At 40.5% G+C, this 107,204-nt stretch overlaps 3 protein-coding genes and 2 pseudogenes across 3 annotated transcripts; 2 read left to right on the top strand and 3 right to left on the bottom strand.

Moving 5' to 3' along the window:
• Positions 1-975: 975 nt before the first annotated feature.
• Positions 976-13,960, bottom strand: LOC130918393 (protein Hook homolog 1-like; annotated as a pseudogene).
• A 13,412-nt stretch (positions 13,961-27,372) lies between these two features.
• LOC130918392 (transcription factor 7-like 1-B) lies at positions 27,373-30,810 on the bottom strand. The gene is made up of 7 exons (XM_057840075.1): positions 30,707-30,810; positions 29,801-29,856; positions 29,653-29,727; positions 29,417-29,567; positions 29,226-29,333; positions 28,672-28,708; positions 27,373-27,830 (listed from the first exon to the last, which is right to left on the bottom strand). The coding sequence occupies exons 3-7, from the start codon at positions 29,712-29,714 to the stop codon at positions 27,373-27,375; spliced, it is 816 nt and encodes a 271-aa protein (XP_057696058.1). The 5' UTR covers positions 29,715-29,727; positions 29,801-29,856; positions 30,707-30,810.
• Positions 30,811-32,154: 1,344 nt separating this feature from the next.
• LOC130918391 (protein Hook homolog 1-like) lies at positions 32,155-41,043 on the bottom strand (annotated as a pseudogene).
• Positions 41,044-42,684: 1,641 nt separating this feature from the next.
• LOC130919091 (flavin-containing monooxygenase 5-like) lies at positions 42,685-54,402 on the top strand. The gene is made up of 10 exons (XM_057841503.1): positions 42,685-42,817; positions 45,379-45,517; positions 46,444-46,632; positions 47,586-47,751; positions 48,007-48,149; positions 48,223-48,419; positions 48,493-48,640; positions 51,401-51,608; positions 51,739-51,811; positions 53,711-54,402. Exons 2-10 carry the CDS (start codon positions 45,386-45,388, stop codon positions 54,126-54,128), a joined length of 1,674 nt encoding a protein of 557 aa, XP_057697486.1. The 5' UTR covers positions 42,685-42,817; positions 45,379-45,385; the 3' UTR covers positions 54,129-54,402.
• Positions 54,403-58,173: 3,771 nt separating this feature from the next.
• prrc2c (proline-rich coiled-coil 2C) lies at positions 58,174-106,626 on the top strand. Its single transcript, XM_057841193.1, has 34 exons — positions 58,174-58,551; positions 73,718-73,889; positions 73,978-74,152; positions 74,244-74,353; positions 75,412-75,543; positions 75,623-75,921; positions 75,995-76,074; positions 77,193-77,329; positions 79,619-79,706; positions 79,905-80,088; positions 80,164-80,800; positions 81,135-81,307; positions 81,410-81,662; positions 81,742-81,955; positions 82,025-84,466; positions 86,486-86,643; positions 86,733-86,887; positions 87,087-87,507; positions 87,593-87,678; positions 90,123-90,314; positions 90,505-90,762; positions 90,833-90,925; positions 91,018-91,119; positions 91,236-91,404; positions 91,540-91,755; positions 91,831-91,952; positions 94,435-94,589; positions 94,660-94,891; positions 95,993-96,103; positions 96,176-96,379; positions 98,608-98,708; positions 98,844-98,970; positions 99,635-99,910; positions 106,258-106,626. The coding sequence occupies exons 2-34, from the start codon at positions 73,772-73,774 to the stop codon at positions 106,498-106,500; spliced, it is 8,463 nt and encodes a 2,820-aa protein (XP_057697176.1). The 5' UTR covers positions 58,174-58,551; positions 73,718-73,771; the 3' UTR covers positions 106,501-106,626.
• Positions 106,627-107,204: the final 578 nt, after the last annotated feature.

The following is a 107,204-nucleotide window of genomic DNA, read 5'->3' as shown; positions in this document are numbered from 1 at the left end:
AGCCGCAGAAAGTACTAACAGTTAAACTTCAGTGTATACCGTATAAAAAAAAAACTGATCAAAATTTTAAGTCATTAATTTATAAACACACCGTTGCCATTTAACAACTAAATGTAAAGCGATGTGGGTGGAAAAAATGTTACCTTCTTACAATGGCGGCCAGTCTGTCAGCCATTTTTTAACTGGTTAGCTTTCCGCCAGGTTAGCTTCCTTTACCAAGACAAGCCACTGTAAGCAGCGAGTTTACAATTTTAAAAGTTTTCACAAACATACTAATCGCATGCAATCAGGACAAAAAGCGTGTCATGTCGTCCCCATAAGATATCTGAGTAGCCTTTTGATGCCTTACTCTTGCTTACCGATTAGATGTTATAACATGCTAGCCCAGAAAAAACATATGCAAAGGGGTGGGGTCGAGGGGCTTACAGTCGTGCAGGGAGAAACACGCCAAATAATCATTCCATATATCATACAAAGAAGAAAAAAAACGTTATTACTGCATTTACCATACAAAAACAAACCATTACATCTACAATTGCACCCCCTGCAATATATACTTGTTGACCTAGCTACGTTACAACAAAAATACAAATTGGAAAATGATCCCAAAAAATGACGAAGATTTAAACAATAAAAAAAAACACCTACAATTGCACACCCCTGCAATAAATACTTGTTGACCTAACTATGTTAAAACAAAAATACCAATTGGAAAATGTTTTTTTTTTTAATTACTAAGATTAAAAAAAAAAAAAAAAAAAACTTAATAATTATTAGTCATAACCAGTTATTTTAATACAGAAAGAGAGGAAATATGACAACTACTATCCTGTTTTGCTCCAGAACAGCAGTGCGAGGCCACTTCAGTTACCTTTTAGCTAACTAGTGGAAATAACATTTGCCAAGAAGGGCTCTTTGCGTAGAGTGCTTCATAAAAAAATTGTCTTACATAAACAATTTTTTAAAAACTATTTCAAATATGGCCAAGGCTAGTTTACCTGATTGTCCGCTGCGTATAACTTGTTTATTAGAAACATACAAACACAAGACTGCAGATAATGTAACCTGTAAACTGCTCAACAACATGACACCAAAGAATATACGCAGGATTCAGAAACATTTAATTCAATCACAATTTTGCTTTAAAACATTTCTTTTACCACCCAGCATTAAATACAAGTAAGCGGAGAGTGCTATTTACCATCACATACAAGAAATTTGTGGTAGCTCTAAGCAAAATTAAGTACATCTGCATATTCCCATATGGTGATAGAATAAGTCTGCCTGGTTTCTGATAAAGCACTTAGCAAATCCCAGAACATCAACACCCCTGATTAAAAACTATGCCATTGTAGGAATCAGGCAATTGTAGAACATTTGGATTTTTAAAAAACCTGGTGTTTGAATCACATCGTTTTATCAGTGCAATTCCACGGTTATTAACATGATACATGCACAATTTCCTGCCCCCTGATTGTCCGTTAGTCAAGAGTCGGTGGCCTGCACCAAATCTGCCAAACTTCCCTCACGTCAACAGAGGAAAGTCTGATATTCACCAACATAATGCAAGCTTGGATATCGCTCCGCTCCATCTTGCAAGTAGTTAAAGATTGTGAGGCTTCTGTTCAGTCAATATGGGAAATGTTCCTGATGTTCTGGTGTCAGGGCAACATCTACTCAGCTGGGCGGCCTCGAGCCCCACCATCCTTCAGCCATCTCCCCGGCAGAGATATGTTAAGGTCACTTGAGAGTGTATTGGTCTTTTATCTCAAGGGTTGCACTCCACTTTACCAAAGCAGTTTTATGAGAGGTTAGCAGATGTGTAAAAAGAAATTACCCAATTTAGTCAAAGTATAAATTATTTATGACTAGAAAATGATAACTGCACAGAGTGGCAGGTAGAACAATTAAAACTTCTTCTACTGTCACCTGTCATTATGTCAGCGCTGCTCACAAAAAATTAAGGATATTGGCTGAAAATTTAAGGTGAACCTGAAATGAACTAACATCCTTAGGAGGTGAAGTTGACCTTCGCCAAACTTTAAATTTCTCCTAATCAGCTTATTGTTAGGGAAAAGGAAATTGTGCAGTTGGATATGTTTCTTTAAAGGTCAAAATAAGTTCACCTGCAAGGGTAATGTTCTAATGACAGGAATGGGGGGGGGGAAATCCATGAATAAGCCCACGCAAAAATGAACAAATTATGTAAATATGCATTTTCGGTTCCTGCAAAACTTTCATCCAAAAGCCGATATCACCAATTTTGTTTGCCTGGCACGGCTCGACTGTTCTCCCTGTATTTTTAAAACACTGTGAAAATAGTCTGGGACCCAGCCTATTAACGGCCTCTCGAGCAAGAACAAAATCAACCGTCCAATCAGATTTTTTTATTTGCGTGACATGTTCTTACGAGCAACGTCACTCTTCCACGTCGGAAGTCGTCTCCACAACAACACAGGTGACGAACAGAAGAGCCGAGAATACGTTCCAATCCATGGTAAAATCAGTTTTAAATGAACAAAAACACAGACACAAGTCATTGACAACAGGCTGTCTAGCGCTAGCCATGTTAAATAAATTTCTCCGTTCTCCACTCGCGCCGCGCGAGTTGTCGTTTTACCAACGTCACGTCTGCTCGTCGCTGATTGGTCCACTCCGCTGTCTGTTTGCTGTGGCTTGCTCCAACCTGGAAATTTGATCCGCTCATTGGTCGGCAGACTCTATAGCTGGAACAGCGGTGAGTCTGGTGTACCAGGCTACAATTTTGTGAGAAACGTATATATATTTTGTATGCTGTGCCTTGGCTCAATAATGGTCTGGGAAAGCTGACTTAGCTGAACGAGGGGAGGCACGTGGCTCCAAGCAACTCTACTTGGCAGTTATGCTGGGCACACTAACGGAAAGTGCCCGGCGAGGGGCGTTAGACACTTGCTGCTGCTGGGACAAGAAGGACTGGCCAGAGGATAGCGTGGAACCGGCGCGGCCGCCCAGACGCGACTCGATGGCCAGCTTCTGAAAGTTTAGACTCTGAGGTGAGACAGCGTGATCCTGCGTAACGTGGGCGGCGGTTTCAGAATCACATCTTGGACCTTACCTTGTTGTACCACACGAAGACTATCAGTTTCTCCTCATACTCGCGCAGTCGCTGCGGAGTGACATTCATCATGTTTGATTTAAATTCCTCCCAATGTAACAGTAAAAGATTAAAGGACATACGCAGAGGAATTACCCCCAAGTTGAGGATCTGCTTGTCTCTGTCAGCAACCTGGTTCCACAAAGCCTGGATTTCAGCGGTAGCAGGGTTCAATTTAGGGTCCGGTGCTTGGATCACCTGCACGCAGGGATCTAAATGCTCAAAACCTTCAACTTCTTCAGTAGAAGAAATAGAACTTAAGTCCACCCATGTTACTCACATTGTGAGCAAGTGACTTCTGACTGAAAAGAAACATCCAGCACATACAGAGTATTCCCAGTGCTTCACCTTGTCAAAAAAATGGTCACGTAACAAAAGTGGGTACTCTCATTCAGCGACGTACTGTTTTCCATTAGTGTTTTTCTTATAAGTATAATAATGATATGACTACAAAACCATATTAAATGTATGATCTCATATTACTGCATATACACATTAAATTGAATGATGGCTGTTTTTCAAATCAGAAGGAAGAAAAAAAAAATCTGCATTTAGATTTTTAAAAGAATGATTGGTAGGAAAAATGCTTGTGATAGCTCATTTTTAAAAAAGTGTTCAGAATTGCTAACAATTTTGTCATATCTGTAATGTTATTCTAACAACTTACTTGGATTAAGAAAAACCTCTTATGAAATAATAAAAAAATAGTCATATTTTGAAGACTATAGAATTTTTTAGATATCAAGTTGTAATCCTACATGAAGGACTTCGATTTGTAGATGTGCGTGAGCAAAGAGTTGGATATATCTTAATTCAGCACTTCATTCATTTGTTGCCATTGACAGCGATAGATGTCAAGTCCATTTGGACTGGGAAAGGCGAGCAGCAATCAAATGATTCATCACTGTCTACTAAAGCCAATGACTTAATATTACGCCTTTAACAAAGATTTGACCTTATTCTGGAAAATTATAGCTCGATAAGAAATATCCCCCCTGTACAGAAAAAACTTCCATTTAGACAGCGCCTGATACGCACATGTGAGCATCCAGTTTCCGATTCAGGTCTGACTGTGTGTCGGGGGCAGGAGGAACAGGTAATATCAATGCATTCAAACACCATTCTGTATTGACTGACCGCCTGACTCTGCAGCGCCTTTTGGAGGTCCTCAACTTGCTGCTGCAGCTCACCAACTCGTTGACGACTTAATCTGCATTTTGGGAATTCGCCCAGGCAAACAGAACAGGGCATGTGCAGCACATCAGTCACGGCAGTGTTAAGATATAGTCAAGATAAACGAAGTAAGAAAAAAGCAGGGTACAAAGACACTTAACAAACAATCATGCCATTTTATGGGTAACCTGTTCTCCATGTCCAGTTGATTACGGCTCTTGTGAGCGTCCTCCAGCTGAGCCTGCAGAGAAGCGATCTTCTCCCTCTAAAACTCTTCCTGCTGCACTCTAAGCATCCTGTTCTCGTGCTGAAGCCTGATGAACTTCTCTCTAGACACGAACAATAAAAGTCAGCAGTGGACCAGCTGCCGTACATGTTGGTGGGACTGTTGTACCAGTGTTTGACCGGGATCAGTTCTGCTGCTAGGTTATCGTGACTGGAGCTTCTGGAAGGCAGGATTCCTGCAGCACATCAGAGAGACATTTTATGTTGCTTAGGATTTGCGAGAAACGGTTAAATACTCATTTCAGAATTGGAGGACATTTTATGTCCCACCATTCCAATTTTAAATAATTTAAACATTTATTAAATAACATAAGATTTGCAACCCTATTACTGCAGTTTTACCATCGATCATTAAACTGATGCAATCAAGCCTTTGATAGCTTATTACCATGAATATGTAGTCCAAAAATCAGAAAAAGGGAAGGCTTGTTTTTCAAGAATTTTGAAGCCAAAATGTCCTCCAATTCTGGAATGACACAAAACCTTGCAAATGCAATCTACTCGCTTAGGAGAGCTGCTGCGCTTGTGTGCACCGAAGCTCCTCATTGATTTCTTTCAGAGTCTCTACCCACGATGAGCCGCTACAGGTGGAGGGAAATAATAATTTGCGCTGCTCTCATTTAGAGCTGAAACGAGTACTCGAGCAACTCGAGTAACTCGAGTTTAAAACCTGATCCGAGTAATTTTATTCACCTCGAGTAATCGTTTATTTTGACAGCTCTAAGCATCACGTTTTGCTTGGACTACTTTTAATGCGGGACAACGCGCTGTCACGTGCGGAGAGGAAGAAGGGGAAAAAAAAAAAACTTACTGCAGCTGACAGCCGCCACAAACGACGCCGACGTTGCCATATACTAGCCTGCACGATGCTAAGTTGGTAACAGCTAGCGTCTGATGCGTCTCATAAAGATCACATGTATGTTGAACTAGATGCGCAATGACAGACTCGGCCGCGTCTGGGCAGCGTTATTAAACAGCCGCCATCTTAAAGCAGTACAGCGCTAAGCGCTAATAAAGAGCGCTAAGCGCTAATAAATAAGATTAACGTTACTGTCGCTACTAGCTCACGTAAAGTTTGCCCTGCGGAGGACTAGGTTTCACTTAATTATGACCACTGTCGTTGCGTGGCTAACGTGTCTTACATACAGGCTTTAACATAACACAGCATTGTGGAGTGATGAGGGTGTAAAATAAAAACTTAATCATGCTAACTATCAATTTTAGCTCAGTAGTCATTGCTGGATAAAACACCAAGTAGCACTGGTCCCTAATGTGCTCCAGTACAGCCTGTATCATACATTTATTTTAAACACTGCAAAAACTCAAAATCCTATCAGGACTTACAGTTTAAACTAACTTAAAACTTAACTAGAACTTAAAAATGGCTTGACACAAAGAGAAATTCAATTGAAACACGTGGGAAAAAATCCTAACTTTTAAGTGATGTTTGTTATCAAGCGTAACGGCATTTTTAGGTAATATATATATATTTTTTTTAGATAAGATCTAAAAGTTTTTTGAGTGAAAGCAGTGAATTAGTCTTTTTTTTTTTTTTTATTCTAGCTACAATATACATCGAAAATAAAGACATTGATTGACTGAAAATGGTTCAAGATTAGATGAAATGTCTTGTTTTCTCATGTATATTTATAATTGCTCTTCACCTAAAAATATATTTGTTTTATCCGATTACTCGATTAATCGATAGAATTTTCAGTCGATTACTCGATTACTAAAATATTCGATAGCTGCAGCCCTACTCTCATTAACCAACATCCTCCACAGTTTCTAGGGCGTCCCACCTTTCTCCTTTGTCACCAGTTCGTATTTTATATTCAAAGTCTTGGTTGTCCGCTCACCTCGTTTCGTCTGACAACTTCATGTGAAGCTCATAGACCTGGAGCAAACAACCAGAATACAACACATCAGGTGTCCATATTTCCCCCCCCAAGAATAAATCAAGTATATGGAATAATCCTCAACAATATTTCAAAAATACATCTAAATACCTGGTGTTTGTAGGTTTCCAACTGCACCCGGGCACCGTTGGCCTTGCGCAGTTCCTCCTCCAGGCTGAGTGTTCTGCATGTAGTGGTATTGCTCTCCACTAGAAGCTTCATCTGCCTCTTTAGGTCCCCCAGGTTCTCCAGTTTTCGCTTTTTATATTTTCACCGAAGCCTCCAGCATCACCACTCGATCTGAACAGTTCCTAAAAAACAATTAGATGTTTTCACTAGAGCAAGATAGCAGCAGGAGGCAAATAACATTGCTCATCTTTGGGCACCAACTAACAAACCTCAGTACATCCAGCTCATCTTTGAGTGACCTCGACTCCTCCGCCAGGCCGGTCAGCTCTTTGTTACGATGCTGGACTTCCACAAGCTGCTTCTCCAGCCCTTCGCAGTGTATTCTGTAGTCATCCTTTGCGGCCACCAGCCTGAAAAAAAAAAAAAACTCATAAGTCTCACTCCACAATTGGAGGGCATTTTGTCTTCATATTTCTTGAAAAATAGCCCTTCATTTTGCCAATTTTATGCTACATGTTCATTAATAGGTCACAAACTATAAAAAGGCTTGATTGGCTCAGTATACAGTTTAATGGTAGAATCATTATTAGATACCATTCATTTATTTAGTTTTAACAATACAGTACTTGGCATAATCACAGTATCATACAAACATGAGCTCATGTTGGCTTTTTCTCAGAATTAGAAGCTAGCCATTTAGCTAGCTGTTACCACTGACCAAGAGGACAAAACAAGTTCTGTAAATAAGTCGAAAAAAAAACTTGTCTGCTCTTTGGCATAACTGAGTTGCCTGGGGTTGAGTGAGACAATAAAGCAAGGCTAAATACTTCGTAAAAATATGAAAAATTGAAAGCAAGCACATAGTAAGTTTGCTCCATCAATTCTTTTGAAAACCTTTCCGATGAGGTCCAGTGTTTCTTCTATCATACTTAAAAAGGTTATGCAACAGGCTTGTGTGCATGTTGTTGGACACAAGTTGCATGAATAATAATTCATAGGGGCTCTCGAGGACCGGATTTAGAGACCCCTGCCTTAGATTTAATTGAGTCATTGGAGTGGTGGGACAAGAGAAAATTGCATTTTAAGTGATCCACCAGACTTATTTGGTATTTTAAAAACTATTTAAATACTAAGGGTGTAACGGTACATGTAATAGTATTGAACCATTTCGGTACGTGGTGCTCGGTTCGGAACGAACGCGTACCGAACGAGTTTCTGACGAAATATAACCCTTACTTTTCGAGGCTGTGAGTCGATCGGGTTACAGTTTCTTTGTGTAGATTATATTTACTCCGTCTTCTCTGCTATAATGAGGACCAACACGGTAGGACAGTAAAACCCAGGAACGTCAACGGCGCAACAAAACCGAGACACGTACCGAACTGAGATTTTTGTGTACCGTTACACCCCTATTAAATACTAATGACTAATAAGGTGAATTGATTCAGAGACTGCATGTTTACTATTTTGGATGTGGATTCATGAAAATGGGAAGGGTGTGATGTAAAATGTCTTCCTGACCCTCAAGGTCAGGGGTGGGCAAACCGTTCCTAGAGGGCCGCAGTGGGTCCAGGTCTTTGTTCCAGCTGATTTAGCAGTACAGACAGTTTAACCAATGAGGTTTCAGCAAAAACAAGGAGCACCTGAGTGCAATCAACAAATTGCACTTGTAAAACACAAGATTGGTGAAAAGGTGTCCTCTTGATGGGGTGGAACAAAAGCTCGTACCCACTGCAGCCCTTTGTGGAATAGTTTTCACACCACTGCTAAGGTCTTTATGCTTGGCTTGGTTCTCCTCCTAGTGGCAGAACTTCGTATAGGGGACCTACCTGAAATTCTCCTACTGCAGCACTTCTGGCTCCTGTTGCAGCTGGCTGTGCTTCCTGCCAGACGCTGTGTTGGGGTCGTCAAAAGTGTCCAACTGATTGGCTCGGTCAGTAAGGACGTAGTTCTCGGCGAGCAGGCTGTTATGTTCCTCTTGGAGAATAGCCACCTGACCAAGAAGTCACAGGAGAGTGTCATGAAAGGCTGGCAGGGGTTAACACAGAGTTAATCCATGCAAAAACACAATTAGTCAGCCCACAATTGCCTGGGTAGTACAGTAAACCACTGTTTTTGATGGGAAAAAGCATGCCAGAAATGGGTAAAAAAGAAAACGAGAAGAAACTAGATGAATTTATTGCGCTAACCAACAACATTAAGTCTGCCTCCTACCTTGACATGTTAGACAAAGACCTTAGACCAGTTAATATGTATCACTTCAACACATTTCCCAGACAACAATACTGTAATATTTTGGACAAAATATATATACTCAGGTGCGGTTTAAAGTCATAGGCCTAGCAAAACCATGACAAAAGTGAGCCTTATGGTCCATGAAATACGGTAATAGAAATGAGCTGTCATATGTGAGTGCCTTGACTTGTGAGTTTGTTGAAGTAGATTGTATTTGTCTTGAAATACAAGACCCCCTTAAAACCCTCACTGCTATAAAACACCAAACTTGGCAAGCGACCATCAATTTACATTGCTTTTATTGCCTGGGAAGGACAATATCAGCGAATGGAAACACTTTTCGTGTATTTTTGTGAAGCATACTATTAAACATACCGGTAGTTTCTCTTATGAAGAAGCTTTAGCACTGTTTATTGGGGGCTGGTTGGGTTTTACAGAATTCGCTGAAGTGGAACTTACCTGGCGGCCAGGCAGGATGGCAGTGCTCCTTCCATGAGCTCGCTCTCGGGATAAATAGCTGTATTTTGTAAGCCACCAGCTCAGGGTCCGAATTTCCTGCGTCAACGTATTCTGCTTAGTCTAACATGTCCGTTATTAAATCCCGAGAAAACTGATGCACAACTTCAGCAATCGTTGCCATGTTGGGAGAGCATTATGTTGACAGAGCCATGTAGCTTGACTCGCTCCACTCAAACCCCGCCTACTTTATCCCCGCCCACCGAGTTTGATGAGCCAATGACAGATAAAATTATTTGATGGGGCCCACACGGGGAGCAAGAGTGCAAGAATGAAATAAAAAGTTAAACAAATAAATAATGAAATAAATAAAAAGTTAAATAAATAAATAATGAAATAATAAAAATTGAAATAAATGAATAAAATAATTTAATATTTAAATAAATAAATATATATTGGAATAAATAAATAAATGTTGAAATAAATAAATGAAAATGGAACTGTAAACTGAAATAAATAAGGCGGAAAACAGGTGACTTGAAGTTCCGCTCTGAGACCCCCAATTTGGCCAAATTTCAGAATTGTCCTATATGGATGTATGATACATCATTGGAAAGCTTAAAATCTCAGTTTTCTGGGGGAAGAAAAATTTTTAACAGGAGGGCATTTGTAAAAAAAAAAAAAAAAAATTTCAAACAGCAAAACCCTAACTGGAGGTGAGAGCATGAGAGAGCATAATTTAAGACGCCATGATTTTAACGAGATATTATTGCGTACTTACCTCTTTTCGATACAAAAACTCCATGTAGCATGTATAACCGAGTGTCAAGACACAGCTGTGAATGGCCACAGCTGGATTTTGGGGGGATTTTACAGGTGAAACATGGTAATATAACAAGGGTCGCGATGCAGAAATCGCAGACATCAAAGAGTGGTCGAGATGTTCATTTTCATATATTTACCCTTTTAAACATTTTTTTTTTAAATTTTCTTTGTTTGGATCGATTATTTATCATCTAAAATATTGGGGGAAATGCGACAGTAACGAAAAAATACAATTAAGCGATAGTTATGAGGTAGATATACGTGACTTATTTACAGACGCTAATTTTTTCATTGTGAAGTAATTTATCTAAAAGTTCAAAATATGCGATTCATTAATTTTTTAAAGTTTTTTTTTTTTAAACTAAATATTAGACAACAATTAATGATTCTAAGCCAAAAATGACAGACATTTTGAATAATAAATATAATTACTTACCATATTTTTATGGCTAGGTTGACACAAAAGCGGTTGTGCGACGTCTGTAAATGGGGGTTACCAGGGTAAAACAGACAAATTAAAAATAGTTTGGGGCCTTAATGCGTCATTAATCTGCTATGGCAGCATATAGACATATGTTCTGTCAAACACAACAGTTCTTTGGCTTAAAACACAGCAGTTTATTTTAAAGAGGGGTACAAGAGCAGAAACTGCTTTTTTAGCCGTGTCTGTGTTTTCCGCCATAAATAAACATTGAAATGAATAAATAAACATTGAAATAAATAAATATAAAAATAAATAAATAAATAAATATAAATTAGAATAAATAGACAGTGAAAAATATAAACAAAAGTTAATAGGAATAGGAATACATAAATATAAATTGAAATAAGCAGAAGTTCTCTTGAGAGCAAAGCGGGTAAGACAACATCCAATCTTTTAACTATCGCATTTTTTCTCGCTTTTAAAGCCACGGAATAAATCAAAGTGACGAAAGTTTGCTGCGTTTAATTGCAGCCTTAACCGTTGGAGATTTGAAACTGACTTTTATATTGCTTGAGTCGTGTTGTCTTTGCAGCCTGACATCAACCATGCGAACTGATCGTGTTGTGTAGGGTGACCAAACGTCCTCTTTTGCCCGGACAAGTCCTACTTTCACGTGGTATCCTCGTGGTCCGGGCAGGTTTTATAAATTAATAAAAATCTCCGGTTTTTATGATTTTTCACAGGACCAATTTGAAGAGAATCCCTCAGGCCGCTGGGTGGCAGCGCCTGCCTGCGATGACATGGCTCCTAGGACTAGGGAGGGAAGGAGTAGTTCTTCTTGTTTTTGTTGGCAGTTTACCCCTATCATCAGGCATTACCGCCATCTACTGGGTTGACGATATGGCCACAACGCCTGAAGTTTTTTACGATAAATAAGTATATAATGGCAACTGTTGACTTCTGTCGGAGCTTTGACTGTAAAATCCTATTTGGTGTCGCATCGTTGCGCTGCCGATGACTGTAAACTTTCACAGCAAAGTTTGATTTTTGCCTCAGCTAGCTGTCGGTAAGCTAAACCGAGCTAGGCATTATGGGAAACGTAGTTTTAACTGCTACGTTTGGTAACATGCTGGTTGAATAGTTTGTCAGTTTATTTCGGTTTTTGTTTGTGTGCAATCTAAAACATTGAATGAGAATATCAATTGAATGGGAATTGTTAGGTTTTGTGTTGGGTTTTTCCTCGTGTGACTTGTCTCTCTGATTACCCATTGATTTCACCTGTGTGTGTTCTCCCAGCGTATCCTGCAAACTGCATCCACCTGTGTTACCCAGCTGTTCCTCGTCTCGTTACCCCTTGTCTGCGTGTGTATATAATGACCCAGTTCCTTGTCACCCCTTGTTGCGTCATTGTCTATGTCAATGTCTGTCTATGCAAACGTCAATTTCAAGTCCTGTCCAAGCCCTCGTGTTCCAGTCCCTCTGATTAAGTAAGTTTTGGTTTGAACATTGCCTTTTTGATCACCAGTCCTTTTGTTTGTACTTTGTGATTTTTGTTAGTCATTATTAAAACGTTTTTTGAGTTCACTGCCACCTGCCTTGCATCTTTGTTTTCCCTGCAATTGGGTCCACACAACCTGCCTGCCCACGCATCTTCGTGACAGGGAATAACAATTTGTCAAGGACAATTGTCGTGATAGTAATTTATAAAAATGTTTAGTTGGCACATAGCCTACTGTGTGTATGTGTATTGACTGGACTACATTTCTATGGGTCTGCATTTTATATATATATATATATATATATATATATATATATATATATATACACACACACACATATACTACATTTTTCCATCCAGAGTGAGGGGGCACACTTTAAATATATTAAAGTGATATAGGCATCTTCGAGTGAACTTCGAGTAAAATTCAAGTATCTTGAGGCCGGGCTGAGTGTCCTCTTTTTTGTAAATCAAAATATGGTCACCCTAGTGTTGTGTTTACTAATGATTAACTCATGTCGATGTTTTCGTAGGGTACGTGCGTGTTTTTGCAGGAGGGGACAAATTTGAAACGCTTTTTTTGGTCGTGGGGACTCATTTCAAGGAGCAGGGCTTCTGTTGCTTGGCGGCGTTCAACAAAGTAGTATAGGCTGCACAAGTACCCAGTTAGTTCTTAAAGGAAAAGTGCAGAAACCTGTGTTTAAAAAAATCTCATAAAAGTATTTCTGATGTGAAGCAGTGGCTGGCACAAAACCTTTTGCCCTTAATAACAGCAAAATTGAATGTATAACTTTTGGCCCGCCATCCATGATGAATTCTCTTGCACCCAACTTAGGTGCTCTGCCTCCCTTTTTTAAGTCACATGTAAAATAAAATTTTGTAGTAATATTTGATGACATTGTTGTAAAAGGTTTTCCAGCTCTGCCTCTTGGCCAAAGTGAAGCCTTTTCTTCGCCGCCATGATCTTGAAAAAGCAATTCATGCCTTTATTAGCTCATGGCTCCTGCAATGCACTTCATGATGGTCTTTCCAAGGCCTCTATTTCGCATCTGCAACTCATTCAGAATGCTCTGCTCGATTTTTAACTGGTACATCCAGGCATGAACATATTACCCCCGTATTATCGTCACTCCACTGGCTTCCAGTTCATTTTAGAATTAATTTTAAACTTTTATTGTTTGTTTTTAATTGTATTAACGGCCGCAAGCCCGTCGACAAGGGGGGACAACCGGGTATGTTGTCCCGGGCCTTATGACCGTAGGGCCCCCTGAATGACCATTAATTTATTTTACCTAACATTCACATATTTCATTTGTATTTAAATCATTGTCTGGTTAAATATTATGTTCTACTCAATATATACTTAAAAACTTAAACACATTCAATATTTCAAATATATATTTTTTCCTTTTTTTGCACAACGCCCCCCACCCCCTCCTCCGTCTTAGGAGAGAATGGTTTGACCCCGCCCTGGCGCACTCAAGGCTATACTACGTACGTGCCCTGACGCGGGAAAATAAAATATGTCATTGTTATAAACCCTAAACATGGCAAGTCATCATAAATCTGGTGCACAGAAAAGAAAAGAAAAAGAAACGAAGATCATAGAGGTGAACTAGAAAAAAATTAAATGAAGTTTTTAAAAGGGGGACAAGAAGGCAGAGAATTGGGGCTAGAGTTAGCTGTGGACAGTGATATAATGGTCTCTTGTGTGCGGGGCCCTGCAAGTCTGTTGACAGCCTTAAACGGCCGGGCTCCTTCTGACTCTGAGATTTTAACCTTCCATAACCCTGGCAGGGCTCTTTGTTCTTCCGGCCAACTTCTCTCTCAAGTTCCTTGGTCAAGGCTTGGGTGATCGTTCTTTTGCGATTGCTGCTTCTAGGTTGTTGAATAGTCTGCTCCATGTCATCCGCACCATCACTGATTTAGGCCTTTTTAAATCTATGTTAAAGACCTAATTTTTTTAGACTGGCTTTTCCACCACACTAGGGTAGCCTGGTTTTTAGGGTTTAAATGTGTTCAGGTTTTAACTGTTTTATTTTGTTTTATTTGCTGTAATGAGTTTTAGTGTGATCAACCCCCCCTCAATTTTATTGTAAAGTATTCTCCTGCCTTTTAATTATTATGTACTCTATATTTTGCTTTGTTGTAAAGCACTTTGAGGACCTCTCAGGTTTTGTAAAAGGCTATATAAACAAATTTGAATTTTGCAATTGAAAAGCAAAACCAAAGTTAAAATTAATTCATGGTAATAAAAAGAAGAATGTTTCAAATAATAAAGATTCAATATCTACAAATGAATGTATTTGTACTTCATTAATTCAAGTGGAAATATATTTGGACTCTTTCACTGTCAGATAGCTGATTTTTTTTTTTTCTCCATCAAACATTTTTAACTTAACTCAAATTACAAAAATACCATTGGTGATTAGTGACAAGATTTGTCGTTCACTTGAGTAAACGAATCCATTCCGGTTCGTTCAGTAAAAAGATTCGTTCAAACAAATCGTTCAACGAATCGTTCGCCCCCCTCATCTCCCTCCCCGCCCAAACGAATCGTTCGGTTACTGAACGGGAAGTGACGTTGCCGAACGAATCACCAAAGACCGCTTCGCAGTATAACAGAACGGGAAGTGACATTCTTGGTCCCTCCCTCTCTCTTGCACACAGGCTCCTCATTGACCGCTCGTCGTAGTTTCAGTAATGAGTGACAGGCAATATCATTCTGCTTTCACAGACAGGCTCGTCTCCCTCCCTCCCGCTGCTGCAAAAGCGAGGGAGAACTTCCGCGTCGTCTGTCCTAGTTCTATGGGCTCAAAGTCATGGCTCGTGCTTGCATTTCGATTTAGGACACGGTTAAACATTTTCCTTTTGTGAGGGGAGTAGGGGGCGGGGGCGCACCGACTTTCTTTAGCAGGTTCTTGATCACACATACATATACAGCATGTTTGCTGTCACGAAAATAAAAATACATCGAAAGTTTAATTTCTGAATATTGAACGACCAACACATCATATTTACATCTCGCTCTGTTGTATTTGTTTTTTAGTATTAAGATGATCGTGTTGAATTTTTGCACTGGTATTAATAAATAAAATAATCATGTCAGCTCCCCTGTCGTCCCCGCATCTCAGATCGTCAAATGCTGACGAGAAATAATTGTTTGCTCTTTACGATGTCGCCTTTCTACTCTCATTAGTCTGTTAAGAAAAATGTAGACATATTGCGACATCTCCCGTGTCCGCGTGCTTTGTTTTTGGGCGCTTGAGTAGCACATGATGGACGGATTGACATAATTTGTCAAACCAACCAACACCTGACACGAAAAAAAAAAAAAAAAAACACTCGGAAAAAAATTACATGTATATACAGTTTCATTGCAAATCAGTATTATGGTGATCATATTGTTTTTTTGCACTGGTATTAATAAATAAAATAATCCGGTCAGCTCCCCTGTCGTCCCCGCATCTCAGATCGTCAAATGCTGACGAGAAATAATTGTTAGCTCTTTACGATGTCGCCTTTCTACTCTCATTAGTCTGTTAAGAAAACTGTAGACATATTGCGACATCTCCCGTGTCCGCGTGCTTTGTTTTTGGGCGCTTGAGTAGCACATGATGGACGGATTGACATAATTTGTCAAACCAACCAACACCTGACACGAGAAAAAAAAAAAAAAAAAAACACTCGGAAAAAAATTACATGTATATACAGTTTCATTGCAAATCAGTATTATGGTGATCATGTTGTTTTTTTGCACTGGTATTAATAAATAAAATAATCCGGTCAGCTCCCCTGTCGTCCCCGCATCTCAGATCGTCAAATGCTGACGAGAAATAATTGTTAGCTCTTTACGATGTCGCCTTTCTACTCTCATTAGTCTGTTAAGAAAAATGTAGACATATTGCGACATCTCCTGTGTCTGCGTGCGTTGTTTTGGGCGCTTGAGTAGCACATGATGGACGGATTGACATAATTTGTCAAACCAACCAACACCCGACACGCTGACACGAAAAAAAAAAATAAAACACTCGGGAAAAAATTGACATGTATATACAGTTTCATTGCAAATCAGTATTATGGTGATCATACTAAATATTTTTTTCTGTGCACATATGAGGTAAATATCGCTGCCATAAAGCCTCCATATAGTGACAGTTCTCCGCCCGCTTCACTGCCGTCACGCGACCGCAGCTCAGCTTTTGCTTGCCTCGTAGCTACCCGTGTTTTAAATTACTGTAAATTTGATAGTATGTCGTCATAGGCAGTCACGAGTTTGTTGAGAAAAGTACTACTCTAAACAATGCTCGCTAGATTTGTGTGGCGTTTTTGTCTGTTTGAGCAGCATTTGATAGGCTCCACGTTAACAAATATGTGACAAAGTCATTTCCTTTCATTTTCTGATTCGTTCACCGCATAGTCATTACTGGAAAATCAAGTTAGCAGCAAGCTAGGTCAGGAACCGGAGGACCGAGTCACTGAACGGGAAGTGACAAAACTCAGTCTTGCCCCCCTGCCTGCACGCTGGCTGCTTATTGGCCACACGTGGACGTGAGTGACAAACGCCCTGATTCTGTTTCCGCTCCCTCCCCTGCCCGCGATGAGGCTGGCGTCTGATTGGTCGTGTGCGATGTCAGAAGACGCTGCCGCTTGCTCAACGCCCTCCCACGCAGCGAACAAGCACCACCTTCATAGAACGAATCAGTGCAGATGATTAGTTCGGTCTCGTTCACCAAAACAATTCGTTCAAAAAGAACGAATCGTTCGCGACCGATACAACACTATTGGTGATATACTGTAAGTGGCAAACGGGAGTTTCAAGATTTTGTTTCCTGTGAAATAAAAATTAAAACGTCTCTTCATTTCATGGGTTTCTTTTCATCGAAAATGTGGAATTGTGCGAAAACCGGACTCAAAAATCTATTTGCAACAAACTATTTCAAGGTACAGCTCAAACTAAGGGTCATGATATGAACTTTGAATATGTTCTCATGTCATAATGACTGATAATTTTCAGAAAACGTACTGTAATTCGTTTGTGTAAATGTCATTACACGACTGAAATAAGTTTTTCGAACATTGTGACTCAGTTTGACTCGTAAATCAGTCTGACGCGAATCACATTGAGTCATATCTAAAATTAAAATATGATAACGTGATGACTGAAAAACTGTTTCTGCATGTTGTTTATACATTTGCTCCATTTGCGCAGCTTCATTATGCCTCGTCGTGTGGCTGTGGTCGGAGGTGGCAGCTCGGGCCTGGCCTGCATCAAGTGCTGCCTGGACGAGGGTCTGGAACCCGTCTGCTTTGAGAGCAGCGATGACATTGGGGGTCTGTGGAGGTTCGAGGTGGGTTTATAGCACTAGTAAGAAGACACCAAGTAAAAATTCGAATAGAGTGATATTAGGTCAACCATGATAAAATCTCGATGAATTGATTGATTGATTGATTGATTGATTGATTGATTGATTGATTGATTGATTGATTGATTGATTGATTGATTGATTGATTGATTGACATCACATTTGAAAACTAAAAAGTCCAATAAGCCTCTGACAGCACTCTGCACGGCAACAGCAACAACAAACAATTCTACGGCTACAACGCAAACTATTTGAAGTTCTCCACGGTCTAAATCTGCAACTAACTTTTCCTCACTGGGCACTATTATAAAGTGTTATAATCATCTTCAGTTTCAACCTCGAATTTAATTTTAGAAAATTTCACTGTTCCTGTAAAGACAAAATCGCCAAGTCATTTTTGCGGCATGTAAACGCCTCCTCTCAATAGTTTTTGTTCCAATTGCGCCTTATCCAACCTGACCTGGTAGCAAGCAAAGTGTCAAACAAACAAAAAAAACTTTTTCAACATATGTATTTAATCCCCCAAGTTAAATACGCCATTGTTTTAATGTTTTTTTTCAACAAAAAAATCTACCCAACACCAGAGGGTGTTGCCCCACCCTCAGCAACCCACTTCCCGCGGCACTGGATGGATGTAAGGATGGATGGGTGGAGATATTAAGGACTGACAGCAACATGGATGCCCTGGATAGAATGATACCAACCTTAGTACGGAAGTCCTGAGGTACAGAGATAAGAGATATTAACCTCCTCCTTCACCCACCCAGACCCCATTGGTTTAGAGATAAGGATCTCTAATAATGCTTGCCAGAAACTTGTCAGACTTACTCAAAAACTCAGGATTTTACTGATGAATGTGGCTCCATCTGATACTATATACTGCTACAAAAGACCAATTTTAAATGGATGGGCATCCACTATTTGCTAGGTCAAGAGAACGCGATGGTAGCGTTGATTAGCCATTTTAAACTGACACTTGGAGGACTTTATTCCACAGTATATTACAACAAAGCTGCTATAGAAGGCCTAACGCTAGCCGTTAACTATTTTTAAGTGTATTTCATCCACCTCAAGTTTAGAAGGCAAGGTCAAGTGGATTATATATCTTTGTGGTGAGCTGTTTTTTGTAGTTAGTTTGTTTATAAGCATTCAGACGAATTGGTCGTGTTGATGCATGTTTATTTAGTTAATAAATATTTTTTGATCAATCAAAAAATTTTGTGTAACATTGATGTAGATATCCAATGTTAAGACATCGACAGCTGCGGCTTATGGTCTGGGACGACATATATGTGGATTTATTTCTAAAATTTTGTGAAATTTGGCCAGTGCAATTTATAATCCGGTGCCCTTTATAGACCCTACTCACCTACGTCACAAAATGGGCGTGTCGCTGTTTCCGGCCGCCATATTGTACCTCTTTTTCAGACCTATTCTCATTGTTTTCAATTAGTCGAGCAAGTTATAGAGCAATTCATGGAAGCCCCGGTGTTATCTGACGCTGTAAACTCATTGGATCCGTTGCATAAAAGGTGTTACGTGGAAAAGCTTCAGTTTATCCATTCGCCAGATCCGTATTTGATGCCTAAATCGATGTTTTTCGACCCGCTGGCTTCGCCTGACATCTGATATCCTGATATTTACAACTATCTTGTCCACACAAAATCAGCCTATTCTCACGAAAGTTTGAAAAACTTTAAGAGCTTGGAGGCTTATAAATGCTACGTTGCTGGTTGGGTGAAACATGTCCTCGTACACGAAAATTCGGCAGGAATCTTGTGCTCGGAAGGTGAGTTACGAAATTTTCAATTCAAAATCTTTTGTTCTTGCTAACATCCACTGTCAAGTCTAATGTATTTCATATCATTTGTCAATGGAGCTAGGGCTTTTAATGTTTATATGGTTTAGCGATAGCACTCTCACTACATACATATATAATACGTAATAAATATGAAGTGCGATAGCACTACTCCAGATTGTCCCTAGTTGAATTTATTTTTTGGCTTTTGACCTCAATAGTGAAATTGTAAATTAATTGTATGACAACTGTCTGATTATCCCCTTATAATTATATATTTTCAGGTAGTTCATTCACAACGTCTGAGTGTATGTTGTCGGCGATTAGCCTAGCAATGATCTTAATTGTGGTTGTCAGCCCAAAACCCTCTAAATATATATTAAATGCATCTTACCAGATATAAAATGACTACTACATAATCTGTGGTAGTCGTTTGGAGCCCAGTTTTCTCGTCGAATTGCAGCAGTCAATCTCGGTCTCCTCTTCGGGTCTCTCGGAATACGGTAAAAATTCAAGTCTCTCCGTCTATCTTCTTTGTTTTTGCAACCGACCGCCACACACGACTTCACCATTTTGATTATTAATGTTAACGAGCAGAAAAACACGCCATAATAGGAGGAATTTACGAAGCGCTAATGCATTAACATGACTAGTATCCGGACAACATGGCGCGGGGGCGTGGCTGTGACGTCACGTGAGTAGGGTCTATAGTCCGGAAATAACGGTACATGCAAACACTTTCAAAACAAGCCATTACAATGGCACTCTAATTAAAAGAATACTGGAAGCAGCAAAATTTTATTCTAAGCTTTTTTCTAATCGAATTACTCGAGTTAATCGGTTCATCGTTGCAGCACTAATGTATTTAGTGTGTGATGATCACTCAGCACAGACGTTTAAAGGCTAAAGCGACATTGCATATTCTCTCTTGCCAAGATAAGAAAACAAAACAACAAATATCAGCAGTCATTATGAAACCTTTAATAACACCATAAAATTATATTCTTCATAGATGTTTAGGGATGTCCCAGTCAAATATTATTGCATGTGAGCCATGTGTGACCGATTGAAAGATCGCGTCAAGCCCCCCAAGTCAAAATGGATTGGATGTTTATCTCTGACAATGGCAGCCAATGAGGTAATACTCAAAAATAAAAATTAATTAAAAAGTTTCTGAAACCTGATCCCTTTTTACTGGCTACCGATCCTCTGAAAATGAGTTGATCGTGCCAGATTTCTGATCGAATGATTGGATCGGGGACATCCCGAGACGATTTAAATGGATAATTTGGTAACATTTGTCACTGTCACACAAATATGAAGTGATGCTTTATATTCAGTAAAAGTGTTTTTCTTTTTCTTTTTCAAATATTTTTATTCAATTTTTTCATGTATATAAACAGAAATTTACAAACAAGATAACACAAGATAAACCCTCCCCACCCACAACCCCAAATGTCCTGAATAACTATAGTATTTAGGCAAACAAATACATATCAATGATGAGTTAAAGGCAGTGCATCACAAAATAAAAGCTGTTGCATTTATGTCCATATCTGTATATATCTTTATCTTTAGAGAGAGAAAATGTAAAAATAGGAGGAGAATGATTGTATTTATCCATACGTCTCAAGGGTTCCCTCCGAACATCTGAGCATATCTCATGGCTTTGTTTGAGTTTTGTGAAAGTACGTCAGAAAAGGATCCCACGTCGTATGGAACCTTCTCCTTGACCTAGTCAAAGAGAAGCGCAACATTTCTAGTTTGAGGCAAGACATTAAATCCCGACGCCACTGGATAAGCGTGGGCAGGGCAGCCCCCTTCCACTGTAGCAAAATTGTGCGTCTAGCCAAGAGCAGAGCAAAGGTGACCATACGTTGTTCTGTAGATGACAAGTGATCATTATCTTCACGAAAAATACCAAACAAAGCAAGGGTAGGATTGATGTTAATATTCTTATTTAGTACTGTGGACAGAGTTTGGAAAATATCAAACCAAAATTTCTGCAGTTTGGGGCACAGCCAATACATATGTATCAATGTAGCGTCCCCAAATTTGCATTTATCACAGGTGGCCGTAATGTTCGGGTAAAAACTGGACAGTTTAGCTTTGGACATGTGAGCCCTGTGCACCACCTTGAACTGAAGAAGGCAGTGCCTAGCACAGATTGATGATTTATGTATTGAAGATAGTATAGATTCCCACAAATTATCAGGGAGATGCCCCAAATCTTGTTCCCAAGCTGCCCTTACCTTATCAATAGCTGAACCCAATGATAACGAAATGTAGTTATGCAGTTTTGACAGTGCACCTTCGGAAAGTGGATCAAAGGAGAGAAACCGGTCGATTGGATTAGGACTGGGTACTAAGGGGAAATTGGGCACATTAGAGCGCACATAATGCCTGACTTGCAAATAACGAAAAAAGTGAGTTCTGGGTAGATTATATTTCTCAGTCAGTTGAGTAAATGATACAAAGTGTCCATCTTCAAACATGTCAGCAAATGATTTGATACCCTTATCGTGCCATATCCGAAAGTTATAATCACAAGAAGAGGGGATGAAAAGGTGGTTGGAGGCAATCGGACTCAAGAGAGAAAACAGTTTGTAGTTAAAGAATCTCCTAAACTGGACCCATATACGAAGGGTGTGACGTACCACTGGGTTAAGTGAGTTTGGTATTTGACAGTCTGATGATGCAGCTAGAAGTGCAGGAAGAGAGACATTTTCACAGGAGTCCAGCTCCAAAGACGTCCAGCCTGGACCATCCAGTTGAAGATAAAAATGAGTCCAGAAAGCGATACAGCGAATATTAGCAGCCCAGTAATAATGACGAAAGTCTGGGAGCCCCATACCTCCGTCCTTCTTTGGTCTCCGTAATATGGCTTTACCGACCCGAGGCCTTTTTCCTTGCCATATGTACGAGGAAACTATGGAATCTAGAGAAACAAAAAAGGCTTTTGGAATAAGTACTGGAATATTCTGAAATAAGTACATAAATTTTGGAAGTATATTCATTTTTATTGAGTTTATACGTCCGGCAAGCGATAATGTTAAGGGAGACCACTGTGATAATGATGTTTTAACCTGATTTAACAAAACAGTAAAATTATCTCTTAGAAGATTCTTAAACTGCCTTGTAACGACCACTCCCAAATATGTAAACTGTCTCTCTTCAATCTGGAACGGGGTGCTGCTATTGTCCAAAACCAGCGCTTCTCTATTAACTGGGAATAATTGACTCTTAGATATATTGATTTTGTATCCAGACACTGAGCTAAATTGCTCAAGCAATGTAAGAGCAGCTGGAAGCGAGGTGTTGGGGTCAGACACATACAGGAGGAGATCATCTGCATACAGAGACACCTTATGCTCAGTACCTCCTCTCCAAATACCAGAAATATCCTGGTTGTTCCGGAGTGCAATTGCAAGTGGTTCAATTGCCAAGGCAAAAAGAATGGGGCTTAGTGGACAACCCTGGCGGGTTCCACGACCCAATGCAAAGGGCTGAGAACTTATGCTATTTGTTTGAACTCTTGCAATGGGAGAAGAATACAGCAATTTTATCGATGCTATGAGTGTTGGACTAAGACCAAACTTTTCCAGGACCTTAAACAAGTACTTCCACTCTACCCGATCAAACGCCTTTTCGGCATCAAGTGAGACTATACATTCAGGAACATTACTCGGGCTTGAGTATAAAATATTAAAGAGCCGCCGAGTGTTAAAGAAGGAGTGTCGGTTTTTAATGAAACCCGTCTGATCCTGCGCTATTATTAAAGTGGCAGCTTCCTCTAGCCGGTGTGCTATTGCCTTGGCAAAAATTTTTGCATCTGTATTCAGCAAAGAAATTGGTCGGTAAGAAGCACAGCGTGTGGGATCCTTACCCTTTTTGGCAATGAGAGTTATACGAGCCTCATTCATGGACTGAGGAAGTGAACCAAGCCTGAGTGACTCAGAGAAAACGGTGACAAGGTACGGTGAGAGTAATGCTGAGAATGTCTTATAGAAATCTGATGGTAAACCATCCGGGCCAGGCATCTTCGAGGATTGCATGGATGCAATAGCCCGGGTTATCTCCACCTGGGACACAGGACCCTCCATTTTCCCCAGTAATGTTGATGGAATGGTTGGGATGGGTAGAGGGTCAAGAAAGGCTGCAATAGTTGCATCATCATCATCATCATCGTACTTGTTAAATTGCGAGGTATACAGCTGGGCATAAAAACTTTTAAAGGTGTCATTTATTTCAGTAGGATCGAGAGAAATATCACCATTGTCTGTTTGAATACGTGTTATAAATTGTTTAGCTTTTTGGCCTTTTAATTGATTAGCTAGCAATTTCCCAATCTTCTCACTGTTCTCATAGTACATGCTTTTACTTTTTAACAGGAGGTTTTCAGTTTGGTAAGTAGTGAGAAGGTCCAGCTTTGTTTTCAATTCTACACGTTGGTTAAATAGCTCTGAGGTTTGATCAAGAGCATAGTGACAATCAATCTCCTGAATTTTTGATATCAACTCTGATTGCTCCTTTTGCGTTTGTCTCTTCAGGTTTGCAGTAAATGAAATAATTTGCCCTCTAATATATGCCTTAAATGTGTCCCAGACCAGAAGAGAGGATATACCAGGTGAACAATTAATTTCAAAGAAAAGAGTAATGTGGTCTTTTATGTAATTAAAAAACTGTGGGTTTGAAAGTACAACAGGGTTGAAACGCCAGTGCCTCATAGGCCGGGGAACATTGGGAAATGACACCGACATCACGATAGGGGCGTGGTCAGATATGACTATGCTTTGGTATGTACAAGAGTTGACCCGAGGGATAAGTCTGCTATCAATAAAAAAATAATCAATTCTAGTATAAGTGTGATGGACACTGGAAAAGAAAGAGAATTGTTTTTCTCTAGGGTTAAGAAAACGCCATATATCCGAAATCCCAAATTCAGCGATGAATGATTGAATACATGATGCAGATCTACTCACTACTGCTGATCTGCTGGAGGAGCGGTCGAGACTCGGGTCCAGCCAGCAATTAAAGTCCCCCCCTAAAACTAAGTAATGTGTATCCAACCCATTAAGAAGGGAGAAAAAATTATCAAAAAAGCGGACATCATCCGTATTAGGAGCATAAACATTAGCAAATATAATTTTGGTGTTAAAAAGTTTCCCAGTAACGATTATATATCTCCCATTTGAGTCAGCTGTGACATTGTCTGGTTCAAAATGCATATGTTTGGCAACCAAAATAGAAACCCCCCTTGCCTTGGCTTCAAATGCAGAGTGAAAGTGCTGCCCTGACCAGCCCGTCATAAGCCTGAGGTGCTCAGATGCTCGTATATGTGTCTCCTGCAAAAAGACGATGTCTGGTTTAAACTGCTTTAGATGGTTAAATACCTTCTTTCTTTTGATTGGATGATTTAGGCCCTTGACATTCCAGCTTACCAAATTAAGATCACCATTCATGTATTGTCTAATCTGCAGAGTATATTGGTACTGACATAATATAATATAAAGCTTTGTGATAGCGCTGCCACATCATCATCAAAATAAAAAATAAAAATACAAGCCCTTAAAGTGCCTAAATTAGAGCATGAAGAACTGCTTCTCCCTCCCCATTCCCCAACCCATTGAAATAAATAAGAAAACACAAAAAAAACCTTCCAAAAAACTTTACAGATAGCAACAGTAAGTTGCAAGCTCTTCCTAACTTTCCCTATACGATACATTTACTTCCTAATTCCTATCCACTTAATCTCGATCCCACTCTCATATGTGCAACAGTGCCACTAAATTAGTAGCCCCAATGTGTCTAATCGTTTTGCCCAGCATGAAAGGCTGAAGAAGTAAACAGACAAAAGAAAATAATAATAATAACAAAATTAAATAATGATGAAAATGATGACAAATAAAAATAATGAAAGCATTCGCCGGGTTGAACTATTAACATAACAGCATCAGAACCCCCAGTCAAATAGTAAATGCGACACAAAAACATGATTATCAAAATAAATTAAGAATCAGCGCATCAGTCAATTGTGCTGTGATCTAAATAGGAGAGGGGGGAAAGGAAATGGAAAAGAGAGGCGACCGGAGAAAACACTGTGGTTATCGACGCCTCAAAGGTAGTCAAATGTCAACGCGGAGATCAACTAAAATGTTAGCGTTTACCCCTACTCTCCAGCCGAGGGTCCTGACGCTTTGTCACGGTGTGCTTTCGAGAAGGTTGTGGCGTCTTCCACAGAAGTGAAGAACTTTTTCCTCCCGTCCTTGGTGGTGATCCGTAGCCTGGCTGGATACAGGAGCGCTGGTTTGTAGCCTTGTCGATACAGCCGCGACATCACCTCCGCGTAAACCCGGCGTTGTTCCACCACTTCAGGGCAGTAGTCATCGTAGATGGCAACCGGTGTTCCTCGGTAGGTAAGCTTGCCTCTCCTATTTCGGGCTTCCCGTATGATCAACGCCTTCGTCTGGTAGTGGTGGACGCGTGCTATCACCGCCCTAGGCTTGGATCCTGGAGCTGGCTTGGCTACAAGTAGTCTGTGAGCCCGGTCGAGCTCAGGGGCATCGACGAGGATCTCTTCGCCGATGATTTCCTTCAATAGTTCGGCGAAAAACAATGTGGGCTGCGTGCCTTCAATCGACTCAGGGAGACCAACTATTCTTATATTGTTGCGGCGGCTACGTGACTCGAGATCGATGGTTCTGGCTCTTAGCTTGTTGTAGCTGTCTTCCATAGCCGCGCATTTGGCTTCAAGTGCTTCCATTCTGTCGCTGAGTTCGTTAGCATTCGCCTCGAGTGAGGAAATACGTTGCCCATGATCAATAATTGTCGTCTGCACGACGTCCAATTTCGCCTCCAGCGGTGCGATTGCCGATTTGAACTCCGCGGAAAGTGCAGTCTTATGCTCTTCGAGTAACTTCGCAAGAGCCTCCATGCAATCCTCGGGTACGGCTGGGGCCAGCGTGTCACACTTCTTTCTGGTAGCTTTTGTTGCCATGTTCGAAATTGTTTAGGACTTTAGGCTGATATCCGCAAATAGTCACGAAGACGTCAAGTTCTACCTAAAAAAAAAAAGTGTAGGTGAGGCTTAAAGAAAGGAAAATATGAAGCGGCGGATGGGAGCTCAAAAAACCCGCGTCTACTCCATACGCGTCCCGGAAGTCATTGAACTTTAAGCGTAAAAGTGTTTTTAAAGACGCATGATGGTGAACTTGAAGGTTGCAGTTTTCAGAACGACAGCATCACCTAGAGGCCATTCTTTGGGCCACAAGTGTTGAATTTTTTTATTTCGTTTTTTTTGCACTTTTGAATCTAAATTTATTAATACACATTTTTATGTCATCATTAGAGTGGAGACGTATTGAACATGAAGGCATTTGCAAAATGATAGCAAGCAGCTTTTAAATTGTTTCTTTGGAGGAGCCCAAATGTTGAACTACTAAATTGACAAATGTTCTTTACTTATTCCGTTTTAATGTTTGATTAATCTCAAATTGATTTAATTAATGACATGAAGTTAAGTAACATAATTTAGCATCATTAGCATAGCACAGGTAAAAAAAGGAACTCACCCAAGTATTCGATTCCGTGAGTAGTCCCCTGCAGAACTTACTGGAACCTTTTTAGGTGAGTTTATAGTAATTTTACTTTTTTAATAAAGCAGCTCAAGTGACTATTAGCGATAGCAGTAGCTCTCCTACCGACTACTATCACAGGTTTAAGATTGATAGTTCGTCAACTCATGCCTTCAGCTTGCTGACTGGGGTGATACAAACGTTTCGCCTGCTCTCTGCTGTTTAAAATTGTTATTGCAAGTACTGAAAAAAATCTTGAACGTGGTCATTTAAAACACATATGAGGAAGGTGACTGCAAACAAGAATTCTAAGTTACTGGACCATTAGGAAGTGTCACAATCAAATTTCGTACGACAATCGGGTTTAGTTCACACATGTAAAATTTGTGTCATCCCCCCCCCCCCCAAAAAAAACTCCTGTAATTCAAATTTATGTCATCTAAAAAAAACACTTCTATAATTTAGTTCACAAAGTAAAAATTTATTTCATTAAAAAAAAAAAAAAAAAAAAAACGATAAAAACAACACTAAAAAGGACACAAATAAAATTCAGTATTTTAAAATATATACAGGACTATTTACAAATCGAAGAGGGATGCATCAAAGTGGAAATCTGGCCATTGATCCTGCGGCTGATTTGCCAGGTCTTCCAAAAAATCAGACAATTCCTCCTCAAGGCTGGGCGGCATTGGGAGCTCTGTTTCCAAGTCCGAGGAGGAGGGAGGGGAATTGGTGACTGGGGCAGAGACATGATCGGCAGCAACAGCAAAGGCAGCGGCCGAATAAGCAGCGGCCGGATAAGCTGCGCCCGGAGAGGCAGCGCCCGGAGAGGCAGCGGCCGGGTAGCCAGCGACCGGATAGCCAGCGACCGGATAGCCAGCCACCGGATAGCCAGCCACCGGATAGGCAGCCACCGGATAGCCAGCGACCGGATAGCCAGCCACCGGATAGGCAGCGATCGGAAAGGCACCGGCCGGAGTGGCAGTCACCGGATAGGCAGCGACCAGAGTGGCAGTGGGGTGATGGCTCGTGCAACCTGAGAACAAAAGAAACACAGATTACTTCTCACAACATCAACATTGCAATATTTTGTCCCCACAAGTACAGTATATGACTTTCTTTATTCTCCAGTCTTAAAAAAAATACAAATGTTGTCACAAAAATGCCTCTTCCTTTGTAATGGTAAAATGTGTTTCACTCGATTAACCCTTTATAGGACAAGTGTTTTAACTCACTGGCTGCCATTGACGGCGCTACACTTCAAATCAATTTGATCACAAGAGGGAGAAAAAGAAACTACAGTTTTATTGGAAGCCATTTTAGATTGATTCCTTTTTTATTTACAATTTTGAGTTTGCTCTGAAAGCTGTGTTGAACTTTATTTATTGTTAGTATCATTATACAAATATTTTCTCTATTTTTTTTTTTCAATCAAAAAACAAAAAAAGGAAACAACAGTAAACCATCTATTCATTTTTATATATATTTTTTTTAATGATAACAAAACATTGAAAAATATCTTTATTTAAAAAATACTGTAATTATATTCTTATATAGAATACTATTAACATTATTGTTATATTATTAATATATGTTATTACCATTATCACTAAAAACAAGAAATCATTTAATAATAATTGATAAAAGAATAGGATAGCTTTGTTGTCATTGCTACATTAAGATAAGAGATTGTGTTACTATTTTTTAGCAAATGACCAAGCAGAGTCACTTGCCCTATAGAGAATTAATCGGGTGTCACTCAAATACACTAAAGTACCAATTGTTATCTCAGATCAAATGACTTTTCTTGGAAAGATTCAACTCCAAAACTAAGATAAATAAATAAATAAATAAAGATTTTTAAAAAAGGAACTCACTTGCTGCATTGGAACGCTTTGTCCTCTTTGATTTGCCCTGGAAAAACAAACAAAAATTACATCAAAACTAGGCTCTAGTGAGAATACGCATGCTAGTATTCAGTGGTGCCTTGAGATTTAAGGTTTGGAACATCAATAAAAATCCCACTGTTTCATGCATTTTCATCGTAAAAAGCAGCAGATTCCACAATTGTAAACATTACGTTAGGGTCTGAAAGGAGGAGCATGCCAAACAAGTTCATTTAATTGCTCATTTGACCATGAATGTCCGTGACCAAATGCTCGTGGGCTAATGTGGCTAACTCACTCTCGACGTGTTGGGTGGATTTGATCGATTAGATATTTTGTAATCAACTGATCCCCCAAAATTTATGAAATCTGTCCCGATCAATCAGTGCACTTTTACTCAGAACTTCACATAAATCGTCTTTTCCCCATTTGAATGAATAGAAATGCCATTAAAACATCGACTAAAATGACAACCTCTTTTGAAAAAACTCATTTGTTCCTCAAAGCACCACGGTGGATGAGTGTATTAGCAAAAAAAGACTTACATAGTTGTCTTTGGCCGACCAGTTTGGATATTTTATTACGTGCTCCCGTTCCAGTCGCTGTGCCTCTTCAAAATACACTGCTTTTTCGCTGACTTGGAGCGCTTGCCACTGTGGACAAAATGACACGACTGTCAACACATAAAAACATACACATACAGAAACAACAGCAGTGCGCCGACGGTCCATCTCACCATCTGTCCCAGGAGCTTGTTGACTGTGCCGCTGTCTTTATCGGCATAAATCATTTTTACAAATGGGCGCTGCTCCTTTGCGTACAACATAAAGGCATTCAGCGGCTTTTTAATATAGGTTTTTCCCCGCTCCACTGATTTCCTTGTTTTCCTATTTAAAAAAAATACAAACAAAACAACAGTCAGCTCATCGTTACCAATGCGCAGATGTGTGGGGAACTGTGGAGGAATCTTACAAGGTTGGCGAGGACTTTTCTTCAGGACCTGCACCATAGTTGGACTTTGGGGTAAAGTGCATCACAGGCCCCTGGCTACAAAAAAAGAACAAATATTAGGCAATGAAATGCAGCGTGTATGTCTGAATGTTAATAGTATGTTACTTACATGTCCACTCCAACAGGATTTGGGAGCACTGTCCATGATCCAGCATCAAAATTCTGCTAAAAAAAAAAAAAAAAAAAAGAACAGAAAAATTAATATCATCTAGTGTTTCCCAACTATTTAGGAACCAAGGCACATATATTACAAAGACTACATTTTAACAAAAAATATTGTAAATTGTGGAAAGTTTCACCTACTGCTGGGGTGGCAAACTCACCCTTGACACGGGCCACATATTGAGGGAAAGGACAATGTCTGCTAAATAAGGCTACCATGATTAACCGACGAAGGGTCGATGAATGATTCAGAATGAGCTGTTGCTCAAATCCTTTGTTTTTTGAGCAAACGGTTTCTTAATACATATATACAGTATATGTGTAAACGGTGTGGCAGCGCCGCCCCGTGTTCCGCTCCCCCCTCTGATCAGGCCGGGACGCGAAACCGAGCGCCACGACGCTTCCACTCGGCAGGCAAAGACGGTAACCACTGGGCCAAGAAGCTCGAGCCAAAGGTGCAGCCGTTAGCGTGCTTACATGAAGGAATCGGCGGGGAGGTTTCCACGCTCCACAACGGACCTGCGTGTACTCCTTACATATGTATGAATATATTTTAATGCCGGTTTTATTTTTGCGCAAACGCTCATGTTTCTGGTACTTATTTGACCAATTCTGCCAGCTATGAAAACATTAAAGCACAAATCCGAGAACCGTTTTACATTTTCACAAAAAAAAAACGAGACTCCAATGCTGAGCATCAGCAATAACTGGGAAAAAAAAACCAAGTAGATGAACTGTCTCCTTGTACTCTTTTTAAAGGCATCTGGAGTTTTGGGCACAAAAAGTGAGATATTTTCTTTTTTTCCAGGAATTTTGGCTACAACTACAATATCAAATTATTTTTGTTTCTTACCTGTTCGTGGGCAGGAGAGGTTATAAATTCCTCCCATTTGGATGGTGGAGGGCAACGCAAATCGTACTCAATTAAATCAAACAAGGAGTTCAAAGTTTGGAAGGACTCCATTGCTTCTGATTTTCAGATGATGTTCGCACACTTCTTGACGTCGTGGACGCAGAAGATGGAGTGATGGATATATTACACCTGACCGTTAAGTCAACCGCTTCTCTGACGTCACTACGCAACCACGTGGTATTCGGCAAAGATGGGCGTTTAGCGTTCAATTAGCGAATCAAATAATCGCATATTGAATTTGATTCGAAAGTTTGCATGGTAACACTTCCCTCTTTGATCTACGCGACGAAATGTATCGCCGCTTGTCCAATAGGAAGCCGCAGAAAGTACTAACAGTTAAACTTCAGTGTATACCGTATATATAAAAAAAAAAACTCTGATCAAAATTTTAAGTCATTAATTTATAAACACACCGTTGCCATTTAACAACTAAATGTAAAGCGATGTGGGTGGAAAAAATGTTACCTTCTTACAATGGCGGCCAGTCTGTCAGCCATTTTTTAACTGGTTAGCTTTCCGCCAGGTTAGCTTCCTTTACCAAGACAAGCCACTGTAAGCAGCGAGTTTACAATTTTAAAAGTTTTCACAAACATACTAATCGCATGCAATCAGGACAAAAAGCGTGTCATGTCGTCCCCATAAGATATCTGAGTAGCCTTTTGATGCCTTACTCTTGCTTACCGATTAGATGTTATAACATGCTAGCCCAGAAAAAACATATGCAAAGGGAAGGGGTCGAGGGGCTTACAGTTGTGGAGGGAGAAACACGCCAAATAATCATTCCATATATCATACAAAGAAAAAAAAACGTTATTACTGCATTTACCATACAAAAACAAACCATTACATCTACAATTGCACCCCCTGCAATATATACTTGTTGACCTAGCTACGTTACAACAAAAATACAAATTGGAAAATGATCCCAAAAAATGACGAAGATTTAAACAATAAAAAAAAACACCTACAATTGCACACCCCTGCAATAAATACTTGTTGACCTAACTATGTTAAAACAAAAATACCAATTGGATTTTTTTTTTTTTTTTTTTAATTACTAAGATTAAAAAAAAAAAAAAAAAAAAAACTTAATAATTATTAGTCATAACCAGTTATTTTAATACAGAAAGAGAGGAAATATGACAACTACTATCCTGTTTTGCTCCAGAACAGCAGTGCGAGGCCACTTCAGTTACCTTTTAGCTAACTAGTGGAAATAACATTTGGCAAGAAGGGCTCTTTGCGTAGAGTGCTTCATAAAAAAATTGTCTTACATAAACAATTTTTTAAAAACTATTTCAAATATGGCCAAGGCTAGTTTACCTGATTGTCCGCTGTTTATTAGAAACATACAAACACAAGACTGCAGATAATGTAACCTGTAAACTGCTCAACAACATGACACCAAAGAATATACGCAGGATTCAGAAACATTTAATTCAATCACAATTTTGCTTTAAAACATTTCTTTTACCACCCAGCATTAAATACAAGTAAGCGGAGAGTGCTATTTACCATCACATACAAGAAATTTGTGGTAGCTCTAAGCAAAATTAAGTACATCTGCATATTCCCATATGGTGATAGAATAAGTCTGCCTGGTTTCTGATAAAGCACTTAGCAAATCCCAGAACATCAACACCCCTGATTAAAAACTATGCCATTGTAGGAATCAGGCAATTGTAGAACATTTGGATTTTTAAAAAACCTGGTGTTTGAATCACATCGTTTTATCAGTGCAATTCCACGGTTATTAACATGATACATGCACAATTTCCTGCCCCCTGATTGTCCGTTAGTCAAGAGTCAGTGGCCTGCACCAAATCTGCCAAACTTCCCTCACATCAACAGAGGAAAGTCTGATATTCACCAACATAATGCAAGCTTGGATATCGCTCCGCTCCATCTTGCAAGTAGTTAAAGATTGTGAGGCTTCTGTTCAGTCAATATGGGAAATGTTCCTGATGTTCTGGTGTCAGGGCAACATCTACTCAGCTGGGCGGCCTCGAGCCCCACCATCCTTCAGCCATCTCCCTGGCAGAGATATGTTAAGGTCACTTGAGAGTGTATTGGTCTTTTATCTCAAGGGTTGCACTCCACTTTACCAAAGCAGTTTTATGAGAGGTTAGCAGATGTGTAAAAAGAAATTACCCAATTTAGTCAAAGTATAAATTATTTATGACTAGAAAATGATAACTGCACAGAGTGGCAGGTAGAACAATTAAAACTTCTTCTACTGTCACCTGTCATTATGTCAGCGCTGCTCACAAAAAATGATGGATATTGGCTGAAAATTTAGGGTGAACCTGAAATGAACTAACATCCTTAGGAGGTGAAGTTGACCTTTGCCAAACTTTAAATTTCTCCTAATCAGCTTATTGTTAGGGAATAGGAAATTGTGCAGTTGGATATGTTTCTTTAAAGGTCAAAATAAGTTCACCTGCAAGGGTAATGTACTAATGACAGGAATGGGGGGGGGGGGGGAATCCATGAATAAGCCCACGCAAAAATGAACAAATGATGTAAATATGCATTTTCGGTTCCTGCAAAACTTTCATCCAAAAGCCGATATCACCAATTTTGTTTGCCTGGCACGGCTCGACTGTTCTCCCTGTATTTTTAAAACACTGTGAAAATAGTCTGGGACCCAGCCTATTAACGGCCTCTCGAGCAAGAACAAAATCAACCGTCCAATCAGATTTTTTTATTTGCGTGACATGTTCTTAATGAGCAACGTCACTCTTCCACGTCGGAAGTCGTCTCCACAACAACACAGGTGACGAACAGAAGAGCCGAGAATACGTTCCAATCCATGGTAAAATCAGTTTTAACTGAACAAAAACACAGACACAAGTCATTGACAACAGGCTGTCTAGCGCTAGCCATGTTAAATAAATTTCTCCGTTCTCCACTCGCGCCGCGCGAGTTGTCGTTTTACCAACGTCACGTCTGCTCGTCGCCGATTGGTCCACTCCGCTGTCTGTTTGCTGTGGCTTGCTCCAACCTGAAAATTTGATCCGCTCATTGGTCGGCAGACTCTATAGCTGGAACAGCGGTGAGTCTGGTGTACCAGGCTACAATTTTGTGAGAAACGTATATATATTTTGTATGCTGTGCCTTGGCTCAATAATGGTCTGGGAAAGCTGACTTAGCTGAACGAGGGGAGGCACGTGGCTCCAAGCAACTCTACTTGGCAGTTATGCTGGGCACACTAACGGAAAGTGCCCGGCGAGGGGCGTTAGACACTTGCTGCTGCTGGGACAAGAAGGACTGGCCAGAGGATAGCGTGGAACCGGCGCGGCCGCCCAGACGCGACTCGATGGCCAGCTTCTGAAAGTTTAGACTCTGAGGTGAGACAGCGTGATCCTGCGTAACGTGGGCGGCGGTTTCAGAATCACATCTTGGACCTTACCTTGTTGTACCACACGAAGACTATCAGTTTCTCCTCATACTCGCGCAGTCGGGCCTGCTCGCACTGACGCTGCGGAGTGACATTCATCATGTTTGATTGAAATTCCTCCCAATGTAACAGTAAAAGATTAAAGGACATACGCAGAGGAATTACCCCCAAGTTGAGGATCTGCTTGTCTCTGTCAGCAACCTGGTTCCTCAAAGCCTGGATTTCAGCGGTAGCAGGGTTCAATTTAGGGTCCGGTGCTTGGATCACCTGCACGCAGGGATCTAAATGCTCAAAACCTTCAACTTCTTCAGTAAAAGAAATAGAACTTAAGTCCACCCATGTTACTCACATTGTGAGCTTTCTCCAGGTACATTTTGTACCTCTCCTCCATGGAAATCATGTAGTCATCCTTCTTTTTCAGCGCAGCCATGAGCTCGTCCACCTTTAACGCTGAACAAAAAAAATTCGACTGGTTAGAGAGTTCTATAGTGGTGTGATATCGAGACGAGACACTCACAGTTCTCGGCATAATCACAGTATCATGCAAATATGCGCTCATGTTGGCTTTTTCTCAGGATTCATTCAGTTGGACCCTAAAGAAAGAAGCAAGTGACTTCTGACTGAAAAGAAACATCCAGCACATACAGAGTATTCCCAGTGCTTCACCTTGTCAAAAAAATGGTCACGTAACAAAAGTGGGTACGCTCATTCAGCGACGTACTGTTTTCCATTAGTGTTTTTCTTATAAATATAATAATGATATGACTGCAAAACCATATAAATGTATGATCTCATATTACTGCATATACACATCAAATTGAATGATGGCTGTTTTTCAAATCAGAAGGAAGTAAAAAATATGTCTGCATTTAGATTTTTAAAAAGATGACTGGTGGGAAAAATGCTTGTGATAGCTCATTTTTTAAAAAGTGTTCAGAATTGCTAACAATTTTGTCATATCGGTAATGTTATTCTAACAACTTATTTGGATTAAGAAAAACCTATTATGAAATAATAAAAAATAGTCATATTTTGAAGACTATAGAATCTTTTAGATATCAAGCTGTAATCCTACATGAAGGACTTCGATTTGTAGATGTGCATGAGCAAAGAGTTGGATATATCTTAATTCAGCACTTCATTCATTTGTTGTCATTGACAGCGATAGATATCAAGTCCATTTGGGCTGGGAAAGGCTAGCAGCAATCAAATGATTCATCACTGTCTACTAAAGCCAATGCCTTACTATTACGCCTTTAAAAAAGATTTGACCTTATTCTGGAAAATATAGCTCGATGAGGAATATCCCCCCGTACAGGAAAAATGTCCATTTAGACAGCACCTGATACTTACATGTGAGCATCCAGTTTCTGCTTCAGGTTTGACTGTGTGTTGGGGGCAGGAGGAGCAGGTAATATCAATGCATTCAAACACCATTCTGTAAGACATTTGCCGGTACATTCATGTCATGAGGCTTGACCATATAAATATGCACATCAGTCACGGCAATGTTAAAATATAGTCAAGATAAACGAAGTAAGAAAAAAAGCAGGGTACAAAGACACTTAACAAACAATCATGCCATTTTATGGGTAACCTGTTCTTCGTGTCCAGTTGATAACGGCTCTTGTGAGCGTCCTCCAGCTAAGCCAGCACAGAAGCGATCTTCTCCCTCTGAAACTCTTCCTAATGCACTCTAAGCATCCTGTTCTTATCCTTCTGTTCCGGGATCAGTTCTGCTGCTAGGTTATCGTGACTGGAGCTTGTGGAAGGCAGGATTCCTGCAGCACATCAAAGAGATATTTTATGTTGTTTAGGATTTGGGGTTAACAGCGAGAAACAGTTAAATACTAATTTCAGAATTGGAGGACATTTTATGTCCCACCATTCCAATTTTAAATAATCTAAACAGTTATTAAATAACATAAGATTTGCAACCCTGTTACTGCAATTTTACCATCCATCATTAAACTGATGCAATCAAGCATTTGATAGCTTATTACCATGAATATGTAGTACAAAAATCAGAAAAAGGGAAGGCTTGTTTTTCAACTATTTTGAAGCCAAAATGTCCTCCAATTCTGGATTGACACAAAACCTTGCAAATGCACTCTACTCGCTTAGGAGAGTTGGTGGTGCTGCGCTTGTGTGCACCGAAGCTCCTCATTGATTTCTTTCAGAGTCTCTACCTACGATGAGCCGCTACAGGTGGAGGGAAATATAATTTGCGCTGCTCTCATTTGTTAACTAACATCCTCCACAGCTTCTAGTGAGTCCCACCTCTTTCTCCTTTGTCACCAGTTCGTATTTTATATTCAAAGTCTTGGTTGTCCGCTCACCTCGTTTCGTCTGACAACTTCATGTGAAGCTCATAGACCTGGAGCAAACAACCAGAATACAAGACATCAGGTGTCCATATTTCCCCCCCCAAGAATAAATCAAGTATATGGAATAATCCTCAACAATATTTCAAAAATACATCTAAATACCTGGTGTTTGTAGGTTTCCAACTGCGCCCGGGCACCATTGGCCTTGCGCAATTCCTCCTCCAGGCTGAGTGTTCTGCATGTAGATGGTATTGCTCTCCTCTAGAAGCTTCATCTGCCTCTTCAGGTCCACCAGGTTCTCCAGTTTTCGCTTTTTATATTTTCACCGAAGCCTCCAGCATCACCACTCGATCTGAACAGTTCCTAAAAAACAATGAGATGTTTTTACGAGAGCAAGATACCAGCAGGAGGCAAATAACATTGCTCATCTTTGGGCACCAACTAACAAACCTCAGTCCATCCAGCTCAAATTTGAGTGACCTCGACTCCTCCGCCAGGCCGATCAGCTCGACGTTACGATGCTGGACTTTCACAAGCTGCTTCTCCAGCCCTTCGCAGTGTATTCTGTAGTCATCCTTTGCGGCCTCCAGCTTGAAAAAAAAACCCTCATAAGTCTCATTCCACAATTGGAGGGCATTTTGTCTTCATATTTCTTGAAAAATAGCCCTTCATTTTGCTGATTTTATGCTACATGTTCATTAATAGGTAACAAACTATAAAAAGGCTTGACTGGCTCAGTATACAGTTTAATGGTAGAATCATTATTAGATACCATTCATTTATTTAATTTTAACAATACAGTACTTGGCATAATCACAGTATCATGCAAACATGCGCTCATGTTGGCTTTTTCTCAGGATTAGAAGCTAGCCATTTAGCTAGCTGTTACCACTGACCATGAGGACAAAACAAGTTCTGTAAATAAGTCGAGAAAAAAAACTCGTCTGCTCTTTGGCATAACTGAGTTGCCTGAGGTAGAGTGAGACAATAAAACAAGGCTAAATACTTCGTAAAAATATGAAAAATAGAAAGCAAGCACATAGTAAGTTTGCTCCATCAATTCTTTTGAAAACCTGTCCGATGAGGTCCAGTGTTTCTTCTATCATACTAAAAAAGTTATGCAACAGGCTTGTGTGCATGTTGCTGGACACAAGTTACATTAATAATAATTCATAGGGGCTCTCAAGGACTGGACTTAGAGACCCCTGCCTTAGATTTAATTTAGTCATTGGGGTGGTGGGACAAGAGAAAATTGCATTTTAGGTGATCCACCAGACTTATTTGGTATTTTAAAAACTATTTAAATACTGATAACTAATAAGGTGAATTGATTCAGAGACTGCATGTTTAGTATTTTGGATGTGGATTCATGAAAATGTGAAGGGTGAGATGTAAAATGTCTTCTTGACCCTCAAGGTCAGGCGTGGGCTAACCGTTCCTAGAGGGCCGCAGTGGGTCCAGGTCTTTGTTCCAACTGATTTAGCAGCACAGACAGTTCAACCAATGAGGTTTCAGCAGAAACAAGGAGCACCTGACTGCAATCAACAAATTGCACTTGTAAAACACGAGATTGGTGACTACTGCAGCACTTCTGGCTCCTATTGCAGCTTGCTGTGCTTCCTGCCAGACGGTGTGTTGGGGACGTCAAAAGTAGTGATGGGTCCGTGAGACCTCATGAAGCGTGTCGACACAGTGACACACTGTGTTGACACAGTGTGGATACTGTGTCATTGAATACTGACACCTGCTGGACATAAAAAAAATCCCTACAAGCAACCCACTTGACAGTCTGACCGAATTGATGACATAGCATGTAAAAAAAATCAATTAAGTCTTTGCATTCATATTGCATTATTCCATATCTTTAAATTATGTGAACATATATTATAATTTAAAAATGTAAGTAATAATGAATGGGTGAATGAGGATGCTTGTGGACTTTTTATTCTGATTAAAAAAGAAAAATCAAAAACATAGTTTTTTTAAAGTTTAAAATTTAGTTGGTACCTATTTATTTTTTAAACAAGCAATTTCACCTGCTGTTAATAACACACACTCGCATGGAACCAATGATGCCAGCATGCACAAGAATTTCTCAGCCAGTTGAAAGAAGTTTGGATAAGGTGTCCATTGACTCCTCCAGTATTGAATAAACTGAAAAGAACTGCGTGCCATGTTCGGCTCAGCCGTGCATCGATGCACTTTTGCAATTTCATCTACAGTTGCATTGCCTCATTGACTCCACACTTCGTCATCTAAGTGCTACCATAGCCCATCAGAAAAAAAATGAAGAGGACAATGAATAAATTATACCTTAATTACAGATTTTTAGTAAATTGCCGAAAAAGCTACTGTGGGTAAGTAAAGGAATGGCTCTATATACCTGTGTTTATCTTGGGATCATCAGAAACTTCATTCTCATGCTTGGCCCAATAATGCTTCAACATTGAGGAGGTGGCTACTGTTTGTATATGACAGGTTGAAAGTACAAATAAGACATTTCACCTGAAAAAAAAAATAACGTATACAATACAATCAGTTCACTTGGAGCCGCGCGACACGAACTATTCAACAACTTCAGACCGGGACTCGTACCCGCGCGCATGATGCGTCGTGAATGAAAGGTGAGCGAATTTACCACTAAGCTAGCTGATTAAATGCTTATAAATAATCTTGAAGGCATCAAAAGGGATATTTCCACGCACCGCAGAAGAAGGACCCACGTCACACTAATAAACTAAAAGCGTTACCTTAAAATTAATTGTATTTTGAATGGAATGCGTTTTCCCTGTGTTACGTCCATTTCCACAGCATGTAGACAATGAGGAAGTAACCGTGAGATGTGGATTGTTTCAGCAGCTCCATCGCGTTGACAGACGCGCTTCCTTTTGAACCAGTTTGCCGCGTCATGACTGTGTCGACACAGTTCAATGAGGTCATGCATCAGTCACGTGATTTTCTTGTAGCGATACGCGCACCGACGCAGGGGTTTGCTCCAAGAGCTTGGCGCGCGCGCCGGCGCATTAGTATCACTGGACCCATCACTAGTCAAAAGTGTCCAACTGAGTGGCTCGGTCTGTAAGGACGTCGTTCTCGGCGAGCAGGCTGTTATGTTCCTCTTGGAGAATAGCAACCTGACCAAGAAGTCCCAGGAAAAATAGAATAAAATAGTAACATAGTCATTACCTGTAACCTTGGAAAATGAGTCATGAAAGGCTGGCAGTGGTTAACATAGAGTTAATCCATGCAAAAACACAGTTAGTCAGCCCACATTTGCCTGGGTAGTGCAGTAAACCACTGTTTTTGCAGGGAAAAAGCATGCCGGAAATGGGTAGAAAAGAAAACGAAAAGAAATTAGATGAACTTCTTGCGCTAACAGACAACATTAAGCCTAACTCCTACCTTAACATGTTAGACAAAGACCTTAGACCAGTTAAGATGTATCACTTCAACACATTTCCCTGACAACTATACTGTAATATTTTGCACAAAATATATATACTCAGGTGCGGTTTAAAGTCACAGGCCTAGCAAAACCATGACAAAAGTGAGCCTTATGGTCCATGAAATACGGTACTAGAAATGAGCTCTCATATGTGAGTGCCTTGACTTGTGAGTTTGTTGAAGTAGATTGTATTTGTCTTGAAATACAAGAACCCCTGGAAACACTCACTGCTATACAACACCAAACTTGGCAAGCGACCATCAATTCACATCGGTTTTCTTGCCTGTATATCAGCGAATGGAAACACTTCTCGTGTATTTTTGTGAAGCATACTATGAAACATACCGGTAGTTTCTCTTATGAAGAAGCTTTAGCACTGTTTATTAGGGACTGGATGGGTTTTACAGAATAAATAAAGAACTGTGAGTCTGTGACCAGCTAATGTATAATAGTTTTAAACTCATATTATAGTTTAGCTTTGCTTTTTTTTTCTTGCCAATCAGTCATAACACTTAGAAGAAATTTTCTAACATTAGTTTTCATTTTCTTGAAGTTCTAAGTTTTCATTTGGTTTGAATGTTAGTTTTTCATACATTGATTTGCCATACATTTTTGGGGAAACGTATTGACGTATTGCTTTGTTTTGGCTTTTACTTCTTAGTTATTTCAGTTAGTTTTTTTTTTTACTTAACTTTTAATAATTTTTAGTTTTATTTCATTCGCTTTCATTAACAATAATAACCTTGGTGACTCGACAGGCAGGGGTTTACTGTATGTACAAAATTATTCAAATCAAATCACACAGCATGTCCATGTAGCTACCCCATAGAGCCCCATTAGCCGAGTTAGCGTCAACATCCAAACAGCACAGGTGATTAGTTTCGCTCAAGTGGAACTTACCTGGCGGCCAGGCAGGATAGCAGTGCTCCTTCCATGAGCTCGCTCTCGCGATAAGCTGCTGTCTTTTGTAAGCCACCAGGTCAGAGTCCGAATTTCCTGCGTCAACGTATTCTGCTTAGTCTAACATGTCCTTACTAAAATCCCGAGAAAACTGATGCACAACTTCAGCAATCGTTGCCATGTTGGACTGCGGAAGGAGCATCATTTTGACTCCAGAGCCATGTAGCTTGACTCGCTCAACTCAAACGCCGCCTACTTTACGCCCGCCCACCGAGTTTGATGAGCCAATGACAGATAAAATTATTTGATGCGGCCCACACACACGGGGAACAAGAGTGCAAGAATGAAATAAAAAGTTAAACAAATAAATAATGAAATCAATAAAAAGTTAAATGAATACATAATGAAATAAATAAATAAATAATGAAATAAATGAATAAACATTTAAATTAATAAATGTATATTGGAATAAATAAATAAATGTTGAAATAAATAAATTAAAATGGAAATATAAATTGAAATAAATAAGGCGGAAAACAGGTGGCTTGAAGTTCCGCTCTGAGACCCCCAATTTGGCCAAACTTCAGAATTGTCCTATATGGATGTATGATACATCATTGGAAAGCTTAAAATCTCAATTTTCTGGGGGAAGAAAAAAATTTAACAGGAGGGCATTTGTAAAAAAAAATTTAAAAAAAATTCAAACAGCAAAACCCTAACTGGAGGTGAGAGCATGAGAGAGCATAATTTAAGACGCCATGATTTTAATGAGATATTATTGCGTACTTTTCGATACAAAAACTCCATGCAGCATGTATCACCGAGTGTCAAGACACAGCTGTGAATGGCCACAGCCGGATTTTGGGGGGATTTTACGGGTGAAACATGGTAATATAACAAGGGTCGCGATGCAGAAATCGCAGACATCAAAGAGTGGTCGAGATGTTCATTTTCATATATTTACCCTTTTAAACATTTTTTTAAAAAATGTTCTTTGTTTGGATCGATTACTTTATCATCTAAAATATTGGGGAAAATGTGACAGTAACGAAAAAATACAATTGAGCGATAGTTATGAGGTAGATATACGTGACTTATTTACAGACGGTAATTTTTTCATTGTGACGTAATTTATCTAAAAGTTCAAAATATGCGATTCATTCATTTTTTTAAGTTTTTTTTTTTTTAACTAAATATTAGACATCAATTAATGATTCTAAGCTAAAAATGACAGACATTTTGAATAATAAATATAATTACTTACCATATTTTTATGGCTAGGTTGACACAAAAGCAGTTGTGCGACATCTGTAAATGGAGGTTTCCAGGGTAAAACATTTTAAAAAATAGTTTGGGGCCTTAATGCGTCAACAATCTGCTATTGCAGCATATAGACATATTGTTCTGTCAAACACAACAGTTCTTTTGGCTTAAAACACAGCCGTTTATTTTAAAGAGGAGTGCAAGAACAGAAACTGTTTTTTAGCCTTGTCTGTGTTTTCCGCCATAAATAAATATTGAAATGAATAAATAAAAATTGAAATAAATAAATATAAAAATAAATATAAATTTGAATAGATAAATAGAAAGGGAAAAATATGAATAAAAGTTAATAGGAATAGGAATAAATTAATATAAATTGAAATAAATAAATATTGAAATAAATAAATAAATATTGAAATAGAAGAATTTTAATGACACTTTTAATTATTTATTTAACTGTGTGGGTTTTTTTTTTTATTTTTTTATTTTTTTTATTTTTTATTTTTTTGCACTCCTAATCCTCCATAGTCAGTGAGCCCTTGTTTGTTTTTCCAACAGATCTGGCCGCCACCACGATAATGATGATGAGTTCAGGGGTCGATGAAGGCAAGTGAGAGTCCAGCACTCCGCCCACCTCCAACCACAGCCTCCCTCCAGCAGAGCAGAGCAGAGCAGAGCAAAACAAGAAAGCAGAAGTTTTCTTGAGAGCAAAGCGGGTAAGACAACCTTCAATCTTTTAACTATCGCATTTTGTCTCGCTTTTAAAGCCACGGAATAAATCAAAGTGACGAAAGTTTGCTGCATTCAATTGCAGCCTTAACCGTTGGAGATTTGAAATTGACTTTTATATTGCTTGAATCGTGTAGTCTTTGCAGTCTGACATCAACCATGCGAACTGATCGTGTTGCGTTTACTAATGATTAACTCATGTCGATGTTTTCGTAGGGTACGTGCATGTTTTTGCAGGAGGGGACAATTTTTGCAGGAGGGGACAAATTTGAAACGCTTTTTTTGGTCGTGGGGACTCATTTCAAGGAGCAGGGCTTCTGTTGCTTGGCAGCGTTCAACAAAGTAGTATAGGTTGCACAAGTACCCAGTTAGTTCTTAAAGGAAAAGTGCAGAAACCTGTGTTTAAAAAAAATCTCATAAAAGTATTTCTGATGTGAAGCAGTGGCTGGCACAAAACCTTTTGCACCTTAACAATAGCAAAATTGAATGTATAACTTTTGGCCCGCCATCCATGATGAATGCTCTTGCACCCAATTTAGGTGCTCTGACTCCCTTTTTTAAGTCACATGTAAAATAAAATTTTGGAGTAATATTTGATGACATTGTTGTAAAAGAAGGTTTTCCAGCTCTGCCTCTTGGCCAAAGTGAAGCCTTTTCTTCGCCGCCATGATCTTGAAAAAGCAATTCATGCCTTTATTAGCTCATGGCTCCTGCAATGCACTTCATGATGGTCTTTCCAAGGCCTCTATTTCGCATCTGCAACTCATTCAGAATGCTCTGCTCGATTTTTAACTGGTACATCCAGACATGAACATATTACCCCCGTGTTATCGTCACTCCACTGGCTTCCAGTTCATTTTAGAAATAATTTTTAACTTTTATTGTTTGTTTTTAATTCTACTAACGGCCGCAAGCCCGTCGACAAGGAGGGGCAACCGGGTATGTTGTCCCGGGCCTCATGACCATAGGGCCCCCTGAATGACCATTAATTTATTTTACCTAACATTCACATATTTCTTTTTTATTTAAATCATTGTCTGGTTAAATATTATGTTCTACTCGATATATACTTAAAAACTTTAACATATTAAATATTTCAAATATATATTTTTTCCTTTTTTTGCACAATGCCCCCCACCCCCTCTGTCTTAGCAGAGAATGGTTTGACCCCGCCCTGGCGCACTCAAGGCTATACTACGTACGTGCCCTGAAGCAGGAAATTAAAATATGTCATTGTTATAAACCCTAAAAATGGCGAGTCGTCATAAATCGGGTGCACAGAAAAGAAAAGAAAGAAGAAAAAGAAATGAAGATAATAGAGGTGAGCGAGAAAAAAATTAAGTGAAGTTTTTAAAAGGGGTACAAGAAGCCAGAGAATTGGGGCTAGAGTTAGCTGTGGACAGTGATATAATGGTCTCTTGTCCCCGGGGCCCTGCAAGTCTGTTGACAGCCTTAAACGGCCGGGCTCCTTCTGACTCTGAGATTTTAACCTTCCGTAACCCTGGCAGGGCTCTTCGTTCTTCCGGCCAACTTCTCTCTCAAGTTCCTAGGTCAAGGCTTGAGTGATCGTTCTTTTGCGATTGCTGCTTCTAAGTTGTCGAATAGTCTGCTCCATGACATCCGCACCATCACTGATTTAGGCCTTTTTAAATCTAGGTTAAAGACCTACTTTTTTAAAACTAGCTTTTCCACCGCACTCGGGTAGCCTGGTTTTTAGGGTTTTAATGTGTTCAGGTTTTAACTGTTTTATTTTGTTTTATTTGCTGTAATGAGTTTTAGCGTGATCACCCCCCCCCCTCAATTTTATTGTATTCTCCTGCCTTTTAATTACTATGTACTCCATATTTTGCTTTGTTGTAAAGCACTTTGAGGACCTCTCAAGTTTTGTAAAACGCTATATAAACAAATTTGAATTTTGCAATTAAAAAGTAAAACCAAAGTTAAAATTAACTCATGGTAATAAAAAGAAGAATTTTTCAAATAGGATTCAATATTTACAAATTAATGTATTTGTACTTCATTAATTCAAGTGGAAATATATTTGGACTCTTTCACTGTCAGATAGCTGATTTTGTTTTTCCATCAAACATTTTTAACTTCACTCAAATTACAAAAATACCATTGGCGATATACTGTAAGTGGCAAACGGGAGTTTCAAGATTTTGTTTCCTGTGAAATAAAAATTAAAAAGTCTCTTCCTTTCATGGGTTTCTTTTCATCGAAAATGTGGAATTGTGCGAAAACCGGACTCAAAATCTAAACGCAACAGACTATCTCAAAGTATAGCTCAAACTGAAGGTCATGATATGAACTTTGAATATGTTCTCATGTTATAATGACTGATAATTTTCAGAAAACCTACTGTAATTTGTTTGCGTAAATGTCATTACATGACTGAAATAAGTTTTTCCAACATTGTGACTCAGCTTGACTCATAAATCAGTTTGACGCGAACCACATTGAGTCATATCTAAAATTAAAATATGATAACGTAATGACTGAAAAACTGTTTCTGCATGTTGTTTATACATTTGCTCCATTTGCGCAGCTTTATTATGCCTCGTCGTGTGGCTGTGGTCGGAGGTGGCAGCTCGGGCCTGGCCTGCATCAAGTGCTGCCTGGATGAGGGTCTGGAACCCGTCTGCTTTGAGAGCAGTGATGACATCGGGGGTCTGTGGAGGTTCAAGGTGGGTTGATAGCACTAGTAAGAAGACACCAAGTAAAAATTCGAATAGAGTGATATTAGGTCAACCATGATAAAATCTCGATGAATTGATTGATTGATTCATTGATTGATTGATTAACATCACATTTGAAAACTAAAAAGTCCAATAAGCCTCTGACAGCACTCTGCACGGCAACAGCAACAACAAACAATACTACGGCTACAACGCAAACTATTGGAAGTTCTCCACGGTCTAAATTTGCAACTAACTTTTCCTCACTGGGCACTATTATAAAGTGTTATAATCATCTTCAATTTCGACCTCGAATTTAATTTTATAAAATTTCACTGTTCCTGTAAAGACAAACTCGCCAAGTCATTTTTGCGCCATGTAAACGCCTCCTCTCAACAGTTTTTGTTCCAATTGCACCTTATCCAACCTGACCTGGTAGCAAGCAAAGTGTCAAACAAACAAAAAAAACTTTTTCAACATATATATTTAATCCCCCAAGTTAAATATGCCATTGTTTTAATGTTTTATTTCAACAAAAAAAATCTACCCAACACCAGAGGGTGTTACCCCACCCTCAGCAACCCACTTCCCGCGGCACTGGATTGATGTAAGGATGGATGGGTGGAGATATTAAAGACTGACAGCAACATGGCTGCCCTGGATAGAATGATACCAACCTTAGTAGGGAAGTCCTGAGGTACAGAGATAAGGATTTTATAGTTTGCCCTTTGGTCTGGTTTATCATTTTTTTGCCAGTTCACAATCTGAGCAAAGCAATGCAAACACATTGTTTTCATGGCATAAACCTGAACAACTGTATTTGTGTTTTACATTGTGTTGGGTATTGTGTATTATATGTTTTTCACTTTTGTACTTAATATTTGCTTTCAATGATGGCAAATGACTTCAATACATTTTCATGATCGTTGTTGCAGGAGAACCCTGAGCCAGACAGAGCCAGTATTTACCACTCAGTGATTATCAACACCTCCAAGGAGATGATGTGTTTCAGCGACTTTCCCATTCCAGCCCACTTTCCCAATTACATGCACAACAGCCTCATCATGAACTACTTCCGGATGTACGCCGACCACTTCCAGCTTCGCAAGCACATACGCTTCAATGTAAGCACATTATATCCATTACATTGACAGTCGGAGAAACCTCAAAACCTCAATTAGATTTTTTATAACCTCAAATGATTAAGAATAAATGAATACATTTTCTGAAAAATACTGGCAGCTGAAGAAAGTTCACTGTCAATTTAACTTATTGTCACTATTGATAACAATAGCAATACACAACCAATTCATTTATAGTGGGAGGAGTGGCTATCAATGCTCGTGTTTCGGTGTCATTGACAGTGTGCATGGCTGCATGAAGTGTCCAATCCACTTTTACTGGGAGGGCTGGCAGCAATCACTCTTGGCCAGCCTCTCCCAGTCAAACTGGTGTAGCGACGTCATTAGCAGCCAATAATTTAACAACAAAGAACCATTCTTTCACAGCATTCGGCTGTAACAAGTATCTATGCGTAACTGGTCTGATGGTGGTGATGATGTCACTCCACTGTCTTTTCACCAGTCTCGAATCTACACTACCACTCTGGCAGTCGAGCGTGCTGACCACTGAGCCAATAGCACATTCTGGCATTAGCTGCCAGTTTGCTGTTTTAACCTCTCTGGGAAATGGTATTTCATAATTTTCTACACATATAGTACTTGCTCCAACCTGTCTTCAGTAGCTCACTAGTCAGCATGCCAGACTGCCCATCCCAGTTGAGACGTTGAAGACCTAGAAGATTGATTACATATAGATTACAATGTAAAAAGAAAAATTACAATAATGATTTTTTTCCCACCATTATTTTTTTAAAATAATTTGACTGTAAAATTTAAAGTTACACAAACACTCGATTGTTTTTTTACTGTTTTCTCCTCTATTTTTGTAGGATAAAATTCTGCCAACCGCAGCTATCAGTATTTTACTGTAAATTCAACTTGTTTTATTCTTATAATGTGGAAGTACTATTGAATTTTATTGGAGGTTTTTTGTTCGTCTTTTTGTATAACCCCAGACCAAAGTCCTGCAAGTGAAAAAGAGGGCTGACTTTTCCCGATCGGGCCAGTGGGATGTGGAAACTGAAAACCAGGAGGGCAAAAAGAGTAAACACATCTTTGACGCGGTGATGATCTGCATCGGACACCACTGCCATCCCAACCTGCCTCTCCAGGACTTTCCAGGTAGCAGGTTTAAAGCAGATGCAGTCTCTGACCTGTGTGCCACATAAGATGCATTTGGAAATTATCATCTATCACCAATAATGTCAGTGAATAAGTTAAGAATCAACTTCTGTGTCCTTAGGTAACCCATGATCAAGCACTCTCTAATCTCTTTAACATTCGCCTCATTTACACTTCGCATTGTGTGTATTGACTGGTCAAAGTTTGTCCTACCATATTAATGATTCACGGTGTATGTTGTTTTGGTTGAGTCAGGTCTGGACACGTTCCAGGGAAAGTATTTCCACAGTCGCGACTACAAGACTCCCGAGGAATGGCGGAACAAGAATGTTGTGGTCGTAGGGATAGGGAACTCCGGAGGCGACATCGCCGTGGAGCTCAGCAGGGTCACCAAGCAGGTAGCTTGGGACTGAAATGAATTGTTTTGGGTCATGAGCTGTTCACCAATTGCTTTTGGTCCCATTCTCATAGCTTTACCTGAGCACCCGGAGGGGGGCCTGGGTGCTGAACAGAGTTGGGAATAACGGCATCCCCCTGGATTTGGGAGTAAGCAGAACAACAATGCTACTCCGGCACCTGCTTCCCTTTGGCCTAGCCTGCAGCTTAGTGGAGAGAAAACTCAACCACCGGTTTGAACACAGCATGTACAGTCTGAAGCCCCAGCACAGGTAAGGAAGTTTTCATATGCAAGAATCCATGTTACACTGCCGGTTCTCACATTATTGGTTTTGAACATTTCAGATTGTTTAGCCAGCATCCCACTGTGAACGACGAGCTTCCCAACCGCATCCTTTCAGGAACGGTGCAGGTGAAGCCCAACATCTGCCGATTCGACGGCTCCAGTGTGGAGTTTGACGACGGCAGTATAGCAGAGGACGTGGACTTGGTGGTAAGTCATCAACAATATCTACATCATTCCAAAACTGGAGGACATTTTGCCTTCAAGGGAACCACGGACAAAAGGATTTGTGTTCTGAAAATATAAATGTTAGTAGGAGTTTTAATAATTTATTATTCAAACGCTCTTACTGTTTTTTTTAACAAAATTTTAAAAATTAGTTTAGCTTGTAGGTCGCCATTGTTGTTGACGACGCAATGTGATGACGTCACTGGGCAGCGCTGCAGTACTTCCACAGTGTCACTCGTTAGCTACATAAACACGCTGCCGTCTCTGCAGTTCCAATTTGAACCCAAGCGAAAAAGTGATGAGCAGGACAGCACTGTCGATATTTCTCAAAACGAGCAGCAAAACCAATTAAATGAAAGTTTCCAGCGGGATTTGAACCCGCTTTTCCCGTGCGACAGACGAGCACTTAGACCACAAGATTAGGGCTTTACTGCTGCGTAATGTTAGAGTCATGATTTTTCTTATAAAGCAATCACAACCCACATGCGATGTCTATCTGTGCAGTAAAAACTGAAAAGGAAACACAACTGAAAAGAAACTGCGACTGGCTTGACCACGGAAATAAAAAATGCGTCTCACTTCACACAGCAAGCAGACAACAAGGACATAGGAATTGCGTAATGAGGTTTATTGAACACAAAAAAACATGTGATTGCAAAAAGGGAGACAAAAAGGGTCTCTCACAGTACGTCAGGATGAAAAAAAAAAAAACCTAGAGGAAAACAAAAGTGAGAGGCTGACAAACGGGAAAAAAAGTCACTGATGCCACAAACAACAAAGGGATCTACAAACTGTCAAATGGCAGCAAGTCAATGCAAGCCGCCTAGGATCGGTTTAAAGACACTGCTGATGAGCTGGAATTGGATGCAGATATGACGTTGGGAACTCATCCCACATCTCTGTACCAAAACAATCTGACCAGCAGCAGAATGTGACAAAATCATGTCAGTCGTCATACTAGCTTCGCTTGCTAGCCAGCACAGCTATTCTCCCAGTCCAGGCCAACTGTGTCATCACCCCCAGCATGCACTGCGTGCGTAAAACATGGCACCCTCCTTAGGTCAAAACATGTACTAAATATTATAGATTTTTAAATCAATGGCAACTAGAAACTGCAATTTCGGGAGAAATTACACCTGGGTCTTTCCTCTGTTGAGATACAGATCTTAGCCCCACTCAGGTCTATCAATAGAATGGACAATAATGCCAATCAATGCCATTAAACAAAGTAAATGCCATTAGAAATGATTGGGAGAATTGGACATCCATGTCCGTCAATGGCAGCACCCCCCATAAGCGTCAATGCAGTCGGGGACATTTGGGGTACACATCCTATTGATATCTGGTCATTTCCTGTTGATTTTGGGATATTGTTTTTTTTGCCATTGAAAATGAATGGGGGAAAAAATTGGACGTCCATTGACGTCAATGGTATCAACTTACTTAGGTGTCAATGGAATCTAAGTACATTGGCATCAATAAAATGAAAAAACATGCTGAAGTGCCATTGGAAATGAATGGGAAGTTTGGACGTCAATGGCATCACCCTCCATAAGCGTCAATGCAATCGGGGACATTTGGGTTACACGTCCTATTGATACCTGGTCATTTTCTGTTGATTTGGGGACATTGTTTTTTTTTGCCATTGAAAATGAATGGGAAAAAATTTGGACGTCCATGGACGTCAATGGCAGCACCCTCTATAAGTGTCAATGGAAGTGGGGAAGTTTGATATCTGGTCATTTTTCTGTTGATATCAATGGCAATAATACATCTTTCTCATAACATATAGCAAAATAGAACAATTGTGACTTATTAGTGCCTTCAAGTCTTTAAGTCTGAGGATCCCTTTCAAAATTCATGAAAAACAGGGTTTCACTTCTGTGTTTTTCTGCTACATATTCATCAATAATAGGTATAAAACTACCTATCAAATGCTTGATTAATTAAACTTACAGGTTGGTTGTAACATTTTTATTATATGCTGTAACTGATATTTACAATATTTGGCATACGACAGTGACAGTTTGAATGTAACAGGGGTGCAAATCCATACTAATTTTAAGGTTCTTCCAAGAGTAGAAGCTAGCCATTTAGCTAACTGTCACTACATGAGTAGTGAATGCTTCAACAAATGTACTTATATGAATAAGTTTTTTTTTTATATTGCCTTATTCAGATCATATGCATAACAGGGTTATGTTAAGTTATAGTGAGAGATTCAATCGGGGCTAGCTAATTTTATGAAAATTGGAAGCAACTTCACTTCTTTTTTCTTTTACCATGAAAATAGGTTATGGTAACAAAGTTGTGTGCATGTTGTTGTTCCAAGAATAATAATTCATATTCAAAATACTATGTTCATTAAAAGAAATATTCCCACAGTTACCAAGAGACAGCAATGTAAGCAATAATACCCCCCAAATTACATTTAAATTAGATTTTAACTGCTTAATTTGACGTTTAATTTGCTAACGCAGGGAGTCGACAAGAAAAATAGTACTCCAGTAGTACTCCAACAGTACTGTGGAATTATTTGGCATTTAAAAAAATATTTTCAGGCATTCCTTTTTCCAAGATTTGGTCAAAAGACAAGTAAATTGACTCAAAAACATTTTTAAGTATTTTGCATTTGGATTATTTAAAATGTAAACGGTGGCATGTAAAATGCCCTCCAATTCAGGAATGATCCATTTTCATGTCAATACTTTAGCACAATAACGTGTTTCTTGTTTTTTTCAGGTTTTTGCCACAGGCTACAGGTTTTCCTTTCCCTTCCTGGCGCCACATGTAATCACAGTGTCTGACAATAAGACATCACTATACAAGTACGTGTTCCCCCCCGAGCTGGGATGCAACACTCTGGCCATCATTGGACTCGTGCAGCCCCTGGGGGCCATTATGCCTATTTCTGAGATGCAGGCCAGGTGGGCCACCAGAGTCTTCAAAGGTAGGAATCTGGGAGAAATGACAAACTACAAATTCTTGTTTTAATTATTTAACCATCAAGTAATACTCTTGTTACCTTTGCTATTGTCTAAAAATAAGTAATTTTTCTCCATTTTTTGTGTCATGACCAGGCTGTACCACGCTTCCACCAGTGGCTGAAATGCTGGATGACATCAAATATAAACAGGAGGCCATGGCCAGCAGGTAAACTCAATGAGACAAAAGAATGGGGACAACTTGAATTTCTCCGAAGTGAAAATTAACACATACACTGCAAGCTTGAGTATATGTACAAGGTTTCACTTCTGTTTTTCTGCTTAGTTTTATTAAGTAAATTTTACTGCACTAAAAATTACTTAATAAAATAATACTTTTTTCAGTCTAGTATTCACAGAGCATACGATATGGTCATTAAATAAAGAAAAAAAACACTCATCTGTCAATGACAGCCAAAGAGTTGACACTAATGTAGCATTGCTTTACATAGGTAACAGGTCAGATCAGGCCCTTTGTATCATTGTGTTCTGCCCACAAAAGTAAATTTTGTGTATCGATTGCAAGTTCTGAGAATACGTACGGTTTATTTTTCCTCTCTAAAAATTAAAATAAACACTTATTTTAAAAATATTTTTATAGAAAGTTTATTGTTCCTTTATTTTTTAATTAAAAAGCACAAAAGGAAAGAATCTTTGCATTTTTTCCCCGCTGCAAAAAGTAAATAAAAAATAAAATTAACAATATTTTTTTAATTAAAAAAGAGAACATTGGCTGTTTTTTTTTTAATTGAAAAACAAAATTACAAATTAAAAAAGTGAATATATGATGTTTTACTCCCATTTTTAATGTAAGATAGGTAAGTAAATAGTATTATTTTCTAAGAATACTTGCTATTAAGAGATTTAAACATTTTTTCAAAGGTTTGGACAATTTTTAGGTCAGCATCATCGACTATCAAAATAGTCAATTCATTTGCTAATCCAATAGTTGTCGATTACTTGCCTGGCACCGCCAGACTATTCTCCCTGTATTTTTCAAACACTGTGAGAAATAGTCTGGGATCCAGCCCATTAACTTGCCTGGCACAGCCTGACTCTTCTCCCTGTATTTCTCAAACACTGTGAGAAATAGTCTGGGATCCAGCCCATTAACGGCCTCTTGAGCCAGGTACAAAATCAATCGTCCTATCAGATTTGTTTATTTGCGTGACGTGTTCTTAACGAGTAACGTCACTCTTGCGCGCCGAAAGTCATGTCTACAACAACACAGATGGCGAACAAGAGAGCCGAGAATATGTTCCAATCCGCGGTAAAACCAGTTTTAAATTACCAAAAACACATCGAAACAAGTCATTGACAACAGTCAACATGGCTCGCGCTCGCCATGTTGACTAAACATCTCCATTCTCCGCTCACGCTAATTTCTTGTCGCTTTAACGACGTCACGTCTAATTGGTCCGCTCCGCTATGTGTTTGCTGTGGCTTGCTCCGCCCTTGGAATTTAATCCGCCGGACGGTCGCCAGACTCAGTCGCTGGAACAGCGGTGAGTCTGGTATACCAGGCAACCCATTAACGGCCTCTCGAACAAGTACAAAATCAATCGTCCAATCGGATTCGTTTATTTGCGTGATGTGTTCTTAACGAGTAACATCATTCTTGCGCGCCGAAAGTCGTTTCTACAACAACATAGATGGCGAACGGGAGAGCCGAGAATATGTTCCAATAACGCGGTAAAACCAGTTTTAAATTTACAAAAACACATCGACACAAGTCATTGACAACAATCAACATGGCTCGCGCTAGCCATGTTGAATAAACGTCTCCATTCTCCGCTCACACTAATTACTTGTCGCATTAACGACATCACGTCTGCCCGTCGCTGATTGGTCCACTCCGCTATCGGTTTACTGTGGCTTGCTCCGCCCTCGGAATTTGATCCGCCGGATGGTCAAATTCCAGGCAAGTCGATTACTCGATGAATTGTGGCAACCATAAGTACGATGTGGCCCGCGACAAAGATAACGATGACTATCCCACTTTAGTTAGAACTGTGTATCACACTAATCAAGTTTCTAGACATTAATACTTCTTTTCTTCTATTTTCAGGTATGTGAGTAGCCAGAGGCACACTATCCAGGTGGACTATGTGGACTACATGGATGAGATAGCAACACTGGTGGGTGTGCGCCCCAACATCTTCAGGCTCTTGCTAACCGACCCAAAGCTCGGCCTGAACTTAGCCTTCGGACCTATCAACCCGTACCAGTACCGTCTGCGTGGTCCCGGCAAATGGGCCGGTGCCCGTCAGGCCATACTCACCCAGTGGGACCGGGTGGCGCAGCCCATGAAGACTCGACCGTGTGACCAAGCCCAACCTAAACGCTCTCTGAAGTGGCCGCTCGTTGTGTCGGCAGCCGTCGGTGTGGCCGCGTTTGTGAATAGGAGCAACCTGGCTGCTGTACTGCAAGACCCTGCAACACTTTTGGAGCGGATCAAGTTGTACCTGCCTACACTGTCACACTGATAAAATATGAGTAATGAAATGCATTTAAAAAATTGAATGAATTCCCGTAAAGATTGTGAAAATGGGATAACCCTGAAAATTTGACTATATTCCAAGAAATCAGTATTTGTTTTAATTCCTATCCACTGTGTTTTTCAGTAGTTTTTGCACATCATGTCATGGCAATAGCTGAAATAAACTGATATTTTTGCATGCACCAAGTGACGTGACCAAGTAATCTGTTAAAGCAGCTACATTATAACTTCAAATGAAAGATTGCAATGATTGCAAACTATTGTGCTTCAATAATAAAGTCATTAAAACTGCGAACTGTTATTATCCAGTTGCACTTGCATAAACGCTGAAAAGGTAATGGTGAAATGGCGGCCTCTACAGAGTCTCCATGAACATAACACTTGGCGCAGAGGCGGAAAAAAGCGCCACGATGCTGTGTTTGACCCATGTGGCACTGTGAAATATCAAGCTTAAAAAAAACAGCATTTTAATTTTTATACTTTTCATATATGTCACAAAAATATTTCACGTTAATTTGTGTCCCCAAAAAAATTAAGTTAAAAATATTCGACTATCAGCCGGTGGATGCCGGTAAAACCCGGAAGAAGATCACACCCGCGTGATTCGTTCATGCTCAGGTTGCCAGATTTCTTTTCAACCGTAATGAACCGTTGACTCTCAAACCAACGCAAAACATTATTAATACAAACATGAAAAGAAGTACATATTCATAAGTTTCTTTTATTTCGTCCCCAACTAAGTATATTTAGATTAACCCTTTATAATAGGGCACTCATTTACTTCATTGGCTATCATCGATGGTGGTAGACGAGCATTTTAACTGGGAGGGACTTGCTTCCAACCCTCCCAGTCAAAGTGGATTGCTCGTCTAGCGCCCTCAATGGCCCTGAAATATCAGCATTCACATCCGGTTCTCTCGGTTTAAATTAATAGGACGTCTATCATTATCAATGATAGGCAATGAGTTAAATACAGTACTATAAATTGAAAGCAACACTAGGTAACTTTTCAACCTTTATAAAATATTTTCATTACATTTATGATAATATGTCGACTGACAAATAGTTGAATGACACCTCTTTTATATCTCGAGGGGTCTGGACCGCTTTCACCGGCACTAATTAACTTTGAGGAGGGTGGCAGGAACCTTACCACACACACACACACAAAAAAAAAATGCTGACTGCTTTACGGTATACGTCACTTCCCTCTTTCACTTTTCTTATAAAGACAGAAGTCGATGCAAACCCTTGAGTGCAAATTCTGCAGAGATGGCAGAGCAACAAAAGAGACAAAAAGTTTTGTCTGAGGAAGGAAAAAAGAGAGGTTCAGGCTACCAGGATATACAGAATAAACAGCGCTAACGAGGTCGGGTGCGGTAGGAGGGATTAGCCACACAGTTGCTAACCGTCATATGCTATTGTTTAGCCACAACTGGATTCATTACCTTACTACTATTCATCCTTCACACAGACGTTAGAAACAGAAATGTTGTTTAATCCATCTGCTGGTGACCGGGAGATTGATTTTTAACCCCTTCAGACCTGAGCACACTGCTGAAGGACATGACGCTTTTGCGTCTCTAAACCAATAAATTCATTGAATTTAGTTGCTATTGCCACTTCTGGGAGATGATTGGATGAAATTTTACCCATCGAAATTAAATCATGAGTTTTGGCACGCTCTCATAGCTATTTTTGGCTCTTTGAAAACTGACCAAACGTAACTTCAAAAAAGGGCAACGTAAAGTGCTCATTTCTCATTAAAAACACATTAACAATAAAATAACCAATAAAAGCATGACATTTCCCCGACCAAAAAATTGCACTTTGTTCTGGTGTTTGGGTAGAGTCAAAATCAGGTGATTTTTTAATTTCATTTTTTGCCCAGCAGAAAAAAATGCAGGTCTGACGGGGTTAATTGATTGATGATTTTATGACGCTTGTGTGCGCTGGTCCTCATGGGAAATTCAGTCTTCCTTAAGGCAAAACATTACCGCTTTTGTCCAACGGCGTCGCTAAAATCGACCAAAACTGAAAGGTTACCAAGTGTTGCTTTAAATCAGACATGTCCAAAGTAGAGCCCACGGGCCAAATGCGGCCCGTCGTCAAATTTCATCCGGCCCCCAGCCTCCGTTATAAAATCAATAACATCTGGCCAGCACACAGACTTAATAAATTGGTCAGCAGTACTGCTACCAGCATATGAAGTAGCTTACACACTAAATGCTGCTCCTCATTTACCCACTAAAAAGCAGCAGCACTCTAAGCAACATTACCCCGTGTGACCTTTACTTCCAATTTTCTAAAATGGCGACAATCAACAAAAAAAGTTGACTGTGACGGCTGACGCTTCAACGATAGGTGGAAATTGGACTATTTCTTCACTAAAATACGCAACAATTGCCATGTTTACATGGAGCCAAATATTCCAATTACAATCGGAATATTTGTTCAAACCGAATAAATGTGTTCCATATAAACACCTCATTCGGAATGAACAGGCCCAAACCGAATGGAATTTCATTTCGATTCACAGGGGTGGAATATTCCTTTTCCCAAACCGATTAGAAGTAAAATTATATCATGTAAACAGGGAAGCGGAATGGTGTCTGGTTGCGTTCTTTCTGCGCATGCTCTGTACTGATGTGGTGACGTCACTTGGTGACGTAAGTAACGTCACTTGCAACATGGCTTCCAAGCACACGCACAGCGCACCCACACAACTTTTTAAATGAACGGCGTATCATTCTGAAGTTTTGTTTCCACTCGAAAAGTTAAAACAGCAGCTGATCTGACGATCGATCTCCATGTTTTGCAACGTGACGCTTTGTTTTGATTAATCTGCGCATGTCAGACGGCAGTTGTCAAACGTCCTTTCGGAATAAAGGCAGACACATGTAAACGCTGGATCGGAATAGATGAAGTGACATGTAAACAGCTGATGTTAAATTTCCATTCGGAATGATTTGAATCGTTATGAATAAAAGTCAGCATGTAAACGCGCCAATGTGTCTGCCTCATTTGCAAAGAGACAGTCGTTGTTTTTAAAGAGTTCAGTGTGAGGTGATATTACCAAACAAGACACGCTGACATGTACGACAAGATTACAGGGAAGATACGCAGTGAGAAATTGAAGCAACTTGAAGCTAGTTTAATTTACAAACAGCAGTATTTTGCAAGAGGCCGAAAGTCGAAAGAGAACGCCACAAAGGTTAGTTGTGAGATTGTTGAAATGATTAATTAGAAAAATAATGAAGCAAATGTGACACACAGAATGGCTTGCTAAAATTTACTTAAATATACTGTTCTATGTAAAGGACGTCAGCCAAGGTCGGCCCCCCACATTTTTACCACACCAAATCTGGCCCTCTTTGCAAAAAGTTTGGACACCCCTGCTTTAAATAGTTGGAAAAAAAAAGTTTTTTTGGAAGCCATAACCAGATTGTATTTTTGTTTGTATTCATTTTAATGGCATTTACTGTTTTTAGTTAACATTTTGTTATTTCATGTTTTTTTTAATTCATAAAAATAATATAAAAGTACAACTATGATTGATAATATAAGATGACATTTCAATACTATGAAAATTAAATTTAAAAAAAAAAATGTTTCATTGGGGGCCATAACTAAAGATATGTTATAGATATCTGTTGATATTCATCATAATTTTACAAATGTTGTTTATATTAACACTTGATTATTTTAAAATTTGTTATTCATGAAAATGATGCAATAAAATACAATAAAGATCAATACCATTTTTAAAAAAAAATGTAATTATCTAGACATGTGGACGCCTGGACCTGTGAATAAGATTTTTTTAAATGACCAAATAATAATCACTTCTCTTATAGTTAACATTGCTATGAAAATACTGTATATCTATTTTATATGCGGACACAGCAATATAAAACAAAAATTAATAAACGACTTAAGCAGTGACAAGTATATTTCACGCTATCAATGAGAAAAGGTTGCGGGGTGAAAAACGAGGAGGAGGGCATAAGATATAATACATCTGGCAACCCTGAAGCTTCCATCTTTGATTGTGCGACGGGCCGCGGCGAGAGCGGGGCCCTCACTGCTCACTCACCGTAGCACAACGCGCTTGCTCCGCTGTGAACGGGCGTGCAAGTACTCAGAGAACCCACCGGACCTCCCTGTACTGGCTCTCACGAGTAAAGGCGGACGCGACGAGGACAGTTAAACCGGCGGACCGCAGACGTGCACTCGGACGCCGTCGCAACGGACAAACCGAGCTAGCTAACTAGCCGGAGCGGGGCTAGCCAGTTTTTGTAATCCGCCGGCGAGACACCCAAACCTCGCCTCGCCTCCTCGAGCCTTAAAATAGAGGAATCTAACAAAAAAGTCAAAGAAACGACACAAGGAAGCACCGGCACTAGCAGGTAGGACCACCGTGGCCGCTCGCGTAATGTCAAGTTTTTTCATCTGTAAGTGTTAGCTCGCCGCTACTAGCACGCGTTTGGCCAATGGTAAGGGGCTGGAGGAGGATGTGATGGCGACTCGTGAGAAACGAAACCACGTTCAACCACCCAAGCCGTGGCGGCCTGCTTTTCAATCAGACCGCCTCCTCCCACAACCACAGAAAAGCACCAAAAGCAGTTATTTTTTGTAATTACTTTTAACATCGAATCGGTTTTCTATGCTTCAACCGTGCCCACCACCTCCCGACCCGGTTGTGATTTGAGCCGGGTGGGCCTCCGCCGTGCACCGGTATGAGCCACCGAGCCACACCGGTGGGAACGGCTAGGCTAGCATTGGCGTTTCACGAACACAAAAAAGGCATTGCGTTATTAAAAATACCCCTTTTTTATTTAATGGTTGCCGCCATCTTATGGTTATAGTTCCATGCAACGGATTTCTTTCAGAGCCGTGTGCCATGCAGGCGAATGACTTTGAAAAGGGAGAACGTGTGGGCTGGGATGGGGAGTCTCCCAATCGATGTGTCACTTTGACAATGAGGCTTCACGGTGCTCGAATGGGAGAGACTCTAAGAAGCTTATCGATTAATTGGTCGATGAACAATTGAAAACCTGCAAAAGGGCTACACTTGAAATGAAAGAAACGAAACATGACGCCAAAAGATTAAAGTCATTGTATTTTTTTTTAAAGTTGGAATTTTAAAGACAAATTTGCACTTGTTACGAGAAAAAAAGTTGTAAAGACGTATATCGTACGGTGCAACGTTCTTAAGTTGATTTCATGTGAATTATGATGCTCCTGCTGCTTAGCAATAGTTTAGGTGGTGAATTGGTAAGAATACTTGAATGTGGAGCATTGTTGTATTTTTCAGTTTGCCACATTGCTTGAAAAGTCATAATAACGGCCAGATACCGGAACTTTCAGACTGTTCGTCACTACTTTTTCTCCCCGATTGGGAACCCTTCCTTGTGGCTCCAGTGTATTACGCCTTATTTATGGATTTTTGTACATGATAATAAAAGCAATGTTCAGGATTAAGCAATTCAATGTGGGCACCTGGGGCTTATGTATGAACAAATAGTTTCCCTTTAAATTTTTGGTGGGTTTATATAAGGGATGTCCCCGATCCGATCACGTGATCGTAATTTGGGTCGATCGGGCCAATTTTCAAAGAGTCAACATCGGGTGAAAAGGATTGGGTTTTTAAATAAATATGTATTTTTGTAATATTTAATATGGTGGAAAACTAGTGTTGCACCGATACCATTTTTTGGCGCCGATACCGATACCTGGCTGTCCAGTATCGGCCGATACCGATACCATACCGATACTTTTTTTTTCCAAAGAGCTACATAATTGGATGTGAAATCATTCTATCAAGGCTTTGTCAGGCTGTTGCTTACCTTTGCAAAATAGGGAAAAGACTAGTACAAAGTGAATAGTTTACTAAACCCTAGTAGACAATAGTTGAATAAACCTTTGGCTCTCAAAGGCCAAAATAGTGCTACATTTGTGAAATTAATAAAACATGTATAATGCTAGCCCAACAGTAAGAAAGTAAAAATAAATTCATAATAATAAACTCTGAATGAACTGAATAAACTTTTTTAAACCTCTCAAAGGCCAAACAGTGCAACTTTCATGAAATTATTGTCACATTCTGCTGCTGGTTAGACTGTGTTTTGTTGCTGGGCTGGTCGTGGGGGCGTTCCTGACGTCGCACCTAAATCCAATGCAGGCTCATCAGCGCAGCATTTAAGCACGGGTGGTCTCAAAGATATTTGCCTTGCTGATCGCTATTTGACATCTCGCACTAGAGTCTCGCTACATTTGCTTGTTATGCCCCTGCATTGGTTTTTTTTCCTGTTAGTGTGCTGCTCTCGTTTGTAACCTCTACCATGTGCAGGCATTTGGGTGTTTTTATTTTGGCTTTTTGGCTCGCTGTCTATCGTCTTAGTTAACCTTTCAGTTTGTAGTATTGAGCTCCGTCGACCTGCTGTCACAGGGTCCTTTTGTTATTTCTTCTATCCCGCGATCGCGTGTTATTTTTTTGTTTGCAATCATTAAACCCTTGTATGTATCCCCCGCTTGTTGTCTGCTTCGAGTTCCAACTTAGTTTCCGCATTTGCGGACGCTAACAATTATAAGTAATAATAATTGACCACAGCATCTCATCGCTCTATTAGCCTCCTTTTTTCAGGAGGGGGGAGTCCCTTATTTCTATTTCTGAAAGGTGGCAACCCTACCTTGGAAACAGTTCCCAAATTACTGCGGCATTTCTTTCAGTAAAACACAATAAAAGTAAAGTAGACGTAGTGAACTGACCAGAGATTGTTGCTCCGATCCAGCCCCCTTCCTCTGGATAGCAGTCCTGCTCTTGCAGGCTCAAACTCGTTATGTTCGTTCACATTTCGTCTTCAAATGTTTTATCAGGTTCGAGGTATTGAAGTTGGCCGATTTAACTCCAAATCTGGAAACTTTCAGGCCGCAAATCTTGCATGCAGCCATTGATTTTAATCGACGGGATTTCTATTTTGAAACACTTCCCGACCGCCGCCATTTCTCTTGGTTTCTCCATATGAAAAAGCGGCCTTGTCATTGGTTAGGAGTGGCTATTGGCCCGCTCTCATTGGTCTGGAGCAGGCCAATAGCGATAGCTGCTTGTTGTTCACGTGTCATCACACAACGGTGAGACATGTCCCAGAGACGGAGTGCAGTGAGCGCCAGGAGGAAAAAAAGGCTGCGGTCAAATGTTATAATAATGGACCGGTAAATGGTATTGGCGCCATCTTTGTTGGTACTCGCCCAGGGGTCGCGTTAACCGAATATTTTCCGTTGTTGACCGATTTTTTAAAACGGTGACGGAAAAAACTGAAGTCTATCCGTCATTTTGACCGTATGCAATTCACACCCCAGACCACAGGGTGGCGAGTGAGCATATTAATTAGCTATTGTCTCTCTTGATGCATGACGTCGTTGGCCTTACTCTGAAAAATGTCAAGGCAACTGAGTGTCCGAAGTTTCTTCAAAAAGCCCCAAAACGACGATGGTGGTCATAAAAGAGGTGAAAAAACAGGGACTGCACAAGTGGGCACGCAATTCAAGTCCATGTGCACCAGGAGGAAAGTGTGAGACTACGTTCAGGCCACAGCAGGTGAACTGTTAATTTCATTGTTCCATATGCTACATATGGTAGGCTACCTACCTACTGGGGCCAGAGTCAGCTGTTTTTGTCACTGCAGAGAAAAAGTTACATATTCATCTGCTTGATGTGTGATGGCACGGTGTGGATTCTCTGTTAAGCTTGTTCGGACAGAATATTAATTTAAAATGAATGAAAACTAAATACTATTGAATATGTTGAAGCGGTATGCAATGTTAAGAGTCTTGTTAGCTGTAGGCGTACTATCCTATTCCCCTCACGATCCACTCGCGGGGGCCTGCGCTTGTCAGTGACGTTCCTTATTCTCGCTATATGATTATACAACTTTAACATTTGTTAATAATACGCTCTGTGTGTAGTATCATCCATCGCTTTTCCTTTTTTAAATGGGCACTTATAAGCGAATGCAACAAGTAACAACGGGAACATTTTTAAACAGGCATTTCACGGGAGAGCATTTCGACTCTTCGGCCAATTATATAACGAGAGCGAGTGGATAGTGAGGGGACCGCGCGCGGCTCTTAAGTGTCTCTGTCATGTAACTGTCGTAGCCGGTAACGCGCTCGGCCAAATGGACACACAAGTACGGAAGGTGAATTATGCCAAACAAAGGGTCACCACAATGTCATTATCATCATTTTAAAAATTTAAGTGACGGGTAAAAATAGATTATGACCGGATTTTTATGACCCTGTCAGTCAAAATGACAGACAACGAAAAAGTCTAGCGCAACCTCTGTACTCGCCGATACCGATACCACCATTTCGGGCTGGATCGGCGCCCCCTGCCGATACTAGTATCGGTATCGGTCTATCTTTATGGAAAACACTCTGCTCTGAGACCCCCAATTTGGCCAAATTTAAAAATTGTCCTATACGCATATGTGACACATCATTGGAATGCTTAAAATCTCAATTTTCTGGGGGAAGAAAAAGTTTGAACAGGAGGGCATTTGAAAAAAATAATTTCTAACTTGAGGTGAGCGCATGAGAACATAATTAAAGACACCATGATTATAACAAGATATTATCACTTACTTACCTTGTTTCATTCCAAAAACTCCGTCTACCATGTCTCACAGAGTGTCAGGACACAGCTGTGAATGGCCACAGCTGGACTCTGGCGATTTTATGAGTGAAACACTGTAATATAACGAGTCACAATGCAGAAATCGCAGACATCAAGGAGGGGTGGAGATTTTCTTTTTCAAATATTTACCCTTTTAAACTTTTTTTTTTTTTTTTTTTTTCCCCCAGTTTTTCTCTGTTTGGATAGATTATTATTCAAAATATCGGGGAAAATGCGACAGTAAAAAAAAAAAAAAAATACAGTCAAGCGATAGTTATGAGGTAGATATCTGTGACCTATTTAAAGACACAATTTTTTTCATTGTGATGTAATTTGTTTAAAATATGCGAGTGAATAATTTTATAAATTCGTTTTTTTAAACAAAATATTAGACATCAATTAATGATTCTAAGCTAAAAATGATAGACATTTCAAACAATGAATATAATTACCTTCTTTTTATGGGTGGGTTATAACAAGCGGTTGTGCAGTGTCTGTAAACGGGGGTCTCCAGGGTAAAACGGACAAATTAAAAATAGTACGGAGGCTTAATGCACCATGAAACTGCTATGGCAGCATATAGACATATTGTGCTATCAAGTTTTTTTGGCTTAAAATACAGCAGTTTATTTTAAAGAGGGTGCAGAAACTGCTTTTTCAGCCTTGTCTGTGTTTTTCACCATATACTTTTTTTTTTTTTTTTTTTAAGATTAACGTGGAAGACAAGTTTTGTCCACCCAAGCGGAAAGAATCGTGTTTCACAGTTTAGGGGGGGAATGAATTTCATTTTTATGATGTGCAATACTGAAGAAAAACGTTATTGAAAGCCAGTGTTTCCAAGAAGTCTGCAAAATAGCTTGTGTCAGATATTTTTAAATGCCTACTATTCTAGCCAATCAAATGCAAGTATTTCAGATTCGGTCACGTTTGGCTGTCCACTGTAATATGCGAGTATATTGGAGAAACGAGCTATAATGGATCCAGAAAGTGAAGCAGGAGTTGGGGATGGGAATCGAAATCCGATTCCAATTTGGAACCGGTTCCGAGTGTTTCGAGGCCTCGACATCACAATGAAAAAGCCTTAACGATCCCTTTAACGATTCCTAAAGACGCGTATTGTGTCGTGACGTGTGTTGTTGTCCAGACGCATCAAACTAGCATGGCGCCAAGAACCACTCGCTCCAAAGTTTGACTACACTTCACCAGGAAAGAGTGTGAAAATGAAAGGTTACGACGGATAAGCACGAGCATTGCAGCCATAAACATAACAATGACAGCACGTAGGTTCAAACGCTCGAAAGTGTGTCTTCACTTCACGAGGAAAAATTACAACAAAGCGACTTGCAGTCATTGCAAGGTGGAGATAACTGCATCGGGAGGGAATACGACTGCGCTGTCCTCACAGAGAGGCTAAGGCTCAGTCCTGGCTATACAGCTAGCTAAACTCCCAAATGACGATGCAGAAGACATTGGTATAATTTGCTGACTTTATTCAACCATCACTTGAAGAGTGAAACTAAGAATAGAAATGAAACCAATTTCGTCCCCAATTACAAACAGGTTTGCATCAACGTAAATCAGCGATGATTAGCTGCTAATAACAGTAATAACAAATGGTTAACATTCGTTCGCTAGCAATAGCACATCGTTCAAACCACTACACAACTGGATTTAAATGTCCGATCGCGAGTGGAAACACAACAACAACAACACAAAAGATGATACATACAGGCGTTGCCTCTGTAGATATTAACATTAACAAAGAACGTAGGCTCGTAGAAGTGCTTCCCTCTCACTAACTCGCTCACTCACTTGGATGCCGCATTTCTTCTTTAGGTGTAAGCGCGCTCTTCTTCACGTGAGCGCGTTCTTCGCGTGAGGAAGCGCAAGGGCGCCCCCACTTGAGCGTGTAAGCGCCACAAAAACTAAAAGGCATGCAATTCAATGTAATGGTAAAATAATACACGTTAACCCAGGAGTCCCCAAACTGCGGCCCGCGGCCCAAATACGGCCCGCCTCCACATTTGGTCCGGCCATTTTGAATTTTTTTTTTTTCTCAATCGTGTTATTTATTTCCTGGCCTTTTCCTTGAAGAATTCAGAGAGAGTTATTTGGTTATTATCTATTTAATTAGTAGTGTTTTTATTATTAATTATTATTATTATTATAAAGAATCCAGAAAGGGTTATTTGATTGTGGCTTTCTGAAAAACAATAATTTTTTACATTTATGCACTTCTGCAATCGTCACACTTTTTCTGTTACAAACTGACCCCGGCCCCTCATCAGAGAAGGGAAAAGTTATGTGGCCCTCACAGGAAAAAGTTTGGGGACCCCTGCTATAACACATATTGCCAAAGGCAGAACAACAACCTATCTGCCAATATATACCAATATTTTTTATTTGTATTAGATAAATGTTTCAGTAAAATCTTACACATTCTTGTGTGTTTGCCACTTATTGCCACAGTTAACATTGAGGCTTTGGGCCTCTTTTGATCTCGTTGTGAGTTTGTAAGGTTGTGACTTCTGATTAAACAAACTCGATGCCAATCAAAACGTTTGTTCTTCTTTTCCCCCAAATTAGAATCGATAAGAGAATCGATAAAGAATCGAATCGTTAACCAATATCGATAATGGAATCGGAATCGTAAAAATCCTATCAATTCCCATCCCTAGCAGGAGTACCACACGTAGAATGGAGAAAGAGACATACTGCCTAAGTTTTTACCTGTTTCAAGTGCATCAGCATTTATGTGTTATACGAGCGTGGTTTGACTGACCTCATGTTTGTCACGCAATGGCTACACTCGCAAGCAATGTAATTTTTATTTTTAACACAGTTTTCTTCATAGTTGGTTCATAAAAAAATTTGCACATTTATTATAGGTTCTTTTAGCCAGTGTTTTTCAACCGGTGTGCCATGAGAGATTGCCAGGTGTGCCGCGAGAAATTATCCAATGTCGCATTTTTATATATAATATATACACACACTATTATATATCTTTTATTTTTAATGCCGTCGGGCGGAGTTGCACGAGCAAGAAAGGAAGGAAGGAGTAGGTAGAACGTTCTCGGTCGTGTGCAGATGAGCGAGGTATCACTGGTGTGCGTTCAAGAACTGCTCGGATTTCTAGCCATCAGCGACACATCATTTGGTTAGACTCGTTATGTGCCGATATACTCGAAAGTATCCTTTCTATTTTATCCATATGTGACGACCGTCAAGCCTCCAACCTGTTTTATTCCAACACATTGGTGAGGCACGATACAAGTTTAAACGTCATCTCCAAACGAAGCACCCTTTGCTTCGAAGCAAGTCGATGGACTATTTTGTTCGCCTTTGTGGAAAAAAACAGAGAAACAGGAAACATTTTTGAGAAAAACTACAAAGGTAAATGAGAAAGCCCTCAAAGTCAGTTACCTTGTTGCTGAACTTGTTGCTAAATCCAAAAAGTTCCGCACTATGACAGAGACATTATTACTACTTGCCTGCAAGGCCATTGTCTGCGAGATGTTCGTCCCTGATGCGGCTAAAGACATTGCTCCAGTCCCCCTGTCTGATAATTCTGAGCTTTCTCAAGCCTAACTGCTATTTAAAAATAGAAATAGAGAAAGACTGAGAGCTGTTGAAGAATAAGGATATCGGCTTTGTGTTCACCTAAACAGGCTCAAATTTCACACTGATTAAGTATGCATACTGAGAAATTATAATTAAATATACTGAACAGAAAATAATTTTGGAACATTTTTGGTTTGTGGTGTGCCGTGAGATTTTTTTCCAATGTAAAACCGCGCCGTGACTCAAAAGGTTGAAAAACACTGCTTTAAGCAAACATATTTCACATGGTCATTCAAACTACAGTGGGGCAAATAAGTATTTAGTCAACCACCAATTGTGCAAGTTCTCGTACTTGAAAAGATTAGAGAGGCCTGTAATTGTCAACATGGGTAAACCTCAACCATGAGAGACAATGTGGGGAAAAAACCAGAAAATCACATTGTTTGATTTTTTAAAATAATTTATTTCCAAATTAGAGTGGAAAAAAGGGTATTTGGTCACCTACAAACAAGCAAGATTTCTGGCTGTCAAAGAGGTCTAACTTCTTCTAACAAGGTCTAATTAGGCTCCACTCGTTACCTGTATTAATGGCACCTGTTTTAACTTATTATCGGAATAAAAGACACCTGTCCACAACCTCAGTCACACTTCAAACTCCACTATGGCCAAGACCAAAGAGCTGTCGAAGGACACCAGGGACAAAATTGTAGACCCACACCAGGCTGGGAAGACTGAATCTGCAATAGGTAAAACGCTTGGTGTAAAGAAATCAACTGTGGGAGCAATTATTAGAAAATAGAAGACATACAAGATCACTGATAATCTCCCTCGATCTGGGGCTCCATGCAAGATCTCACCCCGTAGCGTCAAAATGATAACAAGAACGGTGCCCAGAACCACACGAGGGGACCTAGTGAATGACCTACAGAGAGCTGGGACCACAGTAACAAAGGCTACTATCAGTAACACAATGCGCCTCCAGGGACTCAAATCCTGCACTGCCAGACGTGTCCCCCTGGTGAAGAAAGTACACGTCCAGGCCCGTCTGCGGTTCGCTAGAGAGCATTTGGATAATCCAGAAGAGGACTGGGAGAATGTGTTATGGTCAGATGAAACCAAAATAAAACTTTTTGGTAGAAACACAGGTTCTCATGTTTGGAGGAGAAAGAACAACACCATACCCACTGTGAAGCATGGGGGTGGAAACATCATGCTTTGGGGCTGTTTTTCTACAAAGGGTCCAGGGCGACTGATCTGTGGAAAGAAAGGATGAATGCGGCCATGTATCGAGAGATTTTGAGTGAAAATCTCCTATCAGTAAGGCTATTGAAGATGAAAGCCGGGTCTTTCAGCATGACAATGATCCCAAACACACAGCCAGGGCAACAAACGAGTGGCTTCTTAAGAAGCATTTCAAGGTCCTGGAGTGGCCTAGCCAGTCTCCAGATCTCAACCCCATAGAAAATCTGTGGAGGGATTTGAAAGTCTGTGTTGCCCAACGACAGCCCCAAAACATCACTGATCTAGAGGAGATCTGCATGGAGGAATGGGCCAAAATACCAGTAACAGTGTGTGAAAAGCTTGTGAAGAGTTACAGAAAACGTTTGGCCTCCGTTATTGCTAGCAAAGGGTACATAACAAAGTATTGAGATGAACTTTTGGTATTGACCAAATACATATTTTCCACCATGATTCGCAAATAAGTTCTTTAAAAATCAAACAATGTGATGATTTTCTGTTTTTTTTTTCCCCACATACTGTCTCTCATGGTTGAGGTTTACCCATTTTTACAATTACAGGCCTCTAATATTTTCAGGTGGGAGAACTTGCACAATTACTGGTTGACTAAATACTTATTTACCCCACTGTAGCTCTGGTCTTTTCCTTTGAAATTGTTATGTTACAAGAACAAAGTCTAAAGAATGTAAATGTTTGTATATTTGTGATTAAAAAAAACGTTAAAGAAAATGTTTGACTATTCCTTTTTAAGAAAGGTATATATTTTCTGCAAAATGTAGATTGCTTTAATTCTATTTTGGCAACAGATTTTATAAACTAATACTATGAGTGACATTTTCAAGAAAATGCGACTCCATCCTGAAGATAAGCCTTGGTACCAATCTGCTAGCTTGCTTGCTGGTGATAAAGAAACACTTCACATCCTCCAGTCGCTCTTTGATTAATCATTTGCAAGTTAAATTTGAGGTAATTATTGGTTGTCACTTGCCACCACCATATTTTAATATCTTCCTTCTCATTAATTGTGATTTTCCTGCCAGTGGGTGTAGTCAAGTGTCAAGGCTCATTTGTGTTTTCTTATGCATCAGAAAGCGTCTATTCATGACCAAAGTAATATAGTTGACGCGATGACCGTATTGCGTTAAATCTATTATGAACTTTTTGTAGTACAATGTAACCTCACCAACCTACACAGAAATGATCCTAAAGTCACAAAATTCATAAATAACTTTGTTGGCTGTAAAGTTAAACAATCCACTGAAATACATTAGGTACAGCATAAACCAAGCTTACATACTGGTGCCATGTGACCACACATTCTTCTTATGCCACCCAGCAGACTAGTTCATTGCAAACAGTCATGTCATAGTGTGTAAGGAGGAATTACCTTTGGGTATGAATTAAAATAAATGCTTGCATGGCCCACTTAAGTGAGTGTTTAATTATTGGAAAAGCCTTCATTTGTTACTTAACGTAAGTGATGCCAACAACGTATACACGGCTACTGCTCACTAAATAATGAATGACGTGTACGTGTGTGGCTTGCCCTCAAAGCTGAGGTGTCCTTCCCCAATAACGCCATTTAAAGTCTTAAACCTTTATAGGGCACTCGTTTAACTCATTGGCCTCCATTGAAAGTGCTAGACATTTTGACTGGGAAAGATGCAGTCAGTCATCGCTGCCAGCCCTTCTAGTGAAAATGGACTGGACGTCTAGCACCGTCATGTGGACTGAAACCTGAGCATTCACAGCTAGTCCTCCCAGTGCAAATAAATTGGACGTCAATCGTTGTCAATGGCAGGTAATGAATTAAATGCTATGAAGAAAAAAAAAAAAAAAAACACTTAATAATGGATTATAATAGTATATTGGCGGCCACAATCGGAGTGTATTTGCTTTTTATTACCTGGTCACATTTTGGGTCATGTAGGCCACATTTTTATACTAAATGTTAATATTTTGTAGAGCTGAAACGAATACTCGAGCAACTCGAGTAACTCAAGTTTAAAAACTGATCCGAGTAATTTTATTCACCTCGAGTAATAGTTTATTTTGACAGCTCTAAGCATCACGTTTTGCTTGGACTACTTTTAACGCGGGACAATGCACTGATGTCACGTGCATGGAGGAAGAAGCGGAAAAAAAAAAAAAAACTTACTGCAGCCGACAGCCGCTACAAACAACGCCAACGTTGCTAAATACTAGCCCGCACGATGCTACATTGGTAGCAGGCAGCGTCTGATGAGTCTCATAGAGATCACATGTATGTTGAACTTGATGTGAAATGACAGACTCAGCCGCGTCTGGGCAGCGTTAGTAAACAGCCGCCATCTTAAAGCAGTAGAGCGCTAAGCGCTAATAAAGAGCGCTAAGCGCTAATAAAGAGCGCTAAGCGCTCATAAATTAACGTTACTGTCACTAGCGCACGTAACGTTAGCCCTGCAGAGGGCTAGGTTTCTTTTAATTATGACCACTGTCGATGCGTGGCTAACGTGTCTTACATACAGGCTTTAACATAACATAGCGTTGTTGAGTGATGAGGGTGTAAAATAAAAACTCAATAATGCCTACTATCAATTTTAGCTCAGTAGTCATTGCTGGATAAAACACCAAGTAGCACTGCTCCTTAATGTGCTCCAATACAGCCTGTACCATACATTTATTTTGAACACTGCAAAAACTCAAAATCCTTTATCAGGACTTACAGTTTAGACTAACTTAAAACTTAACTAGAACTTAAAAATGGCTTGACACAAATAGAAATTCAATTGAAAAAGATGGGAAAAAATCCTAACTATTAAGTGATGAGTGTTATCAAGCGTAACGGCATTTTTAGGTATATTATATTTTAATAAGATCTAAAGGTTTTTTGAGTGAAAGCAGTGAATTAGTCTTTTTTTTTTTTATTCTAATTACATCTGAGATGCAATTGTTGGCTGTTTTCAACAATATACATTGAAAATAAAGACATTGATTGACTGAAAATGGTTCAAGATTAGATGAACTGTCTTGTTTTCTCATGTATATTTATAATTGCTCTTCACCTAAAAATATATTTGTTTTATCCGATTACTCGATTAATCGATAGACTTTTCAGTCGATTACTCGATTACTAAAATATTCGATAGCTGCAGCCCTAATATTTTGGCATACAAGCCTGAAAATGTGATGTCTACATATGTGGATGCCAGGTTTAGGTTAATTTTTTGGTATGTTTTTTTAATTACCAAAAATAGTCGCTTGCACTATAAAGGGTTCAAGCAGGATGCATGCATAGGGACATAAAAGCCCAGACAAGGTGAGGAGTGGACAGACAAGGGGTTTCTTGGTGCTCTTTTGTGTTTGTGGTGTCCTCTTGCAAATCGGATGTCTTTAGTAGTACTCATACCAAAACTGACATGTGAACCTAGCATTGTGCCACAAATGATTTTGATGGTCGAGTAATCAGTGATTTGTGCACTTAGTACCATATTTTCCGGACTGTAATTCACATTTTTTTAATAGTTTGACTGAGCCTTCGACTTATACTGAATTGCGACTTATGTCCTCCCCCAACCCCCGATATCTTTTTGGGGGTATAGTTATCCAAAAAACTGTTAATATGTAATTTTAACAGAGAGCTATTTAGCCTGTTGTTGTCCATTTTACTATTGTTACTTTAAAGGATTAAAATGTGACTTATACTCCAATGCAACATGTTTTTTTTCCTCTTCACTGTGCATTCTTTGGTTGGTGCGACTTATAGTCCTAAAAATACGGTTAACTAATATCATCACTCTTAAAATCTTTTTTTATTTTTTTTATTTTTATTTTTTTATTTATTTATTTATTTTTTTGATAAAAATGATTGAAATTGTTCATAAAATGTTTCCTCAAAAATCTAAAAAAAATATATATGTAATTTAGGTGATTGTTTTAAAAAGGCGTCTCGATGCTCATGTATAAACATGCTATGTACTATATTACTATAGGCTTAACATTTTAGCTTTAAATTTGCATTGGAACTTAAAACTATGAATTCTGCCAAAATTTGATGCCAAGCTAACCTTAGTATAGAATGCGGCTGTTGTGGTTCTGAATGTGGGGATGTAGTAGTTGCAGTTATGATTGGTACCTTGCTATTTTTTTATATATAGTTGAGAAAAAAAAAAAAAGAAAAAAAAAAGCATGGCTTTCCAGCTTTGTGTTGATGATTAGTGTTTCAACGAAACGAAAAATGTAAAGAGACCATTGCCTCCTTTAATTTTTCTGTTCATGTCCTTGAATGAATGTTTGGACAGCCCGGGTTTAAATAAAAATCTGTCCGGTTCTTTTTAGATTAAATCATTAGAAATTGTATTCATTTTAATTCCTTACTTATTATCCATATTACATGAGTACCGTATTGGCCTGAATATAAGACGGCCCTGATTATAAGACGACCACCCTCTTTTTCAAGACTCAAGTTTGGGGGGGGGGAAGACTTTTGAACACCATATTTTTTATACAGAAAATAATTACAGTACATCTGAAACAAATGGTTATAACAAGATATCTGAGAGAAAAAGCATGTTATTTTGCCTCATTCAAATCTTAATACCTTTAATATCTTTAAATATATAAACTAGAGTGCAATCGCATTCGTAAATTAATGGCTTCTGGTTTTTGAAATGTAAATAAACCAATCTATTGTGATAAAACAACAAAATTGCAATAACTGCATTAACCATCAAAGTGAGGTCTAACTGTAACTGTAGTCTTGAAACAAATCTGAATAAGGAAAAACATTGCAATGAAATAATGCAAACTGGTTAAACTTGAGAGTAGCTGAGATCTGTCATGACAGAACATCGCTTCAATGATATCTGGCGCCATCTTGCGTTGTTAATGGGTATAATGTCTAGACCGCGAATATAAGACGACCCCCACTTTTTCAGTCTTATTTCAATGCAAAAAATAGTCTTCGGGCCAATACGGTATTATGAATTTCTTACACTTTTTAAATCAGTGTTAATATAAAATCTCTGAAGTTATACTGTATTTAAATTTCCTATGTTTGTAAAGGGATTCTTGCATTTTGAAAAGCATTATTTTTTAAAACCCCATGAAAATCATATTTTTACGTAGTATACATATGCTAATATTAGCTTGTTATTCAATATGAGTGACCCAAGGTCCATCTTAACTAGTAGGCGTTGTTGCCGAGCAACATTTCGGCATAGTTGCAAAATGTTCGTTAGTTTTCAGTTGAAAGGGATTTGAAAGCATTCAAAACTGTTTAAATTGGATGAGCCCTTATGACACAGATGGGGATGTAATTCAATGTTGCCTGACGATTTGCACGTCTCAGGTGCCAGCAGGTTGTTCTTGAAGAATCTAACCTTCACAAAGATCCCGCCACCTGCATATAAACAAAGCGATTGGATTGAGAAGTAATAGTGTACAGCCAATCCTATTCGCCACCGGCTGGGTGGAGAATTGTGGTGGTATTTGATTTGCAGATAAGGATTTTTCAGCTTCAAAATAAAATTCAAAAAAAAAAAAAAAAATGAACTGCTCCTCCTCCGCGAGTTTGGTCAGGCAAGTTGGTCTCCGCAAGCGTGGGAAATATTCACCTTGCCACATTCGGTTTCCAATCGCCATTGGCGATTTAGAGAATGAGGGGCGCGCACCCTGCTATGTAACTCTGGAACCGTGTCATTGTTTTCCGAAGCAAAAGCAGATGTTTGCACATGTCTAATTTTGCCCGATTACAAAAATATTCCATTTTAGTTTGGGACTGCAGAAATGAGAATAGTTACCATTAAGATGATTTTTGTCACTAAATCCTTGTAAAAAATAATTGCCGATTAATTTGATAATCAATTCATTGTTGATTATTCAATTAATTGTGGCAGCCTTAATCTAGACTGGATGGGAGAATTCTAAATTTACAAATGATTACTAGTGTGTGCTTCATTGTACTCCTCCTGTAATTTCAAGCGAGAACTGCGAACACAATAAGACTTTTTTTTTTTTCTCTCACTTTGCCGCCGTTTTCACTTATTTAAAGAATTAAAGTTGTCAACTTTTTTCTAATTTTACGCTATCATTAAGAGAAGAAATGTGCTTTTTCTTAGGAGCTGGTTCTGGTGGCTAGGCCCAAGGACCAGACTCAATGAGTTTCCAGCGAAATGTCCGAGAAGTCAGGGCAGAGCACCAAGGCAAAGGATGGCGGCAAAACAAAGTATGCAACCCTTAGCCTCTTCAATACCTACAAGGGCAAGTCTTTGGAAACCCAGAAGACTGCAGGTATAGTGTCGTGCACTGTTCAAGTGTTGCTATTCCATACATCAGTACCACAAGTACTTTCTATAAGCGCCTATTCCTTGCACATCAGTCGCTGCCAGACATGGACTGCAGAGTTTGGGCAAAGTTGCTGCCAGCAGGCGCATGCCCCCTCCGGCTAACCTGCCCAGTCTGAAGGCGGAGAACAAGGGCAACGACCCCAACGTGAACATTGTACCCAAAGACGGCAGCGGCTGGGCGTCCCGAAGCGAAGCGGGAGACGAGAGGTTGCGTCTTTACTGTTTTGTCTGGCGGAGTACTTTAAAAAAAAAAATGATTCTGGAACCTCTGACTAACCCTAATCCTTCTGTACCTCAGGCAACAAGAGACACCCCCACCCCAGGCCAAACCAGCAGTGGTCCCACCTCAAGAGCCTCCGTCAGGGGGAAGCCGCTCATGGGCCAATAGCAAGCAGACACTGCTCGACGGTGAGAAATCAATCAGTAACATGCCTCCTTTAAAGGAGATACATTAGGACATAATTAAAATCATTTATGGGGTATTCCAAAATTCAAATTCTTGAAAAAAAAAAAAAAAAAAAACTTTTTCTGTTACAAATTCATCAATATTACAGTACATAAACTATCAAAGGTTCGATTAACTGAGTTTATGGATCAATAGTAAAATTTGTATCTCATGATTTTATTACATGACAGTAGAAGCTAGCTGTTCGTGCTGACAAGAGGACAAATGTACCTTTGTAAACAACAACAAAGAAAAACTGATCAGATGCATAACATGGTTACATGAGGGAGAGTGAGACACTCAATAACTATTTTATTTAAAAAGGAAAACTCGAAGCGAGAACTTAAATTAGCACAACCCATTCTTTTGGAAAACTGATTATGTCAAGTGTAGCCCATCATGTGATTCACTGCATTTTCCTTCGACTATGATGACAAAGCAGGTTATGGTAACGTGTGACTATGCATGTTGTGGGAGACATGTTCCACGAATAATACGTCATTATGAAAGATGTTCATAAAAAGGTTTCCCAAAGTTACAAGACATAACACTGAAACCTTAAAAAAAAAAAAAAAAAAGATTGTCGCTGTTGCAAAATATAATGGTATTTTAGGGTTTACTCATGACTTGGTTTGTATTTTTACCTCTGCCAGTAGGTGAAACCTACAGAACCTACAGTTTTTGTATCTGTCTCATATGTCTGTATGTTTTTGTGCAAAATAACTGAAGAACAAATAAAGGGATTAACAAGTTTGCACGACATATTTGTAATTGTAATATGGAATGGACTAGGTGATTAAACTTTTCGGTACTGAGGTCAAAGGTCACAGAGGTCAGCAATATGGTGTTGCTTTGAATGTAGTTTCCTAGGGAAAGATCTGCTGAGTGCTCCTGTGGTTCAAAATGTTTTCAAGCTTTTTAAATTCAAAGGAACGACCATTCAATGCTCTACTAAAAACATCAGTGCCCAAAAGTCTCCTTCAAGGAGCTTGTTTTATTAATGTTTTTTCTTTGGGGATAGGTGCTCCTCGTGTGAGCAGCCATTTCCACCAGGAATTCCCCAGCTTGCAGGCGGCCGGCGATGGGGAAAAAGATGGCCATCAAGATGAGGAGGAGGAGCCGTACGGACCGGGTCCCAGCCTCAGACCTCAAAGTATGGCTGTGATCATGCATTTTAATGCTGATCGTTTGTTTGGAGTTGCTGGCCTCCCAAAAATGGTTTGTTTTGTCAGATGTCGGGAGTTGGCGGGAAGGTGGTGGAAGGAATTTGAATACCGCATCCAGCCCCTCTGAGATGGACAACAGGCCCCCAGAGGATGGAAGCGCCGTCCCCGATAACTCCGCGACCCCCGATGATCCTGACGAGACCGGGCGAAATATAACCACTGACAGTCAGAGAGAGAAGAGGGACGGCAGGGACAAGCTGCCATCCTCCGGCCCCTCTCAGCCTAAACTTAACGGAGGCCAGCAACCACCCTCAGGGGTGCCCTCCCACTTTGACCCCACATTTAGGAGCATGATGCCACCTTATGTAAGTCTGACGTCGAAATATTAAAATCTTTTCCACCCGCGCACATCTTTATGTTGTACTTTTCCTGTTTCAGATGTTTCACGCTTATCCTCAATTGTCTCAAGGCCCTAGGCAAGCCAATGTCCGATACCCTTTGACACAAGATGGACTGAGGTAGGTTCCTATAATTTTATTATATTTTAATACTGGAGTTTGTGTCTTTCCTTGAACAAGTGAATAGTTTGAATTAACTTTGTGAATAATTGTTCTTGTCCACATTGTAATTTGAACTAGGGTTGCTCCGATCATGTTTTTTTGTTCCCGATCGTTTTAGTTTGAGTATCTGCCGATCCCGATATTTCCCGATCTGATTGCTTTTTTTTTGCTCCCGATTCAATTCCAATCATTCCCGATAATTTTCCCCGATCATACACATTTTGGCAATGCATTAAGAAAAAAAAATGAATAAAACTCGGACGAATATATACATTCAACATACAGTACATAAGTACTATATTTGTTTATTATGACAATAAATCGTGACATGGCATTTACATTATTAACATTCTTTCTGCGAGAGGGATCCACGGATAGAAAGACATGTAATTCTTAAAGGATAAATGTGACTTTGTATATTGTGACTAAATATTGCCATCTAGTGTATTTGTTGAGCTTTCAGTAAATTATACTGTAGCCATTCAACTTCTGCCCAAATGCATGATGGGAAGTGCAACCATGACTGTGCGTAGTGGTACCAATTGATATATCTTCTCTGCTTCGGGAAATAACATAGGGTGTTAAGAACCAGATCAATTACTACCTTTCTTCCCCACATTGCTTCCCACGATATTTCTAATCGTAGGGAGAGGGATTGTAAGGCGTTAGCCAATTAAAAAAAGGCTCCAAAGGCTGCCAAAATTCACTCTACTCATTTTACGCTGCATTTTGGCTCTATATATAGGTAAAGCGGTGCCATTACAGATTGAATGCGACAATGCGTGAGTGAGTCGTGCAGCGCATGTATTAATTGCGTTATTTTGTGATAATTTTTTTTTAAAATTAACGGTATAAATTTGATAACCTTACCTTAAGCCTAAACTAAAGACTCTGGATGAGTGTAACATATTACGTCTGTAACGTTAAATACAATTAGAAAACGATTTAATTAAAATATATATATATATTAAAAAAAGGCATGTCCGATATTTTTTTGCCGATTCCGATACTTTGAAAATGACGTGATCGGACCCGATCGATCGGGACATCTCTAATTTGAACTGATTGTGTTTCAGGGGCGCTCGCTCGGCACGACCACAACAACCACCACCTCAAGCATGGCTCCAGGATCCCGATCGACCTTCAATTGTAAGTGCAACGGAACTCAAAGAACTGGACAATTTGGACACCGATGCAGATGAGGGTTGGGCAGGTATGTAAAACTGTTTTTGAACAAGTATTGTATTTTTTGGACTAAAAGTCGCACCTGAGTATTACCGTATTGGCCCAAATATAAGACCAGGGGTTGCGTTAACCGAATATTTTCCGTCGTTGACCGGTTTTTTAAATCGGTGACGGAAAAAATTGACGTCCATCTGTCATTTTGACAGGTTGCAATTCACACCCCAGACCACAGGGTGGCGAGTGAGCATATTAATTAGCTATTGTCTCTCTCGATGCATGACGTCGTTGGCCTAAAGGCTCAAACACCAGCAACGTTAACGTCGCGTCAACGATCTCACTGCGATTACGCTTCGAAACGCGGCCGTTAAAGTCAATCAGCCGATGTACACCAGTCGCAGTGCGTTCGCGTGTTAGACACGTCCCAGAAGCGCTAAACGCGACGCACGCGAAAAGAACAGCAGAGTTTGTTTTTTGACGCGAGACACGGCCCCCCTGCGTCAATACTACTAGGTAGGATCGGGCAGGCCAGAAGTCACTCGTGTAAAAATACGGTGGATCCGGTCAATTTTCAAAATATGCAATCGTAACTTACTTTATAAATAAAATAAACTGAAATGAGCTAAAACACCTGCAATTAATACGAATAATACACAAATCCTGCTACACAATTAAATTAATTCCTGCGTGGTGCTTTAACTTGAGAAAAAACATCAATAAAGTTTAGAAAAATGTTCATAAGAAAAAAAATGTTAAAATCTTTGTCATTAAGATTGCTTTTTGCTTTAGCACATGACTTTTTTCTTCTTTCTTTCAAAAAGAAAGCTGGCCAATACGCGGGGTCAGAAAGGCAAAGTGTTGTTGTTTTATTACCTTTTAATACCCGCTATTCTCGCGCGATCTTGCCATTCTCGCGTGAACCGATCGAACTGCTCCACAGACGCGCTGCTGTGAAACGCGTCCTATGGAAATTGACGCCAAGCGTCGCTGGTGCGTTATCGCGGCGGGATCGTTGACGCGACGTTGACGTTTCTAGTGTGTTTGAGCCTTTACTCGGAAAAATGTCAAGGCAACTGAGTGTTTGCCTGGCACGGCCAGACTGTTCTCCCTGTATTTTTCAAACACTCTGGGACCCTGCCCATTAACGGCCTCTCGAGTATTTGTTTATTTGCGTGAGGTGTTCTTCACGAGCAACGTCACTCTTGCGCACCGAAAGTCGTCTCTACAACAACACGAATGGCGAACGGGAGAGCCGAGAATATGTTCCAATCCGCGGTAAATTCAGTTTTAAATGAGCTAAAACACATCGACACGAGTCATTGACAACAGTCTGTCTCGCGCTAGCCATGTTGAATAAACTCCGCTCTCCTTGTATGTTTACTTCCGCGCGCAAGTCCCTCATCCTGCCCTCGTCGCTTTGCTAACGGCACGTCTGTCCGTCGCTGATAGGTGCACTCCGCTATCTGTTTGCCACGTTAAGCTTGTTCGGACAGAATATTAATTAAAAATGAATGAAAACTAAATACTATTGAATATGTCATTATTATCGTTTTAAAAATGTAAGTGACGGGTAAAAATAGATTATGACCGGATTTTTATGACACTGTCAGTCAAAATGACAGACAACGAAAAAGTCTAGCGCAACCTCTGTATAAGACTGTGTTTTTTGCATTGAAATAAGACTGGAAAAAGTGGGGGTCGTCTTATATTCGCGGTCTAGACATAATACCCATTCAGGACGCTAGATGGCGGCAGATATCATTGAAGCGATGTTCTGTCATGACAGATCTCTGCTACTCTCAAGTTTAACCAGTTTGCATTATTTTATTGCAATGCTTTTCCTTATTCAGATTTGTTTCAAGACTACAGCTACAGTTAGACTTCACTTTGATGGTTAATGCAGTTCTTGCAATTTTGTTGTTTTATTTACATTTCAAAAACCAGAAGCCATTAATTTGCGAATGTGATTGCACTTTAGTTTACATATTTAAATATTCAGATATTAAGATTTGAATGAGGCAAAATAACATGCTTTTTCTCTCAAATATATTGTTATAATCATTTGTTTCAGATGTACTGTAATTATTTTGTGTATAAAAATTAATTTGGTGTTCAAAAAGTAATTTTTCAAACTTGAGTCTTGAAAAAGAGGGGGTCGTCTTATCAGGGCTGTCTAATATTCGGGCCAGTACAGTAATTCGTAGGCCCATGCAAACTATGAAAAAAAGTGAGACTTATAGTCAGTAAAATATGATAGTTCTTTTGTTATGGGCCCTCACTTTCTGCACATTTTAATATTTACATCTGTTCCACATTCCAGGAGCGCAGATGGAGGTGGATTACACAGAAAAACTCAACTTCAGTGATGATGAGGAGAACCAAGCTGCTAAGGAAAAAGGAGAAAACTGGCAAGTTTTTTGGACATGTTTCATTATACACCTCATGATTTTCAGTGTTCACAATAGCTTAGCAATAACTAAAAAAAAAAAGTTGTAAGGTTTTTTTATTTTGTTTTGTAGGGGGCATTATTTTACTGTAAAGAGCATGTCCATTCCTTAAACTCACTTATTGACCATATCTCAAGCCAATGCACTGTTTTTCTTCAGGGAGTGGATGGGTAAAGTGGAGCGTATAAGATCGCGTCCTCAAGACGGTCAGGAAGGCTGGCAGGAGGGATCAGAGGAGCATGCAAGCAGTAAAACATCATGGGCAGACAATGTAGATCTCAGAGCATCATCACCTGGCAATGCAGCACACTACAACAAAGTGGCTCCCACGCAAGACTACCAGGTAGAAATGCATTGCTCAAATTTGCAGTGTGTTGAATCTGTGTAATCCATTTCTGCTCTTGCATCTCTTCCCTAGGGTGGCTCTCGCACAAGCAGTGGTGGTGGCGCGCCGCGTGGCAGTAAACCGTCAGCTGCTGCTGACGAGGACTCGAAGGCCTGGCAACAGAAGCGCAAGAAGTCATCAGAAGTCTCCGAAGCTGTGGAGCGAGCAAGGCGCAGGAGAGAAGAAGAGGAAAGGAAAATGGAAGAGCAGCGCCTTGCCGCATGTGCTGAAAAATTGAAAAGGCTTAATGAAAAACATCGTCAATCGACCGAGGTTCAAGCAGTTGTGCCTCAGGCTGTGGGTGATGAGAGTCTCGCTCCCCAAGAGGAAGCGTCCTCAGCTCCTGATCCTGCATCCAGTCCTGTGACCTTAATCACAGTTTTACAGCCACAAGCCTCTGTTGTGCAAACTCATATACCCGAAAGGGCTGACCGGGACGTAGAAAGAAACAAACTAGAGCAAGTTGAACCAAATGTTGAGGAAGAGGAGGCAGCGGCGCCCTTACCTCATCGTCCTATTTCTCCTGCCCAGAGGCCTGTGGTCTCAGCTCCCGAGCCTCAGACTGAAACAGAGAGCACCTTGACAGAGGTCGAGCTGCTCGTTGATGAGAATCAAACTGAACGGACAACAGTGCCTATTCGAGACTACTTCAACATGGAAGAAAACAAAGGTGAGAGCAAATGCCCTAAACAGCTGTAAAAGTACAAGAAAAGTTGGTATCCCCTTGTATACAAGTTCCACCGATCAACACAAAATTTAGGTGCAATTCGATCGAAAGATGCACTAGAAAATATCTGTCCATTTATTCGCGACCCCCAATTCCTTGACCTTTGTTCAGCCAGGGCTCATGTTTAACATGAGGAAAAAGAACGCAGAACACCAGCAAACAAATGAAACAAAAAGTAGTAGCGGTAGACCTCAAGTTACTTACAATTGTAGTTGCTTGTTGTGAAATAATCACGTGATTTCCCTCTCCCCCTAATTTTTAATATTTCTGTCCACAGTGGATGAAGCACACCTGTCACTGCCTCACATGGACACCCCCAGCGGCGAGGACGTTGCCATTGCACCCCCACTGCTGGAGGGAGAGGCCGCTGCTGCTATGCGTCCTTCCCTCACTTCCGGTTACTCCAAACAATTTCAGAAATCTCTGCCGCCTCGTTTTCTCAGACAACAGGTGAAATAATCTACATCTTGTCTTGTAACCTCATTCTGAGCTACAGTGTTGACCACAGACGACACTGGTTGGTAAACTGCACTTTCCTCATTATTTTAATAGGAGCAAATGAAGCAGCAGCAGTGGCAACAACAGCAACAACAAAGTGGGGGGTCTGTCTCACCTTCAAGTAGTGGTGGAGTACCAGCAACCCAGCAACAGCAGCAGCAACACCGCTCAATGTATCAACCCATTGGGCCCCATCACCAGCACTTGGCCTCCATGGGTTTTGACCCCCGCTGGATCATGATGCAGTCCTACATGGACCCTCGCATGATGTCGCGTCCCATTGACATACCGACCAACATTCACCCTGGTAAAACATATTTCAATGTATTTTCATGTTTCTATAGAGCTAACCAATAATTTGGCTTCCACCCTTTTTTCCTCTCCAGGAGGGAGGATTGCACCAAAGCAGATTGCACGCAGAGAGCCAGGAGACAATTCCAGCTCCAGCTCAGACTCCTTTGACCACTTAACCCGACCCATCCGTGACCATGGCTTGCCATCGGACTCAAGGATGGTGTGGGGTTCTGACCCATACCCGCCATCAGAGCCACTGCCATCTGTAACTCCTCCTAAAGGTCATGAAGATAGCAAGGAGCCAAGGTAGTAGAAGAAAACGAGAAACGTTACTTTTTAAGAGTCAAAGGTCTAACTGTTTATGTCTCTTATCAGGATTGACTCTGGTTTAGATCTGGAAAGGGGTCTCCCGCCAATGTATCCCCAGGAACACGGTCCGTTGGACTCGCGAAAGAGTAACTTTTTCAGGGACCCGCCTGAGCCTATACCAGCCTTTTCACAGAGCCCCCATGATATGACCGGACCGATTGACAGGATTCCTGTAACCTCGGGCTTCGACCCTGATGAATCTGGTTTGCCAAGTGGGGAGGAAGTCGAAGCACTTGGAAAAGCTATGCTGCAGAGAAGTGTCTCCCAGGGCTCCAGTCACTCCCTTAAGCTTGATGAACCCAGGTTTGATGGGCTACCACTGGGAAGCAAAGCCTTAGAGCTGCAGGACTCAGTTGATCGGTCCGACGATAAGCCTCAAAACGAACTCTTCGCACCAGCCACAATGACCAACAACAGGGTCACTTCACCGGCCGATGGGCTACACAAACCAGAGAAGCTGCCTCTACCCATTCCTAGTAAACAGAAAGCTGAACTACGCTGGGGTGGGAGGCCCGGCCGCAGAGAAGGACCTGGGGGGGAGAGACCCCTCCGCAGGTCCGGACCAATTAAGAAGCCTGTTCTAAGAGATATGAAAGAAGAGCGAGAGCAAAGAGAAGAGCGAGAGAAGCGTCACGAGAGAGGAGAAAGAGGGGACAGAACCAAAAAGGACCAGTCGTCCAAAGTTCCTTCTGTGGTTGGTGCTGTCTCCGCTGCCACTACTGTGGCTTCTGCTGTCTCTGAGGTCTCGAGAGTACAGGTTGAGAGCAAGAGAGACGCTCCAGAGGTTGAGGAAACTCACATTAATATTTCAAAAGCCAGAGAGTCCCAGACATCGTCTGGGGTTCCTACGTCGTCCTCTCAGGAGGATAAGACTGACAAACTGCCTGGCAATGACAAGCATGCAGAACCCAAACTGCCCTCCAGGAAAGAGTCAAACCTCGCTCTCCGTAACTATCGAAGGGAGGAGAGAGAACGGGACCGTGAACGGGACAAAGAAATGGACAAGGAACGAGACAGGGAGTGGCCGATGGACGTCAATTTCAAAGGTCGGGGCCGGGGAGAATATTACTCTAGAGGGCGAAGTTTCCGTGGGACGTACAGTGGCCGAGGGAGAGGTGGTCGTGGTCGGAGCAGAGAGTACCCTCACCGAGAACCTCGATCCCGCTCAGATTTGCCTTCTGGAGCAGCTGCCTTCCGTAACAGGGAGGAAAGCGAGACCCGCAGTGAGAGCTCTGACTTTGAGGTCATACCGAAGCGTAGACGCCGCCGTGGCTCAGACACGGATTCCGAAAGTGAGGGAGGGAGGGAGTCTGCCAGTGATACCGGACCTTCTGATCGCGAGCCTAGTGCTAAACCCAGCCGCCCGCTTCGACGCGAGCTTCCTGGCGAGGCACGTTCTGGCCTCCACAAGCCAGGCTTTGGACCACCTCACATGGTGGACAAAGTGGGATCTAGATTGGATGAAGATGGACGACCCAAACCAGGATTTTTACCCAAAGGAGAACCCTCTCGGCGGGGAAGAGGAGGGTTGTATAGCAGACGAGGTGGAGCTAGGGAACGTGGAGGCCCTCGCGCCGCCCCTCTTAGAAGACCGCCAGTCAGAGAGTCCTCCTCTCACTGGCCTTCAAAGCCAATGGAGATATTCAGGCCCGAGGACATGGAGTCCACATCAAGATATGATCACCCACCTTCCGATCGGCGGCCACCAAGATCAGACGGCAAGAAGTTTCTGGATGGCGGTCCTCAGAGTAGCAGAGAGAGACCTCGCCGATCCAGACCGGCAAGACCTCCAAGGCAAGATAAACCTCCTCGCTTCCGGCGGCTAAAGGAGCGAGAGGCTGCAGTATTGGCAAGTGGGGATCCGGGCCCAAATCCACCTGTGTCGCTACCATCTGTGCCTGTTCCTCCTCCTGCTGCCATTTCTGCACCTGCATCTGTCTCACCAACCTTATCAAGAGCACCAGGAACCCCATTGACTGTTCCTGCAGATGCTCCAACGACCGTTTCCCCACACAACCTCCCTGCCCCCCACGACGGACCCTCTTCCGAGAGGGGCGGCCCTGCCGCTGTTGCTGCAGTCGGGACAAAGTCACCCGACTTGTCTAACCAGAACTCCTCAGATCAAGCCAATGAGGAATGGGAGACTGCTTCTGAAAGCAGTGACTTCAACGAGAGAAGAGAGCGAGAGGAGAGGCGGGGAGCACAAGAGGCTGCAAACAACACGGCCGCCCCCGTCCCTGCTCAGCGCTCGCAGACACCCAGTAAAAGCCCTCCAGAGGGAGTCGTCTCACCCAAACGCGATGGAACAGCCGCTGGAAAAAGGAGCTTCTCCAGCCAGAGGCCCATCGAAAGACAAAACCGCAGAGGCAACAGTGGAACCAAACCTGGTCGCAGCTATGGTGGTCCCAAGGGGGACAGAAGGGGTGGAGTTAAAGGTGGCCGCAAAGGGTGAGTTTGCTGTTGTAGTGCTCATATCATATCATCTGTATATGTAAAAAAATAATTTTTCTGTGAAGTTCTACACCAACACTAATAAGTAACATTAACTTTTAGAGTACATGTAATTATCAGCACTTTTAATCCAAAGCAGGGTTTTAGGCTGGTTTAAAGAGCATATGACACGAGAAAAAAAGTCTTAAATGGCATTATTATGTGAATTAGAATCATATTTTGAGACGATTCGACTATATACAACAAGTTAGAAAAGCACAGATGACGAGAAATTAGTCTTTTAATCTGCCGGTTAGCCACGCCTACCATTATAGGGCTTTAGCGTCCCCAACAGGTGGATGACGTCAGCGGTAGACTGGGCTCATCGGTTTTACTATTCAGCGCATTGAGGGGGAATTATTCAGAACGAGGAAAACGCGACGAAGAGAGCCGCAAAATGTCATTGTTTCAGTCTCTCTACTCCAATATTTTTACAGGATATTCTTTTTATCCAAGTATTTTTCCCCAATAGCCATATAAATGGCTTGAGAAGGACCAGTCAGCCCGTCGAGGGGGAACTATTCACAACGAGGAAAACGCGACGAAGAGAGCGGCAAAATGTCATTGTTTCTGTCTCTTTACTTCAATATTTTTACAGGATATTCTTTTTATCCAAGTATTTTCCCCAATAGCTATATCAATGGCTTGAGAAGGACCAGTCAGCCCGTCGAGGGGGAACTATTCACAACGAGGAAAACGCGACGAAGAGAGCGGCAAAATGTCATTGTTTCTGTCTCTTTACTTCAATATTTTTACAGGATATTCTTTTTATCCAAGTATTTTCCCTAATTGCTAAATAAATGGCATGTTCATGACAAATAACAGTCTTGTGCTGAATGGAATATGAAATAATAAAAATGCATTTATTCAGGACGACATGGCAAAATTACTCCATAATGGTCAAAAATGTCGACTTCACCTTTACTGTCGCACCTCCCGAACGATATTTTATGATACCTAAATCGGACATATGTCCTTTCCCTTCCCCGGCTTCGGAGAATGTAAACAAATCAGAAGCCGTGACATGCTAACCCGAACCGAGTGATGTTTCAAAGTCTTCGAAGTGGAAAATCGCACATAACTATCCTGGATTATTTGACATGACGACCCGGTTGTCAATTGTCTTAGTGGATCGGCAAACCGCCCTGTGGAGAGCAATTTACAGTTCGTTCCCCGGAGGAGGGTGGCTGGATTTGTTGCGCAGCTAACGTGCTGCTGCTAATGACCATTAGGAGAGCTTTTTACATGCCTATCAATGATCAAACGTAAGTAGTCCTTCATTTAAAGGAAGTTTGTAGTGTTTACTTTGTAATCGCTGTATTCGTATTTGACATAATACAAAACAAGATGTTTACTCACTTCCTCGTCAGTCCAATGGTCCCACAGTAAATATCCACGGTGATTGGGAACCTTTTGAAACTCCAAAAAGGCGCATACGCCTCTCCCTCATACAGAATGATTTTTCTGCAGCCATTTGGCTGGCGTGATGCGAAAAATAAACGTATTAATCCGCAAAATCAGCTGAATCCTTCGTCCTCATACACAACAGTACACTGTAGCGTGAAGAGGACGTCTTCTACCGTACACGTCACAGCGCCCTCCTCCTCAATGCAAGACCGAAGCCGGAAGTCACTCATTTTCATGGCGCGGGATTCAAAAAACTAAATAAAAATAGCGATCGCTTCCACACACATCCAAGCGGCCCATATCATTCAGGGGCATAAAATACCGCGTATATTATGAAATAAACATGCTTTTTCGTGTCACAGGCACTTTAAGGTAATCTTTTTCTGATTGGCTGCCTCGCTTCTGACAGTCTGCCCCAGTGCAGCTAGGACTTCAAAACTAGCTTATCTTCACTTCGTGTAAAGCACCTGACTGTCCTGGCAAGCGCTATATGAAATCCAGTGCATTATTATCATTTAATATTCATGACTGCCTCACTGACCGAATCCTAATATGTCTTGGGAAAAACAGCCCTGGGGTTCAGCAAAACTCTGAAGCAGCAGCATCAGCCTCTGGATCGTCAAGGTCCGCTAAAGATCAGGCTGCAAGGCGCAAAGATGAGGCCAAGCTGGCTGTCAAGAAGCCCAAAGAGAATGCACTTTCTCAATTTGACCTCAACAATTATGCCAGTAAGTCAACTTTTTAACTTACAATAATGGCACAATTTCTGCACACTTTTACAGAAATCCTAAAAGAAATTGCTTGTTGTTTGCCATAGGTGTTGTCATCATTGACGACCACCCTGAGGTCACCACCACTGATGATCCCCAGTCCAGCACCAACGATGACGGTTTCACTGAGGTTGTCTCAAGGAAGCAACAGAAACGTCTTCAGGATGAGGAGAAGCGGAAGAAGGAAGAGCAAACTACTCAGGTAAGAAAAACCGTATGATTCTAATTAGGTGGCGTGAGAGCCGTTTTAGACTCAAGAGCTATAGAGGATTTTTTTAATGTTTTGGGTTGTTAGCTACAATGAAAATGGAGTATAATCTTCTGGTAATCTCCTACAATTCAAGTCTGTCTTTCTGCAGGTCTTGTTTGCTGTAGTTACAATCTCGTTTCTGTTCTTTCAGAATTGGGGTAAAAAAGGCTCTGGTGACAAAAGCAGAGGTGGTGGAGGAAAGTTACCGCCACGATTTGCTAAAAAGCAATCATCACAGCAACAGCAGCAGCAACAACAACAACAACAACCGCAGCAGCAACAACACCAGTCGTCTTCACAGTCTCAACCTGCAGCACCAGCATCCACCCCCCATGTCCCGCAACAGCCTGCCATCCCTGCCCCACAGCATGCCCACCTCCCCCCAGCTCAGCCAGCTGCATCCCCCCAGACCCTTGAAGGAACAGTGCCCTCTGTGCCGGCCACGACTGTGGACTTCACCTCAAAGAACCTACCCCCTGCCACAGCTACAGCTCCAACGCACGGCAATTTGGGAACTGAGCTGTGGGAGAAGAAAGTAGCGGGCCCGACCGTTCTACCCGATGTCAAGAAGTGTACGTTGCTGAAACGTGTGCTGCTTTGTTAAAAAGCTGGCAAGTAGATTGTAAGTAATTACTCTTGTCTTTCATTTGTTGGCAGTGGGTCCCATCAGCCCTCCTCAGCCTCCTTCAGTGAGTGCCTGGAACAAACCTCTGACCTCTTTTACTGGCTCAGTCTCCTCGGAGGTTTGTTTGGAATACCGTCGATGCACATTACTTCCTCTACTTCTCAGATAGGTGGCGTACTGGTCACAGATTTTAGTCATCACCTTGTAGTCTTGGAACTTGCGCTTAGTTTCTAATTTCAAGAAATTCTAGTATTTGCTTTGCTTTTTGATAGAAAACTATTTTTTCCCCATAGCGAATGCTAACTTGATAAACTTGGTTCTGCCTGTTTATTGTCATAAAAGGAACCACGTTAGTATTAGTTATAATATTTGGTATTCAAACTCCTCTTAATGTAGTAGGTCGCCATTGTTGTTGACGCAATGCGGTGTCATCACTGGGTAGCGCTGCCGTACTTCCACAGTTTCACTTATTAGCTACATAGACATGTCGTCGATTCTGCTCTTCCAAATTGAACCCGAGCGTAAAAGTGATGAGGAGGACGGCACCGGTGCTATTTCACAAAACGAGCAGCAAAAGCAATTAAATGAAAGTCTCCGGCGAGATTCGAACCCACCTTCCATGTGCAACAGACGAGCACTCAGACCCCACAGGACTATACTTCCTTGTGATGATAGTCATGATTTTCCACATGCGCTGTCTGTCTGTGCGGTAAAAGCTGAAAGGGAAATACAACTGTAAAGAAAAGACAGCTGGCTTGACCACGGAATTAAAAAAACGCAGCTCACTTCTGACGGCAAGTAGACAACAAGAAGGTAGGGATCGCGTAAAAGAGTTTATTGAGCACACAAAAAAAATGCGATCGCAAAAAGGAGACACAGAAAGCGTCCGTGACAATAAGTCAGGATCAATAAAAAAAGAAACAAGGGAAAACCACGGTGAGAGGCAGACAAATGAAAAAAGAAGGCAATGATGCCATTAACAACGAAGAAATATACAAACTGTCGAATGGCAGCAAGTCAATACAAGCCGCCTAGGATCGGTTTAAAGACACTGCTGATGAGCTGGAATTGGATGCAGGTACGATGTTGGGAACTCATCCCACATCTCTGTAACTAAACAATCTGACCAGCAGCAGAATTTGACAAAATCATGTGAATCGTTATACTAGCTTCTAGAGGTGTGCAAAATTTCCGATTCTTAGATTATTCGCGATTCGGCCGTGGAAGATTCGAGAACGATTCACAAACATCCAAATTCCGATTATTGAAATATGCCAAGTAAAGCGGAAGTACAACACACTCAGCGCGCCGCGCGGGCTTCGGGACGGAACGGAGCGGGAGTAGCTAAACATTATGCTTCTCATTAACCGGCCCCTCGGGTAATGCCAACGCTCAACTCACGGCTCTAGCTCAACTCATGCCACGAGATAAAAAAACACAACAACATACCTGCCTGCTGCCGAAAAGCTGCTACAAGTACAGCTAAGCTACATAATGTTACGGTAGATATCATTTATATAGGACTAGATGGATTATAGACTCGGTAGCGGTAGCAGCACATCTGCAAAAAGCTAGATGCGGGCGTTAGTAAGCGGCCGCCATCTTAAAGCAGTAAACTTCCCTGCAATGCTGTTGTAGCGAATCTTCCAAGCAAACCTAATTAACTTTTTATCTAAAATACTCCTAAATCGGTAAAATATTGACTTGAATCTATCTTCAAAATAGTTTTAAAACTTTCACATGTCAAAAGTAGACAAAAGGGAAATTATGGAATAACGGGAGCAATTTTAACACCATTTAATGGTTGATTCACAACATTAAATTAATTGAATGTAGTTTAAAGCTGCTGATACAGAATGGGGACTGGATTTTTTTTTAATTTAATGTTATTTTTGTATATTTGTTTACTGCTATATGTTAACTTGATACTGAAATAGTAGTTTGGTTTAGCCTGAGAGTATTTTTGAACAATTTTGGAACTAATGTACAAAACTTTATTAAAAAAAAAAAAAAAAAAAAAAAAGGAGGGGGGTGCATCAATAATCGTTTTATAATCGAATCGGAGCCTCTGAATCGTAATCGTAATCGAATCGTTAGGTGCCCAAAGATTCCCAGCTCTACTAGCTTCGCTTGCTTGCTAGCACAACTTTTCTCCCAATCCAGGCCAACCATGTCATCACCCCCCAGCGTGCATTGCGCATGTAAAACATGGCGCCGTCCGTAGGTCAAACCACGTACTAAATTTTATTGATTTTTAAATCAATGGCAATAATATATGTGTTTCTAATAACATAATTTAGTAAAAGTGAACAATTGTGCCGTATTAGAGCCTACAAGTCCGAGGATCCCTTTAATGGCAATCCTATTGCATAGTGCAGACCCCAAAAATAACTAATTACCAGGATAGCGAGTTTCTGCAGTATCTATAGATGTACTTTTATAAAACCTTAATATATCTTCAAAACGGTTATCAGCACATGCCTACTTACCCATCTTGAATGCTAGGATTGCAGTCTGCTAGTATACATACCTAGTATTACCTACCATATTGTTCTATGTTAGGGCGGGAAACCCGGAACGGAGGGCGCTGTGGAGTTGGGTATCGACAGTATTCAGTTCGGGGCACCGTCGTCTGCTGGCAGCACGGACAGCGATGGTGTTCCTGCTCTGCTAGAGACGCCTACAGACAAGCTTCCTGCTCCCAAAGAACAGAGGCAGAAACAACCTCGTGCCGGACCCATCAAAACGCAGAAGGTAACACAACTACTTGATACTAGTAAATTAAAATATTCAAACTTTAGAAATAAGGACATTAAGGACATTGAAACAGTTTAACATAACTGGCAAATTAAGGTTTTAAACCATCACCTTTGGCGGGTGAGGTTGGAGAATACATTCCGGGATCACTATCTCCATTTCAACATGGTCCTATCTTTTCTCTCAGATGCCCGACATTGAGCCGGTTGAAACAAAGGAGTACAAACCAGGTCCGATTGGCAAAGAGCGCTCTCTGAAGAACCGCAAGGCAAAAGATGCCCGAGGAGGGGAAGGTGAGGGCTTGGAGGCGGGAGTACCCGGAAGCGGTGGTGCCAGCAGAACCGCCGCCTCCAGTCCCCCTACCAGTGACACTGCGGTCACAGAGTTGGGCGGGGACATCGAAGGCATGATCACCGTGCCATCGGCCGAGTACACAAACTCCAAGGTAACGTTTCTACAATCGCTTGGCTCGTCCTTTATCAAGATTTGTCGTATTTGCCATGTTCCCTCTTAAGGAGTCTGTTACGGACTACACCACGCCCTCTTCATCACTCGCTGACAGTGTTCCAACTGGAAACAACAAAATGGAAGAGAGTCTGGTCGCCAATGTGAGCGTTCACGTAACTGTCAAACCCAAGGGTGTCAAAACAGAATGGACTCTTTATTATAAATCCACTTTTCTTTTCTGGGGTCTTCTCAGGTGGCACTACCACACTCATTGCCCCTCCCTCGAAGAGAAACCCTACAGCAGAGCTCCCCACTCAGCACAGTCTCTCCTGCTACAGTTGACTTAACACTAAAGGTACACACAGTTGTCATTGGACCTGATGCTCACTTTATTTTATGTGGCGAATGAAAGCTCACCCAATTTTTTCCCCAAACTTAAACTAACCAAAGGAATGATGTTTTGTACCTCAGATGGAATCTGCTCGCAAAGCATGGGAGAACTCGCCCAGTCTGGAAAAGAACTCCCCGGTCACGTCTTCCTCCTCACCGATCACGTCATGCGCGTCATCGTACTCGTTTTCCTCGGCCTCAATGCCGCAGATTCCTGTGGCCTCTGTTACCCCCAGCACATCGCTTTCTGGTAACCAACGCCAGAATTTACCCCCTCCCTAAAAATGTTTCGGCGGCTCCCTTTTTTTTTTTTTTTAATCTTCCCTCTGCCTCTGACCCATGTCAATTTGATGTGGTCATATTTAAGTTTCTCCTTAACATGCAGGTTCTGGGACCTACACAACGTCGTCCCTAGGCACCAAGACCACCACCGCCTCGGACCCCCCCAACATCTGTAAGGTTAAACCCCAGCAGTTACAGGGCGGGAGCCTGTCTTCTAGTGGTAACAGCGGCAGTAGCTTTTCTCAACTTGGCTGCGTGCCCCCGCTGCTGCCCCAGCAGCAGCAGACGCCGCAGGTGTATGTCTCTCAGTCTGCAGCAGGTGAGCCTAACAAGCTATGATAAAGACCCCCCTCCCCTTGTTTTTATACTCCTTGTGATATACATTTGTTTTAAGGTTCTGCAGCTCAGATTCCAGCCTTCTATATGGACACTAGCCATCTCTTCAACACCCCGCACCCTCGCTTGGCTCCTCCCTCTTTAGCACAGCAGCAAGGCTTCCAACCCGGTCTCTCCCAGGTAAGAAATGTTGCCCGTTTTAACTATCAGCAATCAGCAATATTCTTCTAAATGGGTCCTCTTTTTATTTAAAGACTGAGTTCTGCTGTCAATAGCAGCCAATTAGTTAATTAATGAAATTACATTAAAGCTGTTACAGCAGTTGGATGGCTGTTGATCCATTTTCTTAGTTTGATTGTTGTCAGTGGTAATATGCCATAGTTGCTATTAGAGCTGGGAATCTTTGGGCACCTAACGATTCGATTACGATTACGATTCAGATGGTCCGATTCGATTCTAAAACGATTATTGATTTACCCCCTCTTTTTTTTTTTTTTTTTTTATGTTTTGTACATTAGTTCCAAAATTGTTCAAAAATACTCTCAGGCTAAACCAAACTACTATTTCAGTATCAAGTTAAAATATAGCAGTAAACAAATATACAAAAATAACAGTAAATAAAAAACTCCAGTCCCCATTCTGTATCAGCAGCTTTAAACTACATTCAATTAATTTAATGTTGTGAATCAACCGTTAAAGTTGTTAAAATTGCTCCCGTTAATCCATAATTTCCCTTTTGTCAACTTTCGACATGTGAAAGTTTTAAAACTATTTTAAAGATAGATTCAAGTCAATATTTTACCGATTTAGGAGTATTTTAGATAAAAAGTTAATTAGGTTTGCTTGGAAGGTTCGCTACAACAGCCTTGCAGAGAAGTGTACTGCTTTAAGATGGCGGCCGTTTACTACGTCTGCATCTAGCTTTTTGTAGATGTGCTGCAAACGCTACCGCTACCGTAGTGCATCTAGTCTTATATAAATGATATCTACCGTAACATTATGTGGATGACGTACTTTTGTAGCAGCTTCAGGTATGTTGTTGTGTTTTTTTTATCTCGTGGCATGAGTTGAGCTAGAGCTGTGAGTTGAGCATTGGTATTACCCGAGGGACGGGTAATGAGAAGCATGATGTTTAGCTACTCTCGCTCCGTTGCTCATTGACCGCGCAGCGCGCTGAGTGTGTTGTACTTTCGCTTTACTTGGCATATTTCAATAATCGGAATTTGGATGTTTGTGAATCGTTCTCGAATCTTGCACGGCCGAATCGCGAATAATCTAAGAATCGGAAATTTTGCACACCTCTAGTTGCTATGTGGTCAATGTAAGAACAGTTTTGAGTACATCTGGCTTGTAAACCACCAATCACTAATGGCAGATGTATTTTAATAAAATGAATGATTCGGTCTTAAATTCCTTACATTTTAATGGCACTGCTTTTCGTTAAGTTAGCTATGCTTACGTGGACAAAATTTCCTTAATCCGATCAGATTTCGGATTAAAATTATGATCGAATGCACTGTTTTCATGGATACTAAAAATATTGATCTGATTATAACTTGCGTGTATTTTGACGTGCAGATTAATGCTGCCTTTATGTGGTGTCGTAATTATGATAAATATGGTAAGAAACTGTTTTTATGAAGATTTATCATCAATTTAGACGTTTTCTGATCGTGATAATGTAGTGTAGATATTTCTAAAACTTTTTTTTTTTTTTTTTCAATTGTTTGCTAAAGTGTTTTTACACTTGTGAGTTACAAGCAAAAGCTTAATTTGCATTTTGATGCTTTTGTTGTTGTAGATGAATTAATAAAAGTTTTGCACACGCAACAAATTAAAATGAAATCATGTCTGTCAAGGTAAGATTGTGGTAAAGTTCATGTTCCCCAGAGTATTTGAAAGCAGCATGACCAAATATACAGGAAATGGTAGTCGTACAAGAAGCCGTACTGACTTTCGTGTTAACAAAATATCATGCTCTTTTAACATTAAATATAAGTGTGTATTTTTTTTCACTAGTCTTTCAACAATTTTAAGGTCTTTTAGTATCTTCAGCAACGTGTTTAATTCGAACACAGGTAAAGTGTTTTCACGCGCACTGACCACATCATCAATCGACATGAACCACCCCTCTCGTTCGGAATACTGTAGAATCTTAATCGGAGTGGCCTGGATCGTGTTGCAATATTCCGAATAAAAGTGTAAGTGTAAATGTAGCCATTTTGTCATGAGAAATGTCCAAGCAGCAAATAAAAACTGCTATTTGCTGTAAAATTTGCCAAGAAAATTGCATTAAATCCTTGTCTAAGTGATCTTAAGATGGTCTTAAATTGTTGAAACCTTTTAGAACCCTGACTACAATAGATTGCAGTACCTTTCCTTGTCAGAGTATTAGTTGTACCAGGGGCTGAGATTTGGAGGGGTGTGGCCTCACCCTGGGTTTGCAAGCACAAAGGGGTCTGGGTGGGTGAAGGAGGGGGTTAAAAATAACGTGTGAGGATTCGCGGCGCTATATTATAGTGATTAAGTGTTTAAATCTCTCTGCTAGGCCCAGTTGAGATGAATTCTAACTGTTTGCCATTCATAATGTTGATATGACAAATGATAGGGCTTTGTACTGTACATTGTGGATCCACCTGTAACACAATGTCTGACTCTTTAGCCAACAGCGGTGCAGCAGATTCCTATACCCATCTATGCTCCGCTGCAAGGTCAACCCCAGCACCAACACACGCACCAGGCCCAACTTGGACTTGGCGCCGGTCCTCCTGTCTCGCAGCCCCAGGACCTGTTCAGTTCCTCGCTGCAGCCTTACAGGTACCACTGGTCACATGAGCAGAATCGAGTCGCACTTAAATGATCAAACTCACGACCATTTCTTGTTCAGGTCTCAGCAGGCGTTCATGCAGAGCAGCCTGTCGCAGCCCTCCATGATGCTGTCAGGGCCCTCGCTGCACAGCTACCCTGGCGTACAGGCGCCCGAACTGGGCAAGCCGCAGTCCAGCCTGGCTTACCAGCAGCCTTCCTCCACGCAGCACATCCCCATTCTGTTTGAGCCGCAGCTCAACCAGCCGTCCGGCATGGGGGGCTCCCAGCTCATTGACACCCACCTGCTTCAGGTAATGCCGCACTGTTAAGTGGCCCATTTACGCACAAACCTTTTCTTAAATAGAATCTCAATGTAATTGACAGTTTGACATTTGCCCTACACGCCGCTCAATATATATTGAGCTATATGCTGTGTGTGCCCAGCCGTCGCAATGGAAAGGCCACAGCACCTGTATTGTGCTCTGTGATCGAGCCGGTGTTCCTTGATGACTCAGGAACAGAGAATCAAAACACCATTGTGACGATTCATAAATGTCTTGTGCTCTGCCTCAAGACTTTTGGGAGTCGATAACCTTTTTCAGTTCCTTTCAGAACATTTTCCTGTAGTTAGTTGATCTTCAGTTTATCCTTCATCCCTTCCTTATGCCACTTGCGGTATTTGTGTAAAAGAGTCTGATATGCTATGTATTTATTTCCATCACTTTAATTCTATCTTTAATTCTATTCTGTATCTCGAGGCATACTGTATATCAGTTTATCTGCACTATGGAAAGTTAAAAACAAACTTTCCAAAGTGTGGATAAACTGATATACAGTATGCCTCGAGATACAAGATTAACTTGTGGCTTTCTTATCATGAATTTTTCATATAATAAATCGCGTTTTACTTGTAAATTGGCCATTTAGGTCCAAGCTATACTAAATCGCATTAAATTTGCTGTCATGTCCTCTGATTGCGTTTTTATTTGTCATGATTTGTCCCCCTCTAGTGGCGCTTAAGTGTAATTTATTAGGTTCCAGCATAATATCTTGAAAAGTTGCCACCAAAAATGTGATGGCCAAGACGTTTACTTCTATTCATTTAAATGTATTTGTTTATAACTTGTATGTAATTTAATATAATATAAATTATATATAAAATTAACATTTAAAAAAAAAAAAAAAATTCTTTAAATCTAATTGTTATTTGTATCATATTTTTGCTACACGTATCGACGCCTCGTGGCGCAGGGCGCATGCGTGTGATGTCACGGACGCTTTCCCTTCACACTGAGAGTCGCATGTTGGTGCAATACAAAAGACACACAAATATCAGAATTAACAAAAAATCTTTTTAAAAAAATAAATAAATAAAAATTTTGGAAAATAGCAACATTTTCATGTGCATTTAGGCTCGACAGGGGATGAATCAGCATTCTAGCATGTACTCTGGGCAAGTGCAGCAACATGGGCAAAGCAGTTACTACAGCAACACTCAGTCACCGAGTTCAGCAATGCAGCAGGTAAATGACATGAAAACGAGGTGATAAATTTGATATAAATGAAAAATCCAAACATAGCATGTGTTCTTCCAGGTGACAGTGCCCCTGCCTTCTCAGCTGTCTCTGGCCAACTTCGGATCGGGCGGTGGTCAGCCCCTCTTGGCCATGCCGCCCACGCCTCCGCAACCTCAGCCCCCCAACATCGGAAGGCAACCACCCATTTCCCAGCCTTACCGAGGCCTTATGGGTCCCAGCCACAGTCACAGCCACAGCATGATGCAGCCTCCCACCAGCAAGGTACTGTTTTCTGGGGAATGGGGAGTTCGTCCTTTATTTTCCATCATCCATTCTTCATTTTTGTTTGGTTGTGTGCTGAATTTGGCTTAACTACTTCCATGTTAATGAACAAGGTAATAGTTTTCTGCTAATGAGTGACATACCTTTGCAAATCCTTACTGATTTCCAATGGTTTTCCCACATTCTTCACTGATTGAAACCACTGCATCTTAATCCAGACTGACTTTGACTTAGACACAGTAATATTAGAGAATCGAAAAAAGTTTAGCCGAGTTAAGTGGTACCGTAATTTCCCGAATATAACGCGCACTTTTTTCCCCCAAAATCAACTTGTAAACTCATGGTGCACATTATAAACGGGTACATGGATGGAGACAGAAATATATATGTATTACATATATATATAAACCGATTTTTTTTCATTGACACGGCCACGTTGTGTTGAAGAAACGTATGCGGCGACCCGTTGCCGACCATTACGGTACGTGACGTCACCGTTTTGTTTCGGTAATACTTCACTCTAATCGGCCGAATGATTTCGTCTGTGTTAAATTCTGCTTTTTTCACTCTTCATAAAGCACAGAATTTAGTTTCTTGAACTCATTTGAGTCGACGTTTATTGCAGCTCCGCAATTCGGACCATAACAAATATAAGGACACACACTTCCTGTGTCCGTCAACTATATCGGTCCCTCGGGAAACTCAAACCCAAATAACAATAGTTCCTTTTGTTACTGTTGTGTTGACAGCTATGAGCGCTCACGGATTTCCGACTTACGTTCTCACTTTCATTTTACCGTATCAATCCATGGAAGAAACATTTATTCATCATGAGGAAACGAGCAAGTTATACAGCAGCCTTTAAAAGAAAAGTCACATCTGTTTTGTTTTCTCCTAGATTCTGGTAAGTTGGAGAAGTTGTCAAATCATATTATTACCGTAAATATTGTCAGTTTACGGTAATGTTTTGAACTACCAATGTGCTATGCTTGTGCTGTGTTTCATCAGTCAGTAAAATGACATCTCTGTATCTGTACACAAGCTCTGTTTTCTTCTAAAATTAGGGTGCGCGTTATAAACGGGTACAATAATTTTCCCGAGATTTTACTAGTAAATTTGAGGTGCGCATTATACACGGGTGCGCCTTATATTCGGGAAATTACGGTAGTTTTTTTTTTTGGTTTGTTTTTGGAACACAAATTTTGTATGGTAAGCTTGGTACGTCTTGACCTACATACAAAGATAAAGCCAATCATGAGAAATGCTATTGAAGTTGTCCATTTGCAAGTGTTTCTCTGATTTGCGTCTAGTATCTTCTAGGGGTGCTCGATATCCATTTTTTGAAACAGATACCGATAACTTCCTGCTTCTCAAGCCCGATACTGATACGATAACTGATAATATATATATGATTTCAAAATGTTTATTCACATGGGTTTTTGAACACCTGTAGGCCAAAAATACTAGTGGTAGATTCAGCATTGATTTGCCTTTGACCTAACCAGAATTTTCGTGACATGAACATTATTATAATGAACAAAACAAAGACGAGAACAGTTTTGACTTCAAATAAAGTGCCCATATTTATTTTTTCAAATATTATTTGAGTCAATCACTATCAATTAGTCAATATCGTTTTCGATGTGTTCCCCTGAACAATGAGCACTGAACTAAAAAAAACATAGACCCAACAGGTATTGTGCTTTGTCAGCAGAAAAAACATTTGGTGCAACAGTAGAGGAGACTTTTGTGTTCTTGGACCATGAAACAACGCAAAGGCACACATCCGAATTCACCGACACCGTGCCAAAAATATTATATATTATCAAGCCTATTAATAATGTTATTAGATTTATTGGGATGACGTCATAATTCCTATTATTGGACCGATAATTATTGTGCACCTCTAGTATCATCTGAGCTGCAAAACGACTCTCAAATAACTTGAGAACAAAGATTGTTCAAAATCGTTTGAAGGAAGGACACACATTTTTTTCTGTCAGTTCCCACTGTGAGGAACATAGTCATGAAATGGAATACCACAAGCACAGTTATAGTTAAGGCCTGGAGTGTGCATGCAAAATCTCAGATAAGCAGAGTTGAAGGATGGTGAGAACAGTCAAACTCAGCAGGACAGACAGACACAGATCCCCTGTATACTCTGCGTTTCCATATCAGTTGTGATTTGAGTCGCTTGATGCAGTTGTGATTTGAGTCACTTGTTGCAGATGGATATGGACCTCAAGCTGTTTGGTGGCGGGATGGACGTGAAGCCTGCAACGCCGCCAGTTAGTGCCCGGAGCACCACGCCCACCTCCAGCCCTTACAGGTAGATCTGCACTGTACAAACTTTGGTGCGGCCTCATCCCGATTCAAATAGATTGAACGTCTATCACAGCCAATGAGTAAATTGCGTGGGACAGAGTCTTAAAACATTTCCATGATATCTTGTGACTTCATTTAGGGCGAGCTCCACGTCCCCTAGCAGCCAGTCAGCCAAATTGAACAGCATGTTGTACCAGAAGCAGTTTCAGGCCAATTCTGGCAGCATGAGGATGACTCAGCACTTCCCAACCCAGTTCAATCCACAGGTAGGACACTCGCTCTGCACTACAGCCAAAGTTGATTTAAGTTTCTACATATAAACCGCAAGGGGGCAACCTCACCTGTGACATTTGGTCTGTCTTCTGACGATGTGGAGTTTCACGTTTTATGGCGAGTACATCAGAATTTGCTGAACTGAGTCACATAAATGACTTAAAACAATACATAAACAATGGGGGGGGGGGGGGGGGGTTGCAATTTAACTGTCCCCTTGTGTTGGGGCTTGCACACTTCTTGGAAAGTCTTCATCTTTGCGAGAAGCTAAAATTGAGTTAAGTTCTAATGACATAATTTTGGAGCATTTTTGAACCATGGAATTCTGTGCTCAGTGGTTATATACTTGTTACACTGAATCTACCAAAAGAATAAAATTCTTTCAGCAGGAAAATAATTTTTAATTCTACCTTTTCTTTAGTAAACAGCTGTCAAAATTTTGACATAATGCGGCCTTTTCTGCCAAAAACTTTACATGCGGAATTGAAAAATGGTGCATTGCTGACATTTTTTTGGCGCTTGAAGGAAGTAAAAAAAAAAAAAGTTATTTTTTTTACTTTTCATAGTAAACAAAATGAAAATGTCTGGTGGACAAATTAAATGTATTGCATACCTACCCTCACTTTTTAAAATGGAGTTATCACTTGTCCTTACCAGCTTCTGTCCCAAGCCAATATGGTGTCCCCACTTGTGCGGGCGCCTCACGCCAACTCCTTTGGTGGCGGCGGCGGCATGCAGCGCTCACCCATGGGACCACCCATGACCCCCAATGTGGGTATGGGCGGTGGCGGCGGAGGCCTCATGCCGCACCCCCGCCCTCAGCACCCGCAACACGGCCAGCACACTCAGCACCCACCCGCCCGGGGGCCTGGCGGACCACCTGCACCGCCCAGGGGTACGCAGGCTGCCCTGAAGGCTGAGCAGGACCTTAAGGTAAGCGGTGTTGGCAGGTGATGCCCCTGTCCTTTTTTCTTTTTATTTCTTTATAGCGATAGTTTTTTGTTAACCTTTTCATTCCTGATTTTTATTTAATTTTTAACACCTTCAGGGCACTCATTGAACCCTTTGTAGTGGGGGCTGAATGACCTACCAGTCAAAACGGGTTGGACATCTAGTGCCGTCAGTGGCAGCCAATGGGTCAAATGAGTGCCCCTGAAATTGGTGGGGGGAAAAAAAAATCACAATTTGTGCAGGAATGGGAGGAACATTTGACTGGAAGAGGCTAGCAGCTACGGCTGCAGCTATTGAATATTTTAGTAATCAAGTATTCTATTGAAAATGCCATCAATTAATCGAGTAATCAGATAAAAAAATTTTTTTAGATAAAGAGCAATTAAACTGCAGGCATGAAAATCACTCACCTTTCGGCGAAATTCGCCATTTTGAAGTCAAAAAGGGTGACCTGCGTGACTTGTGTAGATCCGAGGAGAAAATTTTAAGGGGGGGGGGGGGTCGTAATTCCATCTAACTAACGACATGTTTTATTGAAGTTGCTAAGCCTGTCACGATATGAAATGAGTCCATTTGTCGCAAGATAAATAAAAATGAGGGTGATAATTTTCACGGCTGCGTTTTATCACCGCGTGGGTGTATGCATACATTTGTGCGTGCGTGTAGATGACATATGAGACTCCAGTTCATTTCACAGATGATTATTGGCAATCAACATGCCGTAGAATTACAGTTCAGACATACCAAATAAGGAAACGTGTATATTAAACACTGTAAACGTTAGCATTGCTACATTGAGACTAATGGGCAAAAAAAGACAACCTACTTTAGCCTGCTATAAAACATTGGCAGTGTTCTCCAAAATGCATACTTGCGTTTAAACGGTGACACTTCAAACATGAAAAATCGCTGGTTAACATCATTTGCAAACGAAAAAACGGAGGGGGGTAAAAAAAACTATGAGTGACACCACAAGCAATGACGAAAAGTGATGTTTTTTTGCGGAGTGTGAAGCTGTTAGCGGTTTAGCGAACGTACTTCCGGTCTACATTTCGAAATAAAAGCACGTTCATATTGATAACGATTTCTGGAGTTAATTCAACATACTTCAGAATTAATACTGTAATATGTAAATACTATAATACTACAAAATTCAGATTCTACACTAAGAATAGCTTTAAAATGACACCCTTTTTTGAAAAATATGATTGGCAATGAATCTTATAATTATTATTACTCTTGCATATAATAGTATACTATAATAATAATGCTAGATATTTTTTAAAGAATTTTTGAATAATGTTGGAAAGGCAAAATCTGTTTCTGAATCTGTTTACATTCCATCCTTTTGCACTAATAAATCCTATCAATATTTGTCCTCATTGTTTATGTGTGATTAATTATTATTTACATGTTTATTTGTACTTAAATAATTTAAGTGTTCCAAAATGTTATTGTGAATTAATATTTCATTGCTTAATTAGTAAAAAAAAAAAAAAAATTTTTTTTTTTGTAGTCGACTAATTGTAAAAATAGTCAGCTGACTAATCAGGATAAAATTAGTCGTTTGGGACAGCCCTACCAGAACATATTTCCTCCACACCCTTCTCACCTTTTTAACCCCTGACCCATTTTCATGCCTGATACTGTATACATGAGAAAACAAGACATTTCACCTAATATTGAACCATTTTTAGTCAATGTCTTTATTTTAGATGTAATTGCTGGCTGTTTTCAACTATGTACATCTCAGACGTGACTAGAAAAAAAACAACAAATTCACTGCTTTCACTCACTTTTTTTTAAATAAGATCTTATTTCTTACCTAAAAATGTTATTACGCTTGATAACACACATCACTTAACAGTTACGTGGTTTCCCTTAGTGTTTCAATTGAATTTCCATTTGTGTCAAGCTATAGGTAAGTTTAAGTCTAAATTGTAAGTCCTGATAGGATTTTGAGTTTTTGTAGTGTTCAAAATAAATGTATTGGAATACATGAGGCACCAGTGCTACTTGGCATTTTATCCATCAATGACTACAAAGATAAAATTGACAGTTAGGTTTATTATGTTTTTATTATACACCCTCATCACTCTACAGCACTGTTTTTACAGATTACACAAAGCCTGTATGAAGGTTTATTATGTTTTTATGATACACCCTCATCACTCTACAGCACTGTTTTCACAGATTACACAAAGCCTGTGTGAAAGACATGTCAGGCACGCATCGACAGTAGTCATAATTAATAGAAACCTTGCCCTTCGCATGGCTAATGTTACGTTAGCAAGGTACAGTAACGTTAATCTTATTTATTAGTGGTACGTTAACTTTAATATTACCTTGTCCCGAGTATCGCTCCTCCGCTCTTGGAGTAAACGGGGTGCCTTCGGTGGAGCGGGAGCTAGGTGGGCCGGTCGCGCCGTGGCACACGGCCAGGGTTTCGGGGGTGGTCATCGGTCACGGGGTCCAGCCGGGGGTGCAAAAAGTGTCGGCGGGGCCGGATGGGGTAGTGTTATGCAAGTGCTGTCTATATTAATTCGTGGTTGAAATCAAATGTATCCGCCGCCTCTTTTTTCTGTCCGCATGTGACGTCAGCGCATTGCGCCGCATTAAAAGTAGTCCGGGCAAAACATCATGCTTAGAGCTGGCAAAATTAAACGATTCCTTGGGGCGGAGAAAATGCGTCGATCACTTTTTAAAAATCGTGATAGATGAATTATTTGAATAGTAGACATGTGCCGATTACCGGTTTCAAGGTATACCGTGGTATGAAAATATCAAAGTTTCAAAACTGCAAAAAATTTCCCGTCAAAACGTCCCTAAGGTATTAGCTATTTTTTTGCGTTCCAAAAATGCATGGACAAATCGCTCGCTTGCAGCTGTAAGGCTCCACCCTCCCTGACCGGTTGTTGCTCAGTGTCAGTAAGTCAGCTGTGCTACATGATTGCTGGAGGAGGTGAAACTCCTGAACTTTTTCCCCCATCGAAGAAAACGAAATCGCTGGTATGGGAATACTACGGCTACAGAAAAGTTAGAGAGGACCAACTTGGCATGTAAAATAGGAGTGGGAACCTCTTGTTACCTCACGATACGATACGATTTGCGATACAAAGCTCACGATAACGATGATCTGACAATATGGCAATACAACGATTATCAATACATTGGTCAGGAAATCATTCTAGGATATTCTACAAACAACTAATAAACAGAAAAACAAGCTTCTGCTATGATTTGGAATGAGTTTATCACTAGTAGACGTCCAATCCATTTGGATTGGGAGGGTGGCAGCAAATTAAAAGTCGATCATTCGCTGCCATCCGTTCCACTTCAAACGGATTGAACGTCTATGGCCGTCATTGGCAGCCAATGCAAGGCAATGAGGTTGTTTTGGGCCATATAAGGTCATTTACCTGTTGATTTTCAGTAACTTCCTCTTGATTTGGGGGTATTTTATGGGTCAATTCCTGTTTATTTTGAGTTACAGAACAGGAAGTGACCTGGGAATCATCCAAATGATTAGGTAGTGACTCAAACTCAACAGAAAATTGCCTGTAAATGAACAACAAGTGACCTGTAAATGCCCCTAAAAATCGGATAGAATGACTGCAAATGCTCTGGTGTCGAATTAGTGCTACAACGATTAATTGATTGAGTATTCGATTAGGAAAAAAAGATTCAAATTAAATTTTGCTGCTTCGAGTATTCGTTTAGTTAAAGTGGTGTTGCAATAGTTTGTGTTGAAAGTGTTTGCATTTATTTTCATTGATTTGGGTGGATACACGGCCCTCTAGTCTACCTCATTTCACATGGCTGAATCCATCTGCTCCCTGTTAAGACCAACATAAGCTAAGTTTTTGTTTGAGCTAATGATTTTTTTTTATGCATTCGTAATTTAGTTTAAAGGTATATTTAGACATTTTTTGTGGTAATAGGTGAGCCATTTGTTAAGAGCATTGTTAAAAAAAAAAAAAAAGTGTTAGCATTTTATAGCATTTAAGCTAGCGGACTTTTGTTATGTAATTTAGCCAATATTTCTTTTGTTGTACATAGATCTTTATTTATATACCGTGTGAGGCTCAGGTACTTTAAATTTTTATGTTTCTTATCCGATTATTCGAAATAAATAGTTCATCGATTAATCTGCTACTAAAATAATCGATAGCTGCAGCCCTATTTCGAATGAACAAACGTTCCCAGTCTAAATGGATTGGGGTCGAGCACCGTCAATGGAGGCCTTTGAGTTACCTGAGACACTATTATGATGGAAGAGTTTGGTAGCGACTTGTTGGTCCATTTTTAAAAAAAAATTTCAAACATTGACACATTTTTAAAACAACATCTCGATTCTTGGCAGGAGCATATCGATAATCTTTTGGGATACAAAGTATCACGATATATCACCTAGGCATGTGCCGGTATGATATTTTGACGGTACGATAACCGTGGGCAAAAATACCGCGGTTTCACGGTATCATGGTATTGCAATTGTAGCTCCAAAAATTTTTGAGATTAGGGGTTGAGATTGAGGTTTAAAAAAAAAAAAAAAAAAACTTTTTTCCATTGAACAGGATTTTTTTTTCAGACCATAGTTGCAAATTGGAACATGAATATATTGTTAAAATAAATAAATTATCAATAAAAAATATATATATTTTAAATTAAATATAGCTTATAGACTACACTCACAGCCACAGCTCAAGTTGCTCAAGATTAGAGCAAGAACAAAATAATTTCTATAAAGTAAAAACACTTCTGAATTTTTTTTTTTTTTTAATTATACTGCATGACTGTTTTTTTTCAGGGTGGAAAAGCTTAAGTGAAGTTTCACCATTTTCAGCCACTGTGTCAACTCTAGTCAACATGATGTCATGCCTTTGTTTTAAAAAGAACAAAGAATTCATAAGTTAGTTAAACATGTATAAGTTAGTTAAAACGTCAATATTGTTGTGGAAAGGTTTCAATTTAAAAAAAAAATTTTTTTTTAAACATTGGGAGTGAGACCTCTCCTTGATCCAGCGAACGTGGATTTGTGCTTAGGGCAAGATCATCTTTCTCAATTAGCGATCTTTGACGCAGTCACTTTTTCTCCTTCATTCAAGCGAATCAAGCTTGTTTTCTCACTCTGCGGCAGTCACACTCAACGAAGTTGCTCTCCCAGCTAAGCCTAGGCTAACATTCATCTTTGTAAGCTTTTAGTTAGTTTGTATATTGAATTTGAAAGGAAAATGTGTGTTTTGTTTTTGGCGAACTTTTACCATGGTGCTAATCTGTTGAAGCTACTCACATGGAAAAATCTAATTGTACAACATTTTAAATGTATTCATGTTGTATATTACACTTAGCACGATTTGAGAGCTCAATAAATTGAAGAAGAGTACGCCTTATGTTTGAAGTATTTGTTTTTGGGTTAGCTGGCTGGCTAGCCGATAGCGTCACTTTCACACACAGCAACAAACGGGAGTGGGTGAGCGCTGCTGCGCCAAGCCGCTTCTGGCTGCATTTTTGACACAAGAAAAATAGCGAATACCGCACTACGGTCTGACGGAAAATTTTAGTGGTTTTGAAACCGCAACGTTTTCACACCACGGTAAACCGTGAAACCGGTAACCGGCACATGCCTAATATCACCATTTCGATATTTTGTCACACCCCTTATGTAAAACATTGTTTGCGGAGGGTGGCTGCCGAGGAAGCAATACCTCCAATATGATCTTGCATTTATACATAATTAAAGGTTAGTAAACACTGTCGTGAACGTTTCCCACCTGCTACAACAGTTAACTCCAGCGTGTTTAGTGTGTCTAGCGGTGGTGTTTATTCCTCTCTGGCAACTGTCTGTGTTGAAAAAGAGTGTGTGTGTAATGTAAACATGATACGTGTCATACACACACGTGCTTTATATGGAAAATGATTTAATTATTTTTGTTCTGATGCTAATAATGTTGAGCTGTGGGTTTAGGCCCACCTAATTGACTGCATTTATTTTAATTGGATTTAGTTTTTTTTAACTTATGTTCCAATTTGCTAATGTTTTGAAAAATAAAAATCCTGTTCAACGGAAAAAAGTTTATTTATTTTTTTAAACCCAGATATCTCAAAGTAACCTATTTTATAGCTGTAATTGCAATACCGTGAAACCGTCATGATCACTGGCAACAAATGATCACTGTCAGCCCTCCCAGTCAAATTGGTTTGAAAATCTATAGAATGTCAAGGTGTTAAATGAGTGTCCAATCATAGTTCACATTTGAAGGGTGTGATGCAAAGTATCGTCCAATTATGAAGTGTCCCATATATTTATCTGACTCTTTGTCCGTCAGGCCAAGCAGCGCGCCGAGGTGCTCCAGTCCACCCACAAGTTCTTCTCGGAGCAGCAGCAGCTGAGCAAGGCGCTCAAGGCGCCGCCCCAGCTGCTGGACGCCGCCATGCCCCAGCTGCCGCCACCCAACTCCAACCCCGACGCCGACAAACCGCCCTCCCAAGTCTCTGCGCTGGCAGCGGCCAAGCCCGTCCGCACAGGGCCCATTAAGCCGCAGGCCGTCAAGCCGGAAGAGGGAAAGTAAAAACCGGGACAAAACGAGACGCTCGGGCCCGCCTTTTATCAGCGTTTGCGCACGATCGTGTGTTTGGGAAAACATAGAAGAGTTGACACCGACGTGTGCTGCTCCGTTTTTTTTTTTTTTTTTTTTTTTTTTAAATCGCTCCTTTTCTTTCGACTTCAGCTCCTTTTTTTTTTGTTTGTTTTAAAGAGCATCATTTTGACCTCTTTAGTTAACGACCGAATCTTTTCGTTGATGTATTGTGTAGTGGAAACAATCTTGTCAAAGAGATGCGGTCGAATCAATTGGAGCGTCATTTCACGCACAAAAATGTCTCCTTTTGAAACCCGACCTTCTCTCTCACGCGTGAGTTTGCGACGGGACGCTCCTGTATATTTAGCCAAAGGTTAAAACGGCACAGGGAGAACGTCGCAGTCGGTTGGCTTGAACGCACTCACACACGTGCTCATTTAAAGAACACAGTAGGAGCTGCAAATGTGACTTGTCGCCGGCAGAATTTTTTTTATATATATAAATATATAAACTGATGAGAGACATCAGTACTGTTTTCCCCACGTCTGCCTTCTGTCCCAAACAAGCAAGCAAAGAAAGAAGCCGAGCGCGCTCCGGTCTTGTCTCTTAATCGCCTTCTCAATCGGAGGGCCCCCCTGACACACGCAAAATGGCCGGCTGGACAAGGAAGAGTTTGGGAGGTGCGTGAGTGGATG

This window comes from Corythoichthys intestinalis, chromosome 7 (genome assembly GCF_030265065.1).
Source record: "Corythoichthys intestinalis isolate RoL2023-P3 chromosome 7, ASM3026506v1, whole genome shotgun sequence".
In the NCBI taxonomy this organism is placed as follows: domain Eukaryota; kingdom Metazoa; phylum Chordata; class Actinopteri; order Syngnathiformes; family Syngnathidae; genus Corythoichthys; species Corythoichthys intestinalis.
The sequence above is the reverse complement of the archived record's forward strand: the minus strand, read 5'-3'. Positions and strand labels throughout refer to the sequence as shown.

Excerpts from the sequence above, each read along its gene's own strand:
- LOC130918392 (XM_057840075.1), bottom strand. The coding sequence starts at position 29,714 with ATGCACTTTACCCCAAAGTCCAACTATGGTGCAGGTCCTGAAGAAAAG. Across the intron at positions 28,709-29,225 it reads GGTCGGCCAAAGACAACTAT|GGCAAATCAAAGAGGACAAA; the intron begins GTAAGTCTTTTT and ends TTGTTTTTCCAG. Across the intron at positions 27,831-28,671 it reads AAAGCGTTCCAATGCAGCAA|GTTGCACGAGCCATCACCCC; the intron begins GTGAGTTCCTTT and ends TTTTGTTCTCAG.
- LOC130919091 (XM_057841503.1), top strand. The coding sequence starts at position 45,386 with ATGCCTCGTCGTGTGGCTGTGGTCGGAGGTGGCAGCTCGGGCCTGGCC. Across the intron at positions 48,641-51,400 it reads CAGAGGACGTGGACTTGGTG|GTTTTTGCCACAGGCTACAG; the intron begins GTAAGTCATCAA and ends TGTTTTTTTCAG. Across the intron at positions 51,609-51,738 it reads GGCCACCAGAGTCTTCAAAG|GCTGTACCACGCTTCCACCA; the intron begins GTAGGAATCTGG and ends TGTCATGACCAG.
- prrc2c (XM_057841193.1), top strand. The coding sequence starts at position 73,772 with ATGTCCGAGAAGTCAGGGCAGAGCACCAAGGCAAAGGATGGCGGCAAA. Across the intron at positions 74,354-75,411 it reads CAAGCAGACACTGCTCGACG|GTGCTCCTCGTGTGAGCAGC; the intron begins GTGAGAAATCAA and ends CTTTGGGGATAG. Across the intron at positions 75,922-75,994 it reads GGAGCATGATGCCACCTTAT|ATGTTTCACGCTTATCCTCA; the intron begins GTAAGTCTGACG and ends TTCCTGTTTCAG.